This window comes from Scaptodrosophila lebanonensis, unplaced genomic scaffold, assembly GCF_003285725.1.
Source record: "Scaptodrosophila lebanonensis strain 11010-0011.00,11010-0021.00 unplaced genomic scaffold, SlebRS2 tig00000118-arrow-arrow-pilon, whole genome shotgun sequence".
NCBI lineage: Eukaryota > Metazoa > Arthropoda > Insecta > Diptera > Drosophilidae > Scaptodrosophila > Scaptodrosophila lebanonensis.
In genome coordinates this window covers 257,796-360,822 of record NW_022060578.1, presented here as the reverse complement: position 1 = coordinate 360,822, position 103,027 = coordinate 257,796, and the positions used below count along the sequence as shown (strand labels likewise).

The 103,027-nt window shown below is 38.1% G+C and overlaps 5 protein-coding genes across 10 annotated transcripts; 1 reads left to right on the top strand and 4 right to left on the bottom strand.

Annotated features, from left to right (window-relative positions):
- Positions 1-13,241: 13,241 nt before the first annotated feature.
- On the bottom strand, positions 13,242-29,157 carry LOC115628508 (ATP-binding cassette sub-family G member 4). 3 transcript variants are annotated; one of them, XM_030524653.1, is made up of 10 exons: positions 29,115-29,157; positions 16,038-16,118; positions 15,739-15,928; positions 15,552-15,675; positions 15,290-15,482; positions 15,080-15,225; positions 14,493-15,003; positions 14,262-14,430; positions 13,948-14,204; positions 13,242-13,872 (listed from the first exon to the last, which is right to left on the bottom strand). In XM_030524653.1, exons 2-10 carry the CDS (start codon positions 16,038-16,040, stop codon positions 13,441-13,443), a joined length of 2,025 nt encoding a protein of 674 aa, XP_030380513.1. In that variant the 5' UTR covers positions 16,041-16,118; positions 29,115-29,157; the 3' UTR covers positions 13,242-13,440. The 3 variants fall into 3 exon arrangements, with proteins under 3 accessions (XP_030380513.1, XP_030380511.1, XP_030380512.1); XM_030524651.1 differs by having other exon boundaries at positions 28,952-29,145; XM_030524652.1 differs by lacking the exon at positions 29,115-29,157 and adding an exon at positions 21,375-21,512.
- A 6,640-nt stretch (positions 29,158-35,797) lies between these two features.
- Positions 35,798-42,138, bottom strand: LOC115628622 (ATP-binding cassette sub-family G member 1). 3 transcript variants are annotated; one of them, XM_030524808.1, is made up of 8 exons: positions 42,021-42,138; positions 41,654-41,867; positions 39,346-39,463; positions 37,990-38,179; positions 36,979-37,809; positions 36,736-36,904; positions 36,576-36,676; positions 35,798-36,516 (listed from the first exon to the last, which is right to left on the bottom strand). In XM_030524808.1, exons 2-8 carry the CDS (start codon positions 41,844-41,846, stop codon positions 36,016-36,018), a joined length of 2,103 nt encoding a protein of 700 aa, XP_030380668.1. In that variant the 5' UTR covers positions 41,847-41,867; positions 42,021-42,138; the 3' UTR covers positions 35,798-36,015. The 3 variants fall into 3 exon arrangements, with proteins under 3 accessions (XP_030380668.1, XP_030380670.1, XP_030380669.1); XM_030524810.1 differs by having other exon boundaries at positions 42,119-42,125; XM_030524809.1 differs by having other exon boundaries at positions 41,654-42,130.
- A 3,649-nt stretch (positions 42,139-45,787) lies between these two features.
- LOC115628623 (glutamine synthetase 1, mitochondrial) lies at positions 45,788-48,155 on the top strand. The gene is made up of 3 exons (XM_030524811.1): positions 45,788-45,943; positions 46,266-46,857; positions 47,109-48,155. The coding sequence occupies exons 2-3, from the start codon at positions 46,301-46,303 to the stop codon at positions 47,752-47,754; spliced, it is 1,203 nt and encodes a 400-aa protein (XP_030380671.1). The 5' UTR covers positions 45,788-45,943; positions 46,266-46,300; the 3' UTR covers positions 47,755-48,155.
- Positions 48,156-59,973: 11,818 nt separating this feature from the next.
- On the bottom strand, positions 59,974-74,076 carry LOC115628620. 2 transcript variants are annotated; one of them, XM_030524806.1, is made up of 10 exons: positions 73,926-74,076; positions 71,982-73,863; positions 70,476-70,823; positions 69,941-70,410; positions 69,108-69,177; positions 68,978-69,020; positions 68,798-68,921; positions 68,534-68,745; positions 65,230-65,287; positions 59,974-61,711 (listed from the first exon to the last, which is right to left on the bottom strand). In XM_030524806.1, the coding sequence occupies exons 2-10, from the start codon at positions 73,824-73,826 to the stop codon at positions 60,157-60,159; spliced, it is 4,725 nt and encodes a 1,574-aa protein (XP_030380666.1). In that variant the 5' UTR covers positions 73,827-73,863; positions 73,926-74,076; the 3' UTR covers positions 59,974-60,156. The 2 variants fall into 2 exon arrangements, with proteins under 2 accessions (XP_030380666.1, XP_030380665.1); XM_030524805.1 differs by having other exon boundaries at positions 71,982-74,076.
- Positions 74,077-76,104: 2,028 nt separating this feature from the next.
- On the bottom strand, positions 76,105-98,719 carry LOC115628600 (cadherin-related tumor suppressor). The gene is made up of 9 exons (XM_030524783.1): positions 98,166-98,719; positions 93,065-97,928; positions 92,654-92,962; positions 92,360-92,593; positions 92,085-92,286; positions 91,726-92,012; positions 85,690-86,683; positions 79,873-85,255; positions 76,105-79,069 (listed from the first exon to the last, which is right to left on the bottom strand). Exons 1-9 carry the CDS (start codon positions 98,717-98,719, stop codon positions 76,336-76,338), a joined length of 15,561 nt encoding a protein of 5,186 aa, XP_030380643.1. The 3' UTR covers positions 76,105-76,335.
- Positions 98,720-103,027: the final 4,308 nt, after the last annotated feature.

Genomic DNA, 103,027 nt, shown 5'->3' with positions numbered 1-103,027 from the left:
TTGATGTGGGCAGCAGGCGTTCCAGAATCTTTTACATTCTTGTAAAAAGTACTAACTCTCATTAAGTGGGGTTTACTCCTAAACCACAAGGCGACGGGCACTTCGAAAGTGTAATCGCGAGCTTATGGGTGGTCAGACCCTCATAGCTGATGAGATCGGATCACTGTACGTTTTGTCATAGTGATAGAGAAGAGGGGATATTATTAAAGACGCTCTTCTGTGCCTAAAAATGCTACCAAGAGGTAATTCATATCGAGGCATGCAGAAGGAAGTATCTTTGATCCCATAAAGTATATATGTATACTATAAGCATGACGAGAGAAATAGATTTAGACATGTCCGTCTGTCTGGATGAACGGCTCAATTTCGGAAACGGTTGAGCGCACATTAACCAAACTTTGTATATAAGCTACGCGAGTTTATTTAATTATTATTTCGATTTTCCCTCCTCGCTGCAGATATTTGTCAATACTGTCCACATTCCAAAATCAACCAAACTCGTAATCTCTACATATATAAAACAGTTTGTCCTGGCTGACTAATTGGTGATCAACGTACGAGCTCCAAAGTTTTTTTGAAAATTCTGCATTTCTGCACCGATCAACTTTAAATTTGATTTTCATAATCTATAAAAGAATACAAACAAAACTGCACACTCGGATTTTCGAAATTTGTGGTGGGGCTTGAATTATTGGGGTTTTATTATTTATTCACCTTTTCAAATGAAAAGTTTGTGTTTTAAATTCTATCCGATCGATTTCAAATTTGGAGACCGTAATCTACGTAACTAAATCTACAACTTTGCTTTCAAGGATTTTCAAAATATGCATTTTACAAATGCAGGCAGAACAAACAATACAAAATATCAAACAGTTGGGGACAACTAAGTATACACAACACACACACACATACAAGCAGCTGTTCGTGTAGTTGCGTGCAAACGATTGAAATAGCCAAAGCAAAATGTGAGACACTAATGTATGAATGTACACACATACATATTTACACATCTACGTATGTATGTTCATTCGTCTTGCACTGACAGAGCAATAAATGTTAATTAATTAAAAATTATTTAACATTTTTAAAAGTAATTTTTGTTTGTTTAGTACACTTGGCATTAGGGTTTTCATTAGTAACTTTTTGATCATTTACGCCTGTTAATTTCAAAGGCATAATGCCAAAAGTTTACAGTTACCGTCGCTAGGCAACGACTGCTTAAGCGATAGTAAAGCAGAAATGAAAGCGGACCTACGCATATTCTTCTTCACGTTGCGGGCAGATGTACATATGTATGTTTGTATATGATTTGTTCTAAATGATCTCAATATATTATAAGATGTTATTCTTTAAATTTTCTGTTAATTGCATTCAAACTTCGATGGAATTATTGATTGTATCGACGGATTCAACTATCGATAGTTTTGATGCTCTAACACATAGAGCATCCGACACATGCCCATCTCTAGCATCTGAGCTGATCGCATATTTCCAGCGACTTACCGTTTTAGTTTTAGCTAACAACGCTACAAATACATATATTCTGAACAATTCTAAGAGTCATTTATCGTTAAGCCTATTTTGTAGTGTATTCATGCGATTAAAAAAAAGCAGAAACACACCTTTTACATTCACAGCAATCATATTTGGAATTGAAGACACAAATTAGTGTTGAATTAAAAAATTTAATACATATTTATATATGTATGCATGTATATAGGCGGATAACGCCTGCATGAAAAATTTAAATGTATGTACATATCAGCGTTGCCGAACGCTCCAATTTTGGCGGGACGTCCCGATTTATAAATCAAAATTAAATGTCCCGCGTCGGACTTTTCGGGGATAACTCGACCGTGCGTACAACGTGCTGAGGAAGCACACAGTTAAGTCAGGACTGGCAGTCCGCCCGGTGCGTAACGAAGATACGTATGTGCATATGTATGTATGTACGTATAACCATACATAGTACTTATTGTGCTATATTTGCTTTTTGGAAAATGAACTCTTTAAAAAACTTTAGAGAGCGTCGAAAGAAGAATATCATATAGTAAATAAACTTATAATTATAAGCACATTTTACTTAGCCCAGCAAAGACGGACAAGACCTGCTATTTTACATATAGTATATACATAAATATCTACTTTCGTTTAAAATCGGTACATTTTAAGAAAAGTTATTGGCGAAACAAGCTGCAGCATCACGTTGCTCTTCTTCTTCTTTTTGCTTCTGCTAGGCGCGTATATACTCAGTGCTGTCGGGTTTGCTCGAATGCAGCGTTCTCTATTGTAAGTCTACCTATAGTTTTTAGGAGAAACGAAGATAGACTCTAGGGACGAAAGTCTTTGGCGTGTGATGCTTTCTCATTTTTGGGAATGAACACCACCCTTACTTCTTATGAGCCAGTCGGAATGTGATTGACATTAAAGAATTACTTGCAGCTATAACATTATGTGTTTTGAAGAGTGTTGGTGTTGGAGCAGGACAACGCTGATTTGCAGTACTTTAAGGTTTTTATAGCTCGGAATATGTATTTTTTGGTTTTTACATCTCCCAGCTAAGTTGCTTCTCCAAGCTTCGTTGAATTTCTTCTATATTGAACTCGAAGTTTTTGCAGCTCAGCTAACTAGCAGTGGTGGTTTGGGATTAGTTTTGAAGAACAGCTCGGACAAATATTGGTGATAATTGCAACTTAGTTTTCCCCTCAATTTAACAAAGTCCCTATTTAGTTTTATACTATAATAGATTGGCGCAATTTTATGCTCTACATAAATATACAAGAGTATAGAATGAGGCGTGTCAGGCCCCATAAAATATATACATACATATATTCTTGATTAGGATGACGAGACGAGTCGATATAGCAGTGTCCGTCCGTCTGCTTAAACGAAAGTATCTCAAAAGATACCAAACTTGGTATTTCGGTTCCCCTAAGTCAAATACTAGAGGATGAACTGGAACTGGAACCTCCGTGTGCTGGGGAAATACGCTTTCAATGGTCGACAACCTTTAGGAAGCCGTTTATGTTCACAAGAAATAATATGTGCCAACATTAATTTGCGAAGGATTTCGTTCTGAAGCCAATCTCAAGGTGGAACGACGTAATTTTTGCGGACGCGTTTAATATCAATTGGTCCAACGGAATGCAGAGGGAATGGCGTATGCCGAATAATCCGCTTCAAAAGAAACATCTTATTCCTACAAGTACATTTAGGCACGGAGGAGGAAGTGTACATGTTTGGGCCTGTATGTCTGACTCCGGAGTCGGGAAATTGGTTTTCAGGAAAGAATCATGGATAAGAATATGTACCCCACCAAATTGAAAACTAATGTTCTCCAATGTACCAATATGTTAGGTTTGGGGATCTTTTTCCATTTTACCAAAACATAAATCGGGAATTGCGCAGACCTAACTGTCCACACGGTATGATTCCGCCAGCTCAATCACCGACTTGAATGTCATATCAAAATTTTTTGAAATTTTGGATTAAGTTATTAGCAAACGGTAAATTCAAAAAATAAATGACCCAAAGAAGGCCATTTTGGAAGAATGGCAAAAAACACCATTAGAAACTACAAACAAATTTCTGGCTTCTATCAATAACTATTTGAAAACCCTTATCCAATATAAAAATGGCCTAACCAAATATTAATTTAAAATAAATATTTTTAAGTAAGAAGCCACTGCACGAAATAAGCTGTGACCTAGAATTGTCGTGTCTTTTTAGTTTTTATTATTTTTTCATTTAAAAATTATTAATAAACAAGAAAATAATGCTAAAGTCGAGCAAGCTCAACTCTTAAATACCCTGTACCTCCCACCAAAAAGGAAAAAATGAAAATAACTTTTTGAATAATTAAAAAAAAGTATATTAATTAAATTATTTAATTAAATTATAGACATGTTCATGTACAGTTTCAACAGCATACATTTGCATCAGAATCGCAGCACAAAGTTGAACCCAAGCAGCAACAACATCAACAGCTGTGGGCAGAACTGCAGGCAGAGCATGGGCAGCGATTTTATTTATGGCTATAACTTTCTTCAGAATTGACCTATCATGATTGGGGATTGGATTGGATTGGGTTGGATTTCGTCTTATCTAAAAGACAGATCCCAACGGATCTTGCTTAGGTCGCACATTTCTAAGCCCGTGTTTGCATCATCAGGTGTGCCTCAAGGTAGCCATCTTGGCCCCTTACTTTTTACATTATTTATTAATGACCTCCCCTCTACCTTGTCACACTCTCATATTCTTATGTATGCTGATGATGTTAAACTTATTCTGACTTACAAAGACCCTTCTCATTTTCATCGCCTGCAGGATGATCTGAACTGCATGCAATCTTGGTGCTTAGCTAACCACTTGCACTTCAATTGCTCTAAATGTAAGTTCATGACATTTCACCGAACCTTGCCTTATTTAGGGACGTATACGATTGACAATGTGTCATTGCAACGTATATCGACTGTTGAAGACCTTGGGGTTCTTTTTGATTCCAAATTGAACTTTAACCTTCACATATCTAGTATTGTTAATAAGTCTAAGGGATTACTTGGATTCATTAAACGTTGGTCCAAGGAATTCAATGACCCATATACCACTAAGCTTCTTTACACTGCACTAGTACGCCCTGTGCTTGAATACTGCTCATGCGTTTGGTGTCCGCAGTATAGAAAGCAACAGGAACGTATTGAGTCTGCTCAGAAGCAATTCCTTCTTTTTCCTCTACAAGGAATTATTTGCCGCTCATATTGGCCAGATGCACAACCGATTACGCTTTGCACAATCGTTTTCGGGTCATGTGCAGACATTATAACGATCTTTCACATTTACTTTCGACAGGGCTCTCTCTCTGTTCTATCAAATCTATTCTTTATAATTATATTCGGGGAAATCTCTGACCACTTACTGCTGTGAGTTGGGGCATAGCTTGCCGGACTGGCATTTAAAATTTCCCCCACCGGGTAGGAGATTTCCCTCTTTTTCTGTTTCTCTGTCTCTCTTTCCTTCTTTCTTTTTCTCTTTCTCGTTCTACTTCGTACTTTTTCTAATTAGTTGTTAAATAGAATTAATTTTTCACCTTTATCTACTTTTTGCATAGTTTTTTAGGTCTTTAATGTCTCTGACCGCATATGGCTGTGAATCGGGGCATAGCTGGCCAATTTGCAAATAAAATTCCCCCAACGTGTCGGAGGCATTAATAGACGTCATTGTACAGCTTTGTGTTAGGCTTTCTTATCTTTTATTTTCTTTAGTTTAATTTGTTATATTAAGTTTTATAATATAATCGACAGTAGTCTTGTTGATATTTTGAATAAAATAAAATAAAAAATAAAATAAAATGATGAAACTTGGCTAGGTTGCTAATTGTATCTGTTATTTAATAAAGGACCTAAAATTTTAATAGAATTGACCGTCGGAGAGGTAAAGTTATTTGTATGAAGGGTGCCTATACAGTTGTGCTTGCGGCAAGTGTGGATATGTTGCGATTTGTCTAGTACCAGAATATCAGCTGAGTAGGAGCACCACTCTTCTACATATGTCCATAAAACGTCGATCAAGCTCTATTACTGGGTTTTTCGCTTTCTTTAGGTCAATTATTAAATTAAAATAGTTTGCGTATGCGCAGAATTTTATTTTTTTGTGCATGGTCATTGTTTTGGTAAGTGCATTGAAGGCTGTAAGGAACAAGATTACTGAAAGGGGGGAACCTTGAGGAATACCATTATGAAGGAGGAAAGGAAGGGAAAGGATGTTGCCGATTTGAACAGTGATTTTTCTATTTGTCATGAATTTGGTAACATAAGATATCATTCTTGGTCCTAATTCCCATATTTCCAGTTGGCGTATGAGTGAATGAATACCAATTTTTTCGAAAGCTTTGACAAAATCAAGAGAAATAATAGATATGTGTCTTTTTTCCACAAGAGCCATGATTACTAGATGATCTACATAAAGTAGAGCATCCGCAACAGATTTGCCTCTCTTAAAGCCAATTTGATTATTGTCAATGAGATTGTTGGCAGTGACAAACCAACATAGCCTTTTAGCTATTATTTTGTCTATTAATTTTAATTTTAAGAGACAATAAGTATATATATTCTGACGAGACGAGTTGATCTAGCCCTGTCTGTCCGTATGAACATGTCAGAGACTATAAGAGGTGGAGACACCAAATTTTGCACAAAGATGCTTTATGTGTGTACGCTGTACAAGTTTGTTTTTTTTTTTTGATTTTCCCCTTTCACTTCCACCGTTTGGGTGTTTTCCCAATTTTCCATTTGTATAATCGCCTATATCTCAGACACTATAAGAGCCAGGAACACCAAATTTTAGTCCAAGATGCCTTTTGTGATTACGCAAAAAATTTGAATTTTGGAATTTCCCTCCCTCCCCCCTCTCCACCACAATCCATAAGTCCAGTATTTCTTGGAATTTCCAACTCAAACTTGGAAAATACCTCCAGTTAGTGATTATAAGTCCGAATGCCAAGTTTCATCATGATATGCCGATTTAACAGGAAGTTATAGCCATATATGTACATAAGACCAAGTAGTGCCCGCAGCTGTTGTTGTTACTCCTTTGCTCAGGCACTCGAGACATATACACACATAAACGCATAATTATTCTACACATATGTACAGAGTATTTCAAAGTCGGGATACTAGCTTCTCTACTTGTTATATTCTTTGTATGTACATATATAACTACTTTCAAATTATTGAAATCTAGATGAATAATAACGGCGACCAAAAAAAGGAGCGTGCAAGCGTGGTGGAGAGAAAAAATTGATTTTTTCAAAAATATGTAATATTTCTAATGGGAGCAGTTCTCAGTTTGAAAACCAATTTGCACAAGTATTATTAAGCCTACTTAATTTTCTAAAAAGTTGAACAGGATTTTTTTTTGCAAGCTAACATGGAAAGGGAGCCATATCTTTGGTTGGAGCAGTTATCAAAAGGAAGTTATGGCAGATAAAGAAATCTAAAATCATATTATTTCGATGGTTCAGAACTGAAAGTAGTTAGTAAGTCAGTAAGAAGTATCTCCAACCCCATAAAGTATATATATTCTTGATCAGCATGATGAGAGCAATCGTTCTAGACATGTCCGTCCGTCTGTCTGGATGAACCCAATGATCTCAGATCTCATCTCTTTCTGGAATAACCAAAGTTGGTATCCAGATTCTCCTAGGTCCGAGAAAGGACGAGGTTATTTTAGTTTTTTGAATTTTGCCCCCCCTGCCCCCATTAAAGAATTTCGTCAATACCGTCCACATTTTAAAAGCTACCATAACCAAACTTTGCACACATAATTTATTCATAATAATCTACTTTTGTTTTAATTTTCTAAATCGGTTAATTCTCACTCCGGTACTACGCCCTGAAGCTGTAGCATCAAGTTCGCTCTTCTTCTTTTTGCTTCTGCTAGAGGCACATTTACCTCAGTGTCGAAAGTTTACCTGGGTACAGAGTATTTCACTGTCGGGCTTATACTATAGTATATAACGATTGTTCCTTTGGTATGCAGTTAAGTCTAATATTATTTTTTAAGAGACATCAATGCACAACCTTTTGAAACAAGTCACTTTAATATATATATAGTATATACACCCTACTTTAGAAATCTCCCTATCATTTTCAAATCACACCTTTATTCCTACACTTAATTCTAACAAAACACGTCGTTGCTTTCGCAAAGGAAATTTTTCTGTGCTTAACGAACTTATTTTAGCAACTAATTGGTCCTTTTTTGGTTGATATCAACATAGCCGCCAAGTTTTTCTATGACACTATTAATGCTCTTTTTGATGTCTGTATCAAAACCTCCTTGGTTTTCACCAAGACTTTCAAACTTAAAACATGTTAAATCTAGATGCTTTAAAAAGTATAAGCAGTCGGGCCTATCTCTTGACTTCTATAAATACTCTATAGCGTAATCGAATTTTGTTCTTAATTCACGATGTCACAGTAATTACCTTACCCGATGCAAGCTGCAATTTGCACAGAAGCCTAAACGATTCTATAAGTTCGTTAATTCTAAACGTAAAACTGCTTCTCTACCTTCATAATTTTTCCTTGGTGACAAAAAAGCCAGCAACGATTCTGAAGCTGCTGACTTGTTGCCAACTTCTTCCAGTCAACTTATTCCTCTGTCTCTATTAGTAGTACCTCCTATCCTTATAGCATTTAATCTTCCCACACTATTTACGCTCCCATAATTACTGATAGCTGTCTACTTTCTGCTATCAAATCTTTAAAATCTTCATACTGTCCTGGAGCAGACAACATTCCTAGTTGTGTTCTCAAGGAGTGTTCTAGTTCCCTATTACAGCCATTACTTAAAATCTTTAATCTGTCACTTGGTTCCTCAATCTTTCCAACTATTTGGAGAGAATCTTTTATTATTCCTCTTCATAAAAAGGGTGGTAAGTCTGAAATTTCAAACAAATACAGAGGTATTGCAAATCTGTCATATCTCCGGCTCAACATGGTTTCATAAAGAGATGGTCTACTACGACCAATTTGCTGGAATTTACTTTCTTGGTAAATGAAGCATTTACTCCAAAAATGCAGACTGATGTCGTTTACACTGACTTCAGTAAAGCATTTGACTCTGTGAACCATGATCTGCTCTTTAAGCTAATTCGTATAGGATTTCCCTCCGCTTTTTTGTGTTGGATTTCGTCATATCTAAAAGACAGATCCCAACGGATCTTGCTTCATCAGGTGTGCCTCAAGGTAGCCATCTTGGCCCCTTACTTTTTACATTATTTATTAATGACCTCCCCGCTACCTTGTCATCTCTCATATTCTTGTGTATGCTGATGATGTGAAACTTATTCTGACTTACAAAGACCTCATTTTCTCATTTTCATCGCCTGCAGGATTATCTGAACTGCATGCAACCTTGCCTTATTTAGGGACGTATACGATTGACAATGTGCCATTGCATCGTATATCGACTGTTGAAGACCTTGGGGTTCTTTTTGATTCCAAATTGAACTTTAACCTTCACATATCTAGTATTGTCAATAAGGCCAAGGTATTACTTGGATTTATTAAACGTTGGTCCAAGGAATTTAATGACCCTTATGCCACTAAGCTTCTTTACACTGCTCTAGTACGCCCTGTTCAGAAGCAATTCCTTCTTTTTGTTCTACGTGGTTTAAGCTGGCTTGCCATCGTACTCTAGTAGACTGATGCTTATAAACCTTCCTTCCTTAGTACATCGTAGGACGGTTCTTGGAGTAGTTTTTCTCCACAAGTTGGTTATCGGTGAGGTTGACTCCTCTGCCCTCTTAGGTCGCCTTAATTTTTCAGTTCCTTGTAGACCAACAAGGAATTATTTGCCGCTCATATTGGCCAGATGCACAACCGATTACGCTTTGCACAATCGTTTTCGGGTCATGTGCAGACATTATAACGATCTTTCACATTTACTTTCGACAGGGCTCTCTCTCTGTTCTATCAAATCTATTCTTTATAATTATATTCGGCGAAATCTCTGACCACTTACTGCTGTGAGTTGGGGCATAGCTTGCCGGACTGGCATTTAAAATTTCCCCCACCGGGTTGGAGATTTCCCTCTTTTTATAGCCTGTACCCAAAGGGTGAAAGGCTATACTAGTTTTGTGCGCATGTATGTAACACACAGAAGGAGGCGTGGCAGACCCCACAAAGTATATATATTCTTGATCAGGATGAGAAGACGAGTCGATATAGCCATGTCCGCCTGTCTGTCTGTCCGTCTGTCTGTATGAGCGCAAGGATCTCAGTAAGTACAAGAGCTAGGATAACCAAAATTGGTATCCAGGTTCCTATAAGCCCTAGGCAGAACGAGTTTGTTTATTTTTTCTGATACACCCCCCCCCCCCACTCCCCCGCAATACCTATTTTTTCTTATAACTTCCGTAATTCTCGGAATTTTAAAATCATTTTGGTAGGTACATCCAGTTAGTACTAATGTGTCCGTGTGCCAAATTTCATCATGATTGGTCAATTCTGAAGAAAGTTATAGCCATAAGTAAAATCGCTGCTCATGCGCTGCTCATGCGCTGCCTGCAGCTCTGTCGGCAGCGCTGCCCGCAGCTGTTGTTGTTGTTGCTGCTTTTGTTCAACTTTGTGCTGCATACATACACGCATAGGTACGTGATGTAAATGTATGCTGTTTAAACTGAACATAAACATGTATTCTAATTTAATTTAATTAATTATTTTAATTAATTAATTCATTCTTTTTTTTTAATAATTTAATCTTTATTAAATTTTTTTTTTTTAATTTTTCCTTTTTGTGGAGAGTACAGGCTATTTTACTGTCGGGCTTGCTCGACTGTAGCGTTCTATCTTGTTCTTTTTCCTTTCGTCTCTCTTTCTACTTTTCTCTATTTCTGATTCTCTGTCTCTCTTTCCTTCTTTCTTTCTTTTCTCTTTCTACTTCGTACTTTTTCTAATTAGTTGTTAAATAGAATTAATTTTTCACTCTTATCTACTTTTTGTATAGTTTTTTTAGGTCTTTAATGTCTCTGACCGCATATGGCTGTGAATCGGGGCATAGCTGGCCAATTTGCAAATAAAATTCCCCCAACGTGTCGGAGGCATTAATAGACGTCATTGTACAGCTTTGTGTTAGGCTTTCTTATCTTTTATTTTGTTTAGTTTAATTTGTTATATTAAGTTTTATAATATAATCGACAGTAGAATTGTTGATATTATAAATAAAATTAAAATAAAATATTTATATATTTTTTTTTTGCCGGAAATTATTGTTTATTTGTTTATTAATTCCTAGTACTACAAGAATATTTCTAGTGCTAGTTAATAGTTATAAGTTAAGCCTATTAACACAATAAACAAGTAGAAAAGCTAAAGTCGGGTGTCCCGACTTTGAAATACTCTGTACATATGTTTACAATAATTATAGAAAATAAAAAAAAAATTAAGAAAATTAAAAAAAAAATGTGGATCGATTTTACCTCCTCGGTATTCGAACTCACGTAAAGGGTGTATAATTGCACATATACAAAGCAATTGCGTCTATGTGAGTGTATGATGCTTATGAGCATCTATTCGTGTCTGTGTAAACATGTTTGCAGTCAACCAAAGCATCAGCATCAAGAACAGCAGCGGGCAGTGCTTGGGCAGCGCTGGAGCAGTAAATATATTTGTGGCTACAACTTCTTGTTAAATCGGTCTATCATGATGAAACTTGGCATACGGACAAATAATAACTAACTGGGGGTATTTGCAATTGAGTTCGAAATTCCAAGAATTACGGGAGTTACGATCGGCTGATTTTTGATAAACTCACGCACAGTTTCGATGGAATTTTCGGTGATCACGAATTTTGATTGGCCCACATGTTGATCATCCTTTATGTACTCACGACCACTTTGAAAACGTTGAAACCACTCGTGCACTCTGTTACGGGATAGGCAATCATCGCCATAAACTTGTTCTATCAATTGAAACGTTTCGGTTAAAGTTTTACCAATTTTAAAACAAAATTTAATGTTGGCTCTTTGTTCGAAGCTGTTGGTTAGCCGTGACGGAAGAGGTCGTTCGGGCAACGAAACTTGGCACTTAAGTGGGGAAGCACTAGATATACAAGTAGTTAAAGAGTATAAATATCTAGGAGTAACGGTAACTCAAAGCTTCAACTTCACTGCCCAGTGCTTTTGTGCTTTATGCTGCCAGTATTATGAAGAAGTCGAAAAACTACGGAACATCCCAAATTATGAAATTCGCATAGAAACGGGATTGTCGATTCTACAAGTATATACTGAAGCACTGTTGCCGAAAATAATAACAAATTTCCTGCGGAGAGATTAAAGTCGATTCTTTCAATCTTTGTTAAACCTGGCCAGCGAATGTGTCGTTGCTATGGAAATATCGGGCTCTACCACTTGGGACTTAAACAATTTCGATGTCGCTACTAGGATGAAGTTTCTCCAAGCAAGTCAAAGTGACACGAGAAGGAAAACAATTTCAATTTGTGATCTGTACAATCTCGAAGCCAGAGAAAATGTTATACACTTCATTGGCACATTGGTAAGGTTTCACCACCTACAGATGAATATGGAATAGACTATAGATATCTCATTGGACTACATTAACAAACAATCTAAAACATACACTAAGTTATAGGGATTGCATACAGGTAGGAGATTTGTAATTTAAAATAAAAAATTAAAGGAATAAATGTAATGGAATAAATATAATGGCAGACGTGGTAAATTAATTGTGGATTACATTTTTCTGTAATACCAACATCCGAACTTCACGGCCAACGACCTGGTATCTAGGGAAGACCCGGGCAGCCAGGTGTAGTAACTTATGGGGTCAATAGTTAAAATATAGCTTTTTATACCCCGTACCCAAAGGGTATACTAGTTTAGTGCGAATGTATGTAACACATAGAAGGAGACGTGGCAGACCCCACAAAGTATATACATATATTATTGATCAGTATGACAAGACGAGTCGATATAGTCATGTCCGTCTGTCTGTATGAGCGCAAGGATCTCAGAAAGTACAAGAGCTAGAATAACCAAACTTGGTATCGAGGTTCCCCTAAGTCCTAGGCAGGTCAAGTTTATTTTTGAAGTGAAACTTCTTACTTCACGGGTTTGTCTGCTGGATCGGCAAAGTTTTGTGTGACGTCATCCAGACCCACAAGCATGGTAACAGACGCACATAAATGAACAGCAAGTAGACCAGCTGGCGAAATTGAAATTATTGATGTAAACAAAAGCTGTGGTATGAAGTAGCATGAATGAACCCAACAGTATAATCTGAAATGTAAGCAAGCTTGGTGTTCTCATTTTGATCATATTTCACAACTCATGGCTGCACATTCTTTTCATTAGGGCCTGGGCCCTAGCGCTGCAAAATAATCGATGTTGATTGAGCCTGTCCGATTTTTTTTTGCGATTTTTCCAAAAATTAAATCGATTAATCGTAAAACTAACCAAAATTAATTTTAATTGTCGTTTTCGAGGAGATAAGACAATTTCAGTGACATTTTACAGTAATAATGTGCTAATTCAGGTATGCATTTGACTTAATACGGTCAATCATCTCTCCAAACACAAATCGATGTTTAACAAAAAAATAAACATGCAGATACACGATTCTGATGTAAATGTATGCTGTTGAAACTGTACATGAACATGTCTCCACTATCGTATATATCACCATCATTTTGATATATAAATTTGAATAAAATGCAAGTCATTCGCTTACATGGTGTATTTATTTTACTTAAGCACTAATATCACTCAAATTCCCATAATTAATACATAGAAAGATTTACACTTTAAATATGCTCTTCTTATGGTCTTAAAGCTGATCACAGGCGTTGCTCTGCTATTAATCCAAATAAGTTCATATAAGGTAAGAGAAGCGGGTAAAGCGCCACATGTACCTGAGTAATTCAGTAATTATATGAAGTAAAATTAAAATGCTTCATTAAGATTTGAATGATATAGACCACTATCGGGTTTCCTGTCGATTTTTTCAGGCGCTGGCGTATCATAACATAGGCAGCTATTGTGAACAATATATAGAATGCTATTAAACAGCTTACGGACCATAAATAGTTCATGTTATTAAATCCCAGAAAGTTTAATAGAAACTGAGATTTTTTGAACATACAAAATAGTTCGGTTTCAGCACAAATCGTATCAGCTCGTCCAAAATCATATAGGGCTGCGACAAGGCCCTCCATGCCATGACGCAAATAGCTAAGAGACATCAAAAATCGCATAAAGGGCGAAATGTATGTTTCTTTGGAACCGTAACCAATTCCATAAGTAGATAGTAATATTAGTGGCACAGCCATGACAGGTCCCATAAACATTCCATTCTTATTAAGAAAGAAACAGAATATTATTAATCATTACGAATTATTTCCTTATAATTTACGATATAATTAACTTACTACCAAGCAGAGACGGCTGGAGACCATGAGACCAAAACTGTCCGAAGTCATCGCTGTAAGAAACGCAATGGTAAAAAATCGGACAAATCTGAACCATTCCAAAGGCTGATTTGTGGATAAATATACAATAGTCAAATAAATGCTTGAAAGTACGAACAGAGAGGGCAATTTGGCAGTTATCATTGCAACGTAGTATGAGCTCAGATGATACCACTGATTATAGTATTCACGTTTTAAAAGATTTATCTCATTTGGAACTGTGAAGTATGTTGTAATAGGATTAGGGCACAAACAGGCAATTATAAAAAGCTTACATTGCAACAAAACCGGCATCATTGGTAAATATAGATATGCTATAATAATTGTGAAGCTAAATCCAAAGTTGAAAAGGGCCTTTGAAGCATCGTTCCCAATGTCCATATAAAGGCCACTTACAATTAACGCCAATATAATGTTCATGTAGAATTTCATCTTAATGTGGGACTGTAAAGAAAATCACTGAATTATTTGCTAACATATTATATTCAGAGTTTCTTAAGGCGCACCTTGTCCCGCCACATTTGCAACAACATTCGCATTAGCAACAGCTTGTACTGCATCCACCAACTAGATTTGGCCTTTAAAAGATTTGGGTTGATTTCCTTTTCAAAGTGCTCTACTTCAGGATAAGATGATGCACCTGATGTGGTGTCTGATTTGCTGGGTGTGTTTTTTCCATTTTCTGCTTCTGATGTCCAACTTGAGACCTTTCCGTTATTAACTGCTCCTACCATGTGGCCCACGATGCTTCCATACTCGTGGCAGGCCACTTCGATTATAAAATCAGCGGGGTTGTATGTGAGAGGACAGGAAATACCTAAATGCTGCATGTACGGAACAATGTTGGCCCCTTTGCCTTGATAGATGCATCGACCAGCCGCCAAAACATATACTTTGTCAAACATTTCAAAAATTTTTGCCGATGGCGTGTGTATTGAGCAGATGATGGTACGTCCGGCATGTGCAATGCGACGCAATAAAGCAACGCACTGGGAGCTGGAGAGATCATCTAACCCGCTTTAGAGAACACATGAAACGAAATATTAGTAATGATAAAGATTACAGCTGGGTTTGTGATCATCATAGAACTTACGTGGTGGCTTCGTCTAAAAAAACTACGGGTGGATTATCAATAAGTTCAAGAGCGACGCTCATACGCTTTCGCTCACCGCCAGACAACATCTTGGCCTTTGTGTTTTCAGCGTTCTTCAAGCGTAACATCAGTAATATTTCATCGATCTACATTGAGGAAAATTAAAATCTTTAGTTATGCATGAAAAATAATTGTATTATTATTACTCACCACCTCCTGCTTTTGTTCTGTACTCAATTCATTACCAAGCTTTAAGTTTGCTGCCAAAACCATAGTTTCCCGAATTGTAAGCTGAAGATCGAGGGCATCTGCATGTTGCATGATATATCTGGACATTTTTCGAAAAATACGCATATCACGTGGACTATTGTTTACCAAAATTTCGCCGCCAGTTAAATTAGAGCTGAACGGGTAATCGAAAAAACCTGTATTATGTCTGTATAAAAATACTATGAATGATGATGTATGTTACCCAAATCCCGCAAGCAAGTTTAACAGAGTTGTTTTTCCGGATCCTGAGGGACCCATTATAGCTGTGAGTTCATGCGAACGGAATTCGCCGCTAACGCCATGCAAAATGGGTTTCGTATTTCGTGCTAGATGTAATAAAAGATGTATTCATCATCTGTCAGCAACCTATTTATAGATGTTGAACCTACCATTTCCTAACTCTGGCACTTCGCATGTCAGACCTGTGAACTCCAAATTAATAGCAGGCCAGGCAGGTAAATATTTAAGGCCTTTCACTGAGTGAAGTTCACTTGAATTTTCAAGTAATTCAACACTGATGGCGTTGATATCACTGCTATAGTTGAGTGAGTTATCACTCCGGGAGCTGCTTAAATTCGCCTGTAAATTCGCCATTAAAACTACATTTACTGTCCATACTTTAGGACTGCTCCACAATTCCCACATTGGAAAATATTATGGCAGAGGTTTAATCAAATCATACTCTTACCATGCAAATCAATTGGCAGCGATGCACTTTTTGATTTCGACTGATATATAGAAGACGCTACAGGATGTGTCCAGAAGCAAGCTGGTTTTGTAAAAAAAAAATAATAAAAAGGAAAATATAATGATTGAGGTTAGTCGTCGAAATATTTTTAAAAATGGTATATTAGGTTTGTGCAAAGTATGTAACAGGCAGAAGGAAGCTTCTCCGACCCCATAAACGATATACATATGTATATTGTTGATCAGCATGACAAGATAAATTAACCTAGACATTACCGTCCGTCTGTCCGCCCATTTCAATGAACGCCTGGATTTCGGAAACGTTTGAGCTTACATTAACCAAAGTTGGTATGTAGACGCTCCTAGTCTCTAGTAGAGTTGAGCCCGGCGCGTGTTTTCGAAGTGCCACGCTGGGAAAGCTACAGTCGAGCAAACCCGACATTAAAATACCCTGTACTTTTTACAAAAAAGGAAAATTAAAACAAGTAAAAAAGCTAAAGTCGGGGGTCCCGACTTTGAAATACTCTGTACATATGTTTACAATAATTATAGAAAATAAAAAAATTAAGAAAATTAAAAAAAAAAAATTGTTCGATTTTACCTTTGTCGGTATTCGAGCTCATTTACATAGCAATAGCGGTTGTGTGAGTGTATGTATGCCTATGCGCATCTATTCGTGTCTGTGCAAACATGTGTGCAGTCAACCAAAGCACCAGCATCAACAACAGCCGCGGGCAGCGCTGCAGCAGCAAATATATTTATGACTATAACTTCTTGTTAAATAGGTCTATCATAGTGAAACTTGGAATACGGACACATAATAACTAACTGGGTTTTAGTTCGAAATTCCAAGAATTACGGGAGTTAGAGAAAATCGCGATTTGCATGGGAGAAGGGGGAGGGAGGGAAATTCCAAAATATAAATTTTCTGCGTATTCACACAAGGCATCTTCCTAGGTCTTATAGTCTCCGAGATATAGGCGATTATACGAATGGAAAATCGGGAAAACCCCCATAGGGGGGAAGTTGGGGGGAAAATCAAAAAAATAAAACAAACTCGTATAGAATACACACATAAGGCATCTTTGTGCAAAATTTGGTGTCTCTATCTCTTATAGTCTCTGAGATCCAGTCCGTATGAACGGACGGACAGACGGACAGACAGACAGGGCTAGATCGACTCGTCTCGTCATGCTGATCAAGAATATATATACTTTGTGGGGTCTGCCACGCCTCCTTCTGCCTGTTACATTTTTCAGCTCCCGCAAACATAATATACTTCTGTACATTTCATGTACAGAGTATAACAAGAGAGAACGCTACAGTCGAGCAAGCCCGACAGTGTAATACCCTGTACCCAGGTAAACTTTCGTCACTGAGTTATATGCGCCCATAGCAGCAGCAAAAAGAGGAAGAAGAACAGCGAACTTGTTGCTGCAGTTTGGGGGGTTGTACTGGCGAGAATTTGTTATACCCTGTACCCGTAGGGTAAAAAGGGTATATTAGGTTTGTGCAAAGTATGTAACATGCAGAAGGAAGCATCTCCGACCCCATAAAGTATATATATTCTTGATCAGCATGACGAGAGAAATCGATCTAGACATGTCCGTCCGTCTGTCCGTCTGGATGAACGCGAGGATCTCAGAAACTATAAAAGCTAGAATAACCAAAGCTGGCATCCAGATTCTCCTATGTCCCAGAAAGGAGTTTATTTTATTTTTTTTAATTTTCCCCCCCTTCCCCCGCTACAGAATTTCGTCAATAGTTTCAAATTTTATTCAATTCTAAGAAAAGTTATTAGCGAAACAAATTCTCGCCAGTACAACCCCCCCCAAACTGCAGCAACAAGTTCGCTCTTCTTCTTACTGTTTTTGCTGCTGCTATGGGCGCATATAACTCAGTGACGGAAGTTTACCTCGGTACAGGGTATTACACTGTCGGGCTTGCTCGACTGTAGCGTTCTCTCTTGTTTTGCTAATAACTTTTCTTAGAATTGACCGATTGAATTCCCAAAAATAAAATAAACTCGTCCTTTCTCGGACCTAGGAGAATCTGGATACCAACTTTGGTTATTCCAGCTTTTATAGTTTCTGAGATCCTCGCGTTCATCCAGACGGACGGACAGACGGACGGACATGTCTAGATCGATTTCTCTCGTCGTGCTGATTCAGAATAAATATACTTTATGGGGTCGGAGATTCTTCCTTCTGCATGTTACATACTTTGCACAAACCTAATATACCCTTTTTACCCTACGGGTACAGGGTATAAAAATTTAATTAAATAAACAATTAAGGAATGCTAAGTCGAACAGGCTCAACTCTTAAATACACTGTACCACCCCACAAAAAAGAATTTAAATTAAGTTAATTAAATTAATTAATAAATATAAATATATATAATAAATTAATAAATAATAATTAAATTAATTAATAAATTAATTAATTAATAAATTAATTAATTTAATTAATTTAGTTAATTAACTACATTAAATATGAAATATTCCATACATGCATACATACATTTACATTTATGTACATCAGAATCGTGCATATGCGTGTTTGTGTACTTGTACATATGTATGTATGTATGTGTGCATTGGGCCTGGTTATATGGCTATAACTTTCTTTCTGATCAACCTATTGTAATTATTGTACTCCCGTAATTCCTGGAATTTCGAACTCAAATTTTGCAAATACTCCCAGTTAGTGATTATGTGTCCATATGCCAAGTTTCATTATGATAGACCGATTTAACAGGAAGTTATAGCCATAAATATTTATTGCTGCCCAAATGCTGCTGTTGTTGATTTTGGTGCTTTGGTTGACTGCAAACATGCTCACACAGCACGAATAGACGCGAATAGTCATTCATACTAGAGATGGGTATGGGCCGGCTATTTTCGGCCCGATACGACACGACCACGAAATGAACTTTTGGAAACACGCACGTGCACGCACGACGAAAATATTTTTAAACACGGCCCAATACGAACTTGTTATAACCATTAAATGTAAAAACGAAAAATATATACATATTAAGTACTCCGATTTTGTATTAAAGAATATTTACTCGTCTACATATATTTGAGCTAAGAGAAGCCGAGCTCGTCGCTTATTTAAAATTGCTCCAGAAGTGGCTTGTTTGATATTTGCCTTAGCAATTCCAATTTTGTATAGCCTGTACCCAAAGGGTGAAAGGCTATACTAGTTTTGTGCGAATGTATGTAGGGTGACAAGCCGAGTCGATATAGCCATGTCCGTCTGTCCGTCCGTCTGTATGAGCGCAAGGATCTCAGAAGGTGCAACAGCTAGAATAACCAAACTCGGTATCCAGATTCCCATAAGCCCTAGACAAGTCAAGTTAATTTTTTTTATTCTGATACACCCCCCAGTCCCCCGCAATTCGTGTTTTTTTTCCATAACTCCCGTAGTTCTTGGAATTTCGTGTCTGTATGCCATGATGATAGGTCAATTCTGAAGAAAGTTATAGCCATAAATAAAATCGCTGCCCACGCTCTGCTTGTAGCGCTGCCCGCAGCTGTTGTTGTTGTTGCTGCTTGGGTTCAACTTTGTGCTGCATACATACACGCATATAAACACGCAGAGACACGATTCTGATGTAAATGTATGCTGTTGAAACTGTAAATGAACATGTCTATAATTTAATTAATATAATTTTTTTTATTATTAATTCATTTTTTCCTTTTTGGTGGGAGGTACAGGGTATTTAAGAGTTGAGTTTGCTCGACTTTAGCATTATTTTCTTGTTTTTAATCATTTAATTTTTTTTTTAAATTTTGTTTTCTTTTAATTTTCCTATTTTGTGGAGAGTGCAAGCTATTTTGCTGTCGGGCTTGTTGGACTGTAGCGTTCTCTCTTGTTTTTATTACAATAGTTAATTTTTTTTCGTGTTATATTCGTGTATATACACGCACGAGCATGTTCTGTCGTGCCTTTTTAGCTCAACACGAACACGTACGGCCACACAGGAAATCGGAATTTGCAACATTAACACAAGGGCCAACGCGTGTCACGAAGTGCCACAATCGAAAACACGCCCAACTCTAATTCATACACTAACATAGACGTAATTGCTTTGTCAATGTGCAATTATATACACTTTAGTGTGTTCGAATACCGGGAGAGGTAAAATCAATCAACAATTTTTTTTTTTTTTCTTAATTATTTTAATTTCTATAATTAATCTAAACATATATACAGCGTATTTCAAAGTCGGGACACCCGTTTTTAGCTTTTTAAATTGCTTTTTTTTTATTTGGTCACCCTCTCTGCTACAGAAATTCGTCAATACTGCCCACATTTCGAAAGCAGCATAAACCAAACACACGCAATCTATATACATACATATGTACATATGTACATACATACAAGTATAAACTTTTGTTTCGAATTTCATCCAAATCGGCTAGTTCTAAGAAAAGTTATAAGCGAAACAATTTCACTCCAGCATCAAGTTCTTCTCAGAGCCGAAAATTTGTCTTGTTCTCTCTTGTTTCTGATTAATTTACGCGATAAACATAGGGATTATAGTACAAGTCTCAATATATTTAGGCCGTTTGTTAAGCTCTTACAAACGATTTTTATCGTTCCCAAAGGGTAAGAATTTGGCAGCGGGGCAGATCCCATAAGGTATTCCATAGAATTCGCGTATATAGAATATGTACTTGTATTAATATTCTCAATCAGTAAAGTTGATATCACCATACCCGTCTGTATCAATCACGAAAAGTATAATAGCTAGAATAACCCACTATTGACGATCTCATAAAAAATAAGCCCCTGTTTTCCAAGATCTATGAGACTATATAACAACTTTGGCCGCTGTCGAATGTATTGTCACCATTATATCGATTCGTCTTGTCTCAGATTGATACATATTAGTATACCCATACTTTATACAATTATAAATGCTTTCTCCTGTTTGTTTCATACATTTTCACATTCCTAATATCGCCTTTCCAGCCTCCGGATACAGAGAATAAAAACTTCAAAGTTCAACTTGGTTCCGCAAAATAAACAAGAAAGCAATGCTAGAGACGAGCGGGCAATTCCCTTAAATACCTAAATACCACAAAAAATTAATCACAATTTTTAAAAATATATATTTTCAAATGACTTTAAAGTGTTTAATATGGTGTCTTTTTACTCTCTTCTTTATTAGCTAAGTATATACATACTATATTTATGTGGACAACTTAATTATGTAGTATAGCACACACACACACACGAAAAGTGCGATTGATGCTTTCTTTAATGCGCGAAAAACATCATTTCGTATTTAATTTTTCTATGCTATGTTCTATGTTTAGACTTACTGACCACTCCGAATCTTTTGGGTTAAATATATTAATGCTTTTATCTATGTACACACATAACGAACAAAGAATCGGGCGATAGTACGCAGCGGGCTTAGGTCGTCTTGTTGAAAACAAATGTCGGACTGAACAGAACTTTTAAATCAACTTTTTTCGAGCCCGCCACGACTACGCGGGTGCTCAGCACTGTCACGAAGCTTGTTTCTGTTTTGAAAAAACTTGGCATTTCAATTAATTGAGCGTTGTGTGCGTTCAGTTGACTAACTGGCTGGTACTCGTATATACTATATAGGAGCGCCTGCCACTATTATTTGGTGAGTAATCGAAATCAGAGAAAAAAACTTGCTCTGAATTTTGCAACTATCACGTTGCGCTGTCGAAGCTGCTGATAGGCATAGGGCATGGCTGCACAATTCTAAAGAGAAAACGAGAACGGCGTCCATTATCAGCTTTATGAGTGCACACATGTATGTACATACATACATATGTAAATAAGCGTACATATTGTGTACATATGGAGCAAGCTTCAGCGGAAATAGTACCCATACATATACAAATCTATGTATACACATAATTATGTGCTCAATGATATCAGCAGCAAAGTATCTTATCAGTAGTTGCATAGCTGCAAGTACATCGTTTCTCTTACATTACGAGTGTGTATCAATATGAGCATGTACTTATGTATATACATCTATATGCATATAATACATACATATGTATGTATATATTTATTATATGCCCCAAAACTGCTTCCATGTTTTGGCTATTTATATACATATGTATGTACATATGTACTGTGTAAGCATATAGTGTGTATGAATGTATGAGTGTACATGTGGAAGTACATACTGTATATGCTTTGGTCACAAGGTCCAAATGCTTCCCAAATATAATTGAAAGCAGTGACACGCAGGCCCTCCAATTCTTATTGTACCCTGTACCCAAAGTGTTGATATGGCCATGACCGTCTCCGTCTGTTTGTCCGTCCGTCTGTCTGTATGAAGGCAAGGATCTCAGAAAGTATGTTATACTATATTTAGTCTAGCATCTAGAGTCTAGATCAACACGACAAGGCGAGTTGATTTAGCTCTCTTTGTCCGTCCGTCCATATGAACACCTAGGTCTGTACTCAGGTGCCTTATGTGTATGTGTACGGACTATGAGCTTATATACTCTGTACATGAAATGTACAAGAGTATGCTAGGTTTGTGCGAGCCGAAAAATGTAACAGGCCGAAGAAGGCGTGGCAGACCTTACGAGCCCTAACCACTATTAATTGGTACAGCTACGTTTTTTTTTATAGTGCAACTTTTAATGACTTATATTTCTGTTTAGGTGATTATTGCCCAAACATATTTATACTCTTTAAAAAGGTCATTGAATTAACTTTAATTTCATATCAAAATATGCAATAATAATAAAAAACAATAATGCAAAAAATCAATTTAAACAAGTAAAAAAGCTAAAGTCGGGTGTCCCGACTTTGAAATACTCTGTACATATGTTTACAATAATTATAGAAAATAAAAAAATTAAGAAAATTAAAAAAACAAAATTTGATCGATTTTACCTCTCTCGGTATTCGAACTCACGTAAAGGGTTTATAATTGCACATTTACATAGCAATTGCGTCTGTGTGAGTGTATGTATGCCTATGCGCATCTATTCGTGTCTGTGTAAGCATTTTCGCAGTCAATCAAACAGCAACATCAACAACAGCCGCGGGCAGCGATTGAGCAGCGTTGCAGCAGCAAATATATTTATGGCTATAACTTCTTGTTAAATCGGTCTATCATAGTGAAACTTGGTATACGGACGTATAATAACCAACTGGGGGTATTTCCAATTTTAGTTCGAAATTCCAAGAATTACGGGAGTTACGATTTGCGGGGTAGAGGGGGGAGGGAGGGAAATTCCAAAATATACATTTTCTGCGTATTTACATAAGGCATCTGGGACTAAAATTTGGTGTTCCTAGGTCTTATAGTCTTCGAGATATAGAAGAGATAGATTATACGAATGGAAAATCGGGAAAACCCCCATAGGGGGGAAGTGGGGGGAAATCAAAAAAATAAAACAAACTCGTATAGAATACACACATAAGGCATCTTTGTGCAAAATTTGGTGTCTCTATCTCTTATAGTCTCTGAGAACCAGGAGTTCATACGGACGGACAGACAGACAGAAAGGGCTAGATCGACTCGTCTCGTCATGCTGATCAAGAATATATATACTTTGTGGGGTCTGCCACGCCTCCTTCTGCCTGTTACATTTTTCAGCTCCCGCAAACCTAATATACTTCTGTACATTTCATGTACAGAGTATAAAAAGTCAACTTTCATAATACACGAAATATTTTTGAGCGTTATTAATTGGTACGGCAACAAAATTTACAAATTTAACCTGAGTATCATCTTTTCATACCCTGTACCCGTAGGGTAGAAAGGGTATATTAGGTTTGTGCAAAGAATGTAACATGCAGAAGGAATCATCTCCGACCCCATAAAGTACATCATAATCTTACCTTATAGAAGCCATATTAAGTTCGTTTCATTTTCTGTCGTGTCCATTCATGTTTTACTGTTTTACCAATATTTTCAGACCATTTTGCCGCTATATCTTTCACTGAAGTTCGTTGATGTTCAATTATAGTCGACGTGAAGTAATTTTTTGAGACTCGACGTCTGTTTGCGGAGGCGTGATCGATTTCACGCCTGAAATGACATGTCCGTCCGTCTGTCTGGATGAAAGCTTGGATTTCGGAATCGGTTGAGCGCACATTCACCAAACTTGGTATATTGACGCTCCTAGTCCCTAGGCTACACGAGGTAATTTTATTTATTGGAATTTTCTCCCCCTTCCCCTGCTACAGAATTTCGTCAATATCGTCCATTTTTCAAAAAAATTTATACATAATAATCTATTTATGTATCAAAATTACTAGCGAAACAATTTCTCCCCGGTACTATGCCCACAAGCTGCAGCATCAAGTTCGCATATACCTGAGTGTCGGAAGTTTACCTGGGAACAGGGTTTTTCAATGTCGGGCTTGCTCGACTGTAGCGGTCTCTCTTGTTTTTTATACCCTGTACCCGTAGGATAAAAAGGCTATATTAAGTTTGTGCAAAGTATGTAACATGCAGAAGGAAGAATCTCCGACCCCATAAAGTATATATATTCTGAATCAGCATGACGAAAGAAATCGATCTAGACATGTCCGTCCGTCTGTCCGTCCGTCTGGATGAACGCAAGGATCTCAGAAACTATAAAAGCTAGAATAACCAAAGTTGGTATCCAGATTCTCCTAGGTCCGAGAAAGGACCAGTTTATTTTATTTTTTGGAATTCCCCCCATTCCTACGCTACAGAATTTCGTCAATAGCGTCCACATTTTAAATGCTACCTAAACCTGCATACATAATTTATATATAATTATCTACTGTTGTTTAAAATTTTATCCAATTCGGTCAATTCTAAGAAAGGTTATTAGCAAAACAAATTCTCGCCAGTACAACCCCCCCAAACTGCAGCAACAAGTTCGCTCTTCTTTCTCCTCTTTTTGCTTCTGCTATGGGCGCAGTGTCGGAAGTTTACCTGGGTACAGGGTATTTCACTGTCGGGCTTCCTCGACTGTAACGTTCTCTCTTGTTTGATTTTGATTTTGTTATTTTTTATACCCTGTACCCAAAGGGTATAAGGGTATATTAGTTTTGTGCGAGTGCTTATGGAACACACAGAAGGAGGCTTGGTAGACCCCACAAAGTATATATATTCTCAAGCCGAATCGATATAGCCATGTCCGCCTGTCCGTCCGTCTGTCTGTCCGTCTGTCTGTCCGTCTGTCTGTCCGTCTGTCTGTCCGTCTGTCTGTCTGTATGAACGCAAGGATCTCCGAAAGTATAAGAGCTCGAATAACAAAACTTGGTATACAGATTCTCTTGAGCCCGAGAAAGGACGAGTTTGTTCATTTTTTCTGATCCACCCCTCCACTTCCCCCCTATTAACGATTTTCTATAACTCCCGTAATTCTCGGAATTTTGAACTAAAATTTGGTAGTCACATTAGGTTAGTGATTATATATCCGCATACCAAGTTATGATAGAATGATTGGAAAAAAAGTTATAGCCATATAACCAGGCCCAATGCACACATACATACATATGTACAAGTACACAAACACGCATAGGCACGATTCTGATGTAAATGTTTGTATGCATGTATGGAATATTTTATATTTAATTTAGTTAATTAATTAATTTAATTTCTTTTTTGTGGGGTGGTACAGGGTATTTAAGAGTTGAGCCTGCTCGACTTTAGCATTCCTTTCTTGTTTAAATTGATATATACAAGTAGATAGCTACAAAGTATTTTTTCTAAACAGTAACTTAAAATGCATTAGGCTTCCTATTATTTACTTTATGTGATTTCATTCTTTTTATCGCGCAAGTGAATGCACTCACGCTGGATTTGATGAACTTCGTACTGTAATTCAGCTACATATAGTACATATGTATATGTATGTATTATGTGTGTGTATGTAGATATACATATATGTCAGAATCAACAACATTTTTGTACACCCTAAACACACAGAACGGGGCATAGCTGACCACGCAATCAGTCTGAAAAACCCAATTGAATCCGTCCGTTAGCATGACCACAAAGATTTTGAATAGTATAGGAGCTAGAATAAACAATGTTGGCACCCAGATACATACTATACTCCTAAGTCCGAGGAAGGAAAAATTCCTTTTTTTCTCAATGCACCCACCCACCTATAACCTCTGTACTGCACATATATCGTATATCTTTAATTATATGTACGTATTATTTTTATTAATTTAAAATAAATTTTAAAAATATAATTTCTAAAACATTTCTTTTTGGAGGGGGCTACATGTTGACTCGACTAAAATTAATGAGATTCACTACCCACTTAATAGCCTTATATTTATTAAACCCATGTCAGTGGGTATAATTATATATCTACATATTAATGTTCACATATTATATGTATGTATGTATATAAATTTTAATTATAACAACAGGGATGAATTATAACAATGTTTTAATTACAATTCAGCAGAACTCAAGATAATTTGCATTATTAGTATATGTACATATTAGTATATGTACAGGAAAGGAATGCTAGAATCATTCTTCACTCTTTAATGTCAACTTTTTTATGCCCTGTACTTACAAAATTTTTTTGGCTGTATGTATAAAAAAAATGGTTATGTATGATTAATAATAAACTTGTTTTGTGAATAATCAAATCTGTAAATCAAGTTTGATATCCCAAGCTATTATGTTTAAAAGCACGTTGTGTTCATATAGACGGACAGACGGGGTCGGCCACGCCTCCTTCTGTTTGTTTTATACATTTAGCGCTCAGATTGGAGTAACCATAGGCTCCGTATAAAGAGCGGCCACGATTAAAATCCTAATGCAATCCCAAAAATGGTGGTAAATGAATCATCAAATACATCCATACATATATACAAGTACTAATTTAAACACAATTGAGTGAGCTTTTGCATTTTATGTACTATATATTTGTATCTCGTCAAGTTTTAAAAGATTATTTATCAGGGATCCATTCTAAGTACAATACATACATAGTTTAAGGAAGGGAGGGAAATTCCAAAATACACATTTTCTGCGTATTAACATAAGGCATCTGGGACTAAAATTTGGTGTCCCTAGGTCTTATAGTCTCTGAGATATAGGCGATTATACGAATGGAAAATCGGGAAACCCCCCATAGGGGGAAAATAAAAAAAAACAAGAGAGAACGCTACAGTCGAGCAAGCCCGACAGTGTAATACCCTGTACCCAGGTAAACTTTCGTCACTGAGTTATATGCGCCCATAGCAGCAGCAAAAAGAGGAAGAAGAAGAGCGAACTTGTTGCTGCAGTTTGGGGAGGTTGTACTGGCGAGAACTTGTTTCGCTAATAACTTTTCTTAGAATTGACCGAATTGAATAAAACTTTGAACAACAATAGACAATTATATATAAATTATATATATTAGGTTTGTGCAAAGTATGTAACATACAGAAGGAAGCATCTCCGACCCCATAAAGTATACATATATATTCTTGATCAGCATGACGAGAGAAATCGATCTAGACATGTCCGTCCGTCTGGATGAACGCGAGGATCTCAGAAACTATTAAAGCTAGAATAACCAAAGTTGGCATCCAGATTCTCCTAGGTCCGAGTAAGGACGAGTTTATGTTTTTTTTTTTAATTTTCCCCCCCTTCCCCCGCTACAGAATTTCGTCAATAGCGTCCACATTTCAAATGCTACCTAAACCAAACTTTGCACACATAATTTATATATAATTGTCTACTTTTGTTTAAAATTTAATTCAATTCTGTTAATTCTAAGAAAAGTTATTAGCGAAACAAATTCTCGCCAGTACAACCTCCACAAACTGCAGCAACAAGTTCGCTCTTCTTCTTCCTCGTTTTGCTGCTGCTTTGGGCGCATATAACTCAGTGACGAAAGTTTACCTGGGTACAGGGTATTACACTGTCGGGCTTGCTCGACTGTAGCGTTCTCTCTTGTTAACTTTTGGGTATAGTACAATCATGAGACAGGGGAATACTCCCTAAAAAATTTGAACCTAATGTACATGTGTATGTATATGTATGTACATATATGCAGCAGCCTTACGCAACCTCAACTATACTTACATATGTACATATGTATGTATGTTTGTGCATAAGTCGTCTCCTCATCTCATACATGCTTATGCATGTAAGTATGTATGTATACGAATGTGTAGGAATGTCGATTTTTGTTAGAATCGCTTGTATCTACATACATACATACATACATATGTATTTAAAATTCGCAAAGCAACTCAACGGTAGGTCGACTTTTACGAATGCAGAAAAACAAAACAAAGAGGTATTGTTGTTGTCTTTTATTTTAGCTGGAGCGGACAGACAGCCTGAAGCAGTCAAATATAAATGTCATATTGTATAGTATGTATAGTAAGTATGTACATAATATGTATGTATGTTTATTAGCGAGGATCTTTAAAATATTAATTGAGTAGCCCGATTGAAGCGAAATGCATGTTAAATTTAACCACTAATTTCGCTTGATTATAGCAATACTTGTTTGAATTATCTTGCATGAACTTAGCAAGCTAAGTGCTTGATTGATTTAAGCTAAAAACTTACTTGGTTTGAGTATGAAATCGAATTGACATGACTCAGCTTGCTAGATTTGACTAAGAAACTTGCTTTATTTTTACAAAGAAACATGCTTTATTTGACTTTGTAACTTGCTCAATTTAATCAATCAGGTACTTACTCGTACATACATGTGCATGTACATATATACATATGTACCTACATTTAATGAATTAATATTATGGGTACGTCACGATCGCAAAGTCGTCGCCAGCCGCAGGTTCAATGAACGCATTTAAAAATGTACACATACATATGCACATACATATGTACATGTACATGTATTTGTTTAATTCCATATACATACATACATACATATTACGCATTAATTGATGTACGCAAATGCATACTCGTATTAATACATACATTTAGCACAGATACACAGGAATGGGGGCACTCTGCACAAAGTTCACTTTCTTTCGTTGCGAATAGTTTAGCTTTCTCTCTCTATATTTCACCTTCTTTCAGATCTTTATATATTTATGTATTTACATATGTATATACAAGCATATGCTATAGCACAATACACCTTCTGCAAGTGCGCGCGGCCTGAAATGGGACTGGACGACGCTGATGACTTGTTGCACAGAGAAACGAATGTGAACTGAAAACAAATAAAGGAAGAATAGCTTTGCAGCAACTAGTAGACCAACCGGCAAGCACACAGTTGCATACATTTTCCCAAGTGCATACACATGCATACACACATGTACATCTGCTTACATACATACATCAATATGCATGAGCATACACACAAAGGCATATGCGCAGTTGTATACAAAGGTAAAGCTCGAAGAATCATTCTGTTCACGGACGTTGCAGGATTTCAATTATGCTGTTGAAACTATTCATAAGATTTCATAATAGCAATAGTACAAGTGACCCTAGGGATGATAATTCATTAGATCGATAGCGTACATAACATTTCTTCTCCTTCTAAGGAGACTCTCTCTCGCACTCTTCGAATGATGCTCCTCCGGTGTATATAAACTTCGTGGTGGTGTTGCCTATGGACTCTCAGAGAAGTGAGTACAGTTCTCAGCTGCGCGTGAAGCGATTTAGGTACAAAACTGACTGCGTCGAGTGTAGTAGACTGATCTTTGTTGTTGTTTTCTTTATCGGTGCTGCTTGCTGTTCGTAGTTCAGCAATTTCATCATTGTGGATGGGTGTATAGCTTGTCATTTTCTCTACATGTTTCTCCTCCTTGCGCAGAGATTGTTGCGCATCTTTTACACCTGTACCTCGAATTTGGTTTAGGTGCAGATAAAGCAGATAAAGCGGATATTGATATGCAGAACCTCAAATTGCAGATTACCCAGCCGTCTTGTGACTTTACCACGAATCCACTTGTCCAGGGTTTCTTTCATGTTTACTTTCCGGTCTAATCAACTCCAATCGCGTGCGTAGATTTCGGCCCAGGAATAGTTTTGCAGGGGGCTCGCCTGTTGTGCAGTGTGGCGCGTTTCTGTACTGTCGCAAATATTCCGTTAGTTTATGGTATTTAACGCCGACAGAAGATAAATATTGACTAAATTCAGCTGAAGTGAAGTTGGTTCCATTACCAGAAACCACAACCAATGGAACACCATGTCTTATAAACAAGTCGTCCAGTAATGCGATCGTTGCGAATGATGTAGCTGTTTTTGTGACCAATACCTCTAGCCACTTAGAAAACGCGTCTGTAACTACCAGCAATGCTCCTTCAAATGGTCCCGCATAGTCAATATGGATGCGCTCCCATGGCGATTTAGGATATTCCCAATAATGGTCGGAACATTTGGGAGTCTAACCGCATGTTTAGCCCACATATCCCATGTTCCTGCAGTGTTTTCGACGACAGACCGTACGATGCCCTTCATCTTTACCACACCTGGATGGGCCCAATGCAGTTCATCAAGAATTTGTTGTTGCAACATCGGGGGAATTACTACTCGATGTTCAGCATTTGTAGAATTTGTCCCAAGTGTTGATCCTTTCTGGTTTCTCGTGAAATAGTTGATACTGTTACTGGTAGCTGGTTAACCTGTCGTACTATGAATTGGTCAAATTCATCCAGCTCTCTGCGCTAATCTTGTTGATGTTACAATTTACGAGGCGTGGCAGGCCCCACAAAATATGTATATATATTCTTGATCAGCATGACAAGACGAGTCGATCTATGTCTGTCCGTCCGTCCGTCCGTATGAACACCTGGATCTCAGAGACAATAAAAGGTAGAGACACCAAATTTTGCACAAAGATGCGTTTTGTGTGTACGCTGCGCAAGTTTGTTTTATTAATTTTTTTTGATTTTCGCTCCCACTTCACCTCTAAGGAGGTTTTCCCGATTTTCCATTCGTATAATCGCCTATATCTCGGAGGATATAAGACCTAGGGGCACCAAATGTGAATACGCAGAAAATGTGGAATTTTGGGAATTTCCCTCCCTCCCCCCTCTCCCCCGCAAATGCGATTTTCTTTAACTCCCGTAATTCTTGGAATTTCGAACTAAAATTTTGCAAATACCCCCAGTTAGTGATTATGTGTCCATATGCCAAGTTCCATTATGATAGACCGATTTAACAGGAAGTTATAGCCATAAATATTATTGCTTCCCAAGCGCAGCTGTTGTTGATGCTCGTGCTTCGGTTGACTGCAAACATGCTCACACAGATACGAATATATGCGCACATATTCATACACTAAATTGCTTTGTATGTATATGTGCAATTTTACACCCTTTACGTGAGTACAAATACCGAGAGAGGTAAAATCGATACATTTTTTTTATTTTCTTCATTTTTTTAATTTCTAAAATTATTCTAAACATGTGGACAGAGTATTTCAAAGTCGGGACACCCGACTTTAGCTTCCCTTCTTGTTTTACACGGTTTTTTTACACGACTTTCTTAGGAACCAATCTAGCGTGTAAAAACAGAATTAGGTGTACAAACATATATTTCTTTATAGATAATGAACCAATCACCTATTTGTGCATATGACCTTTGTTTTTTTTACACGGTTGTTTCTGGAACCAATCTATCTTGTAGAAACAGAATTAGGTGTATTTCTCTTATTGGCGAATTATTTATTGATTAAATATGAAAAGAATTTTGTATTCAATTTCAAATGAAGGTATACGTGTATTTATCCAATAGCCTACACCCTATACTATGCGTCTTTGTCTGAGGAAAGCCTCTGTATACTACTGTACATCAACCTTAGAAGGTCTTAAGCCTTTTCTTCGAATGAATTTAATTCAAATCAAGGACAATGTGGTAAAAAAAAGAATTCTCTCGGGCTTAAAAGTTTCTGCAGCATGAAATGTCTAGTGAATACATATATAATCTGACAGGTGAAAAACATAACAGCCAGAAGGATTTGCGGTACAAAGTTTATACATACATATATGTATGTATAACACATAATTGTAATGGCAGTTATAGCCATAATATTTATCTTTGCCCAAGCTCTGAGCGCAGCTGTTTTTGGATCTTTGGCGCAACTCTGTACTGCACACATGCTCACACAGACACATAGACTCACATAGACGCAATTCTTGAAAATGTGCAGTTATACAGCCTTTACGTGAGTTCGAATACCCAAAGATGTTTTTTTATACTCTGTACCAAGGGGCCGTTAATTTTTAGACCCCCTTTGGTAAAAGCTTCGTACGCCGTTGCCCTGTACCCAAAGAGTAAAAAGATATACCCCGAAAACTAAACATATATTAATCAGGGCGACAAGCCGAGTCGATATAGCCATGTCCGCCTGTCTTAAACTAAGAACTGGTTTGTGAAGGCCGAGATAGGAACTAAAATCGTACTGAGCTGACAAATTTAGTTCGTATATATACGGATGCATATGTATGTACACATATGTGCGTACAAGGTGAGTTTGACAAAGAAATTCATGTCCTTCCGCATATTGCGTATTAACTCAATTACCCACCGTAACTATCAAATCTGGGTTGCTGCAAGTTCTGTGTATTTAATGCGACTAAAGCCCCGACTTCCAGACAAATTTATTGCAAATCGGTTGATAAATTGAAAAGTCAAATCAATTGTACAAAAGCCAGTAAGCAGAAATTCAATATGTCTGTAAAATAATCAAGAAGGTGCATCAGATCTCAAGTTAAAGGTTCATACGGTGCACTATGGTCCCAAATCCACATTTTTTGGCATAAATTAGAAATATTAAGATATTTGCCCCAAATTTAGTTCGTACGCATATTTTGGCCTCTAAGACGACATACCAAGTTTGATTCAGTTTGGTCCACTAATTCATATAGCTGCCATATAACCGATATGGCCGACTTTTACTAACTTTGGTATTTTATGCAGTGTTAAAATAGGCCTATAATTCTCTCCAGTGCAATATATTTCAGTTTACCAAATAGTTTATTTAATTTAGTTAATATTCCCACCTTACCTCTCTTTCGTATACAGAATATTGTCAATACTGTCCACATTTCGAAAGCTATATAAACAAAACTTTTCACGCGGATTCTATTTACAACTATCTAGTTTTGTTTTAAATTTAATCGAAATCGATCAATTTATAGAAAAGTTATTAGCGAAAAAATTCAGTCCAGTACTATGCCTACAAACTGCAGCATCAAGTTCGCTCTTCTTCTTCCTAACTTAGTGCCGGAAGTTTGTCTGGGTACAAGGTATTCCACTCAAAATGACCATCAACTTCTACAACCATGTTAAAAGCAAATCAATTCGTGTGTTTTTTTGAAATTCTATAGAGTTTCATTACAACGCGGCTTGTGGTTTTTAATATAATTGGCGAAGGCTTTTACTTTTTCCGATATCAACATTCATCTATGACTTTTATGGCTTACGATATGGCTTAGAAATTGATTCTACATACCTTGATCTTTGCTTTCCCTACTTATACTATTATTTTTAAATAAATACAAGTAGAACCACTTTCATGATATGCGAAAGTTGGCAAAAAGCTTCCTCCAATTTGCAAATGTCAGGGCTGTCACCGATCAGCTAAGTACATGAGCGTGCCAAATTAACAGGGTTGCAACAAAGCTCAAAACAAAAGTTGTGTTCTAATTGGGGTGTCTATTTATTATACCCTGTACCCGTAGGGTAAAAAGGGTATATTAGGTTTGTGCAAAGTATGTAACATGAAGAAGGAAGAATCTCCGACCCCATAAAGTATATATATTCTGAATCAGCATGACGAGAGAAATCGATCTAGACATGTCCGTCCGTCCGTCTGTCCGTCTGGATGAACGCAAGGATCTCAGAAACTTTAAAAGCTAGAATACCCAAAGTAGGCATCCAGATTCTCCTAGGTCCGAGAAAGGACGAGTTTATTTATTTATTTTTTAATTTTCCTCCCCTTCCCCCGCTACAGAATTTCGTCAATAGCGTCCACATTTCAAATGCTACCTAAATAAAACTTTGCACACATAATTTATATATAATTATCTAATTATCTGTTGTTTAAAATTTTATTCAATTCGGTCAATTCTAAGAAAAGTTATTAGCGAAACAAATTCTCGCCAGTACAAACTGCAGCAACAAGTTCGCTCTTCTTCTTCCTCTTTTTGCTGCTGCTATGGGCGCATATAACTCAGTGACGGAAGTTTACCTGGGTACAGGGTATTACACTGTCGGGCTTGCTCGACTGAAGCGTTCTCTCTTGTTGAAATTGTATTTATATCCCAAAAATATCTTCAGAAATTTTTAGATTTTATGCCGCTGTGGGACCATAGTGCAGTGGCTCACAGCTTATTTCGGACAACCATTGTAAAAATGTTTAAAACGCTGTAGCAGGTAAACAATTTCTAATATACACATTATTCAAACGCAGATTTGTAGCTATTTATGAAGGAATTTATGTTGAAGTAATTTCTGTATAGCTTTATTTTTTAACAAAATGAAATGCATGAGATTGCACCTAGAAGAAGGTTACAGCTTACGAGTATGTCGTGCAGTTCCTAATTTTCGCGATAACAGGCGAATGGTGCTTAGAAACCAAATTTTTGTTTGCACCATAACCTGTAAAATAATTTATTTGCATATGAAAATGGACAGTCAACCGGGCTCACGGCAAAATCATACAACTCAACTTAAAAATTAATAATTAAACGTTGCTGTTCATATTAAAACTGCGACATATTTATAAAAAGGATAATTAAAGAAGAGATAAGTGGTGATTAGGTATCGTTAGACCAACTGTAGTTATTATGAGAGTCGAAAAATCCCTTCGATTCTAGTCGTTGCTAATTACTTGTCAACAGCTGTACATAAGGCATCTTTGTGCAAAATTTGGTGTCTCTCCTTGCGTCATACAGACAGACGGACGGACGGACATGGCTATATCGACTTGCCTTGTCATCCTGATCAATAATATATATACTTTGTGGAGTCTGCCACGCGGCCTTCTGTGTGTTACATACATTCGCACGAAACTAGTATAGCCATTTACCCTTTGGGTGCAGGCTTTAAAAAATGAAAAAACAATGTTAATTAATTGAAAAAAAAATATATTAATTAAATTATTTAACTAAATGTACATGTTCATGTACAATTTCAACAGCATACATTTACATCAGAATCGTGTCTCTGCGTGATTATATGCGTGTATGGATGCAGCACAAAGTTGAACCAAAGCAGCAGCAACAACAACAACTGCGGGCAAGCATGGACAGCGATTTTATTTATGGCCATAACTTTCTTCAGAGTTGACCTATCATGATGAAACTTGGCAGACGGACACATAAGCACTTACTGGATGTAACTACCAAAATCGATTTCCAATTACCAAGTTTGGTAATTCTAGCTCTTGTACCTTTTGAGATTCTTGCGCTCATACAGACAGACGGACGGACGGACATGGCTATATCGACTTGTCTTGCCATCCTGATCAATAATATATATACTTTGTGGAATCTGCCACGCCGCATTCTGTGTGTTACATACATTCGCACAAAACTAGTATAACCTTTTACCCTTTGGGTACAGGCTATAAAAAGGCTAAAATGGCAACCCTGGTGGGTAATACCAACTACCCTACCTATACCAACCTAACCTACATAGGTTGGCACGCAAAATTCAAACAAAACGGATAAAAAATTTTGACATTAGTTCCAGTACTCACACTTACTGACAATGTAATTATACATATGTATACATAAATATGAAAGCTTTTACGTACTCGTTTGTATGTATTTATGGACGCATGTACATACATATGTACATATGTATATATAAAATATTTGTTTTTATTCACAGGTTACATGTTTATGAAACCTTTTGATCGATGTTAGCTTACGTGACTATAAATAAAAATGTATTTACAACTATGCCATCTAATTAAAGACATCAAATATATAAACATAAAAACCCCAAAAAGAATACAGAATACTCCATTATAAATGTATAAAAAGCTTTTCGGACCGAAAAAAGGTAAGGCTATAAATTTAGCGCGTAGTCTTCAATTTCCAACGTAAAAAGAGATATGCGGAAATACGTAGAACCACGAAAATCACAATAAGTGCCACAATGTCTAGGGTGAAGTTTGCATTCACCATGTCGAGTTCTTCCAGCGTGGTCATCGGTGATTTAAAATGGCAATATACCTGGTAGCACTTCAACTTCTCACGTCCATAGCCGTAAGTAGCTAATGCTGTGCCTTCAAACCCGTATCGAATGTAGGATAGATAGGTGATCCATCGCAAATACACTGGAATCGCGTCGAAAGAAACGAAGAATCCGGAAAATAGCAGGAACGGGACAGACATGACAGGTGCTAAAAACACCCCGTTTTGTACATTCATCGCGGCTCCCACGACCAACCCCACAGATTGCGCAACAAAAGATATGAGTAGACATGCCGATAAGAACATGGAGAAACGTAGCAGTTCCCATGGTTGGGAAGTAAAGTAATAAACGATGGAAACATAGATGACGCAAAAAATGGCCTAAAAATTGAAAGCAATGTATTAATAAACAGTACACAATAAAATAATATTAAACGCACCTGGAATGGTAAATCTGCAACAGAGATAGCTAAATAGTATGATTTTAGTGAGTACCATCGATTAAAATTCTCTTTGAGCAGCACAGGCATCTCAAGTGGGACTGGGGACCATACAATTAGTAAGTATCAAATATCAGCAAATATATTCATAAAAACTTACATGATAAAATAGTTATTGTCATGGAGGTGTACATTAGGAATAACATATTGAAAAATAGAAAGCCCAAATTGCTAAGAACCTTAGCACCATCATTGCCTATATCGTAATAAAGGGCACCAATCAGAAATCCAACCAACAAATGAGCAAACAGACGTAAATACATGAGGGTCTAAGACGTATAAGTAATATAAGATTAGTTTTACGGTTTTCTATTATAAAAATGAAATTTCCTTAATATCTTACCCAATCTCGATAGCTAAACAATAATGTACGCTTCAACACCACCCAAAACTGATGGAACTGCGATGTTGGATAACGTTCAGGCGAAGTAATCTCAGCTGATAGCAGTGCTGTTGTACAATTGTCCGTCTTCTCTACGTCGATCATAGAATCACCCTTATCATTAGTGCTTACAAGAACCTTGCTTGGGTTCGTCTTCACAATGTCGTTGACCATGCCACTGAGCAATCCATTATTTAAAGTTAGGTTATCTTCGTATTTGCTTCCACTGACGTTGGAGGCATCATTCTTGTCTAAAATGGCCTTCAAGTTTTGAACCTTAATTAGATCATTGCGCGCCTTCAGTCCCGCATAGTCAGCCGACGAGCGAATGTCGCGTTTGCCGTTATCAATTGCCTCGACGAGCTTTCGTGTGTGATCACCGTGTTCACCACAAGACACTTCGATAACATAGCTCGCCGGATTGTGGTAACTGGGACATTCAAGGTTCAGTGTAGATAGGAATGGCACCAGCTGTCTTGTGCTGCCTTGGTACACACATTGACCGTCCGCTAAAGTATAGAGTTGATCAAACATCTCGAATAAGCGTGCTGACGGCTGATGTATGGTGCAAATTATAGTTCGACCGCCAGCGGCCAACATCTTCAGTAAATGTATGCACTGGAAGCATGTCGAACTGTCCAGCCCAGAGGTGGGCTCATCGAAGAACATTACAGGCGGATTTGTTATCAGCTCCAAAGCAATAGACAGACGTTTCTTTTGGCCACCGGATAGATTTCGTGTAAGGGTATTGCGGTGTTCGCTCAGACTTAACGTCAGCAAAATGTCATCAATCTGAAAAAAACGGAAATTAGATGATTAGAATTATTTTATTGATTATAAAAACAAATCGGAAAGATCACCCTAGAGGTTGTTTTTTTATTTACGGAATGATCGCACGATTAATAATGCATCGGAAATATTTTTGAATCATGATTAAATTGTTCTTGTAAAATGTTTAATTCATCTACTCACCATTGAATTTTTTTCTGGTTTGGTAAACTTTTTGCTCAGCTTTAGATTTGTTGCAACGGACATGGCTTCCTGCACTGTTAAATTCCCGTGTAATTGGTTATCCTGCATTATGTATGCAGAAAGTTTACGAAATGTACTTATATTACGCTCGGCACCATTCATGGTGACACTGCCTTCAATACTCGACGTTCTGTGAAGAGAAATATGTTTGTATATATATATATATATATCCATTATTAAATAATGCTAATATTAGCAGCAACAAGAACTGGGCATACGTACATATAATCACAACAGAACATATTTGCCAAATTTGCCAAGAACTACGGAAGTTATGGAAAATCACTAATTGTGTGTGTGTGTGTGGGGGGGGTGGGGGCAGAAAATTCTTTTTCTGGCATATTGGACTAAAATTTGGTGTCTCTAGATGTAATAGTCTCTGAAATCTAAGTATTTATACGGACAGACAGACCGACAGGGCTACGTCTTCTTGTCATGTTGATCAAGAATAACATATATGTGTATACTTCGTTGGGGGGCGGGGGGTTGTATCGCGAAAAATTAACAACCTTGGCCTTTCTCGGGCTCAGAAGAATCTGTATACCAAGTTTGGTTATTCTAGTTCTTATAATTTCTAAGATCCTTGCGTTAATACAGACAGACGGACACGGCTATATCGACTTGTCATCCTGATCCAGAATATATGTACTTCGTGGGGGTACAAGTACTGCCACGCATCCTTCTGAGTACACTCGCACAAAACTAATATACCATTTTACCCTTTGGGTAAATAAATGTATAATAAACTCGTGTACCAATATTAGAAGAGCGGGCTTTATTGTGGGATTTATTTCATTTGTGCTTTTAACTAAATATTGGCGTTCAATAATGAATAGGCCAAACAAATTTTACATATGACGGCCCCTCTGCATTTACTATTAGGAGGGAACATGCAATTTATACTTATTTAATAACTTTTGGTCTTTTCGTAACAAAAACCGACTTGGTAACGAATAAGTCATTTTATCTTGCCTTTTATTTAACAAAAAAGCGCTAAGGCTACTAATATTTTAATAAACTAATAAAGATAATAGAGAGGTGTGCGTTATTATTGTGGTGTAAATATTTCGTTTCTAGTAATGTGCAAACGTGTCACTGAAATTTAATGACTACGCTTATTGTTGTCGTGCAAAGTGCAAAGTTCTCTGGTTCAAGTTTACGGAGCGACGCTGTGAGCAAAAATACTTATCAAGTCATAGGAAGCTTCTTAGTTAAATTAAAAGCTTTGTAGAAAACACGCTAATTGTACGTATACGTACATACATGAAATATGAATAGAGAAATGTTATAACTTACTTGTAGCCAGACAAAATGTTGAGTAACGTACTTTTTCCTGCCCCAGATGGTCCCATAATGGCAGTAAGCTCACCCGAACGTAACCGTCCACTAACACCTTTAAGTATTGTTTTGGCATCTGTTTTTGAAGATAAAAAATAGTTTTTTTATTTACTCGTTTGTATATATTTAATAAAACCAGAGACTTTGGATTGGGTATAAGATGAGTGTACCACATATCCATTGACTTTAAATTGTTAACAAAAAATTTAACAAAATGATTAGTCATCCATCGATTTCAGGTTAATTTTTTTACAACTGTCTGTATCACTGACAATAACATGTTTGTAGGTATTGCAAGGTAGGTAACTCCATAAATAAAATATAGTATGCATCTTTTTTAAATTTTGGCCACAAAAACTCTAAATTTTTTTTGCACATGCCTTGGGACGAAAAATGTTAATTTAAAATATTAGCGACTGAGATGTGTGCGAGCTTGAAATCAACTTAAAACCGTCAAAGAAATCATAATAAACAGCAATAATTGGTTAGCAATGCTTCTCGACGCCGAGGTACATCTCAATGAGTAAGCATACGGAAACACATATGCTACAAACTTAGAAACATGTGTAAATATTTTTAAACCAGTTTTTCGCTGAGAAGCAAAACACCGGCACATTATGTTGTGTTCGATTAAAGTGTTCGCTTTTTAGGTATTTTAGGTATTTATTTAAAAATATTCTTATTAACTATTAATGTTTAAATTGATATAGCCTATGTGAGATATAGAGATAATTTGAAGCTTCTTGAACAGTGTTTCGATTGAAGTTACAAAATATCGTTTTTATGTATATGTATGTAAGTACAAATATCCTACTAAGTTATATGAATTATAGTTGCTTTATTTTAATGAATTTAGCAATAGTCGTGCAGGGCGCTTCGAATGGACTCAAAACGTAATTATTTCTCATTAAACTACACAGCATTGAAATGGGGAAATAAAAAACAAGTCTCGTAGCAAGCAAATAAGCAGCAGTCAGGTATAACCAACCTGAAACTGGTAATAAAACCTCATAACTTTAAGCTTAACCAAGTGTTGAGACATGGACGATGAGTACAATTATACGAGTATGCATGTACATACATATGAACTTATGTATCTAAATATATAAAAGTAATTCAAGTAACTAGTGCTTATTGCAGTCAAAAAGCCCGATGGGGTTTAGGTATTACATGTTTAGGTATTACATGTACATATTAAATACATATATGTATTTATATGTATGCTTATAATGAATGCTAAAGTAGGCTTAGATTTTGTGTACATACACGTATGTACATATGTATGTACAGAAAATAGCGTTAATATAAAAAGGCAGATCTTATGAATTTGACTTTGTTAATCTATGTATGGTTTATATTAAATGTGTTTTTGCAATAAACTCTTTCATAGTTTAGGAATTCAAAAAATTATACAAAATTAATTTTTTAGACAAAGGCCACACATTAAAATAATACCAGTAATTTAAAAATTTATTATTACACTACAAGACTCCATTTCTTAAAAATACGTGCACGTTTCACCTTCTTTAAGTTCAAGGCTATGTCAGCAGTCAATCAGTGTAAGACCTTTTTACAAAATGTTAGACACTGCTTGTCATTTTAAATAGCGAAACAAAATCCAGCAAATGAATATACATATGTACTTACATATCTCATGTATATATACACAGTTCAATATACAGATTTACAAACATATGTATGTATGAATATATAATACATCTGTTAGCAACTAGATAATGTGTAGATGTAAATGCGGATATCAATAAAGTACAGCATTCTGTCTAAAGTACGTGTATATTCATCAACATTTACAAATATAACTGACGGGCATGTCATTGTATTCGTTTATTTAGTATGTACGTTATATTTTTGAATATTAAAGAGAGTAATTAATCACGGTACAGAGGCCAATTTGAACAGTTCAAAGTCTCACAAAACTTTTACAAACTGTGTGGCAACGCTGCTACATGCATATACATATGTACATATGTATGTACTTTGTGAGTAGTTCATACATTGACGAGAACAAAGAAACCGACAATGAAAAAGTAAAAGAACGAGGGGAAGATAAAAACAAATATAAATGGGAAATTTAAAATGTTAGGTGTATGAAAGTGCAAACAATAAAAGATGTTAATTTAAGCAATAGATAATAGTTTACAAATTTAAGGAGTGCGCACACATACACATGTATGCATGAACATTTGTACACATGAATATGTACATGTGTACATATGTATGTGCATAAGTTGAATATTAAACTTACTGCTTCGGTTGCCTTCCTTCACGCGATATGTTAAATTATGGAACCCCAAGTCAACAGCGGGTCTTTTCGGCAAATGCTGTAATGTTTTGGGCTGCGCAGGCACTATCTGTGCCTTCAATTGAGCAGCGCTGCCATTTCCACTTATACCCAATCTGTTATCATTTAACAGGTTTTTATTTTCGTTCTCGACCATTTTGGTACGTCGTCTTGGACGCTAGTATTAAGAAATTAAATATTTCAGAAAAATTATCAAAAACTTAACATTAACAGGTTTCGTGTGTAAGTTGCGCAGTAATTTTAATTTTTCTTTTCAGCCTACAGCTGTTGTGTGCGCGTATATACGATTTTTTTGCCTCTGTTCTATTACATTTCCACCACCGCTTTGCTGATGTGGGCCGTTTTTATAAATTTTCCACCCGATTCCTACTGCGCAACACTTCGCAACCCGCTTGAAAACCTTCCGACTTGACACGTTCACGTCGCGATCGCAACTGCCGAGAGTATTTGGTAAACTTGCACTCTACAGCCATATAACAGAACTCGGTGGCATAGCTTGTATATACGGGGAGATTTCTATATATCTTTCTCTTTTCTGCAACAGACATTTCGATATGGTGCTTTAATTCCCCACATTCACACTCTAACAACAGTATGTTAACGACGCTGTTAATGTGTAGAACAAATCGAATACACTCTTTTTGCTTTTGATGAGTAGTGATTATACATATTGGAGCTTAATGGAAGGCGTTGGGCAAAACGACTTCGCTTATGAGCTTGTAAGGTTTCTCTTGACCCACGTTTTGACTCGCATTAGTAGGACATTACTGGCATCTTTGTAAACATTCTCGAATCTCAAGAATTTTGGTCTTTACAAAACACCATTGCACGTTACCGTGTCATGTGTTTTCTAATTTTATGAAACCCGTAACCACTTTATCTAAACTACAAGTCAGATTGTTGTGGTCAGCCGACGCTGTTAATTGTTAGTTACGAAACCCATATGTACTATGTATGTATGTACATACATATGTATTATTAATCAGTATGACAAACCGTTGTATACATCTCTGTCCGCAAGTCCTTTCGTTTGTATGAGTGCAAGTATAGGAGCTTGATTCATCAAAGTTTGCTAAATTTTCTCCTAAGACCAGCAAACGACTCGTTTATGTTTCCGAAAAATTTGAAAAGGTATTAAATAACCTAAACGGCGACTCTTATAAATCAAAGCCTACCAGGCATAAATAAGCAGAAGACAAATCAACGGCTGATGATTGCGTGTGTATTTTACTATAAGGATCGTGCAGTTATTTGTTGTGAAATATGACCAATAGGAGAACACCAAGGTTGTTTGCATTTCAGGTCGTACCGTTAAATTCATGGACGCATCTTCATACCACAACTAAATCAGTTGTTGCTTACATTCAATTTTCAATTTCGCAAGCTGGTCTACTTGCTGTTCATTCATGTGCGCCTGTTACCGTGCTATTGGTACAGGGAGTTTCCCTGTCGGGCTTGCTTGACTGTAGCATTCCTCCTGTTATTAACAAATTAATTTCATTTATTTATTTTAATTTTCAAATAAGTTGTGCCCGCTCAATTATAGAATTATATTCTTGTTTTTTACAGTCCTATGGTGAAGCTGTTAGCTTGGGAAACACCTTATTTACTTCATATGAATTAGAACTGGTCATCGAACGAAGCCGCCTAGTTGGAAACTAATACCATGGGTGGGAAAAAAACTGACGTTCTCGTACATGTCGACGCGCATTGTGTCATTGGGTTACAAATTACGTTATTGTGCACCTTGTCTCTGAAATACTTACCTACTTATAATATACTAGCGTTTCCGGCTTGCGTTGCTGCACCACAGCATTCTAGTACTTTTTATACTCTGTACATGAAATGTATAGGCGATTATACGAATGGAAAATCGGGAAAACCCCCATAGAGGGGAAGTGGGGGGGGGGGGGGGGGAATCAAAAAAATAAAACAAACTCGTATAGACTCTATCTCTTATAGTCTCTGAGATCCAGGTGTTCATACGGACGGACAGACAGACAGGGCTAGATCGACTCGTCTCGTCATGCTGATCAAGAATATATAACTTTGTAGGGTCTGCCACGCCTCCTTCTACCTGTTACATTTTTCAGCTCCCGCAAACCTAATATACTTCTGTACATTTCATGTACAGAGTATAATAATTAATAAATAATTAAATTAATTGAATTAATTAAATTTAAAAAATATTGTTTTTGTGGGTGGTACAGGGTATTTAAGAGTGAGCCTGCTCGACTTTAGCATTCCTTTCTTGTTTTTTAAGTTTGATGTTTATGCTTGGTAGATGGCGCTATAGCCCAGTTTTTCGATACATCTGGCAGCACTATGGCGTAATGTTGCTATTTAAAAAAAAATACAGCCACCGGTTATGAAAAAATTTTTAGATTTCGCAATTTTAGTCACAATTGTATTTACATTTGTCTGAACTCTGAGTGTAGAGCTAGTTCCGATACATATCTCAACTTATATATAAGTTATATATTCATGTACGTGTATATACTTGTATGTCTGTATATATGCAAAAAGCCAACGGACAATAATAATTAGGAAAAATAAATTAAAACTCAATAAGAACATTTGCTTTTAATTGTAGCCTTTATCGCGATGTCATTGCTTTCGAATAATAAAATTGATACTTGCATATGTATGTACATATGTGTTTGTATATATGCATGTTTATGTTGTCAACAGTTGATAAAGAAATGCTAAAGTAATTTTGCTTGCAGCAATCCCATATAAAAAACATCGTGGAATGAACTTTGTACCATCTATATGAGTGAGAATGTGTATGCTTATATGGATTTAAAGTTTACATATACAAGTATGTAAGTATGAGCGGAAAGATTGACAAGAAGCGAAGATTGAAAAAGAGCGCGCATGCGCCGTTTACAGCCGTTTGAACTGTTGCTCTTGCATTTTTCTTCCTGAGGGGTCTTAGTACAGGCTACTTTGAATCAGAAGAAAGTGTTATATGATTTGTGATCCCAATGAAACGCACTTGATGTGGCAATATAGCGAGAAAAACAAATATGTGCACAATAACTATAGGAATTACAAAAATTAAGAAAATCCATTTTACCATATTCCACATAGGAATTGTGTCAATGGCAGAATATGGGAGTTATCACTAATTTCTATGGTGGAGAGGGAGGGACAAAAATTCCACAATACAAATTTTGCGTATTCTTCTAAGGCATCTTGGACTAAAATTTGGTGTCCCTGGGTCGTATAATCTCAGAGATATAAGCATTTTCGAAAATCCCCCATAGCGGAAGTGGGGGAAAATCGAAAAAATAAAACAAATAATATTATAATTTTATGTATCTATCGTTTATACTTGTAGTCTCTGAGATCCATGTGTCCATGCGGACGGACAGACAGACAGACAGACAGACAGAGTTCGATCAACTCGTCTTGTCATGCTGATCAATAATATACATATATACTTGTACTTTGCGGGGTCTGCCATACCTTCTTCTGCCTGTTACATTTTTCACCTCCCGCAAACCTATTTCATGTACGGAGTATAAAAACGATTTGCAAGATACCATAAAATGAAAATTTAAAAGTTGTGTACGATATTAGTGTACATATGTACGTGGGGTATATACAACTTTCCCTTAGTTTAATATTCATATTTGTCTTTATTTTATATTTCAACTCAACTCACGTATGGTTAATCGGATGCTCAATATATCCAATTGTTACTGTACACAAATACTTGTTTGAATTTGTATGTATGTATATGTATGTATGTCCAAATGCGTGGATTTTCTGTTTGGAGAGTTTTCCCGTTAAGAGAATATTTTTGTATAATACAAAAAGCTACATACGTATGTATATGTTAACTTATATGTGGACATACAAACATAATTAAACTCTCCGCGCCAAAAATGTTCCACGACGTTGGCCAGATTCCACCACGAAAAAGAGAGTACTCTCTTGGTTTAACATTTAAACAGTATAAATAATTATTATTGCTGGCGCTTTGTGTTGTCTGTTTTGTCGACTGCAAATGCGATAAGGAAAAATCGAGCATAGCTCGCTATGATGAGCGAAACGAGAAAAGTGAATGTTGTCGTACAAAGTGTGTTCACAAGCCTTCCAAACTTCGAATGGATTGGACGTTCGTTTCGCAATTGAGTATAAAGCGCGCAGTTTCGCGATCAAACTAAATTCGAAACTAAAATAGTACATATTTTACTGAAAGTCGTGAATACCAGCAAGTGCATTGTAAGTTGACAAAGAAAAACAGAGTAGCGCAAAAAACAACAAAAATGCAAAATGAAAGTACATTAAACAGAAGCATGCGTTGAAAGTAATTACATAAAACAGAAGGCGAGCAAAAGTGTGCAAAATTGCAAGCTGAATGTGGAAGTTTTGAAACGGTGCTTTGTGCGCATCTACACCTTCGTCAAACGTACTTAAATTGTCCTTGAGATTTCCATTTAGTACATACATACATACATACGTGTACATACATTCATCGAGAATCAAAGCACATGCAGTCACATACATTACTTCAATATTGACCATTTATTACCTTAATATAAAGGTGCAAATCTATATATCACCACAAGAAGAATCAACATGGCTCTCCGCATAGCTGCACTTATCCTGAAGAATGAACTGACTCCCAATGTTACGCAGCAGTTGCGCCAAATGCGTACGTCGAGTGTTGCGAGGTCACAATTCCTGAAACATTCACCCAATACGGCGCTGGACAAGAGCATTCTCCAGCGTTACCGTAACCTGGAAACGCCGCCCAACCGAGTGCAAGCTACCTACCTCTGGATTGATGGCACTGGTGAGAATATACGGCTAAAGGACCGTGTTCTCGACAAAGTGCCGAGCTCTATAGAAGACTTACCCGACTGGCAATATGATGGCAGCTCCACATATCAGGCACATGGCGAGAACTCCGATACTACTCTTAAGCCACGTGCCATATACCGGGATCCATTTAAGCCAGGCCAAAAGGACATTATTGTGATGTGCGACACATACAATGCAGATGGTAAGGCCACCCCATCAAATAAGCGCGCTGATTTCCAGGCTGCTGTACAAAAAATTGCGGATGAAGAGCCTTGGTTTGGCATCGAACAGGAGTATACACTGCTTGATGTGAACGGACGTCCCTTTGGCTGGTAAGAAATTATTTATATACGTCTCCTTTTTGGTCCGATAGAAACGTATATTTTGTTCGCAATACGGTAGCGGAGTCATGTTTTGTAACCGTTTCATTTTTTTTTTGTAACTACCTTACATTTTAGCTGATTTCAAACAAGTATTTATTTTTAAAATAATAAATTTGCATATACATACAAGTATGTATGAACACGTATACTCTATTAAATTAGACTGACAAATTATTGTACATACATTTTTCTTAACCTAGGCCAAACAATGGGTTTCCTGCACCTCAAGGCCCTTACTACTGCGCCGTGGGTGCCGACCGTGTGTATGCACGAGATCTTGTCGAGGCACATGCAATTGCCTGCCTATATGCTGGCATCGATTTTGCCGGCACCAATGCTGAAGTGATGCCGGCCCAATGGGAGTACCAGGTGGGCCCCAGTAATGGATTGAAGGCTAGTGATGACCTGTGGGTGTCGCGTTACATTCTTCAACGAATTGCTGAGGAGTACGGCGTTGTAGTTACCTTCGACCCTAAGCCAATGGAGGGTCAATGGAACGGTGCGGGGGCCCACACAAATTTTTCCACCAAGGCTATGCGCGCAGAAGGCGGCATTAAGGTCATTGAAAATGCGATCGAGAAGTTGAGCAAGAAGCATGAGCGCCATATCAAGGCCTACGATCCAAAGGAGGGCAAAGATAATGAGCGGCGACTTGTCGGTAGGCTGGAAACCTCCAGCATTGATAAGTTTTCATGGGGGGTAGCTAACCGGGCCGTCAGTGTTCGTATCCCTCGTGGCGTGGCCACTGCCGGTAAAGGCTACTTTGAGGACCGTCGGCCCAGCTCCAACTGCGATCCGTACGCCGTCTGCAACGCACTCGTCCGCACTTGCATTTTGAATGAATAGACAGCTGTTGATAACAGCTCTCTCGACCGTGCCAACAGCTGGAATTTGGTTTTTGTTGCATATGCCCATACATACATACCTACATACATATATATTGTCTGTGCACAGACATACATAAGTATATGTATAAATAGTATACGCGCGTATCTAGCCGTTCTGGAAATAGTCGGTCAATCGTAAAATTCCAATGTTTTTATAAATTGAGTAATAGGTTTTGTTGTTATTTAAAAGACAAAAAAGAGTGGGCGGGAGCATTGTTTTTAGGATTTAAGTGAATCAAGTGAAATGGAAAGGAAAAGATATGAATGAAAAATATCACGCAGTTACACATTATTTTAATTATGTAATTTGTTGGCACTGAAAATACACTCAAATGCATTTATTAATTACAATTATTATAATCAAGATGTGTATTTGTATAATTATAAATTAGGATCGTTTTGTTTTAGATTCGGCCTCTTGTTCATATCTATATTCAAAATATATATTACATACAAAATTAAATTATTTAAAATCACATTACGAAATAAATAAAAAATTGTTGAAGTCAACTAATTTACAGCAACGTATGTGTATTTTTTGAACATTTCTTGCCCATTATTATTGAATGTAGTTGTCATTGTTATACTATAGATACATATACGTGTATGTACGCATGCGAGTACATACATGTATATAAATATATATCTGTATAAACAAGTATTATGTATGGTATTTAAGTATACGTAGATAGTTTGTCCACTTTATTTTTATTTTATTTTTGTTGAAGAAATGGGCTCTTTTGTCGCTGATCTTACTAATTCGCATCATTAATTTTTACATCCAGTCAACTTCACTAAGCCGGCTTATTCAAAGTTTGCTATTTGCGAGTAGCATTTACATATATTTGATTGTATTTTAAAATCGGCTTAGCGAGCACATTAAGAAAACTTGGTTTGTAGGCAATTTTTATTCTTCAATTTTCTTCAATCTTCTGGATGTGCAAAATCTCTTACCAGGAAAAAAGAAATGTTAATCTTCCCTCGCCTAGACTCTTGATTATTGACAAAATCCAAATTAAATATATGATGTTTATTTTTATAACATAAAACACGTTTTTGTTGTCTTAAACTGCAGGCCCATCGAGCTATGGTGAGACTTGTTTATCTGATGATGAAATTTGCATAAAGTAAAAATTTTAAAAAACTTCCTATATGCCTAAACAAATTCAGCAAAGTGCTGGTTATTCTAGATGATCAAGCTAAAATACCTATATTTTTTGGCGCTCTCGCACGTTCCCTTTAGGTGCTACATGCATGCATGTATGTATGTACTTATGTGCATTTACAATATCCTGCGTATATTACATTATCTTGATTGCTTGATAATTGATTGTACAATAAAAAATTTCAAAATGTTCGAAGAAAGTTTTTGTTATTTATAGTTTTTTCTATAAAGTTTCTCCATTGGTGGTTAGAACGCGTGCATCCGTTTGGTGGCAGCTATTTCGAAGGTTATCAGCTCCATTATTATCAAGCAGTAATAAATCATGACTAGAAGTGGAAGTTTTGGAATTGCCAACAAAAAGCGCAATCTTTTTCATGTACGCCAGTATTCTTTTTTCGCGCACGCTAATCGGGTTATACGTGTATGTATGTATATATGTACATATGTTTGCACATATGTACATATGTGTGTTTGTATATTAAGTATACGAATGTATCGTGGAAAGAATTTAATAATAAACTCTTCATCAGTACTTTTGGCCTTGGAAGAATCGACCTAAAGGGTGTTATGTTACTAACCGCCGCACAAGCTTCCACATTTTATTTATCATAGGAACTTAAATTTGAACAACAAACTTTTCAAGTATTTGATACTAATTTAATATTAGTATTATTGCTTATATGTATATGAATCCAGAAAGAATAAACTGAATACAAAACAGTTGATAAAAACGGGTTTACTGTTATCGCAACTTGAAAAATAAACAAACAAAAATAACAAATGCTTCAAGCTTTGTATTATTATGTTTTATATTGTTGATCTGCTGGAGTTCTAACATACACTTAATTATAGATAGGAAGAAAACAAAGAAACTCAAATTTATGTATTCTTTTGTTCTTCAAAGACGAAGCAATTATACTCTAGCTATATTATTATTATTAACATACATGTTTTAATATAATATAGAAAAATTTGTTGATTATCATATGTGCCTGGGCATGACTATACTTTTTTTTAAAATAATATTTAATGTTTGTTAATTATACCCCGTTCCCAAGGTCAAAACGTATACTAGTTTATGCGAGAAGGTGTGTCAAGTCCCCTAAAGTATATGTATTTTAGATCAGTACGATGTGTTGATATAGCTATGTATGTCTGTCAGTATGGATCTCGTATCTATATTTTCTTAAGCCCGAGAAAGGATTATATTAATGAATTATATAATATAATATATATATTATATTAATTTTATTTACAATTGACATATAATGATGAAACTTGACCTGTAAACACATAAGCCCTTTTTTCAAGTTTCATCCAAATCGGCTATCCTATGAAACGTTACGGTACGTTTTTTGGGTGCAGTAACATTTTCTCCTCTTTGCTTGAACTGTAAATAAAACTAAGGCAATGCGTTTTATCAGATATCTATAGAAAATTTGGTGTTTAATCTTAAGATTTACAAATAATTGTAAAACAAAGACTTTATAGTCCAATGGCTGTAGCGGAGGAAAAGCTGTTTACAGGGTATTAAAGATTCGCACTGCCACCACATTCGCGTTCTACACATAATACTATCTGTAAGTAGTGTGTATGTAAGCTTTCTGCATCCATGCATTCTACATTTCACAGCTGTTTTACACTTTTCCCCTTGAAAACAAAAGCCTTCCGAGATGGACTAGTAAGTAAGCAGAAAGAAAACACGAATGTATCACGTGTGAATACAAATTTACGTTTAGAGTAGATATGTATGCATGTGAATACATACATTCACATATACGCTAGGAACCATTTTCTTACGGTTTCTTAATTTTCCATTATTTTCATCTGTTCCGAGAAAACGAGGCCTGCTCAAAGAAAAATTGAATATATAGTTAATATTAAACAATATAGAATGCTAAAGCCGAGCAGGCCTACAGTGAAATACCCTGTACACAGACAAACTTCCGGCGCTGAGTTATGTTCGACAACAGCAGAAGAAAAGAGGAGAATAAGAGCAAACTACATGCTGAACTTTGTGGGCGTAGTACTGGAGTGATATTGTTTCCATAATAACTTTTCGTGGAATTGATTGATGTGGATGAAATTTAAAACAAAAGTATGTAATTGTATTAAAATTACGTGTGCACAGTTTGGTTAATGTAGCTTTCAAAATGTGTTGCCTGGATATTAGAAGAGCCTACAAACCAAGTTTTTTGAATGGGGCTCAGCCGCCTCCGAAATCCAGACGTTCATCCAGACAGACGGACAGACGGACATGGCTATATCGATTCGTCTCATCATGCTGATTAAGAATATATATACTTTATGGGGTCGAAGATGATTCCTTTTGCCTGTTACATACTTTGCACAAATAATATGTATACCCTTTTTAGCCTACAGGTACAGGGTATAATGAACCGAAAAATATTCAACGCATAGGAAAGTGGAGACTGTCTGGGTATGTGTGTGCATGTACTTGTATGTAGTATAGAGTTGAATAAACATTTTTTATACCCTGTACCCGTAGGGTAAAAAGGGTATATTAGGTTTGTGTAAAGTATGTAACATACAGAAGGAAGCATCTCCGACCCCATAAAGTATATATATTCTTGATCAGCATGACGAGAGAAATCGATCTAGACATGTCCGTCCGTCTGTCCGTCCGTCTGTCCGTCTGGATGAACGCGAGGATCTCAGAAACTATAAAAGCTAGAATAACCAAATATGGCATCCAGATTCTCCTAGATCCGAGTAAGGACGAGTTTATTATTTTTTTTTAATTTCCCCCCCCTTCCCCCGCTACAGAATTTCGTCAATAGCGTCCTAAACCAAACTTTGCACACATAATTTATAAATAATTATCTACTGTTGTTCAAAATTTTATTCAATTCTGTCAATTCTAAGAAAAGTTATTAGCGAAACAAATTCTCGCCAGTACAACCCCCACAAACTGCAGCAACAAGTTCGCTCTTCTTCTTCCTCTTTTTGCTGCTGCTTTGGGCGCATATAACTCAGTGACGGAAGTTTACTTGGGTACAGGGTATTACACTGTCGGGCTTGCTCGACTGTAGCGTTCTCTCTTGTTTTAGTTATGTGATCGGTACAATGGATTCTGGGTAAAAACTTTATAATTATTAATAATTTTCTGGCAGTATTTCTTGGTCCAATCTCGGCTGCCTGTAGATACATAAATATATATGGGTGTTTATAGTACATATGTATGTACATATGTATGTTTTGCGTCATAAATTTCGCACGCGCGTCCCAAGTGATTTTTGCTCTTTGACTGGGCCGGCACGTTGAACCGTTTTCTGCTTTCGCGACTAAAAATGCTCCTACAGTTTATCAGCATTTTATTTAATTATTTGTATATATTTTAACGTGATCAACTTCGTGGTGGACTATGGCTAAGGGCTTTCAATTTAAATTTCAAGTTATATACATATATACATATGTATATAAACATTGAAAGATATCTCATGCCTGACATACTTTTGTACAAATATATGTATGTTCAAGGTACAATATTACTGCACATTCTTTTAAATACATATGTATGTATAAGAGCTGCTGTTTTTACACAACACCTAAATTACCGTGTACTCGAAGGCTAAAATGGTGTACTATTTAGTTTTGTACAAATGTATGTAACACACATATGTGTATGTATATTCTTGATTAGTATGACAAGACGAGAGTCGATATAGCCATGTCCATCTGGTCCGGGGTGCCACGACGTTTCTGGATGCTGTGGAGGACCCCAACTACAACTAGTTGTGCTCAAAATAATAGTAGTGATATATTTCACAACGTTCGTATTTTTGTGTTTCGTTTCAATTTTAATCCTTTCTTTCTACCTATGTGATCTTCAACAAGAGCACAATAAAATGACGCTTTACTTGAGCTTTTTGTGCACTTGTTGTTGTTGTTATTTGCATTTTCCACAGCTAGTCCCTATTCTACGCGCTCAAAATAATAGTAGTGCTTGCACAAAGATTCCAAAAATATTAAGTGCGTCGCTCCTTAAGCTCACGAAAAGTTGCTAATAGTAAGTTCTATTATTTTTTAATAGTTTACAATAGTTTCCAATACACATTTTAGTTTGTTTTTTTTTTCTGATATGGGTAGAGCCAAGCACTGCACTCCTGAACGACGTGCACTCATTCAAAAATATATATCTGAGGGAAAAACTTACAATGAAGTCCAAAATATAGTAGGTTGTTCTCCTACAACGGTGTGTAATGCTATAAAATTTATCCCAGGCCCTGAAGCACATGGAAGACCTCGCGCTATGTCAGATAAATTGGCGACCCTTGTAGTGAGATACTTTAGGATGAACCCATTTGCGAGCTCTACCGATATAAGAGATGAATGAAATCTCCATACTAGTACACAAATAATACGGAGATGCCTACTGCAAAATAATTTGGCAGCTCGGAGTCCAAGGCAAGTGCCCCGTCTCACAAAAAAACATCTGGCAAAACGAATTAAATTTGCACAAGACCACATTGATTGGCCAGTGCAGTAATGGAGAAACATTTTATGGTCAGATGAATCGAAAATCACGCTTTATGGTGGAACTGGGTCTCGTCAGTATGTTAGGCGGTCACCAAACACTGAATGCACCCTCGATTCACAACGAAAACCGTAAAACACGTATCCGGAATGCCATGGATCGCCACCTTTATGTGCATATAATGCAGAATACTATCCTGCCATATGCCAGTGATGAAATGCCACTAATTTGGGTATTCCAGCAGGATAATGATCCGAAGCACACAAGTAATGTTGCCCAACAATGGTTTCAAACTAACAGGATCAATGAACTAGAATGGTCGGCACAGTCTCCAGATCTCAACCCTATTGAGAATTTATGGTACGATGTGAAGAAGGAAGTTGCCAAGCGTAAACCAACTAATTTTGAACAGCTTTGGGAACCAGTTAGACATGCTTGGAGCTCCATTCCTCCTCAAAGATGCCACAATCCCGTGGACTCCATGCCAAAGCGATGTGCTGCAGTTCTTGCACACGAAGGCTATGCTATAAAATACTAATATTATTTAGAAAGCCCTAATATGAGTAATTAAAATAAAAACCGTATTATTTGAATCCGTGGGGACACGTAAGAGGCCAACAAATGAAACACTACTATTATTTTGAGCGACCAAATTAATGAAGTTTTGAAAAAAAAAATTATTTAAATTGTTATATGACCAGAATTTGTTGTTATTTCTTTATGATTTACTTGTTAATATACTATACTTACTAATACAAATTATTTTAAGTTTATTAAAACACAATTTCATACATTTTTTGAACGAACTAAATTTTTATGAAAGCACTTCTATTATTTTGAGCACATATACAAGTATATGAAGGTTACAAGGGTGCAATATTCTTTGATTTTGAGAGAATTCTCAATATTTGAGATAATAACATAGAGTGCCATTTCGGTTGATCTGCCGGTGTATTGAGAAAATCTTTAGATCTGAGCAATGTTCCCTGAATATCTATCAATCTAAAATTTCTTTTGAAAATTACAATTTTTAGTGTTTTTAGTTTTTTAAATTTTCTAAGTTTTTATACCCTGTACCCAAACGGTAAAAGGCTCTATTAGTTTTGTGCGAATGTATGTAACATATAGAAGGAGGCGTGGCAGACCCCAGAAAGTATATATATTATTGATCATAATAAAAAGCAGAGTCGATATAGCCATGTCCGTCTGCCTGTCTGTCCGTCTGTTTGCCTGTATTAGCGCAACGATCTCAGCAAGTACAATAGCTAGTTGGTGTTTTTTTCTGATACAACCCATCATGCGCTGCCTGCAGCTCTGCCGGCGGCGCTGCCCGCAGCTGTTGTTGTTGCTGCTTTGGTTCAACTTTGTGCTGCATACATACCCGCATATAAACACGCAGAGACACGATTCTGATGTAAATTTATGCTGTTGAAACTGAACATGTCTCCACTATCGTATATATGTTCTGAATAATTTGTATTTAATTTAATTAAATAATTTAATAAATATGATTTTAAATTTTTTGTTCGTTTTTTTCCTTTTTGGTGGGGAGTACAGGGTATTTAAGAGTTGAGCTCGCTCGACTTTAGCATTGCTTTCTTGTGTTTTTTTTAATTTCTATAAATATTGTAAACATATGTACAGAGTATTTCAAAGTCGGGACACCCGACATTAGCTTTTTTATTTGTTTTTGTTTAATTTAATTAATTTAATTTGTTTTCAATCTTTTTTTTAAATTTTCTTTTTTTGTGGAGATCACAGGGTATTTTACCATCGGGCTTGTTCGACTGTAGCGTTCTCTCTTGTTTTTAATTATTCTACACATACATACATATGTACAGAGTGTTTAGAAATTGGAACACCCGCCTTTACCTTCTTCTATTAAAATACGTTTTTCGTATAAGTCTGAATTATAGATTAATTTTGAAACAAGAACGGAATGCTAGGGTCGAGTCGGCTCAACTCCTAAATAATCTGTACCCACTCCGACAAAAACAAAAAACCCATTATAAAATTATTTTTTGAATTACATTTTTCGAGATTTAATGAATAAAATAAATAAAATAACAATCATATAAATTAAATAACAAAATAAAAAATATCGTAAGTAAGTTAACTTTGTGATGGGGTCATTATGGGTATTTGTGGCTGGAGTTCTGGGGGGTGACGGTTTACTAATTAAGAATATGTACACTTTGTACTTTGTGTTATATACATTCGCACTAAGCCCAAAGGGTACAAGGGTATATTATTTAAAATAGTCTCCTGCTTCAATACAGCTTTTTGCACGATCCAAAATCATGTCGAACGAGTGTTTCAGCTCGTTGGCCGGTATCGCCGCCAGTATGCCGGTGCAAGCCTTTTGAATGGCTTCTACGTCTGCATAACTCTTTCCTTTCATGGGCAAATGCATTTTTCCGAAAAGGTAGAAGCCGCACGGTGCCGGTGCACGGTCAGGTGAATACGGCGAGTGGTTAATGGTTAAAATGTGATTTTTAGTCAAATAATCGGTCACAAGCGTCGATCGATGAGACGGATTCAGAGCAATTTTTGGTCGTCAGTCAATTTATGCGGAACAAACCGTGCACACACATTTCGTAATCTGAAATGTTCGGTCAAAATGCGATAAATCGATGTTTTGGAGATGTTCAATTCTATTTAATCAATTTCAATGATGATTTCGGCTGATTTTTGATGAATTCACGCACAGTTTCGATGGAATTTTCGGTGATCACGAATTTTGATTGGCGACCACGACCACTTAAAACGCAATAATTCACTTCCAATCGATGAAATGTCATGACAATCGATAAAGATAGCACATTCTAACGCACCAGTCGACATATAGATAGCGCCACCAGGGGGCACTAGATTCAACAAGAAAGGAATGCTAACGTCGAGCAGGCTCAACTCTTAAATACCCTGTACCACCCCACAAAAAAGTAATTAAATTAATTAATTAATTTAATTCAATTAATTAACTAAATTAATTTATTAATTTAATTCAATTAATTAACTAAATTAATTTAATTAATTAACTAAATTAAATATAAAATATTCCATGCATGCATACATACATTTACATTTACATCAGAATCGTGTCTATACGTGTTTGTGTACTTGTACATATGTATGTATGTGTGCATTCTGCCTGGTTATATGGCTATAACTTTCTTTCCGATCATTCTATCATAATGAAACTTGGTATACGGATATATAATCACTAACCTAATGTGACTACCAAATTTAAAATTCCAAGAATTACGAGAGTTATAGAAAATCGTTAATAGGGGGGGAGTGGGGGGGTGGATCAGAAAAAATGAACAAACTTTGGTTATTCTAGCTCTTATACTTTCGGAGATCCTTTCGTTCATACAGACAGACGGACAGACAGACGGACAGACAGACGGACATGGCTATATCGACTCGGCTTGTCATTCTGATCAAGAATATATATACTTTGTGGGGTCTACCAAGCCTCCTTCTGTGTGTTCCATGTGCACTCGCGCAAAACTAATATACCCTTGTACCCTTTGGGTACAGGGTATAAAAAGTCCTGTGCACTTTGGAACGCACCTTGTATATTCTTGATCACCATGCCAAGCCGAGTCGATATAGCCATGTCCGTCTGTCTGTCCGTCTGTCTGTCCATCTGTCTGGTATACAGATTCTCCTGAGCCCGAGAAAGGACGAGATTGTTCATTTTTCCCGATGCACCCCCCCCCCCCCCCCACTCCATCCCTATTCATGATTTTGTATAACTCCCGTAATTCTTGGAATTTTGAAATAATTTGAAAGACACATCCAGTTATCCGTATACCAAGTTTCATTATGATAGGGTGATTATAAAGAAAGTTATTGCCAAATAACCAGGCCCAATGCACACATACTTGTACATATATATGTACAAGTACACAAAGACGCATAGACACGATTCTGATGTAAATGTATGGAATATTTTATATTTAATTTTGTTAATTAATTAAATTAATTAATTAATTGAATATTTAATTTTGTTAATTAATTAAATTAATTAATTAATTGAATTAAATTAATTTTTTTTTGGGGGGGTGGTACAGGGTATTTAAGAGTTGAGCCGGCTCGACTTTAGCTTTCCTTTCTTGTTAATATTTTGATTTATTTTTAATTGTTTGTTAGTTTAAATTTTATTTACTTATTTTCGTTAGCGTTGCGACATAATTCAAAAATAGATCAGCAGATATCTAGCATCCATCTACGCTGCCGATGTTTTTTCTAAGGAGGAGTGAAATGAAATTCGAATAAGCTGTTCTGTCTATTGCCGCGGCCCTTACTTGAATGAATGAAAACATATGCGCATGATATGTTTATTCGCCGATTAGTTAATTAAAAACAACAATATGTACATATGTATGTGTGTATTCACACAGCCAATTTCGCCTAAACATAGTAAATTACTTGAAATCTTGTCCGTCAATGAGAAACCAGAAACCGTATAAAACCAGCCACAGCAGCTTCGGACAATATGCATTGTAACATTGTAACATTGTGTATGCACATCCCATGATACAAACAATCAGAGAATATAGATATTCTGTCAATCGAAACGTTGAAGAAACTCAAGACAAATGACAGAATGCACCCTCTATGCTTGTATCATTTGTTATACATTTAGTGGGTAAAGCTGTACAAGAACACACAAACGGGCAGGCGTACATCAGAAAGTTTTGTTATTTTAGCTCTCTTACTTCCTAAAATTCTTGCGTTCATACAGACAGTCATTCGCCCCCACCCCTGTGTGTTACATACGTTTGCATAAAATTAGAATACTTTTTTACCCTTTGGGTACAGGATACACAAATACACCAGCGTATACAAATGCTTTTGTACAGTTGCAATACAATGTACATATTTATATCGGGCTTGTTGCTTATGTGGCTTTTGGTGGCAGAGATTACACTTATGGCCATAACTTCCTTTAAAATTGGCCTATCATGATGAAACTTGACAAAGGGACACATAAGTATTAACTACAAGTATATATACCTGTACAGCGTACTCATATGTCTACAACATTTGGTGTTTTTAGTTCTTATAGTCTCTGAGATCCGGATGTTCATACGGACAGGCAGCCAGGGCTAGATTGACTCGTCTTGTCATGCTGATAAAGAACCTATACGGGGTGTGCCACGCCTCCTTCTGCCTGTTACATTTTCCACCTCCCGCAAATCCAATATACTCGTACTCTATATACTCTCTATACCCCGCGTTTTGCGGGGGAGAAGGGGGTGGGAGGGAAATTCCAAAATACACATTTTCTGCGTATTCACATAAGGCATCTTGGACTTTAAATTTGATATCCCTAGGTCATATAGTCTCTGAGATATAGGCGATTATACGAACGGCGTTACGGAAAAACCCTCATAGGGGGAAGTGGGGGGAAAATAAAAAAAATAAAACAAACTCGTATAGCGTACATACATAACGTGTTCATACGGACGGACAAACAGACAGACAGGGCTAGATCGACTCGTCTTGTCATGCTGATCAAGAGTATATATACTTTTTGGGGTCTGCCACGCCTCCTTCTGCCTGTTACATTTTTCACTTCCCGCAAACCAAACTTGGTATCCAAAGAAAGGACGAGTTTAATTCATCCCCCCCCACTCCCCGCAATTCATGTTTTTCATAACTCCTGTAATTCTTGGAATTTTGGCACGTGATTAGGGATTATGTGTACGTTTGATAAGTTTCATCATGATTGGTCAATTCTGAAGAAAGTTATAGCCATTAATAAAATCGCTGACCATAATTTGTATTTAATTAAATTAAATAATTTAATAACATTAATTTTTTAAAATTAATTAAAAATTTTTGTTCAGTTTTTCTTTTTTGGTGGGAAGTACAGGGTATTTAACAGTTGAGCCTGCTCGACTTTAGCATTCCTTTCTTGTTTGAATCTCGACACAACCGAAGCCTCAAAAAAACCGTCTAAGAATTAAATCGACAAAGAACAGATTTTGAAGAGAAAGAGTGATGAACATTACACAACCCAACACAACCCGGTCGACGAAAAGTATCTTAAATATGCCATATTCTTACAAAATCGTAATATTTTTTGTTTATTCAATTAACTGAACATTACTTTTATATTTGCTCTATTATTAACAGGTTAAGGGCACGATGTAGGTAATATTAACTAAGTTAATTATTGTAATTAACCATTATCAAACGTTCATTATAAAGTATATGTAGCCAATTTTAACAATGATACAGAGAAAAATATAATGTGACTTTTTGAAGAAGAAAACTATTGAAGCCGGGCGTAATTCTCTGGTATTATATTATGGCCGGTCTGAAGAAAACTAATTTTAAACAATTGTATGCGCCATCATTTACCTTTATCAACAGCAATGCTGGGACATATGTAAGTATGTATAAACAACGCCATAGGAACTGTTTTTTAGTAGGTACTAGTTTTCACAAATAAGTAAAATTGTTAAATTTGTATTCTAAAATATAAAGATGTGTGATAGTTGTAGAGCAACATTAACCAGTGGGCATTGGAGGGGTTGGACCCACCTTTACCCTTCAAAATGATGTTATTGAATTAATATATTAAATAAAACACATTCTTTCGATCAATAATGAAAACATTTGGAAGATAAAATTAAAACGTATGACTAATGCTTCGTAGTATCTTCTAAACAGAGGCAATCTTAACGCGAAATATTTCTTAGTGTCTTCTCCACATTTCTGTAAGTGCGCGGCGGAATTGTTTCCAGAAGTAAACGTTGGTAACTATCGTGCTGGGATAAGGCTTGAAATAGCGACTTGGCATAGCTACGCGTCTCTAAACTGCCCTCGAGCAGTAGGTTTGCTCCCACGATGAAAAATTTGTCTCGGCTCTCACGATTCATGGCATAGACACGATCACTGCCCAGGCGCTCCACCAACCTGAATAAAAGTTTTGCAGAAGCTGTACGTACCAATGCATTCTGGTGTTGAGCGCCCTTCATAGTCAATATGTTTATCACTTTGGGAGGTTGTACATTGTCCACCATTGATTCTAGTGCTCGAGTGGCATCGGCGCGAAGAAAGCGATTCGTGTCGGCAGTGCGATGCAGCAGAGCACAGACCAGATCATCGCACTCAACCTCCAAGGATTTGGACTTGATGGCAAACAGCTCAGCTGCAGCTTGACAAGCGGCACGTGCAACCTGTGAGCGCAAATTACGCACAGAACGTGTCAGTTGAATAGATGTCATGTGCATGTGCTGTTCCAGATATTCTCCATGGTAACGCATCAGGCACACAATGGACTTTAAGCCGGCCATATTAACTTCCCAGTTGCGAGAGTCTAGCTGATCGAAAGTCTTCAGTAGAGCTTCGCGTGGCTTTTCAAATCGCGTCATATTCTGCGGAAACAGATCTGCCTGGGAAATCTTGATTGCTTGCTTAACTGGCGAAACACGGCGCTTGTGACGTAACAAATATAAGGTCTTTGATTTTTGTTGGAGTGACGAGTGCTTTGCCGACAAACTGCTGTTCCCTAATTGCGAGCCAGACTGTGAGCTGTTGTCTGTTGTGCTGGTGTCCAGCGATTCTTGCTTTCGGGTGCCATAAAAAGAGTCCAGCGAGACGCTTCGCGAGTTTCGAAACAAATTATCATTCGAACAGTTCGCACTCCCTTGGTTTTCGTTTGCAACGGTCAGTGGCTCCACATTGTGACCCTTTGAATCCTGCAACATTTTACCGGGCGACAAATCTATAGCCGCTGACTCCACCTCATGCTGAAGCCTCTCAACTACTACAAAGCTATTGCTATCCTCGATTTCCTCTTCAATAGCAAGCGATTTCATGGACTGAGCGCGTGAAAGCTGAGGTGTTCCGTCCTCCAGTTGGGTCTTAATGCTTTCCGACTTGCTATGTAAGCTTGTGATGCTTTCATTTCGCGTCAGATTTGACTCTCCCATGGTAGGATCCTTGGCAACAAAATCTTTTATTATGAGCTCATTAATCGATTCGGCTATAGTAGTGCTTTCGTCGGTCGGTCCGTTATCAGTAAGGGATGGACAGCTTGCGGGTGGTTTACTTATCTCATTGCTTGTGTTTGATTTTGCCGAGGCAGTAGACTTCTGTGAATAACTAAAAGACTTAAATGAGAGAGGCGAGCCGTCGTCGTGGTCATTCGTTTGTAGTGGTTCATTTGCTTCTGTGTGAGCGATTTCTTCTACAGCTATTATCGGTTCGTTTTGGAAAATGCCTTCCGACCTGTAAAATAAATTATAGTTGTTTTTAAATATTTTCGAAAACTTTAAGAAATAAATAATAATAATATTAATTTTGATTATGATTATGATGTAAAGCCCCATGTTACAACTCACGCAATTATTTTGGAGCCACCGTCAGCATGATGTTCAGAGAGTTCGCACATATTTACTATTGTCGACGACTCCACAAACAGAACTGTCGAATTTTCGGTGATATCTTTTTTATTTTTATCAATTTTCATCGATTTTCTTCGCCGTCGTTTTATGCTTATTGGCCGTTCAAACAGAGAAAAACCTAAACATATACGCAGGTTGCGACCACAACACAGGCCTTGCCTTAGTGCTAATCTCATTGTTATCCACTTTTCCTGCAGCACTCTGAGCGAAATGCGCAACAAATTCGCAAGAAGTGTTTTAAAGCGATATACATTTTCCATTTTTCCAATTAATACTTATTTAAATGATTGCTTTGCAACTATTTTGAACAATTTTAAGGCCCGCAACTTCGTTGGCAGATGGTGGTCTCACTGAAGGCAATGCCGATACTATTCGTGCATATACACGTATATGTACATATACCTATGACATACCTATGACACTACATTTTCATATCATTAATATACAATACTAACATGCGAAAGTTTCAAACGAAAATGTACAATGAACAGCGACACGCACATGCACTTGCACACTCAGACGTTGAACCGACTAGCATTTACATATGTATGTATGTATGTATTGTTTTACACTTATATAGAAAAGCTGGCCACTGGTCTAACATTAGTATTAGCCGCAATACTTGTAAGAGTTTGTATTTTACAAACGAAAGCTTTCTTAGTCACACTCGGCTTTCTTCGTATATTGGCGAAGGCGGCCGGCGAACGGGAATACAATTGGTGGCACCTGTGCGGCAAAGCTCAGCTGTAAGTCCTTTGTTAAAATACGAAGGTATACTTGTATTTTTTTTGGCATATGAATGCCTGCATATACCTATGTACGCAAACTTAAATGTTTACTACACTTCCTTTAAGATAAAAGGGTATCTTGTGATCGGATGCGACGTGAGTGTATTCAAAACAGGCTTCATCCAACGGCAGTGTGGTTTGAACCACTATTCCTTTCGAGGAGAACGATTTCAAAAACAGGCATTTGGATTAACACAAAATGTATACAGAAATGGATTGGGCTAACTCTGAAATAGCCTGATCCCACTCTGCCAGCAGCTATTGTTGTTGTTGCTGCTTTGGCTCAACTCTGCACCTCTTAGTTGTACACACATACATACACATAGCCACATAGAGTGGGTATTTAAGAGTTGGGCCTGCTCGTCTCTAGCATTCAGTTTATTTACGCATTTACCCTAAAGGGAGAATTTGGTGTGTTTGGTTTTAGTACAACTATTGAATACTTTGGTTACATTTTCTATGTATTCGTGCGGACGGTCAGGGGGATATTCGATTCGTCCAGAGTCCGTATAACGTCTACTTCTGCCTCATACATACCTTTAGCATTTATACTTTCTAATAACCCTTTCACCCTTGGGGTAGAGGGCACACCGGCTTTTCATACCCTGTACCCAAAGAGCAAAAGGGTATACTAGTTTAGTGCGAATGTATGTAACACTCAGAAGGATGTGTGGTATATATATTATTGATCAGTATGACAAGACGAGTCGGTATATTTCAATTTGACAGGAAGTTATAGCCATAAATGTAATCTCTGCCCAAACTCTACCTGCAGCTTTGTTGGTGCTGCTGACACGATTCTGAAGCTATACATATGTAAACAAATGTCTCCACTTATGTTTGTATGTATAGAATAGTTTGTATGTAATTTAATTAATTTTTTTTTTTAACAATTCTTAAATTTTTATAGTCTGTACCCAAAGGGTAAAACGCTATATTAGTTTTGTGTGAATGTATATAATACACAGAAGGGGGCGTGGCAGACCCCACAAAGTATATATATTATTGTAAATATATTATTGATCAGGATGACAAGTCGAGTCGATATAGCCATGTCCGTCTGTCCGTCCGTCCATCTGTATGAAAGCAAGGATCTCAGCAAGTACAAGAGCAAGAATAACCAAACTTGGTATCCAGATGCTCTCCATGTACTCTGTACATGAAATGTACAAGAGTATATTAGGTTTGCGCGAGCTGAAAAATGTAACAGGCAGAAGGAGGCGTGGCAGACCCCACAAAGTATATATACAAGGTGTGTTCCAAAGTAAACAGGACATTAAAAAAAAAACAGAACAAATGGTTTCTTCGGCCAAATCAATTTATTTTATTCAAAATAGTCTCCTTTTTGCACGATCCAAAAGCATGTCGAACGAGTGTTTTAGCTCGTTGGCCGGTATCGCCGCCAGTATGCCGGTGCAAGCCTTTTGAATGGCCTCTACGTCTGCATAACTCTTTCCTTTCATGGGCAAATGCATTTTTCCGAAAAGTTAGAAGTCGCACGGTGCCATATCAGGTGAATACGGCGAGTGGTTAATGGTTAAAATGTGATTTTTGGTCAAATAATCGGCCTTCGAATGTTGGATTCTGAGTAATTTTTGGTCGTCAGTCAATTTGTGCGGAACAAACCGTGCACACACCTTTCTTAAGCGCAAATGTTCGGTCAAAATGCGATAAATCGATGTTTTGGAGATGTTCAATTCCATTTCAATCAATTTCAATGATGATTTCGGCTGATTTTTGAAAACGTTGAAACAACTCGTGCACTCTGCTACGGGATAGGCAATCATCGTCATAAACTTGTTCCATCAATTAAAACTTTTCGGTAAAAGTTTTACCAATTTTAAATCAAAATTTAATGTTGGCTCTTTGTTCAAAGCTCATTTTCGCACCGATAACACAAACATACTGACTCTTAAAACGCAATAACTTCACTTCCAGTCTATGAAATGTCATGAAATTCTCACTGGACAATCGATTAAGATAGCAGATTCTAACGCTCCAGTCGACATATAGATAGCGCCTCCAGGGGGCACTAGATTCAAAAAGTCCTGTTTACTTTGGAATGCACCTTGTATTCTTGATCGGCATGACAAGACGAGTCGATCTATGTCTGTCTGTCTGTCCGTATGAACACCTCGATCTCAGAGACTATAAGAGTTAGAGACACCAAAATTCGTATAATCGCCTATATCTCGGAGACAATAAGACCTAGACACACAAAATTTTGGTTCAAGATGCACTATGTGCCATAAATATAATTGTTGCCCAGGGGCTGCCCGCAACTGTTGATGATGTTGGTGCTTTGGTTGACTGCAAACATGATCACACAGACACGAATAGACATGCATACACTCACATAGACGCAATTGCTATGTAAATGTGCAATTATACACCCTTTACACGGGACACCCGCCTTTAGCTTCTCTACTTGTTTTTTTAGAAATTCAATTACGAAGGTTAAGTACTTTTTACTTAAACATTAAACAATTGGTACTTAAACAATTTGGTATAACGTACCGGATAAGTATATTGATATGTTTCTTTATAAACTTACCTTAATTCCATACCGCTTTTGTGCTCCTCAAATATCCTAAATGGCTTCAGTTTGTTATCTGTGGAACATAGGTTTATCGTTATCGAGGGACTGCAGTAATTACTTATAATAAAATATAAGGAAACAATTTTGGACATAACTATAGTAAATAAATAATAAATAAATTGTAGTCAAGAAAAAATGGAGGTATATACGGCTGTCTACTACATGCAATACTTATCATCAGTTCGACAGCTTTAACGAAGGAGTAATGATTAAGACAAATGAATTTGATATCACTGTTTTGCAAAATGATAGCATAGCATCTACCATGTTTCCTTCCGTACAACAAACTTTAATAGTACCGATATTATACGCTTTCACTTAAAGTGCGGGATAAATTTTAAAATTTAACAAAATAAATAAAGACAAGTAAAAAAGCTAAAGTCGGGTGTCCCGACTTTGAAATACTCTGTACATACAAGTATGTTTAGAATAATTATAGAAATTAAAAAAGTAAGAGAATTAAAAAAAAAAAATTTGATCGATTTTAGCTCTTTTGGTATTCGAACTCACGTAAAGGGTGTATAATTGCACATATACAAAGCAATTGGGTCTATGTGAGTGTATGAATGTTTATGCGCGTCTATTTATGTCTGTGTAAGCATTTTCGCAGTCAACCAAACAGCAACATCAACAACAGCCGCGGGCAGCGCTTGAGCAGCGCTGCAGCAGCAAATATATTTATGGCTATAACTTCTTGTTAAATCGGTCTATATACATAGTGAAACTTGGCATACGGACACATAATAACTAACTGGGGGTATTTCCAAAATTTTAGTTCGAAATTCCAAGAATTACGGGAGTTAGAGAAAATCGCGATTTGCTTGGGAGAGGGGGGAGGGAGGGAAATTCCAAAATACACATTTTCTAAGGCATCTGGGACTAAAATTTGGTGTCCGTAGGTCTTATAGTCTCTTAGATATAGGCGGTTATACGAATGGAAAATCGGGAAAACCCCCATAGGGGGGAAGTGGGGGGGAAAATCAAAAAAATAAAACAAACTTGCACAGCGTACACATATAACGCATATTTGTGCAAAATTTGGTGTCTCTATCTCTTATAGTCTCTGAGATCCAGGTGTTCATACGGACGGACAGACTGACAGACGGACAGACAGACAGACAGGGCTATATCGATTCGTCTCGTCATGCTGATCAAGAATATATATACTTTGTGGGGTCTGCCACGCCTCCTTCTGCCTGTTACATTTTCAGCTCCCGCAAACGTAATATACTCTTGTACATTTTATGTACAGAGTATAACAAGAGAGAACGCTACAGTCAAGCAAGCCCGACAGTAAAACAGTCTGTACTCTCCACAAAAAAAGAAAAATTAAAGCAAAAAAAAAAAAAAAAAAAATTTAATTATCAAAAAATTAATTAATTGAATTAATTAATTAAATCAATAAATAAAATGTATTTAATACATACATAGAAGACATGTTTATGTACAGTTTTAAAAGCATACATTTACATCATCGTGTCTATGCGTGTATGTATACAGCACAAAGTTGAACCAAAGCAGCAACAACAACAACAGCTTCGGACAGCGCTGCTGGCAGAGCTGCAGGCAGCGCATGGCCAGCGATTTTATTTATTGATCAGTATGACAAGACGAGTCGATATAGCCATGCCGTCAGTCCATCTGTATGAGCGCAAGGATATCAGAAGGTACAAGAGCTAGAATTACCAAACTTGGTATCTAGGTTCCCCTAAGCCCCAGGCAGATCAAGTTTGTCTTTGTTTTGTTAGTGTTTATGTGTCCGTATGCTAAGTTTCATTATGAAAGGTCAATTTGGAAGGAAATGATAGACATACATACATACACGCATATAAACACGCATAGATACGATTCTGATTTTGATAATGTATTTGTATTCTAGAAGTTCCAAATATCAGATGTGATCTAACATGGCTTGAATTGCTTGTTCTCAAAATATAAAAGGCGACATGCGTATTGATAATGATGAAACCAAAAATCAATATTAAATAAAAACAAAAGTTTTAGACTTGGTATTAATAAAAAACAAGTAAAAAAGCTAAAGTCGGGTGTCCCGACTTTGAAATACTCTGCACATATGTTTACAATAATTATAGAAAATAAAAAAAATTAAGAAAATAAAAAAAAATTTGATCGGTATTCGAACTCACGTAAAGGGTGTATAATTGCACATTTACATAGCAATTGCGTCTGTGTGAGTGTATGTATGCCTATGCGCATCTATTCGTGTCTGTGTAAGCATTTTCGCAGTCAACCAAACAGCAACATCAACAACAGCCGCGGGCAGCGCTGCATCAGCAAATATATTTATGGCTATAACTTCTTGTTAAATCGGTCTATCATAATGAAATTTGGCATACGGACACATAATAACCAACTGGGGGTATTTCCAAAATTTTAGTTCGAAATTCCAAGAATTACGGGAGTTACGATTTGCGGGGTAGAGGGGGGAGGGAGGGGAATTCCAAAATATACATTTTCTGCGTATGCACATAAGGCATCTGGGACTAAAATTTGGTGTTCCTAGGTCTTATAGTCTCCGAGATATAGGCGATTATACGAATGGAAAATCGGGAAAACCCCCATAGGGGGGAAGTGGGGGGGAAAATCAAAAAAATAAAACAAACTCGTATAGAATACACACATAACGCATCTTTGTGCAAAATTTGGTGTCTCTATCTCTTATAGTCTCTGAGATCCAGGTGTTCATACGGACGGACAGACGGACAGACAGACAGACAGGGCTAGATCGACTCGTCTTGTCACGCTGATCAATAATATATATACTTTGTGGGGTCTGCCACGCCTCCTTCTGCCTGTTACATTTTTCAGCTCCCGCAAACCTAATATACTCTTGTACATTTCATGTACAGAGTATAAATACGGGAGTTATGGAAAATCGCTAATTGCGGGGGAGAGCTCTAGCTCTTATAGTCTCTGAGATTTGGGAGATTATACGAATGAAAAATCGGGAAATCCCCCATAGGGAGAAGTGGAGGGAAATTAAAAAAATAAAATAAACTTGCACAGCGTATACACATAAGGCATCTTTGTGCAAAGTTTGGTGTCCCTAGCTGTTATAGTCTCTGAGATCCCGGTGTTCATATGGACGGACGGACGGACAGAGATCGACTCGTCTTGTCATGCTGATCAAAAAGATATATATTTTGTGGCCTCCTTCTGCCTGTTACATTTTCAGCTCGCGCAAACCTAATATACTCTTGTACATTTCATGTACAGAGTATAAACAAGGGGTACTTACTTCCTGAATCATAGTTCATATGGTTCGCTTGACAGTTGTGCTTAAGCTTTCTAAGGGCATTTGGGTGGGTTTTAGTTTTGTTAGAACCAAACTTTGGGTAGCAATCCACATCAATGTTCGCTCGATCTTCAAATCCAAATTGTTGAGGCACACGCTGTGCATTGCCGAGGGAATTAATTACATCCAACTGTTGGTGCTTCAAAGCTGGAAATCTTTTTGCAACGTATTAGCAAATAAATTGCATTATTATGTATATCCTCTTACCGGGAACTTTGTCTGTTGGGGCACAAATTTCTGGAGGTTAATTGCGTAAAACTGTCACTTCCACTGCTACAGGTTGTTGCTGTGCTATCGGTATCTGTGCAAGCCTTGGCTAGCATGCGACCATCTGAGATTGACAAAATATCACTTATGTTTACCAAAAATTAACTTAAAATGCCTTACCGTTGGACTTTTTGAATTGATAGCTTGGGAAATGTAAAGAGTCCTGAAAAGGAAACATAACAAAATTAATCATAAATTAAATATGATATTAACACTTTTCTGTACCAAAGTAGGTACTAGGCGTACGTACCATATTATTGGCCAAAGTTTCAGGTGGCGAATGAAAGGAATGGCTTTGTAGAATTTCATCCAAGGGACGGCTGTGTGTACCAATTAGATGAATAGCAATAGCATTATTATACTGGACATTTTTATACTCTGTACATGAAATGTACAAGGGTATATTAGGTTTGCGAGAGCTGAAAAATGTAACAGGCAGAAGGAGGAAGACCCCACAAAGAATATATATTCTCTATCAACGTGACAAGACGAGTCGATCTAGCCCTGTCTGTCTGTCTGTCCGTCCGTATGAACACCTGGATCTCAGAGACTATAAGAGATAGAGACACCAAATTTTGCACAAAGATGCCTTATGTGTGTACGCTATACGAGTTTGTTTTATTTTTTGGATTTTCCCTCCACTTCCCTCCTATGGGGCTTTTCCCGATTTTCCATTTGTATAATCGCCCATATCTCGGACACTATAAAAGCTATGGACACCAAATTTTAGTCCCACATGCCTTATGTGAATACGTAGAAATATTTTGGAATTTCCCTCCCTTCTCCCTCTCCCCCGCAATTAGTGTTTTCCATAATTCCTGTGTTTCTTGGAATTTTTTATTGAAATTCGGAAAATACGTCCAGTAAGTGATTATTTTAACAGGAAGTTATAGCCATATATGTATGTATGACCAAGCAGCGCCCGCAGCTGTTGTTGTTTTTACTGCTTAGCACAGGCACACGAGACATACACAGACACACACATACACCCATAATTATTCTACACATATGTACAGAGTATTTCAAAATCGGGACACCCGACTTTAGCTTATCTACTTGTTAAATTTATATTTCTGACCATACCTGTTTTCTGGCGTGTTTTTCAATGAATTTCCATTGAGTGCACACGGTTTGTCGGCGTAACGCCTTGGACGTTTTCGAATGGCATTGGGGGAGGCAGAACTCTCGCCTTGCATAATCCAATCTACATCGGCTCCATAACGTTCATTATTGCTGTGATCGACGGAATATAACACTGAATCATCTCCAGTAACGCTGGTAGTCTGACGACGCGACAATCTCGATTTTATGGCCGCCAGTAATGAGGAACTGACTTCGTTATCGTCTAGTACATCAGCGACAATCGCTAGTATTTGATCACCTGAGGATATACCTGCAAGCACAGTAAGCACCTCAAGGGCTGCTTGCCGTACGCGTCGCTTGCGATTAAGTAATGAGTGTACTGCTTGTGCAGTAAGATTTTTAATATCGAAGCATGTCCTGGGAGAAGTCCTCAAAGCGAAAATGGACATTTGTAAGGCATTTTTGCGGAACTGTTCGAAAACATAAAAACTAATGTTAGACATTCCTCTAATGCGGCTTCGATGGGTGGTACTACCTTGGAGCTTTTGCCATGCAATAACTCGGGAGATGTTAGTTTGGTTACAATAGTTCCCGCCGGCAGGCGCTGCATTAATGCCTTGCACACCCGATTCGCTCCAGCATTGTCCTGTCTACATAGTCCAGTTATTATTTGGAGTGTACGATCCTCCAAGTTATCGAGTGGTAGCCGCGAAATAAGATTTGAGAGTACTCCTCTTTTTTCATTGGCTACTTCATGGTGGCGCTCTGAGGAAAGCAGGGTCCGAAGTACGCTTTCTAAGTAGGGCAGTACCAATGCCAATGTACTCGAAGACTGGAGCGACAGTTCCAGCTCAGTAATTGCCTTCAAGCGGTTGCGCCAGTCCTGGACGACAGGTGAGTTAATTGAGTTTTATTGGTAACAGTTTTTATTTAGGACATCTCAGTAATTGAGACCCTCCCAGAAATATTGTGAAAAATAGCAACGAAGAAAGACCTCTATTGCTCTCCATCATTTTCCTACCTTCACACTACCGCTTTCTCCCATTATACGTTGTGTTATATTTGGTATGCTCCATACTTTTGATTATTGTTTTATTATTTTTGTGCTTTTGCTGACCCAGTTCTTGTCCCACTTTGAAATTGGTCTCTGTCGCTGCTAAGTTTAATCTCTCAACCCCATATAAAGTTACTTACTATTATATTACGACACGATAAGCCTGTGTGTGAATTGCTGCTGTACTATGACTATCGCGTGCACCTTAATGATTGACCGGCCCGGGCACAGCAAATTTATGTATAGTACGAATACATACTCGTACGTATGTAAAAAAGCTACCAAATATAGCACAGAATACGACTTATATATGTATATAACAACTTTTACAATGAGTATATAGCATCAGATAGTTATGATTTAAACAGCGGGTTTTTAATTTAAATATGAAGTATTCAAAATAGTATGATTTATTAAAATGCAAAGAGACGTATGATGCACAAATCATCATTGCATTGCAATATATATATATATATATATATATATATATATATATATATATATATATATATATATATATATATATATATATATATATATATATATATATATCTAGAGCGCAGATTTTAAGGTTTTAAAGATGCTATCATGTTTTATACAAACGCGTGTCGTAGTGGTATGGAAACATGTGCGTGCAGTTGACAGGAAGCTATTTTTAAAAATGCATAAAAAGTGACGCCCAGGGTCGAAGAATGTATGCAAGCAGATATGAGTAATGTATATATTAATGCGTGTCATGTCACTAATAAAGTAAGGTGATTTTATGAAGGAAAAATATTAACGCATACGAAATTGTACACCTATATTCTAGTGACCCAGTTATGTCGATAGTGGTAGATTTACATCTAGGGGTAACATACATTAAGAGTTTTGTGTGTTTTTTTTATGTGACTTTGTAGGTGCGTGTAGGTTTAGCTTCCAATTAGGCCAAATAGTATTCAAACTATGGTTGACATAGCAAGAAGAAAATTTAAGCGCACAACTTACCCCAGAACGGAGATTCATTATAGTTTTATAGCCAACAATATCAAGATCTTCCCAAGTTTTTGGTGAAACAAATGACTCTATAGATGCACTGGAGAGCAGTTTGTTCTCGGTGTTAACCAAACCACTATCTTCACTTGCGTTACGTTGCAGGAGCCGTGGCGAAGGGTCTCGCTGGAGATTATGCAAAACCTCAATTTGCTTGTGCGGCACCTTAGGACTGATATTAACTGGGCCTGTTGGGCTGCGATGGGCGGACGTGAAGAGGGATTGGCTCAAGTTGGAGTCCTGTCTTTTTATTAAGTTATTGTTTGACATTAACTGTTGTTTTTCATTGCCTTCACTTCCATTGTGCTCTGGAGTCGAAAGTTTATTACCAGAACATATTAAAGGTTTCGTATTATCGCTAGGTATGTCAAGGTGGAGTGGAATATTTAGAACTTGGGCCGCCTTTTCAGGAGAATTTATTGGAGTGGGCATGGGTTGCGTATAGTGAGTAGTAAAATTGATCTTTTCAGAACTGGGGTGAGCCTGTGCAACTGTATTGTTGCTATTCGAGTTGCCGGTCAAGGAAGGTACATCGCTGTCAGGTGTTCGCATTTTAACCACCTCCCCTCCAAAAGTTACTCGCTTCAATGCACGCGTTGGTGTGTTAGGCGCGGTAAGCGGGTTTGATGGATAATTAGCCAGCTCCTCAACATCTGAGTCACTTATTATCTGCAATATGCTCGAGCTTAGCTCACTCTGAGAGTTTCCGCTTTTGTGGCAGCTAGGTAAAGTAAGCATCGGACTATCGAGCCTCTCGGTTTCGGTGTCGGCCTCGAGTATACGCATGGTCAACGTGTCGTCATTTATTTTGATTTCGGTTTCCATAATGACTTTGCCCCTGTCCGGGAGCATGACCGGCATCAGTTGATTCGTCACTTCCTGGCCAATTGGCCAGTAGGTCTCACGCGGAAGTGCTCGCCATGCGCCAGCTTTTGCACCGACTCCGTATAATTTGCAAAGCTGCAAGTATTGTGTGATGGCATTGCCTTTACCCACCTTAGTCATGTGTTCCTCAAATTCAGTTACTCCCAAGAGCTCGTTTAATTTGTTCAATACCTTTATAGTGATTTCTTGCAGTTTTAATTGGCCCATTCGCAATACTAGGCGGTCCATAATATGCTGTACTATAATTTGTCGCTGAGGTCTGCGCAAAATCGATTGAAGTAACGCTGGAATGGATAATAATACACCGCAGCTTAAGCGCCCGTAGGAATCGTTTTGCGATTGTTGGTCGAAGCCGCTTTCTAATATGTGCAGCATCACTGTTTCAGGTATGGACGTCTCGGCGAGATAGACACGCAGACAGTCAAGTGCTCCTTTTCGGACAGTGGGGGCCTGATGCCCCAGATTATCTACCAGAAGCGTTGTCAGCTGTTCCATATGACTGTCTGCATCGGCCCGCATCACGACAAGCACGTCGACAAGGACTCGGAGGGCATGTTGACGCACTTGCCATTCCGGATCTCGCAAGCGCTCATAAAATTCATTGTATATGCTCGCTAGACCTATTGCTTCGGGAAGACGACGGGTACGTAAAATGTGCTCCCACAATGGTGTGAGTTGCACTGTGCCCGTAGATAACACGGCTCGACGTGGGGGCTTATTCACGATTTCAGTGTTGATATTAGAATGGTTATTGTTATTGTCCTTATCATCGGAGCTGCATGATAATCGCATGTCATATAAGTTTTCACCTTGTCTGTAGTTAGGCAGTGCACTTCTGTTTTCAATCATCACATTCGTCGTTGGGGTTGCACTGTTGGTGTTCACTTTGCGTTCCAAAATTTGCCGAAGGAACATTACTAGTACGTCATTTGTCCTCTTTTACTGTAATTATCTAACTGGTAATATGCTATAACAATTATTGACACTTAATTGTAATATTCATTGGTCACGCACGCTCTCATCCGCTTAAGTCGGTCTGGTTATGGCCGTGAATTTGGCTCAATATTCAAATTTAGTTCAGAATCTGACAAGTTTCGACTAACGACTGTAAACGTTCTTAGATTGTTGTTCAGTTTTGTAGGGAATGTAGACGGTCGCGTGCCTAACCGAGCAATTGCTTTGGAGGCGATTTCACAACAAATACAGTGCGCATGTCATTTACCGCGCTGGAATAGTGTACGAAGATTGGGGTGTTTGTGTTAAGTGTTGTACAACATTTCATTTTACTAAATTTTTGGCTGACAGGATATTATGTGCACATAATATCCTATATTGTGATACAATTCGACACTAGTCAAGTCAGATACATACGCCTAAAATGAAAAATGTAACAGGCAGAAGGAGGCATGGCAGACCCCACAAAGTATATATATTCTTGATCATCATGACAAGACGAGTCGATCTAGCCCTGTCTGCCTGTCCGTCCGTATGAACACCTGGATCTCAGAGACTATAAGAGCTAGATACATACGCATAGAGGATTGTTTTAACGGTTTTTGTACCCTGTACCCAAAGGGCAAAAGGGTATATTACATGGAACACGTAGGTAGGTATTTATATATCTGTATACCAAGTTTCATTATGATAGGTTGATCAGAAAGAAAGTTATAGCCATATAACCAGGCCCAACGCACACATACATACATATGTACAAATACGCAAACACGCATAGACACGATTCTGATTGAAATGTATGTATGTAATTAATTAAATTAATTTAATTTAATTAATTAATTAATTATACAAGTATTTCTTTTTTTTTTGGGGTGATATAGGGTATTTAAGAGTTGAGTCTGCTCGACTTTAGCATTCCTTTCTTGTTATAGCCTGTACCCAAAGGGTGAAAGGCTATACTAGTTTTGTGCGAATGTATGTAACACACAGAAGGAGGCGTGGCAGACCCCACAAAGTATATATATTCTTGATCAGGGTGACAAGCCGAGTCGATTTAGCCATGTCCGTCCGTCCGTCCGTCTGTATGAGAGAAAGGATCTCAGAAGGTACAAGAACTAAAATTACCAAACTAGGTATCCAGGTTCCCTTAAGCCCTAGGCAGCTCAAGTTTATGTTTTTATTCTGATACACCCACCCCACTACCCGCAATTCGGTTTTTTTTATAACATCCGTAATTCTTGGAATTTTGAAATCAGTTTTAGTAGTTACGTCCAGTTAGTGCTTATGTGTCCGTATGCCAAGTTTCATCATGATAGGTCAATTCTGAAGAAAGTTATAGCCATAAATAAAATCGCTGCCCATGTTCTGCTTGCAGCTCCGCCCGTAGCTGTTGTTGATACTGTTGTTTTGGTTTACTGCAAACATGATTGCACGCGCATAGACATACATACATTCACATAGACGCAATTGCTATGTAAATGCGCAATTATACACCCTTTACGTGAGCTCGAATACCGAAAGAGGTAAAATCGATCAAAATTTTTTTTAAATTTTTTTAATTTCTATAATTATTCTAAAGATATGTGCAGAGTATTGCAAAGTCGGGACACCCGACTTTAGCTGTTTGCCTTACAATTAGTGGTCCAGAAGCCAGGAACCCAATAGTGGTTAGTTAATCAATCATGTACAAATCATGATCAAAACATTTTGCAAAAACGAATATTATTATATTGTGCTTCGCATGTTTTCCTGAAATATCCTGAAATTTATTTGAACAATATGCAAATAGTTAGAAAATTGAATAAGGGTTTTAAGCTTGCTATTGGTCTAATATTTTATTTTCATTTAATAATTCTCTCCGGAGTTGACGATTAGTAAAGCTTTGTTATAACAAATATAAAAGTACATTTAAATGCGTTACATTTACAATTTACTTAAATGGCAATAAATATAGAAAATATATTGGCGATGTAGAATACATACTTATCAAATACTTCTGCTATTACTATGCTTTTACAAAATTTCGATTACATTTTAATATTTAAATACTTATTACTAAGATACATTTACTCGTATATTTGTTTTCGAAAATCAGTCATATTAGGTTTTGTATGTAAAGAAGACTAAATGTGCTGTACAGATAGACATTTTAATGGAGCTCGTCCAAAAACTGCAGCTTTCACTTAAAGGCAAAACAAATGTTACAAAAAAATGTTTTTAATTTTGTTTCATTCAGCTTTTAAAGGTATTTAGTAAACAGGTTTTTAGATAGAGGTTTCACAGTATAATGATAACAATAAAGAATGCACAGCCTTGATACAAGGCGGTAAAAGTAGAGTATTGTGACGTAGTAACCAATTGGAAAATTTATATAAATATGTCAAGCATATATGCTAAGTTTTTACAGTAAATTGATTAATTAAATGGCGCGGTTAACACTAAAGTAGAATTAAATATACCAGCAACTTTTTCACACATATTCTTCTGGTGTTTTTTGCGCGTTAGGTGGTCGAATTGTAGATGGTGTTTGTTGCTGCTGCTGGCTAGCTGTTTCAGAAAGCTCTGTTATATCTTTAAAAACACCCATTAAATTTTCATAACTAGGCCCCCAATTAATAAAATATTCCCACCCCAAATTGGTTTCTGGCGGTGAAGCTGCCACATTGGCCTTGCGGTATATGCCGTTCAAATGATTTGCCAACTCGTCATCACTGGCTACGAGGGTGCTTAGAGAGCCTCGAAACGACGAATCAAATCCATCATAGGAGTGTGGTGGTGCGGGTGGTGTTTTCCCAACATTGGAGTTGCGTGCCGGATCGTTCGGCATAGCACGTCCTGCTGGGCTGCAACCATCCAGGATGCTCTTGCTTGTGGAGTACTTACCGTCTCCACTTAAGCTGTTGTTATCGTATTCAATCTCAGAGCAAGTAAAGCTATCATTTCCACTCTCATCAGTGGAGCTAGAGCTGTGTGCGTCCACATCAGTACTGTGTAGGCCGCTCCCCAAGGATAAATGAAGAGCTCCATTCGACACACGTGGTGCTTCGCTGCTTAAGGATACGGCATCCAGCGTTGAAACCAAGCTGGATGTGCGGGGTCGCGTATTGAGCCGCTCTATTTCTTCTGCTGTTAAACCCATTGTTGTTTGTGATGGTGGGGGCTGTTGCGCCGCAACAGATTTCTGGTGACTAGCACTAGAACTCTGACCAGAGAGTTGGGACATTACGGGGCTATTGAGACTGCGCTCGCTATTGCTGTGAAGCGCGTCTTTACCGCCAGAGCTGGAGGTGGTAGCCAAAAGAGCGCTCTGCAGTGGCTTACCCGATATGTCATGTAACGTAAGTATGCGTGGCTGTTGAGAGCTAAGCTCGGAACTAGGTGAAAGACGCGCAAGCGGTGTGCTTTGGTGGGTCCGCGAGGCACTTCCCGGGGGAGGTGGCGGTTGCCCGCCTTGAGTTGGAACGCGAGATACAAACGGCGCATTAACGACGTGACGCGGTGAGTGCCTATGTTGCTGCTGACCCGCAGGGCGCTGATGTTTATGATGCATATATGCAGTTACCGGGGATGAGGTAGTTTTGTATTTCCGTATACCGCCCGCTTCTCCTCTGGCTCTGTAACCCTTGTAGTGGTATACGATGTCAATGTCAGACGGAGCAATAGAGCTGGCGTTCTCCAAATCGTAATGCTCTGGATAGTCGGAGCTAAGGTCTAAGTTGACATGCTCTAGTGGATGCAGCACTTGAGTGGATGGTGCCGCTAAGGATAAATGGTGTTCTTCTCTTATTGGAGGGTTTTTATTGACCACTTCACGTTCGATGATATCTGGACGCTGTGGACGATGCTGAGATTGTGAGTTTTCCGCAGCTAAAGGTAACTCGCTCCGGTCTTTAAATTTTTTTGTGATCAACTCTGGCCCCACCAGTTGGTGTGCTGGCTGGCGTACAAGTTCGGTTCCATCAGTCTCATTCGGGTGTATGCCGCGCGTTAGTCCATGGTCCGATGGGCTCTGTGAAACATTGGCCGAGCTGCTAAGCACACCTCCACTATGGTTTATCTTGAATCCTGGCACGCCACAGCTAAGGCTCCCAATTTTTTCCTGCTTGCCCCGGAATCGATAAATGATATACGAGCCAAAGATGGCTACTACTAATATCACGAAAAACACAATGACCAGTGTAATACCAATGCTCAGTGGGTCGGCAATCTGCGCGGCATCAATGCCGACATCGCTTCTGCATCCCGTCTCTACATTTCCATGGTGTGTTATTTCGGGGAATATATTACCAAAACCATTTAGGGGCTGCACATCACTGTTGATACTAAAGTTGGCGATACATCCTACAAAAGTATCCACCTGCAAGATATCCTTAGGAACACCTCCTATGGTTAGCATGGTAAGATATGGATCGAAAAAGTCATGTACTCCAGAAAAGTCGAGATCATCGCCAACTTGGAGCCCATCGATATATAAGCGAAGTGTATGGCTTTCCGCAAGCAAGCTAACATTGTGCCACTTCCCATCGTATAGGTTAATCGCCGTTTGTAAGGTCATGTTAACAATTAACTCTTGCTTGGAATAGTACACAAGCTTTCCTCCATGTAGAGACAGCGATGTAAACATTTGATTGGTCGCCGCATACAGGATTAACCCCTCTGTCTTGTAGGTGCGAAAAAGAAGGCCCATCATTTTTGGTAATTCGTCAATTTGAAAACTGGTGCTTATATTGTTGGCAGGAGTGTAACGGCGCTTTCGAAAGCTATGTGATAATACGGCTCCGTCGCCTTCGTATAAATTGTGCAGCAATTGTATGCGGCGATGTTGCTCGGATATATTGAATTCAATATATGCTCCATCGGTGAGTGTAATTGGCTGTAGCGAATCCCCACAGTCAGGCGAATGCAAATATCCTCCGCATTGACATAATAAGGTAGACCAGCGATCGCTGCACTGACCCACGGCGTATCTGCCACACCGTTCGGCAGCGATCGATGACTCACACAGACCCTTCTGGCGATGACAACCAGGTACAACTCTGTGCTGCTGCAGTGGTGTGCTAAGATTTAAGTTACGCCCATTTATAGAGATGCTGTGAATACACCCAACAAAGTCGTCGCTGTGTATTTGACCATGGCGCTGCAAAACTGTATCCACTGATGCAAGGCCGCCAATTAATAGGGGCTGTTTATTGAAGTTCAACGTTCTGTAATTGAAAATGTATGTTTAATTTAAAAAATAAACCAACGGAATACTTTCTATTCATATCATTTTCTTATCTTTTGTAATATTTGAATTTAAATCAAACAATCGTTAAACAATCTATAGATTTATATATCTAAGAATCATAAAAATCACACATTTTTATACCCTGTACCCAAAAGGTAAAAGGTTATACTAGTTTTGTGCGAATGTGTGTAACAGGTAGAAGAAGGCGTGGCAAACCCCACAAAGTATATATATTTTTGATCAGGGTGACAAACCCAGTCAATATAGGCGTCTGGATTAACGTAAGGATTTAAAACAGGCTCAAAGCAGAGGCAATGACTAGGCGAAGCAACGATGAAAGGAGCATTGCCGTAACAGCAGAAGAAGGATACGATAATGGTGGAAAACGACTACTTAGCTCAGCGGAAGTTAATGAGCCAAAGGGAAAAATAAGGATAAGGAACCACTCGGATGGGAAACAGTCAGAAAGAGGAGGTAGACCAGAAAGGCCCGCCTGAAGGAGATTCCTCAGCAAAAGACTCGAGGGGAAACCTGGAAGCAAAAACGAAAACCAGAGGCCGAAAAATGAAGCTATTCTTATGAACCCAACGAAGGGACATAGCTATGCCGAGATTTTAAAATGTCTCCTCGGGGAGATGGAGGACAAATAAAAAAATTAAATTAGCTTGTATAGACTAGGAGCGTCTGAAATCCAGGCGTTCATCCACACGGACGGACATGTCTAGATCGATTTCTCTCGTCATGCTGATAAGAACTATATATGACTTTTTTGATACTCACCCAACGGGTCCTACCACATCTGCGAAACAGGTCCCATCGCCAGGATTGCACTCAGCGCACACATCACCGGAGTCCGTACAATGGGCAACGCTAAGCGACATCACTCGTCCATTACGTGTAGCGGTAACTTTATGCCAATTACCGTCAGTTACATTGTTGCTGACGGCAACTGTGGTAATGGATGTCCGTATACCACCTGAAGAGAAGTATGCTTGCCCGCGCACCAATTCAATGGCTAAGAAGTCAGAGCGCCCACCGTTTTGAATACCGTAATTATATAGCAGTAGTGCGTTAGGCTTGCTTGTCGCAAACACAATTGAAATGTCGTTGGTGGTTGGATCCAAAGCGGGGAATGTCATGTACGACAGAGGTTCAAAACCGTAGCTAAACCGTTCGCAATGGCGTCCATAGCGATTCGCCGTACAAGTGCATTTAAACCCTGGTTTTAAGCTAACGCACTGGCCGCCATGAAAGCATGGATTTGGGCGACAGGAGTCGGAAATACTCTCACAGAGACTTCCACGATAGCCAGGACGGCAGAGGCAAATAAAGGATTTTCCGTCTGAACTGATTTGGCAGCTACCACCGTTGCGGCAAGGCTTGGTCAAGCAGATGTCGCCGCGTTCCCGTTGGCACTGCTTGCCTTCCAGATTGTTCGGACATATACACTGATAGTCATAACCAATACGATGGCATTTCGCTTGTGCCAGACAAGGATTTGGGTTACAAGGGTCTTGGCGCCTGGTGCACTGCTCTCCGGCAAATCCAACGGCGCACTGGCAACTGTAGTCATGAGCAAGCTGTGGATTACTTAACACAAAAGAAGGACTGTCGACGATACTAAGCCTTTGCAAGTCAAAAACCCGTATAGAGGAGCTACATACGCCTCCATTAGTACAAACATTCGAAACGGAGCACGGTTCGTAACCAACAATCACTTCCGTTTGCATCAATCTAACGAGAGCAGAATGCTTTTCTTCCAGGTAACCAATTATGAAGCGTGGGTGATGATAAGTTCCATTAGCCATTCGTATAGCAAGTAGTACCTCAACTCCAGTACCGTTCGAGGTAATATCGATCAGACCGTAAATGGATAACTTGCTATCGGATCCATAACGCAAATTTATCAACTCTATGATTGATCGATGAAACTGGGTAAGAAACTGCTGCGCCGTCACATTTTTCACCAGCAGTACCACTGTGTTTGCCAGAGTATTGTTATCAAAAGCGTAAAAATTTACGGTTACCTTGGAACTGACATCACTATGCTTGCCGTCGTTACCTTGGATATTGTATATATAAGTTGCCGTACTTATAGTTTGGGCGGTGGTGTATAAATCACAACCATTTGGTATAGTTAAATGATCATTTCCGATGCTTTCCTGGATGTGGCAGCGATACGTGGCAGCCGTATCAATATCGTTAGGATGCACATCGGCGACTTTTGTATTTGGAGGTAGCTCTCCGTTGAAAACGCTTACAGCCACCTGAACTGTTCGTGGCGTAGAAGGATTATCATTCTGGTCCAATATATTAATAGTCAGTGTATGCTGCGTTCGTTGGGGTGGTTTTCCATTGTCCTCCACCTCAATAATGGCTTCCAATGTTTGTGTCACCTCACGGTCAAAGGTAACAGTTGATTTAACCACCCCCGTTTGTTCGTTGATATTCAACCAAGACTTATGCTTGCCGCCCACCAATTTGTAAATAAACGGTCCACCATTTGGGGCCAAATCTGGATCGCTAGCCGATAACGTCATAATAAGTGTGCCCGGCAGCTCATTCTCCATTACGTATCCTAATAAGCCTCCTGCAGCAAAGGTAGGTCCATTGTCGTTAACATCCTCCAGATCTATGCGCACTGTGGTGCTTCCAGTTTGTTTAGGCAATCCGGTATCGATGGCACCTATAATCAAATTGTAATGCGATATATCCTCACGGTCTAAACGGCGATTGGTTTGAATTTCGCCTGTCTGTGAGTCTATCTTAAAGCTGTGCATTGGATTACCATCAATTATGGAATAGCTAAACTGACTATTTTGCGGGCGTGTGTCCTTGTCAACTGCCTTCACTTTGGTTACTCTCGTGCCAATAGGTGCATCTTCAGATATTTTAGCAGTGTAATAGTGCTTTATAAATTCTGGTGGGTCATTGCCGTCCTGAATAGAGATAATTATCTGAGCCTCATCTGTGTCATTACCACGTATGCTTCCGTAATTTTTAGCCATGACTGTTAATACAACACGACTTTGCATTTCTCGATCTAATTGGCGGGAAACGAAAAGAACTCCCGTATGCGTGTTAATGCTAAAGCCTTTATCGTTGCTGGACCCCACCAGCAGATAATAGACATGACCATCCTCGCCAGCGTCCTTATCTGTGGCTTGCACCGCTCCAACTGAAGAGCCGATAGCTGAAGATTCCGATACGTCAAAATGAAAGACGGGCTGGACAAATTGTGGGTAGTACTCATTTACACCTGTAACGTGTACAAAAAGGGTGGCATAGTTTTCCATAACTGAATCGGGATTTGATGCCTTTATTTGCAGCATATAAGTGCGACGACGAGATTCATAGTCAAAACTTGTTGCGGATGAAACGACACCAGTGGTAGCATTTATGGTAAAATAGTTTCGATCAGGTCCGCTGCTGAGGCTATAATATATGATGGCATTTTTTGGCGAATCCTTATCGGTTGCGTGTGCGTGGAAGACAAATGTAGACTCTGGCTTGTTCTCCTCTATATATGAGTGGTACTCTGACTCACTAAACTCTGGTGGATTATCGTTGACATCAGTTAAAATAATGGTGAGTAAAGCCACTGCTTTTTTTGGCCTAAAGCCCAAGTCTTTAGCTGTTATATTCAAATGATATTCTTGTATGACATCAAAGTCCAATGATTGCAGTAAAGTTATAGCTCCTGTGTGCTCATCAACTTCAAATTCTTTTCGCTCATTGCCGCTTGAGATGAAATACTGCAGCATACCGTTGGGTCCATTTTTATCGTCGTTATCTGTAGCACTTACGGTGAGTATGGTCGAACCAATGGGTTCATTTTCCGGAACAATTACTTGATAACTGAGAGCAGTAAATACAGGCATGTGCCGGTTTTCCCCGGTCACAATAATAGTGACGTTAGTCTGATCTGACAGAGGTGGCACCCCACGATCTGTGGCTGTCACTGTAAGAAGAAAATACATATTTTCTGGTACATCAAGGTGCTTAGCTAACGATATACAGCCATCTTGTTTACTAATTACGAAGTAAGCACTTAAGTTGGCACTGACAAGGGAATAGTCAACTTCGGCATTGACACCAACGTCTTGGTTGTCCACAGCGCTAACGCATACAATAAGCTGACCAGGACGCGAATTTTCGGGTAACGGTGAAAGGTAGTACTGTTGCTTGAACTTAGGTGGATTGTTGTTGGCATCAACTATGTTTATATTAACAAGGCACTCCGAGTTGAGCGGAGGCTTACCATTATCTGTGGCAAGTATTGTTAGCGCATACATATTTTCTGGTGAACTACCGTACTGCGAATACTGATACTTGATTTTCTTCTTGCTGTACAGTACACCAGTAGCAGGATCGATACTAAACACATGCGATGGTTGGTGTAAAGCATATGAAATAACAGAGTTGGGTCCCTGTTTGTCGCGATCTGTTGCTATAATTTGGCCCACAATGGCTCCTGCACGTTGCAGCTCCGGAAAATTATAACTGTAAAAACTGTGCTCAAATTCAGGTGCATTGTCATTTTGATCGAGAATAGTTATAGTAATTGGTGTTTCCGCGCGCCAAGCCCCATCTGAAGCTACCACTTTCAATACATACTCGTCCTGAAGCTCACGATCCAGTAGTGCGGCTACAGTAATGTTTCCACTAATTTGATCAATCTTGAACTTGTGGCCAGGATTTTCACTGAATGTGTACGTAACATTAGCATTTGGGCCCAAGTCCAAATCGGAGGATGTCACAGTTATAACAAAACTTCCGATTTCTACATTTTCAGTAACATTAAGCGAAAATAATCGTGAAAATTTTGGGGGGTTATCGTTTTTGTCCAGTAATTGTAGTAATACACTTGCTGTGCCTGTTAATTGCGGCAAACCCTGGTCCACTGCTTCCACTATAAGAGCATAGTTGCTCATCTGCTCACGATCTAAGCGGAGAGTGGTGTAAATTTCACCTGAGTCCGCATCAATCTCAAAGGTGCCATCATAATCGTTTTGTAATCGAAAGCTTATCTCTCCATTATTACCGGAGTCTTTGTCAATCGCCTTAATTGTAACTACATGCTGTGGTGGCGTTTCCTCCTCTAAGAGTTCGGCGGCATAAATAAGTTTTTCCATAACCGGTGCATTATCGTTGGTATCGGTTACATTTATGGTCAGTAGGACAACGCTGCCAAGGCTTGGTGTGTCGGAATCAAAAGCTTGAACCCAAAGTTGAAGCTCGGACGCTAGCTCGTAGTCTAGGCCGTCTTCGCCGACAGTCAAAACACCACTTTTAACATCTACACGTACACTGTCGCCAACGTTATTCCCACCCGATATTTCGTATCGTATAGTGCCAGCGGCGCCTTTTTTGGGAGAAATTGCCGTCAATTTCGCAATCGTGCTTGTTGGTAGCACATCCTCCGGCAATATAAGTTGTGTATTAGGAATATATGAAAATGTTGGGAAGAACTCCGTGGGACGCTGCACGACCGTCAGCTCAGCTGTGGAATTTAGCGGTACCTCACCGTGATCTGTGGCGTGAATTTTGATATTGTAAATATTGGAATCGATATTCCCATTCCGCTTAAGTTGCAGCTTCAGTTTTAGCACGCCAGTCACAGCATCTATGGCAAAGTACTGGTAATCATCCCCACTAATGTTATACGTAACATGTCCATTAGGACCTTCATCTAAATCTAACGCTTTCGCGCTAAATACAAACTCTCCGACGTGTATTTTATCTGGTACAACAACATCAAAATGGTCTGAGGTAAATTTGGGAGCATTATCGTTGATATCCGTTACGGTTATGGTAAGGTTTACAGACGTTGCACGTGGATCAATAACTGAGCTATCTTGAGCCATGAGCGTAAGATGATACACGGCAGTTTTCTCGCGGTCCAGTATGGAAGCTGTGGTGATTTCGCATGTCTCGGAATCAATTTGAAACTTTTCCATGTGCTCGCCCAATAAACTGAAACGTATTTTGGCGTTTATACCATCATCTCTGTCAGTGGCTATTGGTTGCAACACATGCGTGCCTATAGGAAGATTCTCCTGAATACTGGAATAATAGGATTGACGCTCGAAAGTTGGACTGTGATCATTTATGTCCTGCACCTTGACACGTACATTTCCGGTACCAGTTAGAGGAGGTGAGCCTGTACGGAAAAAAGACAAAATTTTCAGGCATTTGTGAATTACTTGATAATAGAAACAGGCATTAGGAGAGCCATTAGGTGAGCCATTCATCTAGACGGTTGCTGAATATGAATATTATATATAGTATGTACTTAAACCTAATATGCACAAACCTAATATACCCTTTTTACCATTCGGGTACAGGGTATATACAAATAAGTAAGCAATGCGAACCAATATATATTTGAAGAGGAAAAAAATTCTCTATATATTCATACGTTAATCTATTTTAAATCAGAAAAATTTTCTTTCTGTTTTGGTTCAAAACAATAGTGTTTAGAGTGTTTTTAGAGTCGGACGGATCGCTAAAGATATTGATTACCGCTTATGGCGATAAATCGGCACGCACGTATAAAAGTAACCTGCATTTGCATTATTGAATTCATAAGCTTACCTGTGTCCATAGCTACTAATGTCAGAATGTATTCACTCTGTAGCTCCCGATCTAGTGGCTTAAGTAATGATATGTTTCCCGTCGATGCATTGATTTGAAATAAATCAGCATCGCCTTCTTTGAGAAAATAGCGCACTTGTGAGTTTAAAGGCGGTGTGTCGGCGTCATAGGCGTCGACAGTAAGGACATACCCTCCATTGGGTGGTATAGTATTTTCCATAACGTACGCGATATACGGCGAATTCAAGAAAGTCGGCGAATTGTCATTGATGTCGGTGATTGAAATGCTCACCTCTGCAGTGTCGATACGAGCTTCATGTGCGACATGGCTCAGTATCCGTTGGTCGGTAGCTAGACTTAAATAATCATTCTCTATTGCGCAATCTGCCGCTTCAACCGTCAGGATGTAGCGCGAAGTGCGTTCATAGTTCAAATTTTTTGCAACACGAATGACGCCTGTGTCTTCGCTGATGCTAAAGTCATGATTTTCATCACCAGCCGATATTGTGTAGCGCACTTGTCCATTAACGCCTTCATCTACATCCGTGGCGGACACTTGCAGAACCATAGCACCTATACTTGCGTTTTCCGCCACTGAGGCGGAGTATTGCTTTGGATCGAACACTGGACTATTGTCATTGTCGTCGAGGATTTTTATTAGCAACTGCTGTTGTGTAGATTGTGGGGGCTCTCCACGATCCCGTGCTAATATGTTCAAGGTATAAGATGAACACAGTTCGCGATCTAATGTATCAACGACGCGTAATAGGCCATCGGTTGGATTAAGAGTAAAGGGCAGTGATTCCACATCGGTAAGTAAGGCAGAAGGTTCAACAAGGATATAGTCGATATACCCGTTGCGCCCCTCATCAGGATCTACAGCTTTAACAGACATGACAATTGTATTGATGGCCACATTTTCCATTATTTTCGTCTCGTTCGCAGAAATAAATACTGGCGGTTCATCATTTATATCTTTAATAAGGATTGTTACCTATGAAAAAAAGATTGTTGTTTTAGGAAGATAATAAAACTGAAACACAAGTGGTGGAGTCGTCCAGATAGAATCGTGTAAAAAAATAAAACGAGTGGAGAAGCTAAAGTCTGGTAATATTACAACAATATTTTTGATCGATTATATATGTATAACTGCAAATTTATATAGGAATTGTGTCTAGATTCACATGCGTGTCTATGCGTGTTTTTGTGTGTCTGCGTATGCCAGCTCAACAAAAATATCTTCTCAACATCAGCTCCTTGCAGAGCTTTGGCAGAGATTATATATATGGCTATAACTTCCTTTCAAATTGACATATCAAGATGACATACAGACATAAATTCACTAACTAGAGGTATTTGCCAAATCTGAGTCAAAAATTCCAAGAATTATGAGAGTTATAGAAAATCAATAATTACCGGAAGGCTAAGGGAAGGCTAAAAAAATTCTAAAATAGACATTTTCTGCGTATTCATATAAGGCACCTTGGACTTTGGTGTGGAGGCGTGGTCGACCCCACAAAATATATATATTCTTGAACATTATGACAAGCTAAGTCGATATAGCAATGTCCTTATGTCCGTCCGTCTGTATTAAAGGCAGGATCTATGAAATTATTCAAAAAGAATTTTCAAAAAGAAGGTATGGTAGACCCCACAAAATGTGTATATGTGTTCTTCTGGCCATAATTCTATATACATATGTACATCGAATCTCAGGAAGTAAATGAACTAGAATAGCCAATATTGGAATCCACGTTCTACTAAAGTCGAGAGGAGACAATCTTGAAACTATTGACCCAAATTAACAATTACATCCAGCAAGTGCTTATTGGCTAATGTCAAGTTTTATCACGATAGGTCATATGTAAAGGAATTCATACCCCTACGTGTAAGCCCTGTACTTCAGACATAAATACACTCGCAATGCAACTCTTCAAAGATTTACGTTGAGTTGGGAATTCCAAAAAATTAAATAAACTCGTCCTTTCTCGGAGAATCCTAGGAGAATCTGGATGCCAACTTTGGTTATTCCAGGATTTATAGTTTCTGAGATCCTTGCGTTCATCCAGACATACGGACAGACGGACGGACATGTCTAGATCGATTTCTCTCGTCATGCTGATTCAGAATATATATACTTTATGGAATCGCAGATGCTTCCTTCTCTATGTTACATACTTTGCACAAACCTAATATACCCTTTTTACCCTACGGCTACAGGGTATAAAACTATGACGAAGAACAGCGAAATTGTTTCGCTAATAATTTTCCTTGAAATTAACCGATTTAGATTAATTTTGAAAGTTCGCTCTTTCACTGTCGGGGTTGCTCGACCGTAACGTTCTCTCTTGTTTTTATTTTAAGTCGAAATTGATTTTTGTAGTTGAATTATTAATAACAGCCATAAATGCAATCTAAAACGAAAAGTTTCTCAGATTTATAACCACGACTGGTTATTCTAGCTCTCATACTTTTGGAGGTCCAAGATTGCCGAGACGAACATACATTCAGCAGCCCTAGTTATATAGTTATCTAAGTGAATCTTTTCCAAAATTGCCGACATCAACATTTACTTTCTTAAAGCTATATAGTATTTGAAACTAGCAGGTCTTGCCCGGCTTCGCTGGGCTAAGTAAAATGTGCTTATAATTATAAGTTTATTTACTATATGATATTCTGCTTTCGACGCTCTCTAAAGTTTTTTAAGAGTTCATTTTCCAAATAGCAAATATAGTATAATGAGTACTACGTACATACATACATAAGTACATATCTTCGTTACGAACCGGGCGGACTGCCAGTCCTGACTTAACTGTGTGCTTCCTCAGCACGTTGTACGCACGGTCGAGTTATCACCGAAAAGTCCGACGCGGGACATTTAATTTGGATACATACATTTAAATTTTTCATGCAGGCGTTATCCGCCTATATACATACATACATATATAAGTATGTATTAAATTTTTTAATTCAAAACTAATTTGTGTCTTCAATTCCAAATATGATTGCTATGAATGTAAAAGGTTTGTTTCTGCTTTTGTTAATCGCATGAATACACTCACAAAATAGGTTTAACGGTAAATGACTCTTAGATTTGTTCAGAATACATTTGTAGCGTTGTTAGCTAACACTAAAATGGTAAGTCGCTGTAAAAATGCGATCAGCTGGGATGCTAGAGATGGGCATGTGTCGGATGCTCTATGTGCTAGAGCATCAAAACTATCGATAGTTGAATCCGTCCATACAATCAATAATTCCATCGAAGTTTGAATGCAATTAACAGAAAATTTAAATAATAACATCTTATAATTTATTGAGATCAATTAGAACAAATCATATACAAACATAAATATGTATGTACATCTGCCCGCAACGCGAAGCAGAATATGCTTATGTCCGCTTTCGGTTTCTGCTTTACTATCGCTTACGCAGTCGTTGCCTAGCGACGGTGACTGTAAACTTTTACACAGGCATACATACATACATATGTATGTATGTACATATGCATGCCTGTTTCTCTTTACTTTTTCAACCGTACGTAGAGAACCGCACACATAGACACGAACTGCTGCTTGTTCTGTGTGCGAGTGTGTGTATATGATGTCCCCAACTATTTGATATTTGCGTTCTTTGTAATTTGTTGTTGCTGCATAAAGTTACTAATGAAAACCCTAATGCCAAAAGTACTAAACATAGAAAAAACAAGTAAAAATGCTAAAGTCGGGTCCCGACTTTGAAATACTCTGTACATATGTTTACAATAATTATAACAAATAAAAAAAATTAACAAAATTTAAAAAAACAAGAGAGAACGCTACAGTCGAGCAAGCCCGACAGTGTAATACCCTGTACCCAGGTAAACTTCCGTCACTGAGTTATATGCGCCCATAGCAGCTGCAAAAGAGGAAGAAGAAGAGCGAACTTGTTGCTGTAGTTTGAGGGGGTTGTACTGGCGAGGATTTGTTTTGCTAATAACTTTTCTTAGAAATGACCGAATTGAATAAAATTTTATACAACAGTAGACAATTATATATTAATTATGTGTGCAAAGTTTGGTTTAGGTAGCATATATAACAAAAAACATAAACTCGTCCTTACTCGGACCTAGGAGAATCTGAATGCCAACTTTGGTTATTCTAGCTTTTATAGTTTTTGAGATCCTTGCGTTCATCCAGACGGACGGACAGACGGACGGACAGACGGACGGACAGACGGACGGACATGTCTAGATCGATTTCTCTCGTCATGCTGATCAAGAATATATATACTTTATGGGGTCGGAGATGCTTCCTTCTGTATGTTACATACTTTGCACAAACCTAATATACCCTTTTTACCCTACGGGTACAGGGTATAAAAATATTCCATGCATGCATACATGGATTGGGCCTGGTTATATGGCTATAACTTTCTTTCCGATCATTCTATCATAGTGAAACTTGGTATACGGATATATAATCACTAACCTAATGTGACTACCAAATTTTAGTTTAAAATTCTAAGAATTACGGGAGTTATAGAAATCGTTAATAAGGGGGGAGTGGGGGGTGGATCAGAAAAAATGAACAAACTCGTCCATTCTCGGTCTCAGGAGAATCTGTATATCAAGTTTGGTTATCCTACGGGAGCTAGAGAAAATCGTGATTTGCGGGGGAGAGGGGGGTGGGAGGGAAATTCCAAAAAGCACGTTTTCTGCGTATTCACATAAGGAATCTGGCACTAATTTGGTGTCCGTAGGTCTTATAGTCTCCGAGATATGGGCGATTATACGAATGGGAAGTCGGGAAAACCCCCATAGGGGTGAAGTGGTGGGAGGGGGGGAAATCCAAAAAATAAAACAAACATGCACAGCGTACACATATAACGCATATTTGTGCAAAGTTTGGTGTCTCTACCTCTTATAGTCTCTGAGATCCAGGTGTTCATACGGACAGACAGACAGGGCTAGATCGACTCGTCTCGTCATGCTGATCAAGAATATATATACTTTGTGGGGTCTGCCACGCCTCCTTCTGCCTGTTACATTTTCAGCTCCCGCAAACCTAATATACTCTTGTACATTTTATGTACAGAGTATAATTACTTTTAAAAATGTTAAATAATTTTTAATTAATTAACATTTCTAGCTCAGTGCAAGACGAATGAACATACATACATACATAGTTGTGTACATGTACATAGATGTGTACATATGTATGTGTATACATTCACACATTAGTGTCTTACATTTTGCTTTGACTATTTCAATCGTTTGCAACCAACTACACGAACAGCTGCTTGTATGTGAGTGTGTGTGTGTATGTATACTTAGTTGTCCCCCCCAACTGTTTGATATTTTGTATTATTTGTTCTGTCTGCATTTGTAAAATGCATATTTTGAAAATTCTTGAACGCAAAGTTGTAGATTTTGTTACGTAGATTACAGTCCCCAAATTTGAAATCGATCGGAAAAAATTTATAACACAAACTTTTCATTTGAAAAGGTGAATAAATATTAAAACCCCAATAATTCAGTTTTGTTTGAATTCTTTTATAGATTATAAAAATCAAATTTAAAGTTGATTGGTGGAAAACTGAAGCTTCATAGCTCTTACCGTTTGGGCTGTGGGCTGTCGACGCGGTTTCCTTTTGTGCCCCATTTTTTTACAGGAAAATATTTCAGTCCCCAAAAAAAAATTAAAAAAACCAAGTATACAGTTTTTCATGGAATTTTTCTGAGAGTATACAAAGTTTGAAGTTAATCAGATGAAAATTGTAGATTTTTCATACAAATGTTGGAGCCTGTTTTCCCCCGTTTGGCGCTCGAATTTTCCAAAAATCCCTTCTTAGTGGGCACCTACACTATGAAAGGATAATTGAATTCAAATTTCAACTTCCTAGCTTTTACCGTTTGGGCTGTATATTGATCACCAATCAGTCAGTCAGGACAAACTGTTTTATATATATAGAGATTAATCTCTAATGTGCCACATAAACCAAAGAGTTTCCGACTGTAATTAATAGTGGGGGCTATCGGATAATAATACGAGTCCTTACCTGTACCGTCGCTGAGAGTCGCTGCTGTTTTTGATGAACCATGAGTTGAGATGGTTGTTCCTGTATTTTACGGGGTATGCGATATTTTAATTTCAACCGCGCCTCTTCTAATCCTTTAAAGGCTGCTTCGTCATTAGCACAATCCCGAGCGGTGATTGTCAATGTATAAGAGCTTCGACGTTCTCTATCAATTTTACGACGGGTACGAATTGTCCCATTGCTCATAATTTCAAAATCGTTTGACTCGTCACCATCGGTTATGCTATATTCAATGAGGCCATTGTTTCCTGCGTATATAAGCAATATGCATTGTTAAAAACAAATAAAGGAAGCAACTTGAAACGTCGAGAAATGCTTACCAGAATCAATATCTTTTGCCGACACATTTACCACTGTTATTCCAATAGGGACATTTTCAAATATTTCACTGGAGTAGCTCATCGGATCGAATATGGGGGCATTGTCATTTAAGTCAAGGACGTTGCAATACACCGTAATGGTGGTTGACAAACTAGGTATTCCGTTGTCCTGAGCTTGAACTATTAATATGTAATGTTGCACCTGTTTAATGGGAAAGTGACAAGTGACATTTATAGACAGCTTTGTAAGGAAAAATTGTATTCTCCATCGCTACCTCTTCGTAGTCCAAAAGCGCCGTTAACGTAAATACCCCTGTTTGGGGGTTTAAGCTGAAAACATCATTTGCCCAATCGGATATAACTGTGTAGGACAACTGTGCATTTGCACCCAAATCGTTATCGCTGGCCTCAATTCGCCCGACCTGATAACCGCGTTCCGCATTCTCTGGTATATCAAATGAGTAAACTGAATCCGAAAATAAAGGTGGATTGTCGTTGATGTCGGTAACCTTTAATGTTCAAGTTTTGTATTATGATTGCTTAAAAAACACAGGTATACCAATATTTACATCAATTATTATATGGGCTTGCGTAAATTGAACTCCATCGCTGACTCTTATGCGTATATTGTATCTACTTTTGGTTTCACGATCTAATCCATCCTTGAGAAGAAACGTACCAGTTCTGGGCTCTAACGCAAACTTTTCATCATGTCCATCCATAATGGCGTACGAAATATTTCCAATTGAATCGGGATCATATGCAGATATTGTCGCAATAGTACCTCCAATATCGAGTTCCTCGCTTACATTATAAATCAATGGCATATTTAGAATGGTCGGTGGGCTATCATTCCTATCCAGCAGAGATACAATAATCTAAAACGGGGTAAGTCAATTAAAGTTAAAATAATCTTTAACTTATTTTACAAATAAGAAAAATGTGTTCTTGCTAGTTTGTAGATATCCCTTTTGACTTACCGAAGTTTTTGCAGATCGAGGTCGACCACCAACCGCGATGGCGTGAACTTCTACCTCATAAGTATCAAATCCAGCTTCACGGTCCAGTTCAGCCGCAGTTGATAAAATGCCCAATTTAGTGTCAATATCGAATAAGCGATCTACTTGTGAAGCTTTACTTTCTGGCTTTTTGCCTATCGCAGTGACATTTGTCACAAAATACTCAATCTGGTATTCATAAAGGTGGGCGTTTACCGTCAAAATACTCGTCCCAATTGGTTCGTTCTCGTAAACGGAACCAAAGAGTGAGTTCTGTTCAAAAGTCGGTATATCGGGCTCCTTGCCACCCAATGTTATAATAGTTATGTAAGTCTCAGTGCTCTTGCGTTCGCTTTGAACCGCTTCGTCGGTGGCTTTTATAGCTAATTGGTAGCTAAGCTCGGGTTTGCTTACAGCGTTATTATTTAATGTGATTATTCCTGTATTTCGCTGTAAGCGAAAAATATCCTGTTGACTGTTCACAATTTCATATGTAACCAGACCGTTGCTTGAAGAATCCGCATCCCGGGCTTGCACTTGCATAACATATGCTCCACTACCATATCTCAACAACTTTCCATCAGCAGGCATAATAGCTGCATTCATTGATACAAAAATTGGTGGATTATCATTGATATCTTCTACAATAACCGTGACAAGCTTTTCTGTGGACAGTTGTGAATCTGGTGGCTGTGCTTGGTCCGTAGCTACCACAGTCAGTCGAAAGGTATCAATCGACTCACGGTCGATTTCACGCAGTGTGTGTATGACTCCGGTTTGAGTATTGATGCCAAAATGGCGGCCTCCGGGTGGTTCCGGCTCTTGCCTGCTGATAGCGTAAGTGACTTTACCGTTCAATCCCGAGTCAGGATCATCTGCGATCACCGTAACTATTGGCGTTTTTACTGGAATTCCCTCTTGGATCTGTCTTACAATGGCAGTGTTTGTGAATTCTGGCGCGTTATCGTTCTCATCAACTACTTGTATCGTAAAGATGATCGTCGTGGAGAGTGTTGGTACACCACAATCTGATGCTGTTATGTTTAATGCATAAACGGAATTTTCCTCATAGTCCAGAGGCTTGTGAAGATATAAACTTCCGCTTAGTCTGTCTATATGAAATGTGTCCTTGCGGTTTCCTGCAGTAATACTATAAATTACTTGGCTGTTTATGCCCTGGTCCATATCACTTGCAGTAAAATACATCAGCTTTGAACCTTGGGGTGTAGTTTCCAATACAGATATTTCACTAATAAACTGGGTAAACTCTGGAGCATTATCATTGTCATCTAAAACATTTATGAAAACAGTCGTGTTAGAACTAAGCGGATGGATTACCGCTGCATCGCGTGCTTCTACTAAGAGTTTGTGGGAAGGATTCAACTCTCGGTCCAATGATCGCGCCAGTGTCAGCTGACCCGTTGCGCTATCCAAGCTGAACTGGCCCGACTCATTACCTCCTATTAGCATAAAGAAAACATCTCCGTTGAGGCCCTCATCATCATCTTGAGTAAATAGGTACATAATATGTGTGCCCACAGTCGCGCCTTCTGAAATAGTTACGTGATAAGGTTCACGCAAAAACTGTGGGGCATTATCGTTGACGTCGCTCACAATTACTTTTATGTTTGCATGATCATGTAGGGGCGGTGATCCATTATCCGAGACGACGACCTCTAACATCAGATAATTGTTACCGTTATCTTCATCGACACTGCCAGCCCTGTTTTCTGGTCCGCGTTGTCCGCGCAATAAAGCTTCTCGATCGAAGGGTCGTAACGTTTTGATAAAGCCGCTTCGCGAATCTATGGTGAAGTCCAGAGACTCATTAGGCAATGCGAAAATTAGCTCAGCGTTGTGTCCGATATCTCGATCTACCGCCGTTAGCTTCCCAACAAAAGTACCCATTGGCATATTCTCTGAAACACTATATACAAATGTCCTGTTTGTGAAACGAGGCGCATTATCGTTCGAATCAAGGATATGGATAGTAACTGGAACCACAGAAGAACGTGACGGCGTGCCAGCATCTTGGCAAATTATTGTAAGCGCGTAATAATCTCGCTCTTCGCGATCTAGTGGTGCCCGCAGAAATAAATATCCATCAGGAAAAATTCCAAACATATGCTCTTTGTTTCCTTCGGTTATCTCATATGAAATGCGTCCATTTGCACCCAGATCATTATCAGAGGCGGCCAGTGCGAAGAACCGCGTATTCACCTTAGTTGTCTCCAGGAGGGATGTCTCGTATGAAGTATGGTCAAAAACAGGTGTGTGATCGTTAACATCAAAAATGTGCACGAACAGGCTTAGCTTGCTGTATAGTGAGGGCATGCCACCATCAGTAGCCTGCAGCTCCACCTGCAGCACCGTGTTAGGCTCTGCGCGCACTGGTTGCTGCAAATAAAGCACCCCAGATGCCGTACTAATTCGAAACTGTTCATTAGGATTACGAGTAAGGTTGAAATTGATCCGGCTATTAATTCCTGCATCTCGATCGCGTGCTCTGGACAAGTATATTTCTTGACCTACAGCGGCATTTTCGGGCAGCCAAATAGCGGTGGCGTCGTCAAAGTCGTGTTCGTGAGCAAAACTTGGTGCATTATCATTCAAATCAAGAATTGTGATGTGGACACTGCATTTACCGTACGCGGAAGCCATATTGTTGTCATTGTTGTCACTACGCTTACGCGCCAAAATTACCAAGTGATAATGAACTTGTTCTTCTCGATCTAAAGGCTTTGCGGTAGTAATGAGACCATTGTGACGGTCTATGCTGAACATTTCTTGAGAGTCGCCATGAATGATATCGAATTCAACCAGCATAAAATCGAAGGGCTGCTGCTGTTGCGACTTCAGTTGTACTCGCCCCACTTCCCGGCCCAATTGTGCTTTATGGGAAGCATGATCTTCAACAATTTCATATTCATAATCGCCATCAGTGTCAAATTCGAGTACACCTGTTTTTGATTGCAACACTATTTCAACAATAGCATCGTGCACATTACGTCGCCCGCCAGGATCACGAGCCGATATTTGCAGTTTGTAATAAGGCTTTAAAATGGGGCTTAAGTCATTGCGAAAGTAAACAGTGCCAGTAGAAACATCAACTTGAAATATGCCCTCACCGCCTGATTCCAAAGTGTAGCTAATTAGAGAATTATCCTCGTCAGCGTCAGAATCAACTGCTGTAACATTTAGCAATACGGTTTGAAATGAAGACCTGTCAAACTCAGCAGTATCGCTTAGACTGTGAAAGTAGTGCCTAGGATAGAAAGCAGGGCTGTTATCGTTTACATCTATGATACTTAGGTGTATGGTAGACGTGGCCGATTGCTGAGCTGGTGTTCCATGGTCGCGGGCTATTACGAATATCTCATAGAATGGTATTTTTTCGCGGTCTAGTGACGTGCGTGTTGTTAATTGTCCGGTTATAGCATCAATAGCAAATTGGTGTGGGTACATACGTTCAACGCTTTGGGATAATGCAAAAGATACCGATCCATTTGCGCCCTGATCATTATCAGTGGCAGTCAATATTGTAATAATCGTCAGTGGCTCCACATCCTCGCTAAGACTTATGTTTAGCTGATTCTGGGAAAAGCGCGGAGCTTCGTCATTTTCGTCTAATATAGTAACCTTCAGCTGCGTATAGGCATATTTAGGATTAGGACCGCCATCTCTTGCCGAAATGCTGAGCTCCACGCTGCCTTGTACTTCGCGATCTAATGGACCGGATGTTACAACAAGACCGGTGTCTTCGTTAATGTTAAACCACTGCAAGTCATTTCCCGATATAATTTCGTAGAAAACCTGAGCATTAACACCCGAATCTTCATCTGTAGCTGTGATCGAGGCTACAAAAGTGCCTGTTGGTGTCAGTTCGCTTAGCACAGCTGAATACTCTGACTTTTCAAATACAGGCTCATGATCGTTTAGGTCGTTTACGTGTATGATCAGATGTGCGGTAGTCGAACGTGATGGCGTTCCTTTGTCAGTGACTATGACAGTTAAGTTGTATTTGCTAATCTCTTCACGGTCAAGCACTCCATTTACGCGAACAATGTGGAACAAAGGTGTTTTTTCCAATCGAAAGTGACCAAGCTCATTACCAGAAACTATTTGAGTGGTCGTTTCGCCGTTGACCCCATCGTCCGAGTCATCGGCGGATACGGCAGCAACTACAGTTCCATTAATGGCGTTCTCATCAACAGTGGCTACACTGCCTGTAGGTGGAAAGTATTGGAAGCGTATAATAGGGTCATGGTCATTTGTATCTAGGAGATTTACTGTCACATATGTCCGACCATCTTGTCGTGGGGAACCATGATCACGCGCAAACACAGTAAATACGCAGCTTTTTTGGCCCTTGCCAATAAAGTCTTGGCTAAGGGGGTTTGTTTGTTGTGGGCATTTGAGGTATTCCGTTGTCGAAATGACTCCTGTTTCTGGATCAACGGTAAATTGGGAGTTTTCCGCTAAGTAGTAGGTCAGTTTACTATTATCGCCTAAATCACTATCTGATGCCATCACTTGAAGAACAGGTGTACCAGGCTTTACAGTTTCATTCAAAGATACACTGTAATCACTATGATCGAAAATTGGCGGATTGTCATTCTGATCCAATATAGTTACATTTACTTGCAGAAACCCGAAGCGTGGGGGCACGCCACCATCACGCGCCGAAATGTTCAGTTGATAATACCCACAAGATTCGCGATCTAAATTGCTTGTGGTCTCCAAGTGTAAATAGGATGTATCGCCACTAGGGTTCGTTGTGGTAATCAAACGAAACTTGTGTTCATAATTGCCGTCAATAATCTCATATACAATTTCTTGCGCTTCCCTGAAATGGAAATATTTAGAATTAATACATGAGAGCTTGTGTCACAAAAGAATTGTAGCGGATTATTTAGAAAGATGGCATTAGGGTTTCTAAAAGCTTCCCATTAGCAGAACCGTCGAAAGGGGGGAAAAGGCGAGACAAATTCCCACCCCGTGCTCATATTCGTCTTGACGGCCATGCTTATTGGTAGCATTTGTTTGTTTAAACTCAAAAAGTTTAAAGTTTAAATATTTTTACCCAAGATCAGCATCTGTAGCGGCATCGAGTAGCAGTCGTGTTCCTGGGGCAGCGCTTTCGGAAAATGATACAGCAATGCTTGGCTCCGGAAATTCTGGCGAATTATCATTAATGTCGAGCACTTTGATATGCACCTCTATGGGATAGGTGGGTTGCGAGGAGAGCACCACCAAGTCATAGTGGTCGCTCCTACCTTCACGATCTAGCACTATATTTGTCTTAATTTCGCCACTAAATTGGTCCAATGTGAATTCGCGTGGTGGTTCGTTAAAGCGATACGTAAACGTCGGTTTAGTGGGCAAAAATCCCACGGTTATCCCACGTGGCTGTCCCTCAAGCACTTCAAATTCAGCACTAGTGTCCACAGCTCGAGACTGCATTTCACCGTTCGTCGCAGAGCTTCGCCGCCTCGGAAAGGCAGCATATTGTTCATAGGTAGTGGCATAGCTTCTACCGCGTGGTATTAGGTCTAGCCTTTTGCTAATGTGTGTTGTTTGGCTAAGCACAAATGTGGCAATGAGCACAAGCAACAGGAGAACCTGCGCGTGCTCCATTCCAGTTTCAAATACTGTTGATCTAACCACGCACAGTGCAGTGTCCTCAATTGCTATGCGAAGAAAGCTCCTGACACTAAACTCACGTTCTGTTTTTATATAATAGTTGCATAGGTAGCATATGCTCTCTTATATTGCTGCTATAAGTATCCGTTGGTTTTAAGTGCACTTCAAAATGCTTCATTTCGTATTATTATCATTTGCAACCATCTGAAATAAACACAAAAATCCATCAATTTTGAATGCTTGAAGCTGTCTTGACTTATACATATTATACCCTTCAGAGCAAAATGGTGAACAATAAAAAAAGGTAAAATCAAATGTGAAATATATAAAAATATAATATAAACTCGTACTTTTTGAGATCCTTGCGTTCATACAGACAAACAGACAGACAGAGAGACGGACAGGCGGACATGGCTATTTCGACTCGGCTTGTCATCCTGATCAAGAATATAGTAGATATACTTTGTGGGGTCTGCATGTACACTCTCACAAAACTAATATGCCCTTTTACCATTTGGGTACAGGGTTTAAAAAATATATATAATACATACATACATACAAAAGTTAAGACATGTTTATGTACAGTCAACAGCAAACATTTACATCATCGTGTCTATGCGTGAATGTATACAATACAGGAACAAGTCAAAGCAGCAACAACAACTGCGGGCAATGCTTGACCATATATACATATATGGCTATAACTTCCTGTTAAATCGGTCTGACATTATGAAACTTAGCATACAGACTTAGTGATAATAACTGGAGGTATTTTTTTATGGAAATCACAAATTGGAGAGGGTGGTGGAGGGGAATTCCAAAAAACACATTTTCTGCGTATTCACATAAGGCATCTGGGATTAACATTTTGTGTCCTTAGCTCTCATAGTCTCTGAGATATGAGCGATTATACGAATGGAAAATCGAGCAATACCCCAATCGGGGGTTGGGGGAATTAACAAAAAAAAAAAAAAAAAAAAAACGCACAGTGTACTAACATAAGGCACATTTGTGCAAAATTTGGTATCTCTAGTTCTTATAGTTTCTAAGATCCAAGTGTTTATACGGACAGACGGACAATCGGACAGACAGACAGACAAGGCTAAACCGACTCGTTTATCATGCTGATCAAGAATATATACTCTTTGTGGGGTCTGCCACGCCTGTCACAATTTTTACCTCCTCCTAATATACTGCCGTCTGTCCGTATGAACACCAGAGACTATAAGAGCTAGAGATACAAAATTTTGCACAAATGTGCCTTATGTTAGTACGATGTGCAAGGTTGTTTTATTTTTTCGATTCACCAACCCACACCCCTCCGACCATTTGGTGGTTTTCCCGATTTTCCGTTCGTATAATCACTTATATTTCGGAGACTATGGGACCCAGGGACATCACATCCAAGTCCAAGATGCCTTTTGTGAATACGCTGAAAATATTTATTTTAGAATTTCCCTCCCTCACCTCTCTCCTACGCAATCAGTGATCTACCATAATTTTTGGAATGTCGAACTCAAATTTTGCAAATATCCCCAGTTAGTGATTATGTGTCCATATACCAAGTTACGTTATGATAGACCGATTTAACAGGAAGTTATAGCCATAAATAATATTGCTTCCCAAGCGCAGCTGTTGTTGATGCTCGTGCTTTGGTTTAATGCAAACATGCTTACACAGACACGAATAGACACGCATAAACATGCATACACATAGGGGGAATTGCTATATAAATGTGCAGATATACACTCTTTCCGTGAGTTCGAATACCGGGAGAGGTAAAATCGATCTAATTTATTTTATACCCTGTACCCGTAGGGTAGAAAGGGTATATTACGTTTGTGTAAAGTATGTAATATGCAGATGGAAGCATCTCCGACCCCATAATGTATATATATTCTGAATCAGCATGGCAAGAGAAATCGATCTGTCCGTCCTTTTCTTATAGCCTGTACCCAAAGCGTAAAAGGCTATACTAGTTCTGTGCGAATGCTTGTAACAGGCTGAAGGAGGCGTGACAGACCCCACAATGTATATATGTATATTATTGATCAGGATGACAAGCCGAGTCGATATAGCCATGTCCGTCTATCTGTCCGTCTGTCTAGGGCTAGAATAACCAAACTTGGTATTGAGGTTCCCCTAAGTCGTAGGCAAGTCAAGTTTATTTTTATACCCTGTACCCAAAGGGTATTTAGTTTTGTGCGAGTGTACATGGAACACACAGAAGGAGACGTGGCAGACCCCACAAAGTATATATATTGATCAGGATGACAAGCCGAGTCGATATAGCCATGTCCCCCTGTCTGTCTGTCTGTATGAACGCAAGGATCTCAGAAAGTATAAGGGCTAGAATAACCAAACTTGGTATCTAGATTCTCCTGAGCCCGAGAAATGACGAGTTTGTTCATTTTTTCTGATGCACCCCCCACTCTCCCCGTATTCACAATTTTCTATAACTCCCGTAATTCTTTGAATTTTTAAAATTTGGTAGTCACATCTAGTTAATGACTATATATCCGTATACCAAGTTTCATTATGATAGTTTGATTAGAAAGAAAGTTATAGCCATATAACCAGGCCCAAGCTGTATTTGTTGCTGCTTTGACATAATTATGTAATGCACACATACATATGTACAAGTACACAAACACGCATAGACACGATTCTGATGTAAATGTATGTATGGAATATTTTATATTTAATTTCATTAATTAATTAAATTAATTTAATTTTTTTAATAAAGTTTTTTTTGTGGGGTGGTACAGGGTATTTAAGAATTGAGCCTGCTCTTTAGCATTCCTTTCTTGTTTACAGAGTATTTCAAAGTCGGGACACCCGACATTAGGTTTTTACTTGTTTTTAAATAAATATGTTTGCCAGGATTGATTGTGATACGACTACTCTCTACTATATTACTTAGCTGTATTCGTAGCATCTTATTATAGTGTTAATTTAAAGCGGAGAGGTATCGAGTTGACCATAACACAAATCTTTTAATTGTATCATCAAATTTTGAGTACAAAAGTTGGATTGAGATTGCTTATCAAGTAATTTTCTATCATACCTAACCACCCTAAAATATTTGTGGCCTGCGACTTAATGATCATGTAGAATCTTAGTAAAATTTTTAAAAGATACATTGGAATGCACAAAAATATCTGTGTATGTTCGTATATGGAGCACAATCTGTAATATTACGATTTTTTCTATTCACCTTATGCTTAACTGCGGTTGGCTGTATACTCGTACATACATATGTGTAGAGTTGAACGAAAACGAGTTTTCCATTTGCATATTCATTTACATTTATCCGACACCAGTTACAAAAGGCACACAAATACATACGATAGCCATACATACATAGTTACCTCGACAAATCCACAAAAAACAATATTTTCATTCCTTCTTCTTTGACTCTTTTTCCATTCCAAGCAACAATAGGAAAGTATTTGGCTGTTACGTGGCAACCATTACATACGACTTTATTTTGAGTTAAATTTTGTATTGATTGATAAATATGTTGCGTGGTATTTAAACCGGAATAATAAATACAGCAACGGATTCCTTTTTAAATTTGAAGCAGAATGAATATTTGGGATGGATTCATGTTCAGCTTGACTTTCCTTTAAAAGTGTTTTTCGTGTTATGCTCGCATATAGAAGAATTTACTTAAACACACACCTGGAAAAGCTGTGTTCAAATTGTAGTTATAAATAAGTATATACCATTTACTTATTTTCCTTTTAAAAATTAATAACATTTGGGTTTACAGTAAAGTAAGCCTGTACACTATACATACATAGTTTTGAGAGCGCAGGTAAGATCAGAAACCGCACATTGGCCACATCCACAGTTACATTAAAGCATATTTTTCTTTTTAGCAAAACGTGTTTTGCTTTTTTTGTGCTTGTATTTTACTTTTTTCTTCAGCGTTGTTGATTTTTTTACTTATAAAAAAATGAAATGGCACCGACACATACACACATCTGTATGTATACATATACTTGTATGCAGGTATGTATATGTACACAAACTTGTTGCTACAAGATATTTTACGATCGATTATGCTATATCTTCATTTTGCAGCTTCGCATAAAAACACATCTCTTACAAAATTGATTGGAATTATTTAAAGCAAAAATAAAGGCATCATAATTATGTGGGTACATGTAATCTTAGCCAACAATGCACCTTCACTTTTCACATATGTGTTAATGGCGCGCGTTTTAAACAATTTCCGCCAACAACCACGCGCGGTCTACGGTCGCCTTAAACTGACTAGCAAGAAGGCAGCGAAAA

Excerpts from the sequence above, each read along its gene's own strand:
- LOC115628508 (XM_030524653.1), bottom strand. Across the intron at positions 15,004-15,079 it reads TTTTTAGACGAAGCCACCAC|CGGGTTAGATGATCTCTCCA; the intron begins GTAAGTTCTATG and ends TGTTCTCTAAAG. Across the intron at positions 14,431-14,492 it reads TGCAAATGTGGCGGGACAAG|TCCCACATTAAGATGAAATT; the intron begins GTGCGCCTTAAG and ends TTTTCTTTACAG.
- LOC115628622 (XM_030524808.1), bottom strand. The coding sequence starts at position 41,846 with ATGGTCGAGAACGAAAATAAAAACCTGTTAAATGATAACAGATTGGGT. Across the intron at positions 37,810-37,989 it reads AACCAGAAAAAAATTCAATG|ATTGATGACATTTTGCTGAC; the intron begins GTGAGTAGATGA and ends CGTTTTTTTCAG. Across the intron at positions 36,905-36,978 it reads TGTTTAGCTATCGAGATTGG|ACCCTCATGTATTTACGTCT; the intron begins GTAAGATATTAA and ends TATACGTCTTAG.
- LOC115628623 (XM_030524811.1), top strand. The coding sequence starts at position 46,301 with ATGGCTCTCCGCATAGCTGCACTTATCCTGAAGAATGAACTGACTCCC. Across the intron at positions 46,858-47,108 it reads AACGGACGTCCCTTTGGCTG|GCCAAACAATGGGTTTCCTG; the intron begins GTAAGAAATTAT and ends TTCTTAACCTAG.
- LOC115628620 (XM_030524805.1), bottom strand. The coding sequence starts at position 73,826 with ATGTTCCTTCGGCAAATTTTGGAACGCAAAGTGAACACCAACAGTGCA. Across the intron at positions 69,021-69,107 it reads AAACTTTGGCCAATAATATG|GACTCTTTACATTTCCCAAG; the intron begins GTACGTACGCCT and ends TTTCCTTTTCAG. Across the intron at positions 65,288-68,533 it reads TATGAACTATGATTCAGGAA|ATAACAAACTGAAGCCATTT; the intron begins GTAAGTACCCCT and ends TATGTTCCACAG.
- LOC115628600 (XM_030524783.1), bottom strand. The coding sequence starts at position 98,719 with ATGGAGCACGCGCAGGTTCTCCTGTTGCTTGTGCTCATTGCCACATTT. Across the intron at positions 92,963-93,064 it reads CTCGATCTGCAAAAACTTCG|ATTATTGTATCTCTGCTGGA; the intron begins GTAAGTCAAAAG and ends ACCCCGTTTTAG. Across the intron at positions 86,684-91,725 it reads GACTCTCAGCGACGGTACAG|GTAACAATCCTTATTAAAGA; the intron begins GTAAGGACTCGT and ends TTTTTTTCATAG.